The sequence below is a fragment of the Leucopleurus acutus genome (assembly GCF_964270905.1).
Source record: "Leucopleurus acutus genome assembly, chromosome: 5".
NCBI lineage: Eukaryota > Metazoa > Chordata > Mammalia > Artiodactyla > Delphinidae > Leucopleurus > Leucopleurus acutus.
The window spans coordinates 98,609,293-98,735,325 of record NC_139147.1 but is presented as its reverse complement, the minus strand read 5'-3'; the positions used below and the strand labels follow the sequence as shown (position 1 = coordinate 98,735,325).

Sequence of the window (126,033 nt, the reverse complement as noted above, 5' to 3'; positions counted from 1 at the left end):
AGAAATATAGATCAATGGAACAGGATAGAAAGCCCAGAGATAAACCCACACACATATGGTCACCTTATGTTTGATAAAGGAGGCAAGAATATACAATGGAGAAAAGACACCTTCTTCAATAAGTGGTTCTGGGAAATCTGGACAGCTACATGTAAAAGAATGAAATTAGAACACTCCCTAACACCATACACAAAAATAAACTCAAAACGGATTAAAGACCTAGCTGTAAGACCAGACACTATAAAACTCTTAGAGGAAAACATAGGCAGAATATGCTATGACATAAATCACAGCAAGATCCTTTTTGACCCACCTCCTAGAGAAATGGAAAAACAAAAATAAACAAATGGGACCTAATGAAACTTAAAAGCTTTTGCACAGCAAAGGAAACCATAAACAAGATGAAAAGACAACCCTCAGAATGGAAGAAAATATTTGCAAATGAAGCAACTGACAAAGGATTAATCTCCAAAATTTACAGCCAATACAGCTCAATATCAAAAAAAGAAACAACCCAATCCAAAAATGGGCAGAAGACCTAAATAAACATTTCTCCAAAGAAGATATACAGATTGCCGACAAACACATGAAAGGATGCTCAACATCACGAATCATTAGAGAAATGCAAATCGAAACTATAATGAGGTATCACTTCACACCAGTCAGAATGGTCATCATCAAAAAATCTACAAATGAGAAATGCTGGAGAGGATGTGGAGAAAAGGGAACACTTTTGCACTGTTGGTGGGAATGTAAATTGATACAGCCACTATGGAGAACAGTTTGGAGGTTCCTTAAAAAACTAAAAATAGAACTACCATATGACCCAGCAATCCCACTACTGGGCATATACCCTGAGAAAACCATAATTCAAAAAGTTTCATGTACCACAATGTTCATTGCAGCTCTATTTACAATAGCCAGGATATGGAAGCAACTTAAGTGTCCATCGACAGATGAATGGATAAAGAAGATGTGGCACATATATACAATGGAATATTACCCAGCCATAAAAAGAAATGAAATTGAGTTATTTTTAGTGAGGTGGATGGACCTAGAGACTGTCATACAGAGTGAAATAAGTCAGAAGGAGAAAAACAAATACCATATGCTAACACATATATATGGAATCAAAAAAAAAAAAGTTCTGAAGAGCCTAGGGGCAGAACAGGAATAAAGATGCAGATGTAGAGAATGGACTTGAGGACACGGGGAGGGGGAAGGGTAAGCTGGGACGAAGTGAGAGATGCCATAAACATATATACACTACCAAACGTAAAATAGATAGCGTGTGGGAAGCAGCTGCAGAGCACAGGGAGATCAGCTCTGTGCTTTGTGACCACCTAGAGGGGTGGGATAGGGAGGGTGGGAGGGAGACGCAAGAGGGAGGAGATATGGGGATATATGTATATGCATAGCTGATACACTTTGTTATAAAGCAGAAACTAACACACCATTGTAAAGCAATTATACTCCAATAAAGATGTTAAAAAAACCCGAAATATGTTAGTGAGTATAATGGTATTCAGAGAATAACTTTATAAGTATACTTGCAAAGCCAGACTCTGTATAGATGAAATGAGATATTAAATATGCTGTTATGAATAGCTGATTTGATTTAGAAGGATGAGTGCTATTTCTTGGCAGTGGTATCAAATGACTGGGTTTATTTTCTCAAAGTCCTTAGTAACACATGCTTGAAAAAGCTTAGCCCTTTTGCTTGGAATGTAAATGTAAAACTGTCAAAATCATAAAAATCTCTCAAACAATTTCTGGAAAAAGCTTAATAGAAAAGAGAAATGCATAAACATTATAAAAGAGGTCAAATATAAATGCCAACCAAGAAAATAGGTGAAATAGATCAGTATTCAGCTATAATTGACGCCCCCCCCAACTCTTAATTTCATTTGGAATTCAATCTATGTAATTTCTTCTTTTTCAAATTCCATTTAGAATAATATTCTGTTGATAATTTGTAGCTTTTCATGCAGCGTGCCCAGGTGATGAGATCTTTTCTGAAGCACTCTTTGCTCTCTTATTTAGCATCTTTACAAAACAATATATATCTTTATTATTTCATACTGAGTGAAACATTTCAGCACATTTATAAGGCAATGTTACTTAGAATCATCTTCCAGGCCATTTTCCTTCTTCCTCTAATATCTTGTAGCTGAAAGCTACAAGTATGCAAATTCATTTTTACATTCTTGTGTGTTTTTTTCATGGGGTCCCTCCCTCCTTTCTTTAGTATTAATTTTAGCAAGTGAGACCATCTATCTTAGGTCTTCCTTAACATAGCTGCAGTTCAATAGTTTTACTTAGCATTCTCTTCCCTGATTTTATTTTCTGTTGCTAATCTCAGACTTCCAGTCTCCAAATCTATGAGAAAATGAAATTTTGTTGTTTAAGCCATGCAGCTCATGGTATTTCATGACAGCCAGATTAGACTAATACAAGTGGGCTTATCCTCATTAATAACACTAGGCTTTACTCAAAATGCCTGCTTTTACATTTACCACAGTTGATTTGCATAGTTCACTGGATGGCTGGAAACAGTCTTTGGACTTTCTAGACATATTATTTCTTAATTTGAAGCCCAGGAGTATCCTATTTTAGCCAACATGAGTATGCCAATTTAGAACCTTCTCAGAATAGAAAATTGTCTCCCAGGTTAACCTGACAGTTAACAGCAAGAGCACCAAGACCGGGGAAAAGAGAAATGAGCTTACTTCCTACCAGTGCTCCCTGTGGAAGAAGGGGACTGGAAGGATTGAGGGAGCCCACAGCTTTCCCCTGAATCTGTCCTCCCAAAACACAGGGTCTTCATTTACCTCTAAAGCTCAGTCTTTTCAGTACGTGGGCCTCTCACCGCTGTGGCCTCTCCAGTTGCGGAGCACAGGCTCCGGACGCGCAGGCTCAGCGGCCACGGCTCACGGGCCCAGCCGCTCCGCGGCATGTGGGATCTTCCCGGACCGGGGCACGAACCCGCATCCCCTGCATCGGCAGGCGGACTCTCAACCACTGCGCCACCAGGGAAGCCCTAAAGCTCAGTCTTTTAATTCATAGGTTTCAGGAATTTTGAATTTCACAAACCAGCAAAATTATTTGAAATATTGGAAAAGGAAGTTCCAGGTTTGGAGAACAATGGTGGCTGTCTGATTCTTAATATCCCACACATTCTCCTATTTGAAACGAGAAATTCAGTAAGACTAAATGAAACCTTAGCTGACTTATGCCTTCAGTATTACTAGGAGACAGCAAACACTGCGACCTTCAAATCACCTGTGATTCGAGAAGAAAAATCCAAGAGTTCTTACTTCTCTCCTGCTGCTGGCAAGCCTGTGAGCAGGGAGAGCAAGTAAGGGGAAGTTTAAGAGAGCCTCTGAAAAGGAGCAGAAAGGAAAAGAGGACTTAGAAAAAGCAAAGGTAAAATCATCTCTAGAAAGAGAAAGTGCAACATTAAAGGCCAGTATTCTGAAAAGAGGTGGGTACTTGATAGAAAGTTTGCAGCACGAGTTGCAGGGAAGAGGCAGGAGTGGATGTGACTTTTTTTTTTTTTTTTTTTGCGGTACGCCGGCCTCTCACTGCTGTGGCCTCTCCTGTTGCTGAGCACAGGCTCCGGACGCGCAGGCTCAGCGGCCATGGCTCACGGGCCCAGCCGCTCCGCAGCACGTGGGATCTTCCCGGACCGGGGCACGAACCCACGTCCCCTGCACTGGCAGGCGGACTCTCAACCACTGCGCCACCAGGGAAGCCCTGGATGTGACAGCTTTGATGAAGCACCGCATCCAGAGAAGAATGAGGCAGAGAAGGAAAGAAGAAAATAAGAAGGGGAAATTAAGTATCTGGTGGTAATAGAAAAGAAACAAGGCACACTGGGCTTCCTCTTTCCCCAACAGCAACACAATTCATTTTCGCTGCTGAAAATCCCCCTACCTTGAAAAAATAATGAAAAAAAAAGAAGCTGCTAAAAGAAAACTGAGTCAGTATACCCCAACTAAATAAAATATCCTCAAATAAACATGTGATATATGAAAAAGTAGACAATCAGAAATACAAGTACTAAGGACTCAAATGCATGCAAATAGGGAGATATGAGAGTTGGTTGAATGTGGGAAAGAAATACAAAAAAATTACACCAGAAATAAAGGTTAACATAATTCAAAAAGAGTCATCTATCACAAGGTTCATTGCAGCTCTATTTACAATAGCCAGGACATGGAAGCAACCTAGGTGTCCATCGACAGATGAATGGATAAAGAAGATGTGGCACATATATACAATGGAATATTACTCAGCCATAAAAAGGAATGAAATTGAGTTATTTTTAGTGAGGTGAATGGACCTAGAGTCTGTCATACAGAGTGAAGTAAGTCAAAAAGAGGAAAACAAATACCGTAGACTAACACATATATATGGGATCTAAGAAAAAATGGTTCTGAAGAACCTAGGGGCAGGACAGGAATAAAGATGCAGACGTAGAGAATGGACTTGAGGACTCAGGGAGGGTGAAGGGTAAGCTGGGACGAAGTGAGAGAGTGGCATGGACTTATAAATACTACCAAATGTAAAATAGATACCTAGTGGGAATCAGCCGCACAGCACAGGGAGATCAGCTCAGTGCTTTGTGACCACCTAGAGGGGTGGGATGGGGAGTGGGGGAGGGACACGCAAGAGGGAGGAGATATGGGAACATGTATATGTATAACTGATTCACTTTGTTATAAAGCAGAAACTAACACACCATTGTAAAGCAATTGTACTCCAATTTAAAAAAAAAAGAAATGAAGGTTAAATTACAAAGTGCCTGAGAGAGTAGATTTGGATAAAAATTTAACAGGATCTTGAAGAAAAGCAGGAAAATAATTAAATAAAGAAGTAAAAAAAGGTCACAAAGGAAGTGGAAGACAAAGCACTGAGCTGACCTCCCTGTGCCATGTGGCTGCTTCCCACTAGCTATCTATTTTACATTTGGTAGTGTATATATGTCCATGCCATTGTCTCACTTTGTCCCAGCTTACCCTTCCCCCTTCCCGTGTCCTCAAGTCCATTCTCCACGTTTGTGTCTTTATTCCTGTCCTGCCCCTAGGTTCATCAGAACCATTTTTTCTTTTTCTTTCTTTTTTTTTTAGATTCCGTATATATGTGTTAGCATACGGTATTTGTTTTTCTCTTTCTAACTTACTTCATTCTGTATGACAGACTCTAGGTCCATCCACCTCACTAAAAATAATTTCATTTCTTTTTATGGCTGAGTAATATTCCATTGTATATATGTGCCACATCTTCTTTATCCATTCATCTGTCGATGGACACTTAAGTTGCTTCCATATCCTGGCTATTGTAAATAGAGCTGCAATGAACATTGTGGTACATGAATTTTTTGAATTATTATTTTCTCAGGGTATATGACCAGTAGTGGGATTTCTGGGTGAAGGGTGGGATAGGGAGGGTGGGAGGGAGATGAAAGAGGGAAGGGATATTGGGATATATGTATACATATAGCTGATTCACTTTGTTATACAATAGAAACTAACACAACACTGTAAAGCAATTATACTCCAGTAAAGATGTTGGAGTATAAAAAAAAAAAAAAAAGACAGTGAATGACAGGTAAGGAGAGTTCAACATGTTAAGTGATGTCCCAGAAAGACAAAACAATGGAATAGAATTCATATTTAAAACTGTAATCCAGGAACACTTTACAGAAATAAAGGAAGACCTCAATCTACACACAGAAAGGGCATGTTAGTTATCAAGAAAATTGACCTGGAATGACCAACTCTGATACATATCTTAATAAAACTACTAGATTCTGAAAATAAGGAAAAAATCCTAGGGTTTCCAGGCAAAAAAGACAAAATAATGTAAAGGCAAGAGAATGAGATCAACACCAGACATCTCAGAAACAACATACAAAGCAAGGTAATAGCGAAGCTACAATTTTCAAGAAATTTGAAGAAAGAATATGTGAACTAAGGATATTATATGCAACCAAGATATTCTTTAAGTATCAAGACTATAGGAAAATAATGTTGAACTTGCAAGAACTCAGAGGATACTATATAAATATATAGCATAAAAGCTACTAGAGGATGAGCTTCATCCAACCAGCAGACAACTGAGAAAACTTAGGCAAAGGGACAACTTGTGAGCATTCATATATTTAATTGTAGAGTTCATTTAGACTGAAACGATGGTGGAAACAAAGGTAGAAGAAAACCATGTAGGTATTCTGTGTTCTGATAAAGTAGAAAAATGTAATTAGAAATAAGAGAAGGGAGAGAACAAGGGAAATGCAGAAAAAGAACACTGACTCTCATTTAGGTAATAGGTGAGCGTTATAGGATATGATTTAAAACTGACATACCAGATAATGAAAATTTAAGTAAGAAAACAAGGGGTTAAAAATTCTGTAATATATTAATACAAAGCCACCACTAGGATAAAAATATAAACCTTCCTAAATACAAAAGGAATTTTTTTAAAAAGCAAAGATGGTACAACCAAGTAGAAAAGAATACACAGTAATTATAATTATAATTATAATTATAATACATGCAGAAATTATAACAGAATTTGCCCAAACATAATAGTCATATCAATAAATTGAATGGGTTTAACTCAAGGTCAAAAGACAAATTTCAAAAAGCACTAAGCAAGAGGGAGAAAAAGGACACTTTATAATGTTAAAATCCACATTCACATTTAGGATGTAACAGGTATGAATATCTACACAACAAATAACACAGCAACCACCTATGTAAAACAAATACTACAAGAGATGCAGGGAGAAGCAGAGAAACACACTGCTAATAGATACTTTAACACACACTACGAGACAGGTCAAGTAAGTCAAATAAAAAATATGTAAGAACTAAACAACAGGAAGTAATTTGGCGGGGATATATATTGAATACTACATACTAATAATAGAGAAAATACAATCTTCTCAAGTATACATGAAACATTCGCAGGGATATACAAAGTAAATACAAAGCAGATATACTACTCTGCTTATAGTATCAGCAGATACTATAAAGTTATTGCAAACAGTACTTGCTGATCACAATGCAATAATACTAGAAGTTAAAAATGCAACCAAAAATGATCCTCTACTTGGAAATTAAAGATATTCTAATAAACTTAACTCGGGCAAAACGGGATGTATAAACAAAAATTACAGAATTTCTAAAAAATAATGATAATAACTACAACTATGGGATACATTCTAAGCAGTGATCAAAGAAAATTTCATGGCACTAAATAACGTATATCTATAAAAAAACAAAGATTAATTACATTCCCAACTGAAAGAACTAGAAGAAGAACAACAAAGTAAAACAAAAGCCCAAGGAAGAAAATAATAAATATAAGAGCAGAAATTAAAATTAAAGAAGTAGAGAAGGAAAAACTGTACACAAAATTAATGAATAAAATCCTGGAAAAACAGGAACAACACAGACAAAGGATTATCCAGTTTAATAAAAAAAGGGAGGGGGAGAGAGTACAAATATACAGAATAAGAAATAATAACAAAGAAATAGCCATTGAGACAGAAAAAAATGTTTAAAAAACAAAAGAGGGCTTCCCTGGTGGCGCAGTGGTTGAGAGTCCGCCTGCCGATGCAGGGGACGCGGGTTCGTCCCCTGCATCCGGGAGGATCCCACATGCCGCGGAGCGGCTGGGCAAAGTGATTCAAAATCACTTTGAATTTTGCAAGTGTGCAAAATTTTTTAAGCTTTCTACAGGAGTCAGTTTGTTAAATTACGTTTTTCTAAGAAAGTATCCATTTCCTCTAGGTTTTTAGATGTGCATTTCTATTGAAGTGAGTAAAATAATCTTTTATGGGTTTTTTTTTTTTTTTAACGCGGCCTCTCACTGTTGTGGCCTCTCCCATTGCGGACGCGCAGGCTCAGCGGCCATGTCTCACGGGCCCAGCCGCTCCGATAGGGAGGGTGAGAGGGAGATGCAAGAGGGAGGGGATATGGGGATATATGTATATGTATAGCTGATTCACTTTGTTATAAAGCAGAAACTAACACACCACTGTAAAGCAATTATACTCCAATAAAGATGTTAAAAAAATAAAATAAAATGGATAACCAACAAGGACCTACTGTATAGCACAGGGAACTCTGTTCAATGTTATGTAACAACCTAATTGGGAAAAGAACTTGAAAAAGAATAGATACATGTATATGTGTAACTGAATCACTTTGCTGTACACCTGAAACTAACACAACACTATTAATCACCTATACTCCAATTTAAAATAGAAAGTTTTTTTTTAAAAAAAAGGCATGTATATAGAGGGACCAACCCTCCCAGTTTGTCCGACTCTCCCAGTTTTAGCACTAAAAATTCTGTGTCCCAAGAAACTTCACAGTCCTAGGCAAACTGAGAGGGTTGGTTTCCCTACATGAATGCTACCTTTTGTGTAAGAATGAAGGGGGGGGAATGAGAAAACACATTTGTCATTACTTTTCTTCACCAAAAGAAACGCAGAAGATAAACACCAAAAAACAGTGGAGTTGGATACTTAATTGGCAGGGTGGGGAATGGGGCAGAAGCGGTAAGAGTGTCACTTCTCTAGTGTACTTTTTGGTATAGTTCTGATGTTTAGAAGCATGTTAATGTTCTATGTATTTTTAAATGAATAAAATTAAATTTACAAGGATGGGAAGTGTGTGGGGATGGGCAGGGGGAAGGAACCTTAAACCTGGAAGAAAACTGAAACAAATGAACCCAATTTATTTCAAATAAATAACAATCACAGTGAAGGACAAAAAAGAATTAATCCAAGTAATTAATGAACACAAAATGTAATTACACATTCTTAGTCTTGGGCAGGGTACAGACAGGGAAAGAACTGCAAACAGTCCTGTAGTCTTTTAAGTGTGCTTTTAATAGAGATAGGGCAAAAGAAATTCTAAGACTGTTTCAGATGTATTGTAGGACTGAACAAGTGAATGAATTGATTTTTCAGGAAGCCAGGATTCTGAGGAAGAAGGGACAGAAACACGGAATGGGGAAAGCAAGAAAGAACCCTATGAGGATGGACTGCAATTGGAGGTACTAGTGTGAACTCATGATTCTGAAATCAAACATCACGTGCCTATGACATGTAAAATGTATGTGTACATGCATATCCGTGTGTATATGTCTGTATATACACATTTTCTAGTTCTGTCTGAATAGGCCTAGAAGCAAGACGACACCCAGTAGCAATGACACGTAGTAGCAATGAGCCTACACAGCAGCCAGCAAATCTATATATCTGTTATCATTCCCCAGAGTTCCTTGGAGAAACTGCTGATTCCAGATCCTGGGACATATTTAAGATAATGTCCTTTAAAAAAAAAAGGTAGTGGAAGCCACAAGGACATAGAAACAAGATTGAAATGGAAGGTACTCCTAACTGGTCAAATCTCAGACCATTTTAAGTACCAAAGTAAGTAATGAATTATAAGCCATTGAAAAAAATAGAAAAACAGGAGTCCAAAACAACAGTAACTATAAAAATTCATGTGGACAGATATGGACTAATGAATGGAAGGATGGGAGAGAAAGGAGGGTTCAGGCTTACAGAGAACGCTGTGTCAACTGGTACGTAAGAAGAAATGCTGGAGTTGGAAAATCACCATTTTGTAACTGTCAAAGTAAAGACAGAATAAGCAAGAATCATCAATGGATGCTAAATATTGGGGGGAAAACGTTGATGTTAAGCATGGACTTAAAAAGAGCCTTCCACAGATTGCTTATCAGGTGTAAGGTAAAAAACAGTCCCTAGGGCTTCCCTGGTGGCGCAGTGGTTGAGAGTCCGCCTGCCGATGCAAGGGACACGGGTTCGTGCCCTGGTCCGGGAAGATCCCACATGCCACGGAGCGGCTGGGCCCGTGAGCCATGGCTGCTGAGCCTGCGCGTCTGGAGCCTGTGCTCCGCAACGGGAGAGGCCACACCAGTGAGAGGCCCGCGTATGGCAAAAAAAAAAAAAAAAAAAAAAAAAGTCACTATACATTGGAGAAACTGAACGACACCTTGACCAGCTGACCAAAATTAACAGTGAGGAGAAGATGGGACACCGTGTAGTTATTCTGACCAAGAATGCATAGCCTGAATCTAATCGTGAGGAAATCCAAAATGAGGAACATTCTATTATTAAACGGAGGATAGGGGAGGAGACAGAAGACTGTATTTTTCAAAAACAGCTCAACACCATAAAAGACAAAGGCAGCCATGGAAATGACCCTGGGTAAAGGAGATTAAGGGAAGGTAAGCAAATCAACAAATGATAAAATAAAAATGGTAAAATCTTAACAATAGGTCAATCTGAATAAAAGATGTGTTGATGTTCTTTGCACTATTCTTACTCTTGCCAATATAATATCTGGTAAATTTGAAATCCCTTGAAATTATTTCCATATAAAAAGTTAGAAAAACAATTAGGAAGGCCTGACATTGGGTTACTAACCTCATGTTTTGCCAAACAAGGTTATTACAATGCAATCATGAAAAAACCCCATACTACCACCATCTACAATTATATCACTTTGTTTTAAAAAAGTGTGAGGAGAGGGCATATTAAACATCCCAAGCATAGCAATGATGTTAAATAAAAGAATGGTCCTTTAAAATGAATAAATTTAGATTAATGAAAAAGACATCACATTATCCTAATTTTTCTCATTTCCCCGTGGACCAGGGACAGCTATGTCAGCTTGGTGTTAGGGAATTAGTATTCTAAGTGGTGCATTTTCGACAATGGATGAAGTACAGTTCAGTGGAAAGAGCATGGAGTCTGGAGACAAATGTTGAATTCAAATCCTGGCTCCAGCAATTACCAGCTTTGTAACCTAAGCTCTCTTAGCCAGTTTCCTCAACTGTAAGGCAGATGGCTAAATCACAGAGTGTTAAGAGTTTTAAATTAATGTATCTAGAATAATGCTTGACACAGAGGTGCTCAACAAATGTCTCCTCTCTTCCTTTGCTTGGTAGCCACCTTTCTATTCTCTGGAGTTGTATATGACTGGGGCCACACTGGTCCTTTCGTCCTTGGCCCCAAAACACAAACCCACTAGGATCATGTAAGAAACTGAATTATCCTGAGAATAAACCTCCTTTTTGGAGGTAAATTTCATGAAAATAGAAGCCAGATATATTGCATAGTAGAATAAAAAGACACAAGACTTATAAAAACAGATGAGTTGGGGCATGGCTGGTAACTGATGAGGTCTCTTAAGGAGGTAAAGACAAGAGGAAGAAAGACAGTACTTGTTTATCTTAGAAAGGTCTGCTGCTCAAAAAAAAGAAAAACAGTATATTTTTTTCTTCATATATTCACAGGTCTATTTTGCAAATACCCATCCTTCTACTTCCAAGAGTGAAAAATAGCTTATGCCAAAACCAAACAGTATTAAAATCGCTAATTCTTTGTGTTTTACTAGCTATGCATCTCTGAAGAAAAAAATCAGTTCAGTAAAATGTCCATAAATTATGAGATTTCATCCAATTGTCTATTGTTTTTTTTTGCTTCCCTCCACATATTTCCTGTTTACATCTAACAGGACGATTTCGTTTTATGTTGCTAATGAGAGTAATTCTTTAAAAGTCTGTTTTTTAAAATGGGAGAAAGAATTTTAAAAAATAACTAAATTGCATCATAGCAAAAAAATTTATATTGCCAACAGAAATTTAGTTTAACATTTAAAATCTTTATAAAAGATAAACTCTGATTTTTTCCTTTATTTTATAATTGAAAAATGAAATCACTTAACCTGAATACTTGATACATGATTTCCTTAAAACTTCTCTATGGTAAAACAAAACTGTCCATATTTCAAGAGTGTATATAATATTATTAACACTCTTGACAATTTCAAACCAACTAGCATTGGTATAGTGTCAACTTAGTTGTGGCTATTTATGGAAAAAAGGCGCAAAGCTTATTAGGGCCCAGCAAACCAGAAATACTCAATCTTACACTGTAGAGTTCAAAAGTGGCAGTACAGTGTGAAGACACTATAAACTGCTATCTCCTTCTCATAAGTCTCTTAAAACAAAGGCTGGAAAAATACTCAGTACCTCAAATATAATAACTAACAAAAATATCTCCATTAACTACTTTTTGCCCAGAGTGATTAAGGACAAAAAAAATAGGAATTCTTGTTGCTTTATTATCTGATAAACTGCTAATAAGCTCCCGTTAGAAGTTCTTTACACATTACACCAAGTCGTCTTGGTCTTCTGATCATATATATATTCACATATATATATGCATTTTTTCAAGTAAAGAAATGTTTAACAGATGTAAACTATTTATTGAATATTTGCCACCAAATATTGTTAAATACATTATCTTGCAGCATATCGCTTTCAAGTTAAAATGTCAGAAACAAACACCAATATTTACAATTCTTTTAAGGAATGTTATATAATGACACATTAAGGCGTAAATTCTTTTGGCTTATAATTCTTAAAAGAATGATAATAGCAAAAGTGATGCAAAATCTTCAGTGTGAGATTATGATTAAGCTACATTTTACAAAAATATGGTGTAAGATGGCAATAATCCCATTCAACATCCTGGATTATTAGATCCCTTCAGGAGGGACTGATAATTTATACAGTCAAACTTTTAAATTTACAGATAAAGGCAGTCCAATACTGCCACTGAGAAGTACATCTCTTAACATATACAACTTTCAGGCCACAGTTTTGAAGGTCTGAAGTATCAAGTTGGTTTGATGAATTAGTCGGTTGGCACTTATGAACACATTTATTGCCCTGTTTCAAAAAAAAAAAAAACAATTAATTTTATCCCCCCCAAAATCATCCTTTAAAAATATTTTATACTTAAAATGCTCTACTAGCAGTAGCAATAAAATCAATTTAGGAAAAAAAAAAAAGGCAAGATAGTACTGAGTATCACAAATTTTATCCCAGCTTGGAACTGAAGGGTCCTGCATCATTTGAAACTATCTAGGAATTACTGCCCCCTAGTGGTTCTGGCTGGCAATAAGGTGTTGGTGGGCTGCTAATAATGGGTGGCACCTCAACAACCAGAGTTCACTTATAGGTCAAAAAAATAACTGGCCAAAGAAGAGGATTCAAACATAGTCTCCAGCTGCAGTTTCACAGAAGTTACCAAAAAAACATCTGCTAAAACATTATACTCAGTCTCAAAATCTGTATATCAATGGGCATGATAAATACTTAAGAAAAAGCTCATTATTTTGAATCTGATTCATCCCAATCTCTTACCTTCTTTCAAAAAAAGAAAAAAAACGAGGATTTTACTTTTAGAATATACTTTTAAAAGAAAATAATCATATGGTTTCAATATTTATGAGTCCACAATATATAAAAATATGTTCTTAAAAAATTACTTAATGCTGCACCATATTTCCTATCAGTCCATTTTCATATGACCTGGAGCACAGAGGTGACGCCCTAGTCCCCTTGCGTGGCCTTATCAGTTTCTCAGTAGCAAAGCTAAGCTTGTACAGTTGTCCCTTGGTATCCAAGAGGGACTGGTTCCAGGACCCCCCTCAGGTACCAACAACTGTGGATGCTCAATACCCTTACATAAAATGGTGTAGTATTTGCACATAACCTATGCACACCCTCCAGTACACTTTAAATCATCTCTAGATTCTAACCTGTAATACCTAATACAATGTAAATGTAATGTAAATAGCTGTAAATACAATATAAATGCTATGGAACTTTCTGGAATTTTTTTCCCCAAATATTTTCAATCCATAATTGGTTGAATCCAGGGATGTGGAACCTGCAGATACTAAGGGCTGACTGTATCTTCATCCTAAACATTCCTCAAAAAAGGGGGACTAGGAAGAATTAGATGAATCAATGCAAATTCATCCTCCTACTGAAAAATGGCTCAAAGATCAGGCTCTATTAATAATTTTCAATTTTGAGGAAACAGGGACAAAAGTTGTGGCACATTATTCATACGCAAATAATGGTAATTTAAACAAGCTGCTGGAGAAAAAGTAGTAGAGAGCTTGAATAATCCATATGCCTGTTTAAACTGTTAAAAATAACTATGGCACCAAGGCACCAGGAGTTTTAAAAACTGAACCCAAGTGATTCTAACATACAAACAGGAATGAGAGTGAGTAATTTCAGATTAATGAAAATTATGTTCCAAATGAATTTATACCTTTCAGTGAGCTTATTCCACGATAGTTCTCAATTAATCAGTATCATAAATAATTTTCTTAATGCAAATTATTCTTTTAATGTGTTTTTTGGTTATTTGGGCTTAGCAGGGGAGACCAAGGAAAAATAGTTCTAAGTTTATTTTCAGAACACACCTGCTAGCTTATTAAACTAAGTCAACAAGGTACATTTCCCCTAGACAACCTGAATAGTAGTATGAAACAACACAAAACCATTAATAATATTTAGCTCAATATCTTTAAGTTAGAATAAAATGTAAATATTTCAACCTGTTTGAACTATTTAAAATAATTATGAAAATCAATATACCATTCTAATGTAGTTTTATTATTTTTTAATATTACTACAGTAATATTGTAATAGTTTGACATGGATATTGGGATCTTAAAATGTCAATGGTGGGATAGGATGTTAGAGGTCCCTGCCAATTAGAGCTGAAATAATCACCACTTATTCTTCTGCTTCAAGCACTGTAGGAAATTGGTCTTGTCCACAAAACTCTACTTGAGGTACAAAGAATTCTCTGTAAGGTATGAAGCTGCAGAAGACATAGCCTCTGCATCAGTTTATACATTATAGGTACATGTGTATTATACATAAATCACATAAGATTACTTGGCTTTCTAGAATGTTCTACAGCCAAATGTATGTAAATTTTAAAATAATGTCATATTTACCTTTTTAGTATATATTTCCTGTCTTATAGAAAGCCCTCCCTATTCCAGGATAGTGGATCACAACCGTTTACAGCATTTTAAAAACACGTGAAGCACTTTTACAAAAACACACCTGAACCCTGACCCCATTCCAAGCCAATGGAGTCAGAATCTCTGAAGGTAGGGCCAAGGCACTGGGATTTTAAAACACTGAACCCAAGTGACTGTAATGTGCAAACAGGATTGAGAACCACTGTTTTAACAATAGTGCAGCAGTTCTTAACAGACCTGCAGGATCCATGACATCTGGAAATTTCTCAGAAATGTAAATTCTTGGGCCCACCCTAGACCTACAGAATCAGAAACTCTGGGTGGAACCCAAAAACAATCTGTCTTTAACAAGCCCTCCTCCAGGTGATTCTGAGGCTATTAAAGTTTGAGAATCACTGCTTCAGGGGTTGGTAAAGTAGGCCAGTAAGTCAAATCTCACTCACTGTTTGGTCTGCGAGCTAGGAATACTTTACATTTGAAAGAGTAAAAATTTTTTTAAAAATCAAAATATTATGATGTGACAGCTGAATTATATAATTCAGTGTCTATAAGTAAGGTTTTGTTAGAACACAGCCACAAAAATACCACTTGTTTCCACACTGTCTACAGCTGCTTCTGCACTACAAAAGCAGAGGTGAAGTGCTGCAGCTGCAACAAGCCCACCAAGTCAAAATATCTGCCATCTGGCCCTTTTCAGAAAAAGTCTGCAACTCCTGCTCCAGACTAGAGTCATGGCTGGATTATCAACCATTCCCTTTCTATTTTTAACAGTCTATCTTAGTAAGTTGGTGTAAGTATTAATAATATAGTAAAAGGGTTTAATTTATATGATTTTAGTATCATATAAAACCACATAATTTTCTAATTCTTAAAAGAAAAGGATGATAAATGACAATACTTACTTGCCATCTTTAAAATAGGTTTTCAGAGTATCACTGAAACTTTTGGAGTACTTTACAAATTCTTTCTTTTGGTGTTCAAGTGCCTGCAGACATCAAAAATAATTTTAAAAAATACTAAATAAAAAAAGAGAAGTTAACACAAAAGCCAAAGTCAAAGACAGGAGATTACACAGAATACGAACGTACCTTATATTACAGATAAGCATTTTTAGGAGTATTTACTTAAATATATGTAACAGTATATTTAAATGCAAGGACAAACCCAGTCATTAATGATACAAAACCATTTCCAATAATTCAACAGTCTTATTATTTAATTCAGTAAAATGACTAAGTGTAAACCAATATCTAGGGCGGCAGCTTGCAAGGCTTCTACTAAACTTACCCTGCGGTTCTGGTATTGATATTTCTTGAAGACACTGTTCACTGTATCAAGAAGTTCTTTTATTGCGCTAGCTATATCCCTGTTGGGTGAGGAAAAAAGAATCTTCTTAAAATCAGTTTCATTTGAAAGAAGTCTACATTTTTTTAAAGAATCACTGCACTGTTAACTACCATATGAACACTGCATCAAGCACAAATACTTGACTGGCTAGTTGAATGAGGGTTTTGGCCTGTACCCTCCTGTGATCCCAGCTACTCTTGCACTGCTGACAAAACACTGCACAACTAACATCAGCTTTCCCAAATCAGTAACATTTCATTCAGCATTACGCACTCAAATTTATAAGAAAAATACCTCTGCCTCTCACCTTTTCCGGTTACAATTCTTCCTTTTTCTGGCTCATGTAGGTGAATTCAAGCAACCATATCATCCACTTTTGCTATTTCATGAACAATTATATGAAATTTTGCTATTACATGTAACTCATTTCTGTACTTAAAACACCAAATTACAGACCTGATGTAGTTTTGAAACATAGTTTCAAACATAGTTCTGATGTTTAAAATATTTCCTCCTCAGATGTAGCTCTTCTCTCTTAAGACACATCTATTCTCTTCCAAACTTTTGCTGACACTATTTCCTTCAGAAAATATATTTAAATTTCTGGGAGACAATATCAGAATACTCTTCTACCTTAACCTTTTCAGCAATCATCCTTTGAGTATATATGTATCAGCACTTTTCTCCCCTTTCTAAAGAAAGAGAGAAGAAATCAATAATTCTCATCTGACTTGACTATTCTTCCTATCCATGTACCATTTTCTAAAAAGTCTTCTTATCTTTTGTATCTATGCCCTTTTCAATTTCCATGTTCTAACTTCATAGTAATATTTTGGCAAACTGAACTTACTATAATTCTGCATTCTCAAATAGCCTCTCAGTCTCTAAGGTAAACCTTCTCTTTTTCACATCCATTCTTAGCTGTTAATTGCTACAAAAACTTTTACTGTTCAAATGCAATGCAAGTGTGAAGATATGAATTAGTAAAACATCAACCTAGACCACCCCAAACATAACCTTTTATTACCTACTTTTTAGTCACAAATCTAAGATTTCAGTTATTTCACACCTAAAACATTTCAGCTATACTAAAGAAAACAAAAGGCTCCGTGTCCAGATTTTTGTGTGTACGTGTGTGTTTCACAGCTTATTTCTAGTAAATAAGCATATGGAAATTCTAAAAATTACAAATATACAGAATTTTGGTATAAAAAAGTATTTTAGCCTATTCTGAAGTAGTAATGATATTTTTATTAAATATTTCAATAACTATTTCCTTATTACCTCTTGTATTTCAAATATTGGCATCAGGCTGAAACATTAAAACATTAGATATTCAAACAGGATAATGAATTTACATAATTACATCTGTCCACTCTTTTTTGTTTTTTGGCCTCTAGTAATAACAATTTTAAGTTACATTAACTATTCCTTTCATTTATGTTTTTGAGAAAGTTGAATCCTTCTGTATTGCTGTGATGGGCGTAAGCCCACTACTGCTTAATAAAATGGTGTCATATGACCATCCCATTATGTGAGAAAAATTAGTTTCAACAAATAAAAAATGTCAAATCTCTGAATATGGAAGATTCTTCAAACCCACAATAAGCTTATTCAAAAGGGATACAACAAAGAAAATTATAGTGATCAGACAGCTGTTTATACACAACCATACCTTCTTGTGTACTTTAATGAATATTGGGAGTCTGTATGTACTTGAAAAGAAAAGGGAAAAAAATCTCCCCAGGTGATTCTGCTGATGAACCAGGTTTGGAAACCACTGCTTGGAAACCCAGAACCTAGAGCTAATCCTTGATCCACTATTTGCCATGGAGCTTTATAAAGACCAAGGCTGTTTATCCCTAGGCCTGGCCTTTTCTAAAACAATCTGCAGCAATTTATGTCAAATATTATGTCATCTGTATGTACATGGAACAGCATTTTCATTTATGGCACTAAGGTTTGCACGAGGGAAGCTAAATTATTTTAGTAACTACCAGAGGGTTTGTCTCCTATAAGAGAAAATACCGGCACACGCACACAAAATACTTCAGACAATTAAACAAAATAAAGAACTGGGGAAAACCTGAGGGTAAAATAATTATAATGCAATTATATGCAGTTTGGAGTTAACGGATTCTGTGATACAGTACATATAGTATGTGTAAATAGAAAGGAATTTTAGCAACTTGCAGGTTGCTAAAGGGGTTAAGGGGGCAACTCTGGGGAACATATACGCTGAAAGAGAGGACCACAGGCATCAGAAGAAACATAATACATCTTATTAAAAAATTGCATGGAATAGTAAAGCTTCTAACTGTATCCACCAAATTTGTATAATTATGTTTATACAAACACTCTAAAGGAAGGAAATTCCTACACTGTATGTTTAGTTTGGTCTAGACTGGACACCTCTGGAAAAGCTATTTTGAGGCCAGCATCAAAACCAAACACTGGTAAATTTTCACCTCTGAATATGCAAATGTAGATTATAAAGAGTAAACAGGGGCTTCCCTGGTGACGCAGTGGTTGAGAGTCCGCCTGCCGATGCAGTGGACACGGGTTTGTGACCCGGTCGGGAAGATCCCACATGCCATGGAACGGCTAGACCCGTGAGCCATGGCTGCTGAGCCTGCGCGTCCGGAGCCTGTGCACCACAACGGGAGAGGCCACAACAGTGAGAGGCCCGCATACCGCAAAAAAAAAAAAAAAAAAAAAAAAAAAGAGTAAACAGATAAATGCATAGCTTTCTGGACTATTAAATCACCAGTTTCCCCTAGTCATCCATTAATTGGAATGTATCCTAAGAATGAATTTTATAAAATATTTGCATAAGCTCAAATGTAGTCAAACACATTCATTAATCAAAAGTACTTTTAAAATAATTTGTTTGCTGGATCATTTTTCCTAATCAACTTCATAGAGAGAGGGAAAAAAAATCTTATTTCACAATGCTTTAGGTGCTGTGAGTGTATGCTAGGTTCTGTGCTAGGTACCATGTATATCATTTCAATTCTCACAACTATTACCCTCATCTTCACAGGCAGAAACTAGAATCACAGAAGCTAAGCAAATTATCCAAGGTCACACAGCAAAACGCTGGAATGGGGAGTCAAACCTAAGTCTGCTGATATATACAAAAATATATGGATATTTGTTAGCTGACAGGAATCTTTCCTCCTATAACATATTGTACAGTACTTGGTATAGTAGGTATTTGATCCATGCTTATTGAAAAATATTGTTAAAATATTTTGAAAGAAGAGGATATCCACCTTTAATATGAGAAAGTAAAATATTTTAAAGAAAAATAATAACTGTACAATATGTTGTGCTTGAAGGATAAACCATTTTATATTTTTGTGCAATTTTATCCACTAATTTGTCAAACAATTAACACTGGTAACAATATATATCAAAAGTTATCAATATATATCAGTGATACAAATAATTATACCTTAGCCATCCATGCTAATACACACATGGTTGAATTTCAGTCTCAGAAACAATACACATTATCAACAAACTTTCCATGGCAAATTATCCCTCCTAAAATGGATATGAAATAAATTTTAATTGCCAATAATCTTAATTCAGTTGGCTGAGTACACTTCAGAAAACAGAAATGAAATATTACTACTGCCCCATAAATGAGAGACAAGACCCCAATTCAGCCCTTGTCAATGACTAAGGACAAGACTCTTAGGCTCTTGACCTCAACTCCCTTTTGATCAAAATGTGGCTATTAATAAATTGGTTTTCAAACGGTATCTCTTTAGAGCCACACTGGGTTTAGCAGAGATGTCTCCAGGACTTCCTAAGATGGAAAGGGTAGGCTCCGGACCTACCATCTCTATCCGAGCTTCAACTACAACAACACCATTCTGCCTCTTTCCTACTGACACCCTAGATAGGATGTCCTTTACCACACCTCTTCCAAACAGCAGAAACATTCTTTTCTTCAATCACCAGATTAGATCAACGTTATGAATCTATAATTGGGAAGCAGCAGAGAAGTCCCTGGAGTCAGTCTGCTTAGGTTCAAACCAAGTTACAGAAATGTAGCATATGATCACCAAAATAAATTAAACCTTAAATTATTTGAAAATTTTAGAACTAAGTGTTTAAACAGCTGTGTTTGAGATCACTGATAATTTATCCTTTTATGGGCCAAACGTGTTCACTTTATACCAAACTGAAAATAAAAAGCTGTATTAAAAACTGTTAAAGAAAGTTGGGGCTTTCCAATAAAGGTAAAATATTTACCTTAGGGTTTATCCCCTGTGACATGGATTTTGGCTAGTCAATGAAGTCTTTTGTACTTTCTGATCTTCAATTAGAGGACCAAAAAGAAGAGGGTCACTCCTTGATAGCTGGGTTGGCACCTATCACCGTTATTTTCTAAAATGGGTCATACTCCTCCCTCTAACCCACTCAAAATAGGTGGCCAAATAGCTAAAATAGAATTTTGCAATGTGAATTACACGGAATACTCTTCCCCTGAGAAGTATGCTAATATTTATTCCAAGGCAGCCTCTTTCAGCTTTTTAAAGATACAATGTATGATGCAGCTTCTTCCAGAAAAAGATCTGTGCTAAGTTCTTCCTTTCTAGCAATTTCTACCTGTGGTTTCACCAAAAGGTTGCATTGATAGTGCCACTACAGTTATTCCCGGCTTTCTCTGTCTTCTACCCATTGAGGCTGAAGAAAATTATCTGACTCTTTAGTTTGAAAATACTTACCTAGAAATTATGCTTGGAGCTTCCCCCTCATTCCTCCGCCCTCTCACCCCCGAGGAGAGTGCCCCTGGGTTGAGGCACTCGTGCCCCTGCTTGAGAATGACCCTTTTTGCTGCTGCCCATCAACCAGCCTCCTGGCCTCACACAGTTCTCAGCCTTTTTTAACCTACATCCCAAAGGCAAGGATTTTTGGAGGTTCACCATTTGGTCAACATTAGAAAGTGCTATTTATCACTAAGGGTACATACATTATTATGCTAATGACTTGTACCATTTCTGAAATAAAAACCAATATTGGGGGCTTCCCTGGTGGCGAAGTGGATGAGAGTCTGCCTGCCGATGCAGGGGACACGGGTTCGTGCCCCGGTCCGGGAAGATCCCACATGCCGCGGAGCGGCTGGGCTCGTGAGCCATGGCCGCTGAGCCTGCGCGTCCGGAGCCTGTGCTCCGCAACGGGAGAGGCCACAACAGTGAGAGGCCCGCGTACCACAAAAAAAAAAAAGAAAGAAAAAAAAAAACCAATATTGGTATCCTCTGTTATCAATCTCTATAATTTATCCAACTCCTCTCTTCACTTTAATCTGACATTTACATTTTTCCATTTCTCACGAAGTTCAAACTGCATTCCAGTTTTATGCACATTTCACTGTTTTTAAACATTCTAAAAAAATGTTACTGTACTCAGAAGCCAAAGGCACAGTTTAGAAGTTAATAATAAAAATGCAGCAATTAAAATTTTCAATTTTTTAATTTCAATTTAATATCATACCGAAGTAAAACATAAAGAATGAGTGGTTCCTTTGAAGTACTTAAAAAAAATAAGAACCAAACAAAAAATTGCTTACTTGATTGTCTGCAGAAACCTCACTCTGTCATTGATCTCATCTGGGATCTTACTGAGAATTTGTTTAAGTGCTCGTGCCTTTTCGTTTAGGTCCTGGAATTCTGGCTCCGGTCGTTCAATCATATACTCTGATAAAATACATAATAAAAAAAAATCATGCAACTTGCTGCCAAATTCAAGTCTAAGAATTTCCAATGTGTTGGTCAAGGAGGTGGGGGGGGAGGGGGGAGATAAAGGCCAGATAATTAGGGAAGACAAGGTTGCAAACCAGAAGTCATTACCGTTCAACTTAGTTCTGTAATTATATTAGGGCTCCCTCCAAATAAAATATCAGAAAATGAAAGACTGAACATTTTCAATTTGGGGTAAATGGAAACCCATGAAACCTTAAAAATTAAAAAGATTAATAAATAAATAAATAAATAAAAATTAAAAGGGAGGCCTAATCAAGTTTTTCAGGCCTTTCAAGCTAAATTTCACAAGGAAACCTTAAAGTAAGTAATATTTGTAACAAATACAATGGCAATGGGGAATATGAGTTTAATAAAAACCTCTATACTGAATGTACTACCAGATTCATTATAGACTTGGAAACATTACAACTCTACCAACTCTTCAATATAACTCAGCCTAACAGGTTACAGATGCTCAAATCTAGAATAATGATGAGGACTTTCTCATAATTTATGGAATCAGTTAAAAACATCTACATCTACTTTTGTTCTCCCTTAATAAACATGGGAAATTATACCTCTATGTTTTTCTAAATTAGTGGGAACTGAATTTAATTCAGTTAAACTAAATTTAACTGAAACCCATTTCTAATTTTTTAAAAAAGCAAAAATGTGAAAAGAGGCCAAAAGGATGATTATTACATTGTTCTCTCGAATCTGTGTTTGAAAAAAAAATACGCAATACTAAAGTTTAAAAAGAAGAAACTCATTATTTTCAAACTGGTATTTGCATAAAGTCAACACAAAATAACCATTCCAAACAGCTTGTCTCTTGGTGAAACTAGAACTCATCAAACATATTAATCAGTAGGGGAAAAAATTAAAGCATGCAGCATAAACAAATGCTTTATTTCAAGTAATTAAATCTGACAAATATAAAATAAAAATAAGAACTACATTTCTATTTTATATGGGTTTATTTTTTCCCACTTTCAAAACAATAGCAATAACAATAAGAGGGAAGGGAGAAGGGGAGGAAGTCCCTTTTATCAAATAAGAAAGATCTGGAGGAAAAGCTTTTCAACAACTGTAAGGAACTAAACAAGACTCTTTCTGATTACCTTCTACATCATCAGCTGCCATTCGAAGAAGAGACTCTGTGAAGTTGACTTCTACACTTTTTTTCTCTAAAATTTTCATAATGATGTCTTGTGTGAGTCCTGGATTTTCTTTTTCAGCCTATAAGAAAGAGGAAGCTAGTTTTGAAATATAGAAACGAAATCAGCATTTCAAAGCCAAAACCTAATTGTTTAGAACCTGTTGGGACCTCCTTAAACTGATCAACTTATAAATAAGAGCAGAAATCTTTGCAAAGCAGGTGTCGTGATGGCACTCACTTATGTTTGGGTACAGCTTGTGCACCCGTAACTTCTTATTACAGACACAGTCCCATTTTCCATTTCAACATAAAGTATTTAACATTTCCTACTTCTCATTTACACTCTCTTGCAATTAAACTAATAACAAACGTAGAAATAAAGATTATATATATACTGGTAGTTCTTCAATTACTTTTTTCAATAGATTAAAGACACTGAAGATTTTTAGCTTTTTTAGCTATTTCGACTTGAGGATCAAGCAGTAACTCATCTCACAATATTTTTTTGCAGATTCTTTACATTTAAATTAACAGAATGTCAGGAAAAACAAACCAAAACAAAAAAATAACCCGTCTTTTGGAGGTTTTGTTTTGTTTGCAGTACGCGGGTCTCTCACTGTTGTGACCTCTCCCGTTGCGAAGTACAGGCTCCGGACATGCAGGCTCAGCGGCCATGGCTCACGGGCCCAGCCGCTCTGCGGCATGTGGGATCTTCCCGGACCGGGGCACGAACCCGCGTTCCCTGCATCGGCAGGCGGACTCTCAACCACTGTGCCACCAGGGAAGCCCCTTTTGGAGGTTTTATTGAAGCTATGTGATCCCTTAACTACATTCCCACACAATAATTTTCATTTCCTATTTTTGCAGCAGGAGTATTTCCTTCACTAGCTTTCAGAACATCATTAATCCTTTTACTACCTCCTGAGCTTGTTTCACTAATGAGTTTGCATTGATTCGATGTTACTTACACTCTCTACGGTACTAATATCTTCTAGTCATTTCAAGATTGAGCGTAAAGAGTTCTGAGTTTACCAAAGTTAATTTTCGAGATTTTGGTTTTCCCTTGTAATTCTGTCCCATTTTATTTTAAAAAATTTTATAATCACATTCTGTTTCTTTTAGGATGCCTGCCAATTTTAATCATTATGCTGCTGATTTCCTATCTTTTTTGCCCTGATATTAAATAGCAAACAGAAACACAACTTATGATCTATCAGATAGCAATCTATTTGCTTCCTGATGTGCCAATTATGTTTAACCTCTGCCTCCTCAATCTGGTATCACTGCAGATTCAGCTTTATTTGGTTCCTATTGCTCTTCACATTATAACAACTTTTGCTTCTCATTAATTTCAAGTACCAAAAACCGAAAGGTTATGGAATGAAAGGAGAAAAAATATACACATTTATCTCAATCCCGGGACCATTTTAACTGCTGTCAAATGCTATACAGGAAAATCATTTTGATAGTTGATTAATAATAATAAAATATGTCCTACTGAATTCCGTTTCTTTTATAACCTGTTTTGATTTTTCCTCTCATGAATATATTTAAGGAAGAATCTACTTTAATAAATAAGATTTGCCATTAAAAGCAAAGCTGTACAAATGTGGCTTAAGACGGTATCAACATCATTAATCTGGTAAACTGCCACAAAATAACATATAGTATACTAATTAAATAAGCCACTATTTGATAACAGTGGTTTATCTTCTCTAAGTAGCATTAAATCTACCTACATAATGAATTATCTTGGAAAGCAGGGGAGCATTCTCTATGTGCTTCCAGAGAATGCCAAAAGAAAAATAATGCCTCTCTGATTAAGTTATAATAAGCTACTGAAAGAATTAAATGCTGAAAGCCTGAGAACAAAGTTTTCAATACCAAGTTCTTTTGCAGTCCCCAAATGCCAAAGCTGAAGCATTACAGAGTTCTTACAGAGGTCCCTAACTTTCTTGTTCACAGTGCTCTTAGTACCAAAAGAAATACCTAACAGTGCTGCGTATTAAGTAAAGTACAAACAACTTAATGAATACTTACATCCTAACAACTTAGTAACCTTTAAAATTACATGAATTGAAAGAAAAATATTTTATTTTATTCTTAAATAACCACAATCCCTAACGAGACGTGTGCACCTGTTGGGCACTGCACAATTTCTCAGATGTTGGAATTAGACCCTTCCACCCTCATTTCCTGTTGTACATTGATTTTCTTGTGATACTTGCATTCTATCAATAGCAGTGGCCAAAAGTCCAGTTTCACAAAGATATGACATCATTGAAAGGAACGTAGCCCAATCAAATATGCTGAAGCTGCAAACTATTTCAAGAGACTCATTCACACAGTGTCAACCTAATGTTGAGTATCACTGTATTCCTTCAAATTTTTAAAATATCCCACGATGCCACTCTGAGTTTGCTGCATGGTCCTGGAGTGCCTCGGCACATACTTTGGGAACAGTAGTCTAGCATCTTAGCTATTTTTTTTTAATCTTAAAAGCCTTAAATTTAATCAGTGACTCTAGTTGACAAAACAAATATATCTACCCTTAAATCAGAGACTCTAACTATACCTTCAAGATATCCCTCAGAATACAACCTTAAACTCTGCTGTCCAACTTTTCTGAAAAATCCAAGAGTGAGAGAAAACTATCCCAAAGGCAGTTAACATCCACTCTTGTGGAGCAATGATTCTCAACACTATCAGAACTTCCCAGAGGGAAGAGGAATCAACAGCAGGATAGATATCATAAAAGACAATATTAACTAGTATTGTTTTATCTTTGGAAAAATTATTTTAACCCTTTTTCTCCAGATAACAAAACTAGATATTAAAGCTTGATAAATATTACTGTTGTTGTGGACCAAGAACTGGAAACAGGAATATATATATATGGATATAAATATGGATATATGGCTGGGCAAGAAACATGAAACAAGGTTTTTTTAATCTTTTTCAAGTAAGTTATAGTGTAAAAATTACAAAAATCTTAAACTTTTTAATGCATGTCCTCCTTTAAAGTCATTTGAAATTCTAACAAATTAAATATAGTAATTAAGAATAAATCAATGCAAAACTAATATTATTTTCCTCCAAATAACTTCCACTATCCCCAATTAAGAATCAGTGCCGTGGATAAAATTACCCATGTATTAAGCCAGATCTATAATAATCACATACTTTAAACACAGTTTGCTTTTTAACTGTACTTTAGAGTTAAAACATCAGCTTATATATAAAGATATTTTAAGAAAGAGCTTAATGAAATTCATTATTTTATCTCTTCTATGGATGTCATTGAGTATATACCATATACTACTTCAGAGAGGGTCTTCTTTATGAGGACACACAGGAGAAATTTCTCTCTGTTCCTGATATCAGAAAAGCTAAAAAACTGACTTTTGCCTTATCGATACTACAGTGTGCAACAGATCACTTTTCCTTCTTTTCTTTGGCCACAAAGATGCTTAAAGTAGTCCCCATCCTGCCTCCCTAATGACCAAATATACCCTTCCAAACCACACTGATACTTAATGGAAAGAAGAAAAAAACCCACTAAGGATGGTGCTGCTTCACTGATTCTCTTCATTAACCCAATGATTTGGCAGGATATATTCTAATGAAATTAGTATGTATGTGTACACAGGCACTCATTTTAGAGTATTAAACAAATCAAAATAGCTCTAATCCAACACACACAATGTAATTTCTTCTAGTGAAATACGCAGATGTCTAATGACATTATTTGTGCTATCAGTTAAGAGTGGTATCAATAAACTAATCTTTGCCATAAAAAGAAATCAAGCTGGATGGATTTATAGTTTCAACTCCAATGACACTCAACTGTAAACTTCTTCTAGATTTAAACATTAAAATACCTTCCTTGAAATATAACTTGTTTTAGCTATTGATGGGAGCAAGCACACAAAAAGTAAATAAAAATTAAGACTTTGGGTGTCTTGATATGTATTTAGGATGGGATGGATTAATTTTTATATGAAAGACTGTACCCAATATGTAGAGTAGGGTCGTCCAATAAATATAATGCAAGAAACGAGGAGCCTATGTAATTTTAAATTTTCTAGTAGCCACATTAAAAAGTAAAAAGAAAAAACATGTGAAGTTATTTTAAGAGTACATCCAAAATATTACCATTTCAACATGTAATCAACATAATACACTTATTACTGAGTTGTATACATTCTTTTTTTTGGTATTCACCTTCAAAATCTGGTGTGTATTTTATACCTGGAGTACAACTCAATTTGAACTCGCTGTATTTTAAGTGCTCAACAGCAACACATAGCTAGTGATTATCAATTGAACATCTCAGGTCTAGAGACAATGAAAAAATTCATTCGAGTGACTCAGCTGTATATTCTCAAAATATCCTTAATCTGACATACACAGAGGTCTTATTTCCCCACTCAAAAATGCTGTTTTATACTTACGTTCTATAGGTAAACAATATGAAGAAAATCTTTGAGTTATAACTTTATAAAAGTTTTAATAAGTCAAATAGAACAGAATTTAAAAATATACTCTAAAGCTAAACAGAGAACACTCTGAAGAAGTCAGTTTCAAAAGCACGAAGTGACAAAAGCTGAATGCTAAGGAAACAGCGCCTGTTCCAGCTCACTCTTTACAAGTGTTTTAAGCTTTAAAGAGTACACTAAAACAAGCACAAGATGACTGAAAAGATTTTCACTAAAAAACCAAACAAAACAGGTTTTCACTAAAAAAATAAAGAAATAAACTGGCAATTATCACATGGTATTTAGATTTATATATAACATACTTTTTAATCATAATAAATTATCTGCATCTCACCTTAATGAAAGCCGCTCTCAGTGTCTGAGCTGCAGACAGATTTACTCGTTCTAGCTGCAATGAAAATTTTAAATCATTATTAACATCGATTTTCTTGGAAAAAGCATATTTCTGATATTTCATTCTGTAGTAATCACATTGATATGTTCATCGATTAACAAAAATACTTGCTAATGATTCTAAATCACCATAATTCTTCAAACAGACAGGCAATCTAAAATTTTCATTAAAATCATGAAAAATTAAGGCATGTATATCAGTCTCTTATTCCTTTAAAAAAAATACTGTACCTTAAAGATAGATTTATTTTAAGATAAGCACAGAATACAAAATAACATTAAGTCCCTACAGAAAGAATAAACATATTCACTTAAATTTCTGAAAACAGGGAGGGTTCAAGATTAACTCTCAGTGCTCTGTTGCAAATACATGGCAAATTATGTGTGTACTGACTATAAAATGACCAAAACAAAGAAAATATCTATTACTTAAGATTCTTTGTATTTACTACCGTACTCTTTTAAAATTGCTTTTCAATCCCCTCAGTCAGGCATTAAACTGAGATTAATCTTTTTTATTAATTAGCAAATAGCACTGATAAAAGGTTTGACAGTTAAATTGAAGACTGTGGATCATCTGGATTTCAGAGATGCTTTTATCTGTCCTCTATTTTTTTTTTAACCAGGATTAAAAAATGGTTACCTAAAATCATGAGTCAAAAGTTCAAATGCTTTTAATTCTTATGTCAAATGTGTAAGGTTTACAATTCTGAAAGATAAATGTCCTTATTAGACACTATATAAGTTGCTTTTCAGTGAGCTGAAGGCATGCAATTTCATTAAAAAACTCCATTTTTTGAAGAGTTAACTGCCAGGCTTAAAATAACTAGCTTCAGTTAAAATCAGATTTCCTTAGTCCCTAAGAATTAGGCCAGTTAACTCAATCAAACTCAACATAAATATTTTTTATTTGGGACAATACTAAATGTTCAAAAACAATGTAACCTTCGTAGATTTTTATGCAAGTAGAATATTTCTACAAAAATCTTATGATTATATATCACATCATACAATAAATATTCCTTTCAATTCCTTAAGGCAATGAAAATGTTTCCCTTTATAAATGACATACACACACACACCCCTAATGAATCTCCAACAGTTTAAATCAATTTATTTTCTAAACAAGACAGAAATGCCAAGAACCTTATCTCCTTACGAGTTATCACCTTAAGCAAAAGGCAAAAACAACAAAATCTGCCAAATAATTTATCTCCAAAAATAAACAATGGGCCATTTAATTTAGTATTTAACTTGGCTTCTACAAACCTTGTAAAATCTAACATTGCCCTTGTGGGTCAAAGGAAAGACACAAGAGGACCCAGGTAGGCAAAAACAGCAAATAAGCAACTACATAAGGTAGGTATATTAATTAATGAAGGTATATTTCCCAAAATTAAAATTTTCTTCTTCGAACCAAATTCATTTAATCACAATAAATCCCAATGAATAGTAAAATAACAATACAGCTCTTCTGATCTCAAGTTCATGTTGTGCAAGGGAGGCAGGGGCCGACAGCAGGATGAGTGTTTCCTCCCAGATAGGAACCCATTTCCTTGTTCGGGTTACACCACCCTCTGACCTCTTCTGACAAGTCAAAGGTCTGAGTAAGATGTGTGCCTTCAAGTACTGGCATTATTAACTCATTCTGTACTGCCCTGACTGGTATGTGAAATGGTCAAGGGAAGTAAAAGAAGCCCCAAAAGTCGGTGAAGAACTATAAAATTGGTCAAGACAGACATCTACATCTCTAGATTGCTAGATTAAGTTTACATACATATATATATATATACACACACCTTAGGAAAGACAGAAAGGTCAGACTTAACGTACGGAATCAGATCTGTGAGCTGTGAAGCACCTGACCAGAACTCTGCTAGGAGTCATTTGGGGATACATTATTTACCCACAACATCTTGCAATAAACCCACCGGGCTTTTTTACTCATATGATATCAACACTGCCCAGGAAGTACCAGGCACAGAGGCACATACATACATTAAAAAAAATTCTGAATGAAACTTAATCTTTCATCCATAAATTTATCTAAATTGTTCTTGAATCTATTTATAATTTCAGCCTGTAATACTCAGGTAGCAAGATATGTTTATACATGCCCTATTAAAAAGTGCTTCTATTTTAGGCCTCTTACATGTGATAGATGATTCCATAATAAAATCATGTTCATCTTACCTGTACCTTTCATGACAGTATCAGTTCTGGTAATAGACTAATAAAAGCTACCATTTACTAAGCACATATTATGGACTATTATATAGAGTATTTTTATAGAGAGTATCTCTAATCCTCATAATAAATCTGTAACTAGCTATCAGCATCTCCATTTTACACAGGAGGAAACTCAGTTTGCATAAATTTACCCAACATAAAACAGCTAATAAGTACAGAGACAGGATTCACACCAGATCTGTCTGGTTCCAAAACCCATACACAAGCCACTCATGCTATCCTGCCTCCCCGTACTCACCCTTTCTGGACTGGAGTCTAACCTATTACTGAATCTCTTCAGCTACTTAAGAACGAACAAAGTCCTGAGTTTCTACCATGTGAGATAAGTCAGTGTGAGAGATACAAAGAAATAGACTATAGTCCTGGAACCCCAGAAGATTAATTTAAGTAGGTAGCTACATGGAAACTGATGGGATCACTGTCAGCTAAAGTACAAAGGAAAGTACGAAGATGAGATCTGAACTGGTCCTTGAAGAATGTGGTCCCTTAAAATCATCTTCCTTAGTGTTTCTTCAGGGTAACACAAGGGGGCATAATGATATTATGTCAGTTTGGAACAGACAAATAATATCCACTTTGTTTCCAATACTTTTACTAATGGGTCCAGTATTTTTCCAACTTTTGGGATAATGGTCTTTGACTAGGGTATGTTTAAAGAGCCAATGCAATCATTTTTCAGTGGTACCTGATAGTGCATACACCATGTTTTAAGTCCAAAGAAGGAGGAGGCATATGATAATGGATACTGGGACATGGAGAGGCACTCCTGGGTCTCTGCCATGTAGAACTTCTACGTCACAAGTAAAAAGAGTTAAAAAAAAAAAAAAAGAGAGAGAATCAGGGTGAGAGAAAAGGGCGCATAACATTTCCCCTCACCTAAAGAGAGGGAAGTGCAACTGGAGGGAAATGACAGGCTGGGTGAGCCCAACATTAAGGTCTCACCCCAACCTCACGTTCTGCCTACTCTCAGTTGTGTGAACTCCTCCTGCAACTGACTCTTCATAGATTTTGAGAGCACTTAAGTATTATTGCAAACTTGTCAAATTTAACTTTCTGGGTCATTTATAAAAATATTTTAAAAGCTTGTAACTAATTCTGATTCCACAAAGAGCTCATTTATTATATTGCTCCCTCCAGAAATATCAGTTCATTCCTATACTTTATTTTCTAGTGTCAAGCTGGTTTCTTAAACCGTAATTATAAAAAATATATCCACTTAACCCTTTGGTTGCTCAAGTTTTAAACAGTCTTGCATAAAATCTTTCAGAAGTTTTTTTGTTTTGTTTTGTTTTTTAGGTCAAAATAATTAATTAGTTGGTTCCAAATTGTCTATAAATCTTGCTTCCTCAAAATTAGGTATATTTTCCACATGCTGATCTCCCTTACCCTTCTTCCCACCCTCCCCCCCACCCCCACGAAGATTATTGATCATATTCTTTAAAAAGAGTTAAACTGAGCCAAGAATAAAAAGAATAAAAACTCCACATAACACCTCTTGTGATTCAAAGGATAATGAGGTGAGTTAGGTCAAAAAAAGGAAAAAAAAGAAAAGCCAGAAGAAAAACAGAAGTAGATGGAATCAAGAGGCCACCCGTTAAATTTTACGAGTCCACAGAGAAGGCAAAATGCAATCATCTGTTTTGTACAGATTGATATTAAGTCCAGTAACTGGTGCTAAAAGTTCCTGGCGTTGCCAAGTTGTCTGGCAAAAAGGTAACCAGAGCCATCTAACTAGTATAAAAATATTCCACTAAAACACTGCCTACAAATATGCAAAACTCTAGGGTATGATCGCAATTTTTTCAGAAAATTATGTGGAAGACTCAATAGCTAATACTCACTACTAATAGTACATGCCTGGTATTATTCTAGGCATTACAAAACATCAACTCATTTTATTTCCCAGAGTTGTGAGTATTAAGTAAAATTGTTTATCCTCATTTTGCAGATTAGGAAACTAAGACAAGATTATATAGCATAGTAAGTGGCAGAGGAGTAAATCAAATGCAATGCAAAATATTAACTATGATGGCTTCTCGATGGTGGGATTGCAGGTGAAACCCATGCCTTCATTGTGGAGAAGTGTATATTTACTATGCTCAAAATTTGAGGTTTGATTTTTTCAATAGGAAAAATTATATTTATAATTATATTTCACCTTAGAACGTTCCTTTAAAGTCATAGGAAAAGAAGATACATGATATGTCTTTTCTTGGAATGAAGAACTGAACCATATATCTTTCCTCCTCCATATACAAAGAATCAACAAAAGATAATACAGTACATAAAAACCTGATCTAAGACTTGGCATGAGGTTTCTATAAACTCATTATTCCATCATGCAACCAGGACACCTATTTCACAGTACATTTACAACACATGCAATATACTTGGACTCTGAACTCTGCAGCAGCTGATTAAACGAGAAGCTTACTCCTCAGCTGTGCTGGCATAGCTTCATTAAGTTTAGCAAGCATCTAGGTCCCAGAATGCCATAAAGAACTTTCCCCTATGAGCTGCAGTAACAGTACTAAAATTTCCCCAGGTGTAAGGATGTCCTACTACCTAAAAATCTGTTCTGCAAAATGACTTCTGGGCTACCATTGTTACTATTATGAATGTAATGTTAAGGTGAGAATGCAAGCTTTTTAACTCTCACAGTACACTGTGGATAAAACTGAGTGAATCAATTTAGCTTCAGAGTAAAACTTTACCCCTACTGTGGTGCTATTATCTGTAAAATTAATTTGACATCCATTTTATCTTTAAATCTGCAAAGCAGAGAAAAACAGAGCCAAACTAAACTCTAACTTCTCCATGACTATTTATAGAAAAATCCATGTTTGAACTATAGTTAAATATTGTTTAACTGATTAGGTATCTTATTTAAGATGGTACATTAATACACTAGAATGTCAGAGAACAATGCTAGTATTTAAAAAAGAAAAAAGCTTGATACCATGACGTTAGATCAGTAAATTCAATGTGAGAATTAGATCCTGACAATTTAACATAGTATCTCTCAGTCGGCCTCATCCAGACATTTCATTTTCAAATTTCACTTCTAACAATGAGTTCTTGAAGCAACTATAAATCATTTGGCAACATGTTCTAATTCTGGGCCCATTAACCCGTGTATGTTTTCAGATCTCAGATTTGGGGAAGAGATTTACTAGTCCCTTCATAGCCATTTCTTTTTCTTTCAAATTAATTTTTTGTACACATGAATCAACTATAAGAGGTATACTAGTATTAATCCCAACAGTTCATTTTACCAGAATCCTACATCTTTTATAACAGTTTTCCAAAGTCAAGATTCAAATAAAATCATTTTACCATATGTAGGAAAAGGTCACTCAAATTGTTAGGAAAAAAGCTTTTCTCATTCCTCCCTCATTAACCAGAGGATCAAATTGAAGTTCTGCAATGTAAATTGCCCTCCCTTCAAATAAAGACTCAAAATACCAGATAAATATAGAAAATGCCCCCAAACAACTTGATCCAATAGCCTACAGAGTTAGCTATATAGACATGAAAAGAGGGAGCACCTCTGGGTGGAACTGTCATGATGGTTCTTGAAGAACATGAGAAGTTCAAACACTAAATGTCAAGATAGGTTACTCACCTACCGTTCAGTGACCCTCTCCTTACCTCATACCTGGTACAAGAATAATTAAATAGTTAATAATGTATTTGCTTAAACATCTGTGTTCCCTACAACTCTTGGGAAGAAGTATGCCGACTTTTTCTTCTCCATATCTCCAGACCCTTGCTGAGTACTTGACAAATTAACAGTTGGCATTACATTCACTGAACAGCACTGAAGCACTTGCTTCCAACAATAACTGTAGTCTTGCAATGACTGGGTAAAGTGTTAGAACAAAATGGCAGAATTACTGGAGCGTTGGCTACAGCTGCCAGAGATGGATATAACCAGCCCTAAAAGAGTGCCTCCAATGCTACCACGGTAGCAGGATAATAGGGACAGGTTTTCAAAAGATGCCTCCTCCTTGCTTCCTCTTTAGTAAACTTCTCAATTTCCTAACCACCCAGCTAGGTGTGGTCACAAATCTAAACTCTTGCCAATGAGATGCAAATGGAAGTCTTATGTAGGACTTTCAAAAAGGTTACTTTAAGGAAGTTGAATCAGCTGGAAATAACTCCCCACCCCCTGCTCCACTTTTTACCCCTTCTAGACAACAACTTAAGACAAAATAGCAGCGGCCATCCTACATACTGAAGTGACCTTGATAATGGAAGGCAAGCACTAGGATGATGAAACAGAAGATAGGAACCTGAGTTTCTGATGATACTGACTCATAATACGACTACTCCTGGACCACTCACTTCCAGAATTTTTTATGTAAAGAAATAAACTTTAAAGCAAAATAATTTCACATATCAGGATATCAGTTCACCATTAAAAGGAGGGGAGTAATTATCTCTAAGGAACTTCCAGTTCTAAAATTCTCTACATACCTTAGCATATAAACTTAAAAGAAAAACCTAAAATGTATTGGTATTATTAAGTCCTGGAAAATTCCTCAAATAAAAAAGCAACTATATATTCTCTAGATACGAAGAATGGTATCTTCCATTTATCAGTAAAATTATGTTTGTTGCTACTGACTATAACTCATTAGGATATTTTTGTGCCTGCTCTTCTGGCTGCCTAAAATGTGCTAATCCCCAACTCTTCAACACTCTAACCCTTATTTATCTCTTTCAGATGTTAGCATGTATGCCTCTTTTACCAGTGAGGCCTGGCCCCTAAAGTAGGTCCTACCTGCTATTTTATTTAACACACTTAAAAAAAAAAAACTTCCTAGCACTTACCACAATTTTTCATTTATATAATTACTTGTATTCTTTTGTTCAATGTCTCTCTCTCTCCCACTATAGTGAAACCTCCAGAGGAGGAACAAAAAGTCAGGGTTTTTCCCTCGATATTTTATGTCCATGCCTGGCACAATGCCTAACACACAGATGGAGTCCATTTATGTAAGTACTTATTATATGAAGGAACAAACGAATGAATAAATGAAGCAAGCATTAAGGAACTGCAGAGATCATATGAAGCAATGTTTACTCACTTACCTCATTAAACACAGGATACATGACTGCATAGAGGGGCATAGAAACCATGGAAGTGGTCTCAGCTTCATTCTTCATCTCTTCCATTGTCATCCTCATTCAAAAGCCAACTACAGTAGAAAAAGTAGTGCTAAAATGCAGAGGAATCTTCATTCACTGCAGCCTTTCTTCTCTTTTTTGTGATAAAAGAACAGGGCACAATACATATGCTGACCTGGTTAAAGGGGACGAAAGAACAGAGATTTACTACGCTAGAATTAACAATAAAAAATTAAGGTGTTTAACATTTTCATTAAAATTCTTTTGCTAATTGTTCATTGATTTTTGTCACCTAAAAAATAACCAAAACATATAGCAAGCATCAAAGATTTAAGGCAAAATTTTAAATTCTACCAAATGTGATCTATTTGGGAAAAAAATTGACCTAATTTATTAATTAAATAATTCACTTAATATTATTTAATTTTGCCAGTGGCATTTTTTGAATCTTTGTCCAAATCTGACACAGAGACTAAGAAGAAAAACCCAGACACTGGTAGTTTGGAAATAAAATATTGAGAATTCAACAATATAAGAGAGAAATTTTGTTTTGAGGAGTTGAAGAAATGTGTTGCTTTTTAAGAGAAAGCAACTGTATTTAATTCCTTTGCTAGGCTGAAATATGAGCCTAATTATAAGGTGAAAGAGTAACAGTAGTAACATACCTGTATATTAAATGATATACATGTTAAACAAAAAGCCATTAATTTTGAATAATTTCTACCATTTATAAAGCATTTTCAGATTATAAAACATATTTCACATGCATTTAGTCCTAATAACTTACCTTAGAGTAACTGTCATTCTAATTTTACAGATGAAAATGTAGACTCTGAGATGATAAATAACTTGCCAAAGATCACACATGCAGAGGCCTGTGACTTGATCCCTGTGCTCTGAATACAGATCTGACACTCCCAAATCAGATAATAAAGTATGAAGTGAAAACCCAGAACCTCATCTACCCAGGAAAATGCCCAGAAGTTATTCATTCACTGAATAAATAGATGTTTAGCACTTACTACATGCAAGATACAATGGGGGATGAAAAAGGTGTGCTCTTAATCATTAAAACATTATCTGAGCCAGACTGTGGAAGACCTAAGCAGTTTGAAAGCTACAAAGGCCAGTACTCATAGCTTTAAAAACTTCCAATAACCTGTCCCGTTTGAGAACTGCTTACTATTCTTCCATTTATCCCTACCAGTGAAGGGGAACTCAACACTTACAAAAACAGTTTAGCCTTATTTCTGGTAGTTCTAAACATGGAAAGTCTTTCCTGTTTCTGAGCTTAAATCTGCTCCCTGACTTCACAGAACCAAATAAATAATAAATAAAAGGAAGAAAAGGCCAATTCCTAAATTTTATTCTATAGGACAAGAGAAAATCATTACCTAATGAGACAATTGGTACTTAAGTAGACTGCTTTGGTCACAGCATTAAGGAAAGAATGGAAGAACAGAAGTTGAAGGCAAGGAAAACTTAAGAAATCTAGTGCATCTAGATCAACAGGACCTGAATAATAAGCAAGAGCAAGCAGATAAATATCAATTCTGGCCCTGCTGTTCCTATTTGATTTCTTAATAAGCCATTTGGTAATCTGCTTTTCCACTTAAAAATTAACTGTGAATACCTTTTCATAATAAACTTGGAATAAAGAAGAGGGGCTGAAGTGCTGTCAAAATGAAAATGATGGATACTGGATGTACAGTATAAGTAGTAAATAAAAAGCATCAGTATCTATGAAAAAAGAAAGTGAAAAATAGCAGTACAGGGCCAACAACAGAACTTGAAGAGCTATTTCATTTTTTTTTTTATACCACATCAGTACAATACCACAGTATTGTACCACATCAGAAAATTTTCACTTAAAATATTTATGATTTAAGTCAACTGTCTCTCCCTCTGTATATATACATTTATTTTTATACATATAAATATATATATATTTATTTCTTGCTTCTTAAACTAACTTTACAGGACTATCAGCTACTATTTGTCATCAAGAAGATAATATTATAGAAACATTATGGGCTACATAGGTGGCTGGCCCACTCCACACTTAACCACCTTTTTAAATATTGTTCCTATGGGAAAATGTTCCAAAGAACCAATTTACATCTGGCCTTTTCAGAACACACGTTCACAAGCTGGGGCCAAACAGTTTCATTAGTGTTTACATGAGATTAAAAATCAACAATTCCAATAAGGCTTTTTAAATATTAAATTGTTCTGCCAATTTTAATTCAACTTCAAGTTAAAATATGCTGTCATTCCTTCTACATGCTTCTTCATTTGAAATGGTTTAATGGACAACCTGCCAATTACTCCAAGCCACTCCAATGCCAAACTCAGTCTTAGGAGTTTCTGTCCTGCACTACCCAACCAACCCACAGGAGTCTGTTCATTTAAAGAACTATACTTGGGTGTATCTTAAGGCTCAGAATCAGCATTTCCTGAAACAGCCTTACTTTACTCCATCTGGGCACAACAGAGCCAAAGCTATTTACTCACAAATAAAATGAGTGAACAAAGGGAAGTTCTTGGTATTGATGTATGCAGTTCTTGGGGAGAAACAGAAGCTTCCTAAGTAAAGTAAATTCTACACTTAAAAAATATTTGTAGGCAGGTCTATCTGTCTTGTTTTTCTCTATAGTGAAATCTAGTACTTAGCCCCCTTACATGGTCCTATATTCTTACAATCCCTTTAATTTCTCTCCCTAAAGAGGGGAAGTTTTATTTATTTTTGTTGGCTCTCCAAACTGTCCATAATATTTAGCTAAAAGAAGTCTGTTTATTCTAGCAGTAAACAGAACCCATGAGTTCATGTTACAGTTTACAAGTGTAGTTCTTTTTTCCAATAGCCATTACAGTCAGCATAGCAGGTACATAGTAGACACTTTATAAACGTTTGTTGAACGATTAAATCAGTGAGTTAAGAGATGGGCAATTTATAAGTTGAATCAGTCTTGCTAATACTTTTCAAATATCAAGGCTAGCAAAACAAAAACAGACCCAGAAATCTAAATAATTTTATTAACAAAGTCTGGACCCAGTTACATTTACCAGTTTTTACTTCTTTTGGCTATCACAAGCTCTTCCTACTATAGTAAGCTAAGAGAATATAAGCATCAGATAACTGCAAATAAAACCAGAATTCCAACAGAAATTTACATGAAAACCAAATAAAACCAAAGAAAATAAAACAGATTATAAATTCTAATGTCTCAATTTTATTAAGGCTACCAGGACGCGATCCTAGGGACATAACTGGTGTATAATTTAATAGTTCACAAAATTTTCAAAGTGCAAGCATCTCCAACATTGGTTAACCTTGCTTTACACATAAGAAATATCCAAAAAATCACCCAACTTTTAGCAGAAAGCAAAACTTTTCCTATGAGAAAGAGTGGAAGAGTGGTGCAGTTTCCAAATGTTGGATGACCTAAGGCATCACAATCACTTCAGGGCCTATTAAGAACACAAATCCCCAAGACTACTCAATCAGAATCTCCAAGAAAGGGTCAAGGAAGCTGTATTTTAACAGCCAGCCTAGATGATTCTTGTGAACAGAACTGGCTGGAAATCACTGGTATGGAAAGAACAGTGGCTAGAGTCAGAAAAAAGAGTTGCTAAGGCCAGTCTTGAGACATAGGTAAAATTAAGTTTGACTCAGTACCTGAGACAGGGTTTTTTGGTCCTGACTTTGTAGAAGTTTCACTTAATCACTGACCTTGTTTCCTCATCAGAAACAGAAAGGGGTAAAAATTATATCATCTTAAAGGCCATGGTACTCTAAAATTCAGTGATAATAAAATTTTATTACAGGTATCTCCTAAAGGTTCCAAAGTAATCTCGTCGGAAATTTTTAAAAAAGAAAAAGATCTCATCAGATCTTAAAAAAATTCACGAATTCCAATAAGGAGATCCTCTTCAATAGTTGGTTGATTCAGGGTTTCAAATAACTGACAACCCCTTGCTTTCTCTTAAGCATCCGGCATCACGAATCACACCCAGAAACTGAATTTATTCCAAAGTGGGTATAGATCAATCTGGCCAATTCACATAGCTGGAAAGGTGGGCATCTGATATCACAACCTACCTTTTAGGGCCTTCTTATGCCAAAATATTGTAGCCACTTCCAAACAAGAGACAAAAGGTTTAGAGGAGGAAGCTAGGAAAAAGGCAGGCAGAGGAACAGGGTAAGTAAGAGATCCTACTTAGACCAAAATGAGCTTGAACCTTCAGGATACACCTACATCTCTCTCCTTCCTCTGCAAATTATATTTTCTATAATTCGAGGTCCTCCATTCTAACAGTTTTCTTCTTGAATAAGGTAACGTGTAACTCAATCTCCCTGAACATGCACTGCTGTCAGCTTAGTATTGATAGAATTTTGCATTTAGGGACCTCTAGGAACAATCTCTTCTTAATGGTAGGTGTAATATATTACATTTTGCCACTCTATCTGTTTACATGTATCAATTTTTTTCTAGGCTTCTCCAAAATAATAAATGCACAATTTGTGCAGAGATATGTGAAAGGAGTGTAAGAACGATCTGAAAACATGGGCTCAAATTCTGTCATTATAAACCATCTTGTCTCTGAGCAAGTCACTTGACCTATCTATGCTTTAGTTTTTTAAGATGGACCAAAACTGAGCTGTATACTTGAAAGTGATATAATTAGACTGAAAGATGAAGTAATTTCTAAATCAAACCATAAAGCCTCTATATTAAATCACTTTAATTTACTAAGTTACTAAGCACTGTATTTTTGCACTTTTAAGTAACTATTTAAAGAAAGTATACATTCTGCAAAGAATTATCACTTCACTGGAAGATCTGATCTCAGTCAGATTTGTAAAGGCACCTCCTCTGTTATACCACAATTTCCAGGAATCGGATACCACCAACTGTTTTTTTTTTTTTAAAAAAAAAAACAAGATAAAAAAGATATAATCTCTAATATCTCTGTACACATGACTGACCAAACAAGCATTTCCTGAGTTATTAAGAAATAATAGAGGTTCTAACTAAAACAACATCTGAAAATTAAGATGTTTTTGAAAATAGGTAACACTGGCAAATTAGCACACAATGACCCACGAAGGAAAAATGCCTAAATGTAAAATTTAGCAATTTAACTCCATTTACTTTATTATTCTTTGTTAAACTCCATATAGCTTTCACAGACAAGTGTTCCTTAACTATTAAGCAGATCTGGTTCTAAACATATACTTATAAATCAGTCATTTAAAACTTACTGTTTATTTTTCTACAGAGGGTTAAGTGAGGGTTAAGGTTCTAAGAAAGACTTCAAAGTTCACAATGCTACCTAAAGGAAAACAGTAATAGGGCTGTTTGAATTATACAGTGCCCACCCCCACCAATCCAGATTCACTTACTTGAGGTCAACTGCGGTCCAAAAATATTAAATGGAAATTTCCAGAAATAAACAATTCATAAGTTTTAAATTGCTCGCCATTCTGAGTAGCATGATATAATCTCACACCCTCCAGCCTGAGACCCCCAACCATAGATATCGTCTGCTCCCAACATGCAACCATTGACATCATCATGCTTGATGATCCTCCTTCTGACGTATCATCAGAAGGTCAATAGTAGCCTAACACTACATCACAATGCCTACATCATTCACTTTGTTTCATCTTATCACTCAGGCATTTTATCACCTTGCATCATCACAAGGGTAAGTACAGTACAATAAGATATTTTGAGAGAGATCATATTCATATAACTTTATTACAATGCGTTGTTATAATTGCTCTATTTTATTACTAGTTATTGTTAATCTCTTGCTGGGACTTCCCTGGTGGCCCAGTGGTTAAGACTTCACCTTCCAATGCAGGGGGTGCAGGTTCGATCCCTGGTCGAGGAGTTAAGATCCCACATGCCTCATAGTCAAAAAACCAAAACCATGAAACAGAAGCAATATTGTAACAAATTCAATAAAGACTTTAAAAATGGTCCACATCAAAAAAATCTTAAAAAAGGTCTCTTGCTAATTTATAAATTACACTTTACCACACATATGTATGTATAGGAAAAAACAGTATATAGAGGGGATGGTACTATCTGAGGTTTCTGGCATCCACTAGGGGTCTTGGAACCTATAGCCAGAAAAAGGGAGGGCCTACTATACTTAGTCAACATTAACAGCACTGTCATTAGTGAGGTAAGTGACAAGCATAGTGACTGTAGAACCAGACTCGATTGGAATCAATCCTGGATCTACTACTTACTAGTTCTGTGACCTGGGGCAAGTTATCTAACTTCTCTGTGCTACAGTTTTCTCATCTATGAAATGAGAATAACAATAGTATCTGTCTCTTAAGGTTGTAAAGATTAAACAAGTTATTACAGATAAAGTGTTTAGAACAGTACATGGAACACAGTAATTATTTAATATTAGCTATTATGATTAAGTACATTTTAATCTAGTATGACAAGATCTCTTTCTAGAGGTCAGGTCCTCTGTACAATCAACCATCTAGCCAGGGGAGTCAAGGACTCTTGAAAACCCAATAAATGGGGGAAGATAAGTGATTGTAAACCTTAGAACAGCAGAACTGTTTTGTTTTTCAAATAAATTCTTTTATTAAATCCTAAATGTGAGATAAAACACACTCAACTGTGCATTTATTCAATACATGTATTAAGTAATAACTATGGTTTACCAGCCCTTCCTCTCACAGGAGCCCTTAAACACCTCTCTCCACAATTTGAGTATCACTGCTCTAGGGACAATCACAACACAAGCATTATGAACAAAGCATCTTAAGAACAAAGGTGAGTGGTCCGAATAGTAAGGATAAGGACTGGCAAAAGATATCCGGACCCAGATTTTTTCCATAATTCAGATAGTTCCAGATCTCAATTTCTCACCAGTAAATTTATCTGTACTGTTGTCACATGCTCATGCATTTAAGAAACCTAAATGTTAAGACCCTAAAATTGGGGCTTCCTTGGTGGCGCAGTGGTTGAGAGTCCACCTGCCAATGCAGGGGACACGGGTTCGTGCCCCGATCTGGGAAGATCCCACATGCCGCGGAGCGGCTGGGCCCGTGAGCCATGGCCGCTGGGCCTGCACGTCCGGAGCCAGTGCTCTGCAATGGGAGAGGCCACAACAGTGAAAGGCCTGCGTACTGCAAAAAAAAAAAAAAGACCCTAAAATTTTAAAGTGATAACAACCATTAGTATACATTACTATATATTATCTAGTCCAATCTCCAAATTTCACAATTTAGAAATAAAAGTCCCCAGAAATTCACATTAAGAAACTAGTCACAGATATTTTAAACAAATATGCAATTGAGTTACTATAACCTATTGTACAGGACATCTTAGTCTGCCAAACTGATCTACTTCTAGGCTCACCTGCCCTGCTCTTTGTGTCCTCCACTGGTCCTGCAGCTGAGAGCCAAGACCCCCAGACTCCACGCAGAGTGTTTGGAGATGGAAGCCAGTGGGAATGTGGCTCTGATTCAAGGTCGCCCTAGGGTACTCAGCAGCACAAGTTTGTGGATCTTCCATTTGCTGCTGCTGAGACCTCTGACTCACTCACTTTAAAAGTTACCTGCATCATGTCAGTGTAAGAACTTCCAAATTTGGGGGAGTAGCTTCTTAATACAGAAATCATAAAATGGACAAGTAATTAGGTTTTTCTACAGATGGACAGTACAGAGCAGTAGGTAAGTGCTTAGATTTGAAACAAAGGTCTAAGTTTGAATTTTGCTCAGGTGGGTGATATCATTTGTTATTTAATCTCTTTCTAAACTCAATGAGAAATTACTGGAAATAACGATTGAGGTACTCACCTCACAGAATTAAGAGTACAAAATGCATGTACTCATTACACTGTCTGACACACAATAAACATTCAATTCATATTATTAGTTATTAATGTTTTATCCAAGATTCTATGAACCTGACATGGCATCAGGAATGGAACTAGGGTGAGGCAAACCAGATGCCTAGAGCACAAAATTAAGGTCTCACCTGCCTGACAGAGAGTGAGCGCCTTCTTAAATTTTGTACCCTAGACCCTCCCTGCCTACCCTAGTCCTGTCCCTGCACAGCACACACAAGGATAGCCTAATACTGATATAACAATGTCATAAAGGCCACTTACATAGCATTTTTTTTTTTTGCGGTACGCGGGCCTCTCACTGTTGTGGCCTCTCCCGTTGCGGAGCACAGGCTCCGGACGCACAGTCTCAGCGGCCATGGCTCACGGGCCCAGCTGCTCCGCGGCATGTGGGATCTTCCCGGACAGGGGCACGAACCCGTGTCCCCTGCATCGGCAGGCGGACTCTCAACCACTGCACCACCAGGGAAGCCCCACATAGCATATTTTTAAAACCTTTTCTCCCCCACTTGCCAAAATGGAGGCATATATAAATTACTTGGGCCACCCAAAAAAGTTACATATATCATCCAAATCAAATTACATAGTTTAGGAATCCTTAAAAGAATGTGATCATCAAATGCAAGCCTGTGTTAAAATTACCTTTTATTCTCTTAATGTACATAGAGCAATTTAATAAAGAAAGCCGTGGCCCAGAAGTAGGCTCAGTAGCAGAGTGAAATCAAGATGTGATCAAAGATTTTCTCAAGATAAGCCATAAAGGGGGATAATCTATATAGGAAAACCAAAAGATAATAGAATTAAAAGGCTTGCTACCTCTGAATTAGCTGATGGGAAATGGGAACAACAAAAATAGCAACAACTGGCTTCTAAGATATTTCTGCACAACAGGTTCAGGAAAAAGGATACATGTCTCTTTGGTTATGACAATCCTCAATTTTTTTTCCTATTCGAATGCCTAAATTTTTGTTAAATTCTGGTCTGAACAAAATTTAAATGAAAACATTTGTTGGAAGGCAGGAAACAAATCTGTTCCCTTGAATGTGTTCACTTATGCCCATAAAGTTCTTAATCTAGTGGTTCATGAATTAAATAATGCCTAACTGAACAGTCATTTAGCATTTAATTGAGGTACATCTTTTCATTTTCCCTTTTATTAGTATTTGTGATGTTTTAATTTCTCAAATATAATGCTAAAGCTTTCCTTTAAAACCCCTTAGAAATTCAATTAAACTCAAGCTCTCATACTGTCCCTATGTTCTCTATGCTTGGAAGTACAATGTAAGGAGACTGTACCACATGGGTCAGGCTTACCTGCTCTGTAACACTTATAATCTTATATACCTACTATCTTACTTAATGACTCCTTACTGCTTAAGGTTCTCTATAGTATGCAATGTATATTTTCTTATCTTACCTTATCAAATTTCTTTGCACCACAACACTGCCACAAAGCACTTAAACGTTGATAAAATTATTAGCCTCAGATGATAAATGGACTCTGACTCATTTGTTTACCAGTAGATGCTAATAAGGACAAGATTCTATCATGATGATGAACTTTAACCTCACCTTTAGCTCCCAACTGATCTCAAATAAAAATTCTATTAGTCACAAGAAGAAATAAGGGAGATAGAATGGTCTCTGCTTAAACCATACATACAATTCCACCTGACCTTCACTTGCAAAACTGTAATTCATTCTTCAAGGAAGCACACCAAAATTAAGGTAGGACCTCAGAAATCTCTCAAGTTTTGAAAATACTGCCAAAATGCCAATTTGATTACCGACGAAGGCATCCACAAGTATCTACTTCTGAATAAAAGACCATATTCAAAATGCTTTGTAATTAAATTAGAAAGCCTTGCAACAATGTGAACTGGTATAGGGAGCAATTGAAATCTGGAGGCCATGTCTGATTCATTTACCATTCCCAAATGCCTTTGGTTGCAGCAACCTAATGAAGTCTAAGAAGGCAGCAGATGTGTAACATCTTAGGATTTTGTCCTTCCTGAACTCCAAACTCCACTGGAGTTCCAGTTCATCCTGAAGACAGGATGGTTGAATAAAGCAGGAAGGCATGTTTCAGTGCCAGGGACCAGAAGGTAACTTAGAGAAACTATCATTTTCCCCCCTCCTATCAGCTCTGACCCAAAATTATCAAATGAATTGATGCATGTTCAAGTACTTAATATATCAGAATGGCTAAATGTCCATATGACGGTCTTTCCATCCCCTATTATCCACCAAATTATAAACACTGTAGAGAAGTTTTATTCTGTTCTCTATTTTCTAGTACCTAGCTCAGTACTCTATATAGTCAGTCTACATCAGCAACAGTGTTAGAGATGTGATGATGAAAAGCCAGATATAGTCCATGCCCTTGAGGGTGTGCAGTCTTGCAGGGAAGAGAGACAGTAAAGAAATACATGTTAAGCTGCCACTTCACATAACTCCAGGGAGCATACCTGTGTCATACTATATATACACTTTTCTATGCAAATTCAATGAACATGCTGAACAATTTTTTTTGAAGAAAACAACAAAAAAGAGAACTATTGAAATAGGTAGGTGATCATAATTCCATTCCACGCATATAAGCCCCAGAATGAAAGAGATAAAGACATGGATCTGCTGCCCCCCCAATCAGACTGAGAGCCATAGTTGTCCCTCATGATGAGCAGCTCACCACACTGTGATTCCACATAATCACACTGTGATTATGTATTATAACGTACATATTTCTTTTCCAACATGATCTCTGAATAACAAGTTAAATACCTGATCCAGCACTCAAAGGAAAAGTAATCCTATTCCAATGCTAGAGGAAAAATGTGTTGACGCTCTGTTAGTTTCCAATGTGGTAACTTCCTAAGTGTTTTTTTTTAGAGTAAGCTTGAAGATAAGTAATTTTTGCCTGCCACACCGACCTTAGCATCTAAGATACAACTTTTCTGTAACTGCAACTCTAACTGCCCTCCAATGGCGCTCAATCACTAACATCATTTTACTGCCATGATTAAAAATATGGTGTCTTAACTCGGCCAGCATGGATTCAAATCCTAATTCCAAGCAATAAGTGGTTGTGTGACCTCAGGGAGGTTACTTAGCCTCCCTGTACTTTAGTTTTCTCATTTACCTTGGGGATAATAGTGCCTCTACATCACAGGGTTGGTACAAAGAAGATTTAAGGCAATTTTATACATAATATATATTCAATAAATATTTGATAAATGAATGAACCAAAGTATCATTATTATGCAATCTAACTTACTTCTGGTAAACTTATTTCCAAAGGACTGGCCTAAGTAAACAGTAGCGACTACCACTTAATAAGCTCTACTGCTGTTACCCAATAATTCATAAGCTTGCTGATAAAAAATCCTCTTTTCTTTCTTTCTTTTTTTTTAATAGCAACACCTGATTCTAGGCAACTGCATAGTGAGACTGAATATTTCACTTTTTGGGTGGTTAAAAAAAAAAAAAGATTATACATACCAAAAATGTAAGGGTGACCTTGAAAAATAAAACTAATATTACATCCAAGATGCAATTAATTGTATAGCTAAAATGAGAAAACTGACTTCTTCATCTTCATACAGACGAAAATGGACCACCAAACTATACTGTTTACCTTTCTGCCAATAAATTATTTCTAACTGCTACAATAAAGATGCTTTCACTTTTTACATTGTGTGTGTGTGTGTGTGTGTGTGTATGTGCACGCGCAGATTGCTAAAACATAAATCTCTAAGACTGCAACTTTCTATAACATTTCAAATGCAATAATACACACCATCGATGACACTACTTAACATCTAAATCACTTCTGCAGTTTATATTATGGAAAAAAATTGTTTATCATGGAATTAGCTTAAAATTCTTGGCATACATTACCAATCATATCAACCTTAATAACCCAACAAGATATAAGAAGCAGTACTTCAGTTTTATCTTTCACATATTAGTATGCTAGGTCAATATCAATTTTTTATCCAAGATTCAAACAACATAGCGACTTACTTTTTAAAAATTAAATTTAGGACTTATCAAAGACTTACATTTAAAAATAAAAACTGGGAGCATTACCAAGTTTTAAAGCCAAATATCAGCAATCACTTTTCGACAATATCTTGTGTAAGAGTAAATGGGTAAATTCATGAAGGCAGGCAAAGCTATAGCAACACAGAGCTGTTGAATTTATTCTATGCCATTATTACAGTATTGTGAAAGATCAGAGAATTTGTTTTCAGGACCAAAACCTGACACAATTTTTTCCTGAATTTAGTCTGCATGTTTTGAAAATAATATTTTTACTCTCATAAATATCTAGGTTAAAGCAAATAAGATATTACCATAAGACTCACTCAAATATGAAAACTTTCAAGAAGCACAAACTATAAGCTCCTCTGAAATAAGTACTACTCAATTTTACAGTCACCTTGCCTAAGGCAGGTGATACTAAAGGTAAAAACTCAAAGGAAGATACTGTGGTTAAAAAATGAAACAAAACAACAAAGAAAAAAGGAAAATGCATGAATTTTGTTGAGGACAGAATGAGATACCATTAGGGAAGAACAGAATCCACTGAAAGTTAGTTTCTTCCACATCTGTATTCTGTTATAATGAATGTTGCTTGCAAAAGCAGGATAGTGACAAGGTGTCCAAAATGCTGTTATACAGAAATTTTGCTGTAATAGAAAATGATTCCTTTGCCATGTCCATATAGAAAACTACCCTGATTTTACAGACCTCTAAGGAAGAACAAACATCTTTCTACAATTTATATTAAACTTCTGAAAATAACTCCTTTTTATTCAAAGGTAGGGAACATGTCTCCTTTATTAATTTCTGTATTTCTGCCCCTAGTAGAGTGCTGGAGGCACTGTGCATGAATGCACTTACATTTGTTCATAAATTCAGCAAATAATTACTGAGTAGTTAACTTTGTGTCAGACACTACTGTATAAGTAGTGAGGTAAGGCACATGACAAATGAGGGCCCTGCTCAGGTAGCTTACAATCTAGTGAGCGAGACAGACATTTACCAAATAAACACAGAAATAATTAAGTTCCTCTTGTGATGATGCTACAAAGAATTACAGAGTATGGTGAAGATATAGTGGGAACTTACTGTAGTTTGGGGAAGGAGGGGTCAATGGTCAGAGAAGGTTCCCCTGAGAAATAACATTTAAACTGAGACTTGAAAATTAACTAGGAGTGGGCCAGACTTGGGAAGGGGAGGGGAAGCAGCCAGGCAGGAGGACGTAACACGTACAAAGGTCAGGAAAGAGCTTTTGTAGGTAGTAATTGAAAAGCACGGTAAATGAGAAAGGCTGGGGTTAAGGATGGAGAGCTAGATAGGAGACAAGAGAAACTGTGAGCATTAAACTGAGTAAGAGGGTAACAGTATTTGAATATTTAAATCATTTTAAGTCTTTTTCTCATGTAAAATAAATAATCTAAGGGAACTGAGTCTTTATTCCACAATATTAAATATCTATAGTCAGAAGACCTGGATTATGCCTTGGTCCCACCAGTTACTAGCTCCGTGATCTTGCACTTAACCAATCTGAACTTCTTTATTCTCTTTGTAAACAGGTACTCAATTATTTTACCTACTGGGAAACAGAATGATAACACAACAGTCCTGTTCTTACAGATCTTACATCCTTAAAGAAAAAAAAATCATGTATATGGGACACAACCTAAGCCCTATAAGAGATGAGGTCCAAAAGTTCACACAAGGCTCCTGCAAAACCCAAAATGACAATAAATGTGGACACTGGCGAACTGCAAACTACTATAAAAATACAAGTGTACACATCATTCTGTGAGCCCTAAGTTATTCAGTGTGCAGAGCTCCAAAATGACCACAGTACTCCAGCATGTGACTGAAAGATGATAAATACAACAGAAACATTATCCCGCCATTCCGTTACTCACCATTCGCCATTGGTGAAATATCAATACTATAATGAAGCTCAGAGATGAAGAGCAGTTGGTGTAGAATCGAACCAAGGACAAAAACTAACACTCACTAGACAAGTGCATTATATTAATTTTACTAATTTCCAAATTTTCCTGGCTTTTGGTTCAAAAGTCATTCCACAACCTCCTAACTGCATGTCAAAAATAAGAACTCATTTCTCACTTCCTCCAACAAAAAGCAAATGCCTACATGGCCATATAGAAAATACTTTCACATTCTTGCTTTACCATAACTGACTCATATTCAGTTTATGGTCTATTTAAACTACCGCACCCTTCTAACACAGCACTGAGCCAGTTACCTCCACATAATTTTCCATTTGTTCAGTCTTCCTTCCTTGTCTACTGCATTACTTACTTATGGTACTAATTATTTTTTATTTTACTTCATTCTATAGCATCATACCTCTCTTTCATTTTAAAAGTCATATTAATTTCCAGATCATCTGAGTTTCAATAAAAGAGGAATGTAAGAGTATTTCTGATCCTATAAAGTGTTTTTGCATTCAAAAGTTAAACACATTGTGGATAATTTTAATAATTTCAGAGTACATTCAAAATACTGCATATTTAAATGGTCAACTTATACAACAGTAAATCATGACTGATTACCTGCTATCAGTAGATACCCGATTTTTAGCTATAAACTTACCAGGAAGAGATCTTAATGTCAATGAACATACTCCTAAAATTCTATTAAAGAACTGTCTAATAATAATATATGTGAACTGTAATTATAATTGGTCACAACAATGGGTAAGACTGGAACAAGCACACTGCTTTCTGCTCAATATAAAACACAAATGTCCATTTTTCCATTCTTTAATATAAAATAAGGATGAGTTAAAACTCATAGATGATGCTAAGAAAAATAGAATATACAAGAGCCTGTTGTTATTAATTACACACACACACAACACACACACGAGCCAAGAAAATGAGGGGAAGTAAATAAAAATCAACAAAAATGTGATGCTACCTCCAAGAAATGCAACGTATCTTCTTTTCTAGTAATGAGCACAACTAGAAATAAACTCTTTCTTGCTGCTGCATTATTTGAAAAAGTGTAAAATAAGTTTCGTGAAAGAATCCTAATCCCATTGTTCTCAGCTGAAAGTAAAAGAACAGAGTAAAGACTAAGGTAGAAAGGGAAAGGAATATCTTTCACCAGTAAGGATGAGCTGTATTGTTACCTGACTTTCTCCTGTCCCATCAACTACCCTTTAAAATGGTAGCACAGTCCATCATTTAATATACCTCTAATAAAAGGAAAAAATAGGTAAGTTGAAACTGATTCTTCTTATTTTTCCAACAGGTTAGAGTGCGTGCTTTTCTTTTGCTGAGGAATTTCTCTCCAGCTCAAAAAAACTCTTCACCTCACAGATGGCTTCTTAGAAATACCTAAAATTCATTACTTTGCAACTTCCTCCACCCTCTTCAAAAAAAAAACAAACTCCCTACTCCTTTCTGGTGCGGCAGCTCCGATGCAGAAGCTGGATTACAACTAGATTAGATTCAGACGATCTGTCCCTACGTGTGTGACCTTGGGCACGTCATTTATCCCCTCAGTTTCCTCATTAGCATCCAACTGTGAATGCTCTTTGAAAACAGTAAACAGTAAATACATCTTAGGAATTACATCTTTATAGCGTTAAGCTTTTCTACTTAGGGTAAAATTACCTCCTTAGAGGGACCACGTCATGAAACTGGTACTGAATCCGTAGGTCTCTGTCAACATTTGACTCTTCTACAGTTCTCCTCTTCCCTCAAAGGGCATAACCCGAGTCATCTCAAAAGCAGACTCCAAGCGCCCCTTCCTTCCTCCACTCCTTCCCTCTCCTATTTCTAAAGCAGGGGGAAAACAGCAGCCTCATCTCCCCGCCCCAAGCCACACCTTCAGAGGACCCCACCCCAGGCACATCCGCCCTCTCCCTCCTCCGGGGGCACCAGAGGCCAACCTCGCCCTTCCCCTCCCGCCCCCACCTAGAGGAGACTTCCTGGAGGCGTTCAGGCCCGAGCAGGGCAGGCGGCATTTACAAACCCGCTTTACGCCACTCGCGTAGGGTAACCTCGCTTACGCCCATAGGGCCCCGTTCCCAGCCCCGTCCGCTCCGCCTGCCAGAACCAAGCCCGAGTGCCTCAGCCACGACCCCCGTGTGACCCCAGAGCTCTTCTGCTCCGCGCGGGACTACGGTGACTGGGACAGAACAGCCACACCTTACCGGCAACAGAGGCAGTGACTTCACTTGCCACCTTTGGAGCCCTCTTCAACTCCCAGATCAATTCACTCCGGCGACGCCGGAAGGACCCGAGAGGAACCAGGCGTTGTCCGGAATCCTGCCCTGCCGGAGTCGCGCAGGGGCCTATGGGGACTCGTAGTCCCACTCGCCGGTGCTGTCGGCAATTCCTGCACATGCAAGACTACAATTCCCGTCAAGCCATGCGGTGGAGCCTTAGGCGATGGGTGGGGACACTTTTAGCCAATAGTAGGAGAGTTCCCTGTCTGTGCGGGAGGAGGTGAGAAAAAGAGAGAGAGTGCACGGAAAGAAGAGGAAGGGAGGGGTCAGCTCTCACCTGCGCCAATCAGGATGCAGGGTCGGCCCGGCAGGCGACTCACCCATTGTGGGGGCGGGCTAGCGGAGCCGAGGAAGGAAGCGGGGCGGGGGGAGAACTCCAAGTGGGGAACGTGGGGCGGTCGAGCTGCTCGGGCGGAGAGGAAGCCGCGGGAATAATAGGCAGGATGGAGGGAGGGCGCGGTGTGAGGATTCACCCTGGCTGGAGGAGCAGTTTCCCCGAAAGCGGCCAAGCACCAGGCACACCGAGCGGCGAGACCTGCGGCTCAGGCAGGGATAGGTTGAGCCTGGGCTCCTCGCGGAGGTGCCCGGACGGGGCGGGAGGCTGCTGTAGGTGTCAGGCCACTGAGTGAAGGGAGAGGGGTCCCCGGGGAAGGGAAGCGGCAGAGCAGCTGCAGAAGTGCGGGGAGCGCGAAGGTACCAGGGAAGCAGATTCCCGCCGCCTTCAGCCAGGGCAACAGCCGGAACAGCAGGGGGAGGAGCAACAGCTGCCGAATTCGCCAACTAGAGGAGGGGGAGGCGGAGCTTAGGTCCCTGTAGCAGCAGAAGGCGCAGCCTGGACTGTAGTTTCCCGGGAGAGAGGAGAGCAGGAACAGGAGAGGAGCGCAGTCCTCGGATCCTCTGCTCCAGCATCCCGCCAGGGGCTGCAGGTGTGTGGGAGGTAAGCGTGGGTGCCTCTATGGGCGTCTCCTCTGCCCGGGAGAAAGCGTCTTCCAATAGGAATTTTATCAAGGCACAGCCAAAAAGAGTCTCTGACTCGGGTTAGGGAACTGGTGCAAACCCTTTTAGGTGAAAGATGTACGTTTTTGGAGTTTGCGGGGGGATAAAAAGCAAAAGGTGGCTTGACTCAGGGTATAAAGGGCGTGGTTAGTGTTTTTGGTTTGAGTTGTACCATTAAAACTATTCTGGGAAATTTTAATATTGAGGAAACTGCTAATTGAGGACAAGGTGGATGATATTTGGATAGGTGCGTAGCTGGTAAAAAACAAAAATTTTGTCACTGATAGAGAATTACTTCAGAACTGTTTCACTAGGAAAATAACTTAGCATTCTTCTTTACTATCTATCCTTCACGTTGTTTTATCAGATTGCCCTGCTACCGACCTGTTTTCCAGGGTGGTTATACTGCAGGTTCCTAGAATTGAAAGAGATGTCTATTAAAGAAGGAAATACAGTCAGGAATAATCACGATGACTGAACCTATCAGAAGTATAACTTTTGCCAGCAATAATGTAAAAATGTTTTTTAATGGAGACACTTCGCTTTCCTTCCAGTGGCTTTAAACTATCGGAACAAAGACTAGGACTCAGCCTACAGTGGGAACGTATGGTGTACTTCACAGCTGCTCCTTATTCTCTCATTTGTGTCTAGTAATATTTGTACATTTTAAAAAACAAAAGTACAAGAAAAGCTGTGCAAGGATCTTTTCTGTTTAGACAGTGTATGCTAAATGATTTCCCTTAGTATGTGTTATGAAGGGCTCAGGCTTAACACATGTAATAGTGTCATAAAATAATAGTTTATTCTTAGTATTAAACCACGTGTGATTTCTTTGAGTGTAATTAAACACCAATAGGTGAAAATTACGCTTTAATACTAAGATGAAAGTCACATCTACCTTTGTGTAACTATGACAAAATTACAGCCTTTTTTTAGAAAAAAAACTGTAAAAAGCTATTTGCCTAGTTCATTTTCTTTTTCTTTTTGTCACAGAGGTTCTCCAGATTACATGGCTTTTAATCATAGTAGCATATTGCAGCACATTTTGCTCTGAAATGCTTTCCTTGTGACAGTTGTATATTTCAGAGTCTGCCTGAATACTTTAATCTGGGTTTTTTTTTTTTTTTGAACTAGGGTCAATAAAATGGAGTAATTACCTTCTATTCTTGTTTGTTTTGTTTTGTTTTCATGGTTTGCTGATTTACTCATGATTTGGGGATTTTATTTCTGTGATACAAAATTCCTTTTTGAAAAGAAATGGCTGGAAAGAATTCTCTTCATAGCTTCAAGTTCAATCCTACTGAGTGCTACTACTGATAAGCCTAAGTGACTTATCAATGTATATACTCCAACACTCCCTCCCATACTCTCACCCACTAGAGGAATATATAGGGGGACAGATCTTAGAAAAACAGCTGCTTTTCGATTGTCCTCAAGTAGATCAGGTAAGTATTAGAAACAGCAAAGAGCTTAGAAGAAAGAAAAAGCAACAGTAGCCACTAAATTTAGCAGCCATGGTAAGGATGGGATTTTATCTTTGCTACATCACAGGAGAGTCTGTTAATCCACATAGCTGATATGACCCTGTGAAAATGATTTTAGGGGGAAAAATGGGTACTTGGGTATAGTTAGTTAGGCTTGGAAAAGACTGTGTTTGCCCTTGTTATTTCTGATTAAATAGATCATCCTGAATCAGAGTCTCAGATTCTCTCTCAGGCTCTGCTACTGATTCATTTTGTGAAATTGAATACTTGCTGTCACTGGGTCGTTTCCCCCATGTAATAATTAATAATAATACTGGCAATGAAGTTTTTTCAGGGCCTTTATCAGAAGATCTTTTTGAAAGGGTTTGATTGGGAATCAGTTAATAATCAAGTAAGTGAGATAGAAAATAAATACCAAAACAGTCGAAATTCAGATGTACTTTGAATCCCAACTATTTATAGGTCTTCTGCTTTGAAGTATCAAAAAGGATAGAATCTCATTAGGAATGAATGAGTCTGTGGTATTAAAGTACTGGATTTTTCACCTGTTTCCAAGATATGGATCTTTTTTATTGTGTCAGTGAAAGAGATTGGCTTCCTATAACATTTGAGAGTAAGAAAACCATGTTTTTATAAGGAAGAAAATCATTGGCAGTGTGTGGCACTTAAGTATTTGTTACCTTGAACTCTTGACACATTTTAAATTGGTGTTCACATTAAATCGCAGATAATCTGAAGACTTCTTGTACATTACTGGTGTTGAAAATGTTCATCATATGACAGTTTACAATTTTATGTGAAGTACTACCTAGGTTAAAAGCATATTATTCTGTGCTTGATTTTTACTCTCTGTGTATGGCTATCAGAGTATGCATGTGATGAGAAAGAAGAAAACCAACGGAGTGCAGAATGTCTCTCAAGTGGAAGATGCTCATGAAATTAGTGTTCTTTAGCTGAAAGACTTGGTTAATTTCAAATTACAATATACTTTGGATTTTTTTTAAATTTATAATTCTAACTCTAAGCCTATTGAGTAAAAATAATTGAGTGGTATGGGTTTCTCTTTCTAACAGGAGGATTCACTGATGCATGCAGTACAAAAAAGCAAGACGTAAAGGTTCAAGATCAAATGGTTTTTGGGGGGTGGCAGTGGGGGAGAGGTGGAGTACAAGGGGGCATAGATATGAAGAAACCTGTTTGAGACACATACCCTTAGCAAGAGATTTGACCTTTTTTTTTTTGTTGAATGCCTGTAAGTGATTTCATGACCTGTTTTCCCAGTTATTAATTTCTAGAGGCTTATACCCATAGTGGGAGACAGTACTTACCTACATTGTCATTTTAACTGGAGTCAGACTGACATTAATTCATTAGGTTTTGAATAATTATGGGTTACTGAAGCAAAGTGAAAAGGATCCTGCATGTATACATTCACTTCTAAGTGAAACTTAATATTATTTGGATATAATATTAAAAGTAAAAACTGAGGTTTTCCCCCTTAATAGCAAAGGTACTTGAACCAGACACTAAAGATGAGCAGGACCCTCCCCTCACAGCCCCTGCTGCCTTTTAAAGTCATCTCCTAAGGTTAAACAGGCTTTGGGGAGCAAGATTGTTATACAAAGGTAAAGATTTGTTTCTGTCTTATTTTCAGTCTTATGTCTAATGTTTTCAGAATTTAGTCCTTAAAGTCTGGATCAGTGTGTTTTAAGTTAACAATTATTAGTTCCTAGACACTATGCTTCTTTCCTATCTCCTATTTGTTCTCAGCACCTTATATAATGCTCAGTAGAAAGAACTTGCCCTATAACCTTACTGAATTAGAAGTGGGGACCAATACTTCTTTAATGTACGCATTGATACATCTTGCACTTTGACAAACGAGAGTCAGTTGCCCTCACAGAATAAGTACTATACATTAGGCCTTCTGAGAATGACCTTGTGCTGGTTAACCTTTGCAAAAGTGTTACTTGAGCCCAATTTGATTCAGACTATGTGGACTGCAAAGACTTACCTACAACTTCATGTGCCAACATTTCTAAATTCTTCCAGAGATAGGCAGTTATAGGTAAGGAAAAGGGTTCTCCCACCAGTGATACTCAAGGTCTGCATTCTACAGCCAAGGAAGCCTGTGGCTCACCACTGTTTACTTCCAGTAAGATACCTTTGTAGAAGCTTATCTAGGAAAAGCATACTTTATTCTATAAAAATTGAATTCGCTCTTCCATTTTTCTAATTGTTCTTTTAAAAAAAAAAAGAGCCAGACTCATTGTATTTAAGCACATGTGGAATTTGGCATTTATTCCAGAAACAAATTAATCTGATTAATGTTAGAATTAAGAATTCAAATGTGATTTTTCTTTTATTATTATAAGACCTGGAGAATTCTAGTTAATTGTAAATAGTTCTTTAGTAGTAAATTTAATAATAGCAGATATTTAACTATCATTTGTTTGCTTTTTAATATGCCTTTACTAGCATGCGATAGATACACTTTGGCTTAGAACTGATGTTTGATTAATCTTCCTTCTTCGTGGTTCGCTGGCGTTACTCTAAATGCTTAGCATAGTGCCTTGTATAGAGTTAGGTGAGTTCCTGTCTTCTTCACCAGATGCTTAGTATCTTCAGAATTAAGACTGAGTTTCATTTATCTTGGTATTTACTTTGAGAGCCTTACACATAATAGTTTAACAGTAACAGTTACAGTTGACAACCTGTAAAGAAGCATCATTTTACATTTTTCACAAGTACACCTAGAAAACTGAATTTTTTTAAACATGTCTTTTAGCACTAAATTCAGCCCTCTGCCCACAACAGTTGCTTATATTGAGCTAAATATAAATATCACTGTATTTTGTTGGATTTCTGAATGGAGTAAACATTGCTATTAACTACAACCTTGCATGTGTGTATACTTTAAATGTAAATTTATTAATTCAATGCCATTTGAAATTTGTGTGGTCTCTCCTTGTCTCTAGAACTTTGCTGACTTAAAGATGTACTTTTAAGTAACATTCTGTGCTATGTGTATATACACACACTTTATGACTTTTTTTCTTGACACATAGAGACTTAGAGAAAAGTATATAAACGTAACATGAGGCTTTATCTTAACTAAAACTTAACTGCTCTTGAATGTTCTGTTTTCAGTGAAATGGTTACAATGGGAGACCTTATTCAGGCTTATTAAATCTAAATTATTCAGGTATTTGTCATCTTTGAGCCAGCATGGGGAAGAGATGAGTTCTGAGATTTGGCATTGACAGTACTCAGTGCTGACCTTCCATACAGCATAGCTGATGAAGTGTGCATGGGACCTCCAGCTCTAGCTAGTGCTTCAAGGCCCCCTTCTGGTTCAGCCTAGGAAAGGAGCCTTCTGAGCACACAGCTCATAATTTTAGTGTGAGAAGAAAGGCAGATGGAATTTACTTTGATTTAATAACCTCATTTGCCTAAGTGTATTGTTTTTCCCAGATATACCAGAGTTCCCAGTAACAGTAACTCAAGTGTCAGAAAGTGATTTCTATTGCACAATCTAGCAATTCAGTGAGTACCTGTCAACCTGTAGTCTATTTTCCCCTTAGTGTCTTAGCTTCTTTTGAATGGACCCGAAAGAGCTCACCAAGATACTTTTGATATTTTGCCAATATTGGATTGCTTCTGCCATTTTCTTGATAACCTAAATTTTGTTCTGAGCCTAAGTTTTATTTGAGGTCTTTTAATCCTATGTAACTTGAAGAGTTAATTTTATTGTTTTTTCATCTTTTAGTAGTATGCTATAAATACTGTATTATGATGTATAATTTTTGCCACTCACTTGAATTAAATCAATTATCAGAGCATTTAATTGTTGTGTACTTCACAAAGCAATTTAAAATCATTGAAGCAATTAATGTTTTTTAGATACATTCAGCCTTCCAGTTAAGAAACCTTCACATAGTATCCTAAATCTCTTGTTCTATGTCTAAGGCAGGTTAAATTGGATTTATACCATACGTCATTTGACGTATAATACTGGATGAAATTTATACAATTCCAGTATTCTGACAGCTATGTAACAATGGTATAACTTTTGTCCTTGCTAAGTCGGGGAACTTTTAAAAATTATATTGTGAGGTATTGAGCACAAGGTATGTTAAGCCAGAAAAGTAACTTTTTCTGTATTTCAGAGTTTTTGATTTGTTCTTTTAAAAATAAAATGTCAATAACAAAATTATGAAGACCTAATAATAACTATTCATTTTTTAATATAACAGATTTTGTTAATAATTATTAATATGAAATTAAACATTTTGAAAGAGAAAGAAATCCTATTGTCCAAGGTTATCTTAAAAGCCAATTTTTACTCACATTATGTGGCCCCAAAGTAACTGACAATTTAAAAAGTGGTTTTCAAGTATGTATCAATTAGAAATGCTTTCAGCTGCAAGTTTTATGTACAATGACATAAAATAATAGGGATTTACTTTTTCCATGACAAGAAGTCTAGAGGAAAGCGGTTGTGTCCTTTTTGTTTAGAGGCTTAATGTTGTCAGGGTGTTGTCCTCACAACACCTGGTGCCTGATGCAAGATAGATGCTTCTGCAGATCGAGACATCATATTCTAGTTCAGGACAGGAAGAATGAGGAAAGGCTTGTGCCTACTGAGTCTTTCTCTTTTAAATCAGGAAGTAAAAGCTTTCCCAGTGACCTCTAGCAAATGTCGACTGTGGACTTACTGTCTCATGGCATGTAGCTGTCCCTACTTTCAAGGGATGTTGAGATATCAGGGACTTTGGGCCTTGGTGGTGGATGAAGCAGGGGAACAGTGGTTCGAGTGTGATTTTGGGGTAACCAGTCCATAGTTTCAGCCATAGTCTGATAATTAAAACCATGCTAACTTTAAATTGTATTCCTTCTCGTTCCGACTGATGTTTATGTTTCCTGTTTGTTCATTTGTTTGTTTGTTTTCTCCGGGTTAGAAAACTCTAACCTTCTTACACCAAGTTTTCACTTCTGTGACTACCAAATTTCAAGTCTCTGGGCAAAGGCATTTCTCAGAGACTGACGGCATCTCTAGTTAAAAGACCCTGTAGCCCATACCACATATAATACTTGTCCTGTACTTTTCATTACAGATGTATTCAGTAACACATGAAAGGACAATTCTGTTTTAAATCTGCTTTGAGCCTCAAGGTATCAAAGTATCTTCTTATAGACTGAATTAAAAATATGGGTATAATGTAAATGAAAGAACAATTGAATATTTAAAAAATCTTAAAACAAATGCTATCTGCCCAAAAAAGCCACAAAGCCATTGTTTCATAGAAAGGAACTCATTCTAAAAAATTTTAATCCTGGAAAATGGTGTTATTACCCATTTCTAAAATGTGAAAAATATTATCAACATCTATACCTTGATTATTACCTAAATTATTACTCATTCTTAGAATAATACATCACGGACTTATAGTTTTGATAAATTAGGATCCCTTGAGATAGGAAAGTCTGAGAAGAAAATTGAAACTGAGAAAATGGAAACAAATATTTTTTCTACTTTAAAAAAACTCATAATCAAAGATGTTGACCATAGAACCTTGGCTATACAGCAGTTGTCTGCATTTCCATATCAACATCTTTATTGTCCAGTTTTTACATTTCTATTATGTGAACTTAGATGAATGGCTTTATAGAGGCAAAACTCTCCAGATATACTCAAGTAAATTTCTCAACTACTATAATCTGTAGCATGGGGTTGGGTGTTATAGAGAGATACAACAAAATATTGCGATATGTACAATCACTTAACTCCTTGGCATAAGCTTTTGTCAATATAGTTAACAAAAGAAGGCATCACAAGACATATATATATATATAAACAAGGATATATGATTTAGGATGATGGTATTACAACAGTTACTATGGTAGATGTCCAGAAGCAGAAGAAGCAGAAGAAATTGATCTATGTGGTAATCAGGGAAGGCTTTGAGAAGTAGGCCAGTGTGGTGTGCTGGTAAGAGCAGGGGACCACAACCGATGGCCTATAGCACACTAGCTTTTTTTGTAAATCAGATTTCTTGGAACACAGCTATGCGCATTCATTTACATATTGTTAAGACTGCTTTCTTGCTACAACAGCAGAGTTGAGTCACTGCGGCAAAGCCCATGTGGCCCACAAACTTAAAATATTTCCTATCTGGCCCTTTAAAAAAAAAGTTTGTCAACCACTGGTTAAGAACGTGGTTTCTGTTGTCATGCAAAACTGGGTTCAAATTTGGCTTTGTAATCTGTAACTTCAGTCCAGGGATGTTTATACTGATACACGGAGATTTCACATACAGTGCATTGTAATACCTGGTGTGTATTATATGCTTATTAAATGTTATTTTATTAAATGTTAGATTTTATTTTATTATGATTTATTATTTTAAGTGAACTATAACTTTTAATTCAAATGGGGATTAGAATCTCTAAATTTAAGTACTCCCTACCCCTACAATAAAAGTTCAAGAAACTGGGAAGGGTATCATCTTATTGTAAGAAATTTTCAAGAGTTGCACAAAATATTGTATAGGGACAATGATATTGATGTAAGAGCCAAACAACATAAATGTACTGAATAGTAAAGCCCAGACTTTAAAATACAATTAATAAAGACTGAATAGCATATTAAACATCGTAGGAAGCCATGATAGTCAATTAAAAGCGAAATTAAGATACTTTATTAAAACTTAGAGCAAAATGATATTTAAAAGTGAATATAATAAAGAGGAGACATTGCTACTAGCCTTACAAAAATAAAAGATAGTATTAGGGAATAGTATGAAAAATTATATGGCAATAAATTAGTTGACCTAGGTGAAATGGACAAATTAGTACAAAAACACAAACTATCAAAACAAGAAGAAATAGAAACTCTGAATATAGACTCAAAAATCCTTATATCAAATCTGGCAACAAATAAAAATTATATACCATGATCAAGTGGGATCTATTCCAGGAATGCAAGGTTGGTTAAACATGAAAATCAGTCAGAAAATCTATTGATATACCATATCAATAGAACAAAAGACACATGATCATCTCAATAGATACAGAAAATCATTTGATAAAATCCAACAGATTTTCAGGTGAAAACATGAAACTCAACAAACTAGAAATAGAAGGGAACTTCCTCAACTTATAAAGGACATCTGCAAAAAACCTACAGCTAACATCTTTCCTAATGGTGAAAGACTGAATATTTCTCCTTAAGATCAGGACATAAGCCTAATAGAATTGGAGAAAAATAGGTCTACGCAAGAACATGTACACAAATGTTCATAGCGGTGTTATTCATAATAGCCCCAAAATGGAAACCGCCCAGTGTCCATCAATAAATGAATGTATAAACAAAATGTTGTATAGCCATGCAATAGAATATTATTTAACCATAGAAAGGAATGAAGTACTGATAGGTGCTACAACGTGGATGACTCTTGAAAATATTATGCTAAACAAGAAAGTCAGACACAACAGGCCACATTTCATTTTATATAAAATATCCAGAGTAGCCAAATCCATAAAGACAAAGAGTAGATTAGTGTTAAGGGACAGCGGGAATGGGGAGTGACTGCTAATGGTTATGGGGTTTCTTTCTGGGGTGAAATGTTCTAGAACTAGATAGCGGTGGTGAGTGCACAGCTTTCAAAAACCACTAAATCGTACACTTTAAAAGCGAACCTGTAAAAAGTGTAAGTGAATATAATATAAAATGATTTTAAAAAACATAAAGAAGAGTTATAGAAGATTGAATTATAAGGAACCCAGATAAACCCAGAACTAGCAGATAAAAGGAAATACTCTCATTTTATATCTTTTGTCCTCAGAACACCAGGAAAAATTAATGGAGACCGCAATCTAGCCACACTTTGGTAAAGTTGTTTTGTTTTGTTTTTTAATTTTAAAATGAAGGGGAAAAAGAACCTAAAGAACTCCAAACAGATAAAAAATAAAGGGAGTGAAAATATCAGCTTGTGATGAGACTTCTCTTTTGTGTCATTTAATGACATAAGGAGTAATGGAATAATGTCTATGAAATTGCAGTGGAATAAGTTTATGATTCAAACTTGCTTTTCCAGCTGAGCTAGCATTCAATATGCATAAGAACAAAAGAATGATCTTCTCAGCCATACAAGGGCAGACATACACATGCCACCACCGCTGCCAACGACAACAACAAAAAATGCATACTTTGCTGCCCAAATAATCAAAATCAAGAATTCAAGTTTAAATTCAAGGAACTATAAAATGATGAAACAAATGACATTTAAATAAGTTGTTCCTATTTTGTTTTTAAACAATTCAGATGTTAAAAATAATTCTTACAAGGTGCCTTATGGTAGAAAAAAATAATAATATTCTGGGTCCAGTATCCCAGGTCACTTCAAAAACACAGAGAGAAATGTATAAGAAAGAATATCACATGCCTTATTTTAGAGATTGTGGAGTCAGTAAATGTTGTTTTATTCTTCACATTCATAGAAAAACTATATTTAAGAAAAAAGGAAAAAATGCGATCAATGCAAAAAGAAAAGAATAAGAAGCATGACAAAATGCGAAACAAACGTATTGCAATTATCAGTAGTTTTGGTCTCTTACTGAAAGGTAGAATCTGCCATGCTGGGTGGAAAACAAAAACTATTAAGTTTTTTAGAGACAAAGCTAAGCAAAATAATATCAGTTAAAGTAGAAGGATGGCAGTGCAATAATAGACAAAAATAAATTTTAAAGTGTAGGTGGCATATTTGTAAGATGACAGAATTCAAAGTAAAAAGCTTTAGTCTGGTCAAAAAGGATAATTTATATTGGTAAAGATGTAATCCACACTGAAGCTTTAATAGCCATGAATCTGTTTGTACTGGTCATATAGAATTAAAATACATAAAACAATCTGAAAAAGAAAACATGGCCTTTGGTGTCAGATTTGGATTCAAGGGAAACATGCAAATAAACATGTGATGTTAAGAATAAGGAAAGGACAAAAGTGGACTTGGGAAGAAGCAGAAGTGATGACAGTGGCCCAGGGGTGATAGCAACAATGATGTAGATTCAAGATTTGGGATCGGAATCCACAGTTCTTGTCCCTTTATTAGCTCTACCCCAAGGATTACAAAACAAGTCAGAAGTCAGCCCACAGGTATGTGCGCGCGTGCATGCATGTGTGTGTGTTTAAATGCCAGTTCTCCACAGTCACCGCCGTTCTCTATTGTCTTATATTGAGCTCGTTGGGGCCATTTGCCTTTCCCCTGCCCGCCCCCCACCCCAGCCTCTGTAGGCATTTCAGTGTGTGAACCCTGGGATGAGGTAAGGGAGATGGCTAAGGAAAAATGGCTAAGAAAATTGTGAGTCTGAGTAATAAGAGGAGAATGAATAATCGTAGTAGTTCAAAAAGTAACAATTGGGCTTCCCTGGTGGCGCAGTGGTTGAGAGTCCGCCTGCCGATGCAGGGGACACAGGTTCGTGCCCCGGGCCGGGAAGATCCCACATGCCGCGGAGCGGCTGGGCCCGTGAGCCATGGCCGCTGAGCCTGCGCGTCCGGAGCCTGTGCTCCGCAGCCGGAGAGGCCACAACAGTGAGAGGCCCGCGTACCGCAAAAAAAAAAAAAAAAAAAAAAAAAAAGTAACAGTTGTATACACTTAAAAATGTTAAGATGGATTTTTTTTTACCACAATAAAAAATAAGTTTAGAAACCTAAAAAATGTAGTAACAATTATAAATCAGCTGAAGCATTTAAATCTGTTTGTCTTAAGAGGATTGTGTTCACTCACCTGCATTCAGTTTGCTTCATTTTGTAATAAAAAGTAATGGCTTATTGAGACATTGATACATCACTATGTAAAAATTGTCCCCTTGCTCTTAGATTAAGGAAGTCAACTTTAATTAAAATACTGTCTCATTTCCTCTCTTTTCAGTCTTAAAATTTTTGTAGTTGCTCTAGTTTACTTTCATATCACCTTCCTTTTTCTGTCACCCTAATTGGAAAATTTTAGCTTTTGGTTTGACATCTGCTTCTTAACTGCCACAAAACATATTAATTATGCTTGTTACTGTTATAGAAACATAATGTTCAGCTAGCTAACTAGCATGAATAATCCATCACTAAGAATCATTAACTATAGTAATTGCTGTCTTTAAACAAGTAAAGACAGTCTTCTGATTATGTGGCTGACAACTTAAAACCATAAACCCAGTTTCACCTAAAATATAATAGTGTGCCAGCTGATATTTCAAGAAATGTTTTCTTCTTTCTCCCTTTTAGAATAAGTTGTAAGTGAAAACCTTTAACAGAAAGATCTCATTTTTCAAATGGATCCAGAATCCCAACCAAAACATACCTTAGAACCCAGCTTTCTAATCCAGCCAAATTTCTTACTGTAAAACTCACTTTATGCATTCATTAGCCCCTTCAGCCCTTATTCATAGCCTGTTTACTTTTAATAAACTGTTTAATTTGTATGTTTAGCAATGGTTCAATAATATAAACGCTCTCAATATTAATGGGAGAGGGAAAAAGAACAATGGAACTAAAAAAGCTTAATTATCTGAAAAGTACATGTCTTGAAACCTCAGTGAAGTCCTGTGACACATGAGCCCTAGGACAATGGGAGATGCTCAGTGGGTATTAGTTGGATGAGTGAAGAACAGAGTAAGTTCAGAGTGACAAAGAGGATAAATTGTTATGTTTCCAGTTTTCTGAGAAAAAAGTAGATTACATGTTTTCTTTAAGTTTCATGAAAATGGTAATAGAAATTTTGGTGCCTAAGTAGTAAATTCCCATCATTGGCAAAACACCCAGCCAGGACAACTTATTTTCAGAGAAATTAAGAAAACCAAAGTTTTGCTTTTTATATGTGTAGTTACATATATGTATTTATCTGAATATCTAAAATAATGGTTGTTAATGTTGGGATATTTACTTTAGACATGTGCATATGACGGCTATTTACTTTAGACATGTGCATATGACGGCTTTCTCTTTCCCTGGTTGGGTTTAGAAAGCTCTCCGAGAAGTATTATTTCATCAGCACAGTTAGGTGTGGGAAAATAAGAACAGGATGACTGCACACAGAAATTAATGAAATAGAAAAGGCCACATTGAGCAATGGGTTTGCAATCATATGTTCCTGATACTTGTTTGCATTTCGTGTAGAGACAGTTATTAGTGTGTGAAGATAAGGTGAGCTTTGAGGAGGCGGTGGGTGTTGTGCAGAGGGAGATCCAGAGTACTTTACTGTTTTTTGAGACTAGACTTTTACCTCGACCTGTGCACTGTGCTAGTATGTTTCTATACATACACTATCCCCCTTAATTTCTATAATAATCCTATGAGACAAGTACTGTTTTAGTCCCCATTTCACAGATGAGGAAAATGAGGCACAAAAAGTTGTGTAGGTTATCTCAGGTATCACCACATAGGACCAAGTCTGCATTTTTTTTAAGCCTAAGCGTGGCTTATATTCATTACTTCAGAAGTGACCAACATCTTCTGTGTATTTCTATAGACTTCTCCATAGTTACTGCATACCGTTTGTGTCATGCACCTTGCATTCTGCAACTATAAAGTCTCCAGCATTCCTAAAAAAAAAATGAGAACATTTACAATTATAGGTCTTACCATTTTAAAAATAACAAAAGCAATATTTTAAAATTCTAACTTCAGACAAAACTGGAGGATGTCCAGTGATCCTACCAAAAAATCCACTGCGAGGTTACTTTAAATCAGATATCTCAAACTTCCAGCTGGACAGACTGAAATCCTCCCACCTCACCTCATCCCTACTGAATTGTTTTTGCAGAGTTTATGTTTTAGAAAAAACTTCTTTTTCTTTATTTGCCACAGATGCCACTCCTCTCTATTACACTGGCCCAATTCACATATCTGACATCTAAGTTTGTAATCCTGGCTTTAAATCATGAGTCCTTGGTAAATTGAAAATATATTGAATTATTAACAATTTTTTGGAATATGTCTGGTAAAATGAGAGAGACCTGTGATTATACAGAGTAACTCAAGCTATAGGAGAATAGTTTTTCAAAGCATAGTCCCTACAAACTAAGGTTAGATTATAGAGCTGTCAACCATGTCTATTAATTTCCTATTAATGTTTTTTTCCCTGTAGAAAGAAGCAGGAAGTCAGATTTTTCTTAAACCAGACAGAAAATTTGAGATGTGTCAAATTGCAAGTGCTTACCCTGATGGACGTGTAGGTTTCCCAGGGAGTAGTAGTATTGGGGTTGTCAGTAGTCAGAATACAATGATAAATTGTCAATGGCATTTTCAGGCTGTCAGCTTGATTGACAGGGTAAAATTATTTGGTTAAGTGCTATGCAACATTACCATGTATGATTTGTTTTAATAACTTTTATAATATCTAAGGTAATAAAGAAGCTTCTAATGTTAGCAAAAGATTACTCTTCATGTGTGAAAGGGCAACATTTTAGAACTGTATACTGTCCTGTGATACAAATGGATTTTCTTCCAAATTATGTTTGTATAAGATTGAGCTTTATAAAAATGCCAAAATTTGACTATTTTTGACCTACAAAAAAGAAAAAGACAGTTCACATGGTTTAACATAGTACATCAGCTATTCCAGCCTAGATATAATTGTTTCAAACTGGGAAAGTGTTTTTTCAACAGAAACTAAAAGATGGTTTTGTTTCTAGGCTAATAATAAACACGTATTTTGTCCTTGCTTCCTGCTAGGCCCTGTGCTCACATGGATGTTCATTTTCTTGCTCCATCCTCCTAAGTCTTACAAATATTGGAATTTTCCGGAGCTTGGCCATAGGCAGGCTATTCACCACACTCTCCAGGAAATCTCATCCTTCCTGATAGTCTTAAATGTGCTGACAACTCCCAAATGTCTCTCTATCCCAGACCTCTACTCTGAACTCTAACCTCATTTTCTCTAACTGTACTTCCTTGCCTCTTCAAGTGAATATCTCTTAGGCATCTCAGATTTACCTATCCAAAACAAAATTTCTGATCTCCCTCTCTCACTCCTTTCTGTTCTTAGTTCAACCTCTGCATCTTGGTGAAGGGCACTTCCACCCACCTTTTTGGTCCAGGAGAAACCAAGGAGTTGTCCTTCCTTTCCATTACCTATGTCCTATTCAGTCTATCTCTTATGTAAGAATAGAGACTCTGTCTACTTCTTTTCTATCTCCATTGTAGCCACCTTCATCCAGCCACTAACTCCCTTCACCTAGATTGTTGCAATAACCACCCAATTTGTCCTTAGGCTTCTACTTCTGGACTCCCTTGAAATCCATTCTGTAAATATCAGCTTCTTAAACTGTTCTGCATTTAGGAGAGAATGCAACATCCTTGCTGCCTACAAGACCCTGTATGTCCTGGCCCCTACCTACGTAAGCCAGCCTCTTCTCTCCCTTTTGTTCAATGATTTCTGTCAGTTCCTCACGGTCACAAAGCTCTTTCCTGACTTCAGGGCTTTGTGCTGTTCCCTCCACCTAGAATACTGCTTTCCTCTTTGACTCTTACTGATCCTGCAATGCTCAGCTTAAATGACACTTGCTCAGAAAGGCCTTTCCCGGTCCTCTCTCTAAAGTAGGCCGCCATGATTCTATCATATAGCGCATTGTAATTTTTCTTCATTGCACTTAGCGCAGTTTGCAATTAGACATTTATATGTATGTTTATTTGGTTCATATAAACGCCGTAAGGCAGGCACCTTGTGTACTATGTCCAGGGCCCAGTACATAGTAGCTGCTATCTGCTTAAAGTGAAAAACAATCTATCTTCGATGTTGGTGCTTGAAGAAAGCCAGGTTGTTTAGAAGAGGAGGCAGTGATGAGGGGCCTCTGGAAGTGTGTTGTATAATATGTGAAACATGGACTGGTCTCAAATCTCATCTTCATTTGGGGTGAGCTAACTCAACTTTTCTGAGCTCCTAGATTGTAAGCTTTTGAAAACGTATACTTTGTCTATTTTGTTCACTGCTGTATCCCAACAGTGATAAGAAAAGTCCCTGGTGTATAACAGATGCTTAATAAATATTTGTTGAGTAGATAAACTTCTGTTTCTCCTTTTGCAGAGTTCCTTTCTAGTGACACTCTGAGAGGGTTAATAAAAAAAATCATAGGAAGTACCTAGTACACAGCAGGTGCTCAATAAATGCTGGAAACCCTAATGCCTTTTTCAAATAGTAATTTTGATTTTTTTTTGCACACGTGATTCTCAAAAGCCCTGGGCCCCCATGAATATTGAGAATGGGGAGACAGTGAGGTAGGTGCATTAGAATAATTTCTGTAGTGTTTTTCAAATTCCTTGCACTTGCATCTCACCTCCACTGCTTGCTACAGAGTGGCTATTTTAAAGTATATTATATTCCTCAGGTGTGTTGAGGCAAAGGTTGAGAAACACATGTCTAAGTCTTGCCTAGAACCAATGTCACTGGAATAATAACTGATAAATGAAGCCTTCATTATCAGAGGACTGTCAATTTTAGGCAAAAATAGTTTTTAAAAAATAAAAGAAACCATGCAATGATTGTTTAGTGTTGCCACAAAAGGCACACTGAGCGGTAATTTTTAAATAATCAAGTTAGTGAATTACAATATCAAATGACTTCAGTGCTGGAAAGAATCTTAAAGATCAAAGACCAACTCTCCCATTTTACTGATGAAGCCCAAAGCTTTCTCTAAGACCACCTGAAACATTCCAGCTTTTTGAAAGGACCTCAGTTCCACTGAACTGCAAGGTCACTGAAGACAGTGTTTAATTGTTGCTTATATCCGTGGTGTTTGCACAGTGCTAGGAACATATTAAACATTCAGAGTATGAGTCTGCGGGATGAATTAATAAGTGATTTTATGAACAAACATGATCACCTGTCTGTTGCACAGGGATTTGTGTTACACAAATCATATTCAAGGTTGATCTTATCTGTTTTCAAAAAGTTCCCTCTCATTACAGTAGCCTAAACTGCTGATATCTTAATCTCTCCCCGCACCCTGCCCTTTCGCAGTTGCGCGCACACGGACACACACACCCATGAGTTAAAGTTATTGAACTTGTAATTATGGCTTCTGGCTGGCCTCTGTATATCCAGATGATCCAGAGATAGAAATATTTCTTAACACCCTTCTTACCAATTGCCAGGTGTTAAATCTCCAGCCAGAGTATAGATGTCAGGGGTATCCGGTACCCTGAGCTTCTGTATCCTTATAGGTCTTTTGTCTTTCATTCTTGGAGCTGCCAGGATCTAGATTCAGTACCCTTTGTCCTTTGTACCCCAGACATTTTTTCCTTCTCTAGCTATACATTTTAATTTTTTCTCCTATGCCACATCTCAAAAACAGGCATTTCTTGGGGTGGATTGATTTTTAGCAAGGCATTGATCTATGTGAGTTGAACCATCTAAAAAGGCCATAGTAAATCTGGGACAATTTGAAAATAAAATAAATCATGATAGCAATGGACTGTAATGCATATAAAATAAATACCCATGAGTCCATACTCATACAAATAAGTAACTTGAATACATTACTAAAAACGAGAGAAGGGATAGCTCTTCCTTACAATAGAAGTCCAACTGATGAATGTAGAAAGAATGACAGAAGTAAAAAAATCACCATTTGGCAAACACCATGTTCATTGTTGCAGATAAGAATAACACATGGATGTTAAAATGAGTGGCCAAAAGTATAATGAGAAATAGGATATTTGCATTGTCTTAATGTATCCACCCATGAGATACTTTTCTAAACATTGGAGGATACTAAGGGGACAAGACAACAAAATGCAAGGTGAGAACCTGGATCGAATCCAGGACCAGGAAAAGGACATAAATGGGATAACTGGAAACATTTGAGTAAGGTCTATAGATCAGTTTGTAGTATTATATCAATGTTAATTTCCTGATTTTGATTATTATGTATCAGTTATAAGTAAGATATTAAGATTTGGGAAAACTAAGAGTATATGGGAATACTTTGTACTTTTGTCAACTTCTTTCTAAGTCCAAAATTATTTCAAGAGTAAAATTTAAAAATTTAAACTTAAAATAAATAAATTAAAAAGTTCTAACATTTGAATGGCCCTTTATTTAAAAAAAAATGCTAAGAAATAGGGAAGTTTTTTTGATCCTCCCTTGACACAGGAAATAAATGCCCATCATTTCTGTGATTTGCCCAAAGCTACCCGTTATAAAGTCATGTGTCCTGTTAGGTCCTCACCACAGCAGCTTCATTCTCATAGCTACTTTACAAAGAAGAAGGAGAAGGCATTATGATTCCCATTTTATAGACTTGGAAACAGAGTTCCAGCAAGAGTAAAAGATTTACTGCTAGGGAGTGGTGGAATGAGAGCTAAAGTTCAAGTCTTCTCATACTTAATCCAATTTTCTTTTCATTCATATTCCATACATATAGTTATCTCTCTCTTTTATTCAACAAATATCTATTTAGAATTTTCTAGTCAAGGCACTGCACTGAGCACTGTGCGTACAAAAATGAAAATTACTTTTTGGAGGCCGCCTTCAATGAGGTGAGTTTTGAAAGAGAAATAGAAGTTAGCCAGGTAAAAAAAGCCAAGGACATCATTCTGAGCAGGGAGGGTGGTAACTTGGCCTCTAAAGATGGCAGCAAGAGTACCACAGAACTGGCCTTGAGGCCCAGCATCCTCACAGTTCCTTTTATTCACTCCTCTGTAAGCATTTAGTGCCCATCTACCAGTGAAAGGCCACTTACAGACTGCGGTTTAAAAGTAAACTTTATTTTCTTCACATTAGCTTTGCTTTGGGAATTGTTGTAGGGTTTACTTGCATTCTGCTTCACTGAAAAGCTTAAGTTAGTCTTGTCGCCCGTATATCTCTGTGGTCCAGCTGGCTGGCCTCAACAGTTCCTCTGTGCGGTGCTACCAGTCGGACCTTACCAAAGTTATAATGGTGCTGGAGAAGGGTGGCTGGATGACTGATGTCAAGAGAAGATGCGCCTGCCTAGCACCAGGGCAGCAGAAAGCAACTGACCAGAGAACAAGTGTGGCCTCCAATCCTCTCACACTCTGTTCCTGGGTTGAACATACTGTCTCAGCTTAAATTCTCCAGCTGGCAACAGGAGATTCTTCAGCTCTGGTAGCTTGGCTCCAAATTGTGTGTGTGTGTGTGTATGTGTGTGTGCGTGCTCTTGACTACTTTACAACCCTTAACTTGCTAAACCCCCTTTCTTTTTTAATTACAGTAATTTTCAAATTTTTATTTATTTACTTTTTGTTGTCGTTGTTTTGGCTGCACAGCATGCGAGATCTTAGTTCCCCAACCAGGGATCAAATCCATGCCTCCTGCCGTGGAAGCATGGAGTCTTAACCACTGGACCGCCAGGGAAGTCCCAACCTGCTGAACCCTTTAAGTGAAATATCTCTCCTCGGTTTATCTAATCTGGCCACACATCACGCAGTTCAAATTATCTGAGTTTGCCTTTCCTTCACTGGTTTCACACATGTGCTCAGATTAGTCCAGATTAGTCCATGAGGGGGATGAATTCCACATTGTGGGAACTTAAGGCATTGAACTCTTAGATTCATTCTTCACAATTCTGCAAATAACTGTAGCCAAGTTCAGGGAGAGTAAAACCCGACGATTATTCCCTGCATGGTGGATAATCTTGGATATTTAGCTTTGGAGTGCCGTTGTTTTGGTGGCATATGTAACATATGCATCTGTATTTGAGCAAGATGCAATACTAGTACAGTAGCTACCATTGATGCACAATTAGGGCAGATGAACTCTTTGCTTGTACAAGAACCCTCTTCAACCTGACCTGGAGGGGGAGAAGACAATGCCTTTTATATGGTTTATTCAGTTGTGATCTTTTGTTCTGAGCCTGTCTTCAAACATCGGAATGATAAACTTTTGGGATCACAGGTGTTGTTAGGTTTATCCATTGCAAGCCTAGCCACTGAGTTGCAAGAGCTTTGAGACTTTAAGAATCGAGATAACAAGCTGAAAATTCAGTAATGCCGATTTCAGTTTGTTAAACCATTCATTGGCCCCAGGTTGAAAATTTTATGGGCCTCTACTTTCTGGCTGAGGAATTTGCCCAGATTCTCTGTTAATAAAACTAAATTCCCCATTGTATCAGTTTCCAATTGTATCATCAATTGTATTGGCATAAAAACTTCAAGCCATGTCAGCCTTACAGATTTGATTGATATGGTAGGGTGGAGGAAAGATGAGTAATACCTTTATTATCTGACTTATGTATGTCTTTAAATGGTATGCTATCTTTCAACCAAAATTACTTGTTTTTCATTAACTCTACAACACTTGTATATTCTACTGATGTCCTAATTTCATGACATTAGAGTGATTTCTGTTGCATAAATGATAGCTTGCCTTGCTTATAAAATGTGCTTCGACACACTCAATGTCTTCTTCAAACTTATACTGCATTGATTACATCTGGCAGCCCTATATGGTGAAACTTAGTTATGACCCTTCCAATTAAATTATGGTTGGAAACCCACCTCTGCGGTACAGCTCAGTGATCTACTAAATTTCTCAGTGACATTCAGAACATGAAATAATTTTGAGAGAATATATTTGCAATACAAACGGGAGCAGACGAGAAGGTTTTCAGTGTGTATTAATTTATATTTCAAGTCATTACTTGTACAGTTTACTTCCCAACCTAATTCTAACCAAAGATGAGTAACACTGCATTGGCAAAAGTATGTGCATAAGATATTTTCATATGCTTAAGCAGAAATATCAAGTACGGTGCTTATGTATGAGTAGATTTGCAGTGAAAGATGTTCTTAAGGCGGGTTTTCTACACCTGCTCCCAGCCTTGTTCTCAGCTAATGAACCTGCATCTTATTTCGTGGAGAAAAGGGAACCCATCAAAAGACTTGCGCAACCTCCCACTACCACAGTGGCTCTGTACCTACCACCTAATAGCTACCACCTAATAGCTCTGTACCCACATACTTTAACTTTTCTCCTGTTTCTGTAGGTGAATTGTCTGTGCTTCTAAGGCCACCCCCTCCCTGTGCACAGGTCCTCAGCCTTCTCACCTCACAATCCCGCTCCTGCAACGCCCCTCTCTCCTGAATCATCAATTCCCCCTTCTCTCCTGGAGCATTACTACCAGAAAACAAGCATCCTGTTTCTTCTCCTACCTTAAACAAACAAGCAAACAAAGAAAACTCCCTCTTTTTTTTTGGCTCTGTTGGGTCTTCGTTGCTGCACAGGCTTTCTCTAGTTGCGGAGAGCAGGGGCTACTCTACTGTGTGGTGCATGGGCTTCTCATTGCGGTGGCTTCTCTTGTTGTGGAGCAGGGACTCTAGGGCGCACGGGCTTCAGTAGTTGTGGCACGTAGGCTCAGTAGTTGTGGCTCGTGGGCTCCAGAACGCAGGCTCAGTAGTTGTGACGCACGGTCTTATTTGCTCCGCGGCATATGGGATCTTCCCCGACCAGGGGCTCGAACCCGTGTCCCCTGCATTGGTAGGCGGATTCTTAACTGCTGTGCCACCAGGGGAGCCCAAAGAAAACTCCCTCTTGACTCACCCCTTCTCCACCCAGCTGCTGCCCGATTTCTCTGTTCTTCCAAAGAGTTGTCTTTGCTCAGTTTCTGAGTCCCCTCTTCCCATTCTTCTATAACTCACTATGATCACGTTTCACACCCTCTCCTCTTCACCCTCTCCATTCTATCTGTGTTGGCTTCTTGCTGATCTTTGGACTAAACAGGCACACTCATTCCTCAGGCATTTGCTTTTGCTGATCCCTGGCCTCCAACCCCAGGTATCAGTGGTTTGCTTCTTCCTTGAAGACTTTGTTCAAAAAAAATCACTTGTTCAGTAAAGACTTTCTAATCATTTTATTTAAAATTGTGATAGTCCTTCACACCCCCTCACTCTCTTATCCCCTTATGCTGAGTTTTTTTTTTTCTTTCCAGGATATTAACACATTCTAAAACACTATAAAACTTTTTATTTTCTAAATAAACTCCATTATAGGGGTTTTTGAGGATTTGAGTGTTTAACTGGCAAAGCTAATATAGGTCCCCTCTACGACCACATTGAATGTCCCGTGACAAGGAAGGGGCCAGTGAGTGGCTATCACTGAGTGATCTGAGTTGTCCCTCAGATCTCTATCATCTGAGTGGTGTTGGGCTGTCTACCCTCTTCAAGTCGCAGTTTGCTCACCTGTAAGTGGGCACAATATACTTAAATCATTCACTCAGCAAATGTTGAGGACAGTCTTAGACCAAGCAATGGGCTAAGTCCAGCCAGTCCTGAGTGAGACAGATGTAATTCATGGAGCTTGCAGTCTAGGGAGGAGATAGATATTAAACAATAGTCCTAGAAACAAATGTGAACAGTGTGCCTCTCAGGCCACCAGTGCCTAGTTTTAACCTCAGTTTTACTGACAGGTATATCCTAGTTGATATCCTACTAACTTGGTTTTCACACTTGATTGTGTCCTGAAATATCTCTTAAAAATACAGGCAACGGAGGTCCGTGTCTAGAATTTCTGATTCAAGAGGTTGGTGATGTGGTCTCCAACCTGCATTTTCACCTCATCCTAGGAAATTCTGATGCAGACCACACACTGAGAAGTGCTGATTTAAAGAAATAGCGTTATCATCTTTCTTTTTAATCATAGGTAACAATAAAAACATTTTAAAGTCATGTCATTTTGAATAAATTATGCTCTCCCAGAAGCCATTTATTCCAGGACTTTTGCCTCACGTTAATGATATTAATTATCCTTAGAGGCTACACGCACACTATCTAATCATACTAGAGTCTCAATCTTAAAATAACTCACCCACCTGAGGGCACCTTTTTTTGCCTAGTAGGTTTATTGCAAAAAACAGAAAGAGTTTTAAAATGTCATCCATTTACATGGCTAAAAAGTACAGCATAGCAAAGAGAGCCACAACCAAAAAGAATATTGGCCTCAGAGAGCCTTCCTGCCACAGACACTAAGGAAAGCTACCAACAGATGGTGCTGACTGCTGCCATGATTAAGCCTTGCAGATTCAAACGTGAACATAATTTCACTCCGTTGACATAATTATGCTAAGGCAAGTAATTTTGATATATGACATGTGGCCATGTTCTACAATAAGGGCATAAACCCACGAAAGTATTCCTTTGTAAATAATCATAAGGTAAGTTAGATATTACTCAATTCAGATTGATTGAAGCCTGGAAAATCTGACTTGTGGGTTAAAAACAAAAGCACACCAATGATGATTTATTATTTGTCTTTTTTTTTTTTTGGCTTCTTCTCGTGACTTGTAGGATCTCAGTTCCCCCACCAGGGATTGAACCTGGGCCACAGCAGTGAATGCCCAGAATCCTAACCACTAGGCCACCAACGAACTCCCTATTATTTGTCTTTAAACCTACAGTAATATCATAGTTAGCTGTGTCCAAGGAAGAATTTTTTTTCCTGTGTGTCTAGAAAAGGACAATTGAAATGTACCCTAGTAAATATCCCAGTATTTTGTTTCAGATGCCTTATGGTAGTTTACCTAACGGTATGTTACTTGTATCCCTCCAGAATCTACCAAACAGAATAAGTTAATATTTTTGAGATGGTTCAAGGTCATCATCATGAATCTCTAACACTGGGTACTACATTAATACCCTGATCTTCATAAGAAATGTGCCTGTAGTAAGTGGTCCTAAGACTTTAAGGCCTTATTGTTATATCTGCATAGTTTAGGCCTTAATATTACTTTTATCAATCTGATAAGTAAGTTTGACCATATTTTTATGTGTTTAAGAGCTGTTTAACATTCTTTTGGTAACCTGTCTATTCATATCCTTTGCCTATTTTTCTATAGGATTTTTGTTGGGTTTATTGATTTATAGAGGTCTTGTACAGAACAGAGAACTTATCCCTTAGTCCAGCGGTGCCCAACCTTTTTGGCACCAGGGACCGATTTCGTGGAAGACAATTTTTCCACGGACATTGTGCGGGATGGTTCAGGTAGTAATGTGAGCGATGGGGAGCGATGGGGAGGGCAGATGAAGCTTCAATCACTAGCCGCCACTCACCTCCTGCTGTGTGGCCTGTTTCCTAACAGGCGGTGGACGGGGGGGGGGGGGGGGGGGGGGACCCCTGCCTTAGTCTGTAATTTAAGAGTTTTCAGTTTGTCACTTGACTTTTCTCATATGGCTTTTGCTGTGCAGATTTTTATCTTTATTTAGTAAAATTTATTAATCTTTTCTTTAATGGCTCCTGGGTCTTTGTCACACTTAGGCCTTCTCCATTTCAACACTGTGTGTCTAATACATGTGTGTATAATATATATATTTATATATATGTATACAAATAATAGTACAATATAAATATATGCAACCTATACATACATAATGTATACATATGTGTATATATATACGTATATGTTTGTATGCATGAACCATATATATGCATATATATATATATTTACTTATGAATGTATGTTTTAAAATTCCCATGATTTCTCACTGGAATTTTCAAGTTTCAGTTTTCACTTTTAAAGTTTGGTCCATCTGGAACTTATCTTGATTCAAAATAATAAATTAGAATATTCATTTCTTTATTTTTTAATACCTGGATATTCTGTTCTCCTAACACGAGTTATCACTTACTGAATAATCTCTCTTACCCCACTGATTTGACATGTTAAGTTCTATCGTATACCAAATTATATTTCTCACCATCCCTATTCTAATTATTATAGCTTTTTAATACATTTTAGTATCATCACTGTTCTTTTTTCCTCAGAGTTTTTCTTGCCGTTCCTGCTTTCTAATTTTTTCTACATAAACTTTATTTTTAATTTATTTTTTAAGAATTTATTTTATTTATTTTATTTTTGGCTGCGTTGGGTCTTCGTTGCTGCGTGCGGGCTTTCTCTAAATCTTTTTTTTTTTTTTTTTTGCGGTACGCGGGCCTCTCACTGTTGTGGCCTCTCCCGTTGCGGAGCACAGGCTCCGGACGCGCAGGCTCAGCGGCCATGGCTCACGGGCCCAGCCGCTCCGCGGCATGTGGGATCATGCCCCGGACCGGGGCATGAACCCGTGTTCCCTGCATCGGCAGGTGGACTCTCAACCACTGCACCACCAGGGAAGCCACAGTTGTCTAAATCTTTTTAAAGCCATCTGCCTCTCTGCCTCCCACTGCCCTTTATTTCTACATTTTATTTGTTGAAACTGAATCAGTTGTCCTATGGAGTTTCCCGTCATCAGGATCTTGTCAATTACACCCCCACGGTGTTGTTTAACATGTTCATCTGTCCTTATTTTAGGAAGAATACCCCGTAGGAGATTAAGTATTCTATTCTTTTTTAGTCTATTTCTCAGCGACGTTTCAGTTTTTCTTTAGTGTATACCTTCCTTGTTTCTTTATGAGCATATTTCTAGGATTTTTCATGATATAACCTCTAAGAAGAGCAGTTTGGCAACATTGATCAAAATTACGAGTACATGTGTCTTGTGACCTCGCAACTTAACTTCTAGGAATTTATCCTGCAGAGATAATTGCACACCTGTGAAATGATGTATTTCTGAAATTACTCATTGCCTCATTATTTGTAATAGTAAAAGATTGCAATAATCTAAATTCCCATTGGTAGGAGACTAATTAAGTAAATTATAACATGCCCATGCAGTGAAATGCTTTGAAGCTGGTAAAAGAAAAAATTAGGAAGTTCTTTATGTAATGATGGGAAATATTTTCCAAGATATGTTGCTAAATGAAAAAATGAAGTTGCAAACCAGCGTGTGTATATTATGTTCCGTAAGAAAATGGGAAATACATATACTGAATATACATAAGATATTTCTGGAAGATAACGCTGGTTGGTTCCACCAGGAGTGACTGGCTGACTAAGGGACAAGAGAGTGTGGGAAAGAGAATCTTCACTCTATGCCTCTGCATACCTTTTGAGTTTGTACTCTGTGAATGTTTTACCTATTTAATTTTTTTAGCTTAAAAAATTTAAGTATTGTAATGTATTATATAACAGCTTAAGATCCCAATTAACATAAGTTATGTTTAAAGCCTGTTGTAGCATTATTTGGCACACAGAATTCAAGCAGAGTCAGTCTTGTAGAGGGAATTCCTGCCCAACACAGACAGCATGGCACAGTAAAATTAGCAAGGAATTTGAAGCCTTCAGGCAAAAGTTCAGATCCCTTTTCTATTCCTTAGTAAACTTACGAACATGGTAAAAATATCTTAAACTTACTAGGTTTCAGTTTCTTAATCTACAAAACGGGGTTACCTTCACTTACCTTCCAGCTTGTTATGAGGATTAGCAATAATTTGTATTTCGTCCAGATGGCTGATCCATTATGTTATTATTTCAGCTCTAGAATTCCATGAATTAATTGGTCCCTGGGGAGAAAGTTGAGGTCAAGGATATATTTTATGGGAATAATTTTCCTTTTCATTTTGAAACTTAAATATTCCTATCATATTCTTGAAGTTTATTAGCTTGAACCTAGTCTTCAAGCTCCCAACCAGTCATATGTAGACTCTCAAGCAATCCTAGAAGTGAGAAATCGGGCAACATATCCCATTCTATTTGGGTGGCCTCCCATGCACTTGTCTCCAGTTGAGCTTTGCCTCTCATTGTTTTTCTCACTGGGACTGTAAAACTGTATATTTAAAATGATAGTTCTAAATCTCTGTTGCAGTGTAAAACCTACGAGGCTCAGGATGCCCATCATTCAGTCATTCTTTGCAAGGCCAATGATGTGAATTTTTTAAAAAAGCTAAGTTGAGAGAGCGATTTCATTTTATTCCAATTTACTTATAGACAAGTCTCATCTGCAAGATAGACTCTGACACATATCTTGGAGTCATAAAAATATACTCTGAAATTTCTCTGACACAACTAGCTTAACTTTCGACAATGCTTAAGACATGTAAGAGGCAGCCCACAAGTTAACAAAGCGAAAAGCCAGTATCCTTGCCTGCGTTTCACCAGACTCTTCTGGATCCTTCAGTAGTTAACTCAGAGGAAGAGAGCTGCACCCTAACAGGTCAGGGCAGTGAGCGCTGGTGCTCACGATATAAGACCCATGAGAAATCCTTCGCATCTTACCTGTCCAGTAATGGGAAAAGCCTTAAGGTGCTATGCAAGGAGCTTGATGGGGACCATTTCCTATCAGTGAGGACTGTTAAACTTGGAAGACATTCAGAAGAAATGAATTAAGCCTATATCTCTACAGAGCTCTGAAAAGAAGAGAGGTTGATTACCATTTGGAGTAGTTTAACTCTGCCTTGTGGAGAAGAAGTACACTAGCTCCATTTATTTTTATTTTATTTTTTGTCTGTACAACATTTACATTGGCTGATTTCCTTGATTCATCTTTCTACACACTTCCTAAAGCTGTTACTATATTGTAAATATTTTTCTGAAAATCACAGGGAAGTGTACCAGAATGCTTTCATAGAGCCCTTTATATCTACATACTTACGTTCTACTTGTTTGCCCACACTCAGCAATAAAAATTACAAGTTGCTTTTTCAGTCATTCACAGTGATGAACAGGAAGAGGAAACCAAAAGTACTGTTAGAAATCCCCTATTACAGTGTGGCAGGTTTATAAATAGAGTTAACAGGTGGATATTTTCAAGCAGCATTAATAACAATGTTAGTCAATATCAGGAAAATTTTGTACTTTAAGTTTATAAGAGTTTAAAAAACAAAGTAGTGAAATTATTTTTTGACATGTTCTTTCTTGCTTTCACTTTTCCCACAGTCTGTAGTCCAGCAAGAGACCATTTAAAAAGGAATGTATGTAACTTAATTTCCACAGGGTACAGAAAGTATGAGCCATGAGGATTTTGTATTTTTTCTTTTAAAGAAAGAGACAATTTAGGTTGGTGTTTTGTATCAGTTGGAGAGTTCCTTCTGTCAGTTTCTAGCGTTTCCAGCACAAGGTGAAGAGAAAAGAATTCTAAGACAAAAATCATAATATTTTTTTCCAGATTTCTTAAATAGGATGCATTTTAAAAATATGAGATATTGTGACCTCTCAAAACAGTGAAGCAACTGTACGAAATATTAAGTAACAAAGCAGCCTATGAATGTTCTAATCTTCAGCCTGGCACACGACAGATGCTCAGTAAGGAGTAGGTCGAAGCATATGAAGTTGCTGATATCTGACCACTTTGACTTCCAAAAATGGCAATTTCACAGGATTCGATATAATACTAATATCCTTCATTATTCACCTTGGTGTCAGAATCCCATAAGCCTAAACCGTCTTACTAAAAGAGCAAGCAGGTCTTGGTAATGTTATAGTTATTAGCCAAGATAAGGAAGTATATTTGTGTGGCCTTAACAGACACTGAGGCAAAGTGAACCTATGCATTTCGCCTCAGGAGAGTTTAGATGTCCCCAGACCCTCACACACAATCTTATAAAACAAGGCAAGAGGGTAAAGCTAAAGGAGCAAAATAACAACAGCCGTGAGGGCTGCATTATAGTGGGGAGAGACAGAGAATCTGAAAAGGAAAGAAAGAAGGAAAAAGAAAGAGAGAGAGGGCGGGAGGGAGGCAGGGAGGAAGGAAGGGAGGGAGGGAGGGAGGGAAGAAGGAGAAACAGAAACACTGTAATTATAACCCAAATATAATTTAATAAAAATACAAATATAAATACCTAGTATCTGGGATACTTTGGTGTGTCTGGCCAGGAGCCCTAACCACTACTGTCCTCTATTCGGATATCATCACATTACAATAGTGTATTTACACTTCTGACTGTAATTATCAAGACAAGTTTAAAACTGGCTTTGAGTGCTCTGAAAGTCTTTCTGTGAGAATTTTTTCTTTAGGTTGGTGCACCAAATAACTTCTCGGTATTTTTCACCTCATTTCTCAGCCTTTCAGGGTGTACTCAAGTGTTAGTGAATGACTGAAAGATGAGTCAGGCTACTACTCCCCCCACTGGCAAAATAATTGAGAAGCAACCTTACATCTGGGTATTTTTAGATTTTTAGGGACACATCCAACTTTTAAAAACTTTATTACACAAGCAACATTTTAATATTGAAAAATTAGAAAATCGAATATTTTTGAAGCTCTGAATAAAAAGGTGAATATCTCTTTGAACAATGTAGACCTAACACATGAAGGAAAATACCCCAAAGGCATCTCTTGTGTCACCCTATTCTCCTCTACATCCCTAGTAACTAGTTGTCAAGGATAAATATTTATCGTACGAGTGAATGAAATTCTGTATTCACATTTGAAGTTTTGGGCTTTTTTTAAAACATCCATAGTAGCTCATTAAATATCCTTTGTGTACAAGATGTTCCATATAAATGACTTCCCTTCCTCATGTATAAAATGAGGGGCTGGACAAGGTGTTTCCAGCAGAAACATACAATCTTGTAAACAGCTAAACCTTCAGGCCAGGGAAGAGAGCAAGCAGAGGGATTTCTTAAAACATTAATGGGTAAGCTAAGACCATTAATGTATGGCTTAGTTCCAAAATGGCCTTGGGCCATGCATGACCTTGATAGATGATGACTTTTTAACCTGTCTCTCTGAAACTGTTCACTGAATTTTGCCTAAGGGCTTGTGTGTCACTTGTTTAGCTTTCCCAACAGCACATTCCAAAGGAAGTCTTTCACTGGCCAGTACGAAGTCTCCCCCAGTTGTGCCAAGCAGAATCATTCATTACCATTTAATGGAGAGCCCAAATCATAGTTCCAGGAGGGCTAAGGACCTGCCAGCTCACTGGTTCTTGCTGGCATTGACTTTGTTTTCCTCAGTAGTCACCAGCAGTAACCAAATGCCTTTGGAATTCCAAAAGGAGCCTCCTTATCAGTTGAGATCTCTCAAAGAAAGAGAGTATGTTTTTAAAAAGAGACGCGTTTTGTGAGGCTCACACTACTAATTTTCTGTTTTTGATTCAAACACTTGTACTATGGTCAGGAGTCAATGTTACTGAAGACTAAATCTGTTTAGCCTACTTCTAGCTCTGTACTTTCAAATATGGTAACCACTAGCCAGATGTGGCTGTTTAAATTAATTAAAATTCAATAAAAGTAAAATTCTTGTTCCTCAGTTGCATTAGTCACATTACAAAACCCAATAGTTACTAGTGTCAAATGACTACCTTATGGACAAGAACACATACGTAATATTTTTATCATCGCAGAGAGTTCTGTTGGACCACATTTTTCTAACTTTCTGAAGGATACAGAGTAATCAAATATTTTGGATTTTAATTTTAGAATTTCTTATGGACTAAGGTAGGAAAACTTTTGGCCAGAGATTTATTTATCCAGCATTTATTTATTGAGTCAAAACAATTTCCCAAATTTCCCAAAACAATTTACCGAAACAATTTCCCAACAATTTCCAGCATTTATTTATTGAGTCGAAACAATTTCCCAAAACAATTTCCCAAAACTTTTGGCCAGAGATTTATCTATCCAGCATTTATTTATTGAGTCAAAACAATTTCCCAAAAAAAAAAATAGCCAAGAGGCTATTTTTGTTGTGAAATATTCTTGAAGGTTTATAGCCCCTATCTCCTACGAGATAGATGATGTGGCCCAGGGAGGTTACTGGGAAAACTCAAAAACTCCTTGGAAGCCTTCGGTACTTCCAAAGAAAGGCAAGCTTCTCAGTTACTGTTCATCTTCATTCCAATTAGCCTGAGGACTATATATTAATTATATTAATATATACCAAAGCACTTTATAAATTCTGGGAAGTTTTGGCACCGTAGCTTCCTTTGATTATTTCTCCACATTTCTAGGACTAGTTAGTCCCTAAATGAGCAGCCCGCCATAGACTCTTCCAGCCCTAATCTACCTCTTGGATGCATGCAAAATACTCAAGAACTTTAAACCTATAGCAGAGCCAGCTCAGCACTGGCTGCTATATGATCAGTAATTCCAAGCCACAGAATTCTACCAAATCACTTTGGGATACCACTGGTACAATACTAATTCAACCAATAATTAAGGAATATTCAGTGATTCGGAAAAGGCTAATATTGCAGTTCTTTCCTATTCTGATTATTGAGGTATCCCATGAAAATAAACATTTTTTTTTTTTTTTTTGCGGTACGCGGGCCTCTCACCCTTGTGGCCTCTCCCATTGCGGAGCATAGGCTCCGGACGCACAGGCTCAGCGGCCATGGCTCACAGGCCCAGCTGCTCCATGGCATGTGGGATCTTCCCGGACCGGGGCACGAACCCGTGTCCCCTGCATCGGCAGGCGGACTCTCAACCACTGCGCCACCAGGGAAGTCCTAAACATTTTTTAAAAGAAAATTTTCTAACTTTGATTTAAAAAATTAAAGGAAAATTATTTTTTAAAAGGTTATAGTCTTGATTTTAATACAAATATAAAATGAACAGATGTCAGAGATTTTATTTAGCTCATTAATTAGTGAGAGATCCAGTAAGATGTTACAAACGATTCACGAGAGACTCCAGAAAGCAGATGAATACGTAAGTCCGTCAGGAATACTGAAATATGTTTGTTTAATAGGTGCAAAACTGGTCAATATCTACAGGACAATAATCAGTTGCATCCCACCATCCATGTACACTGTGCATTTTTATAGACATTTGCATCACTATCAATTCTCTGCAATTTAGAGAATTTTAAAATTGTTCAAAGACTATGAAGGGCCCAAACCCGTAGTCAGATAACTTGGAAGGGTATTTCTAGGTAAGGTATAGTTTTTCATTGAAGATGCCCAGTAATCACCTTGGTCCATTTCCGAGCCTTTTATAATTGTTTTAGGGTAGAAATCTTTATAGGTTACTTTCTCCCTAGTTCTGCTTCTTTGATTTGCCTGGCCATTTTCTCCTTGTTTGAGAGATACTCGATGAGCTTTCTTTTTTGCTTGATTCAATAGAACAGGAAAAAGAACCTAAAGATGTATCTTATTGAAAACTCTAAGTTAAGAGACTATTGAAAAGGGTCACAGTGGGCTGAATAGCTGAAGGGAGAAGCAAAAGAAAGAAAAAGACGAGAAGATTAATTCATTTACATCAGAATTTCATAGATGTTGCAATTACAGAATTAAACCTCTTTGTTTCTCTTATTTCCTTGTTTCTGACCTCTTGGCTTTAAGACACATCTCAATTTCATAACATCTTTTTTAGGACAAAGAACATTTTAAAAGGAAAAAAATGTACACTTCTCTTTAAAAATAGCACTATGGAATATATTTATTCATACCATAGCATATTATTCCCTTAATAATCAGAGTTTAAATCTAAGTCTTCTTATCGTTCTTCTGAATTACATTGGGCCATCATTTATCATGCATATGACATTATACTTTTCATAATGTGTTTTTGTTTTTGTTTTTGTTTTTTTGCGGTACGCGGGCCTCTCACTGCTGTGGCCTCTCCCATTGCGGAGCACAGGCTCCGGACGCGCAGGCTCAGTGGCCATGGCTCACAGGCCCAGCCGCTCCGCGGCATGTGGGATCCTCCCGGACCGGGGCACGATCCCGCGTCCCCTGCATCGGCAGGCGGACTCTCAACCACTGCGCCACCAGGAAGGATCAAAACTTTTTAGGGCTGTTGTGATTGAAAATGTAATCTTAAGGCATTTCAAAGAATAGTGATGTGTTCTCTACACTTCCATTTGATTATTTGATTTATCCATCCCCATGTACGTATACAGCTAATTTTGAAAGTTAACAGCAAGCTTTTGCCAGCTTAGCACCTGAACAATAGTCCTTCACAAAGCATACATAGGTAATTCACCTTTTCTTGCTTTGAAAACACTACGATTTATCCTGAGAAATCTGGCAAATTCTTCTGCCTTTAATTGTACTGCTTGGGATCCAACAGACAGTTCTTTGTATATATCCCAAGGACAAAAGATTTATCTACTAGTGCAAATTAACTCTTACACGTGTCTTCTGTTCTTGGGTGCTTTAGAAAAAAATCTGGTTTTTGTTTTACAAGAAAATCAGTTGGTTCATTTCTCTAGTGATGCATGCTTGCATCACTTACAGTAGGTTACATTCTCCTTTCTGTTCTCGTCCCTGTATGTGGTCCTCTTTCTTTTAAGTACTGCCATCATAGTATGGTCCTGATAATTCTAGATCCAAGTTGAAGCAAAAAACTTAATTATGGGAGCCAGCATCAGTGGAAATAAGTCAGCTGAGAGAATAAGGATAGACAAATAGCCTAAAGTTCACACTTTTCCAGGCTATGACACTTATACAGGCAATGGGAACAGTCACACAATTTGCCTCTCTGTCTGAGGGCCAGCTGGACATTGATTATAAGACTTACTCCAATTTCAGAAAAGGTAAAATTGGGGGTGGGGATGAACACCGTGCAGGTTACAGTTGAGGAAATTTGCTAAATTATAGGTTGCTTAAATACATATTGTTTCACAAGGTAATGATTTCTTTTTTTTGTATGTGACAAGTTCTTTGAAAAATTTTCCAGCTTCATTGCTGCTGATCTAGGTTAACACTTTCTCTTAATAGATCAGGAAACACAGACCTGGAAACTTCAACTTGTTCCAAATTTCATCAAGTGAGCTACTGCTAACCAAAATTAGAGTAGTGATTTCCAAACACTCAGTGCCTACCCATGAGGGAAAAAACAAACAAATAAACAAACAAAACCTTCATGAATTCAAATATATCCACTTTAAATGACTGTCTTATTTTCATGTTGAAAAGTACACTCTTTTATGTGATTGCTGTGTTCATTCTTTCATGTGATTGATGTGTTCATTCTTTCATGTGATTGTAAGAGTCATTATTCTTGTTAATTTTTTTTGCCCCCATCCCAATATATTTACTTGGTAAAATAAAAATTTAGCAACCCTATATCGGTTCCCTCAGTTAAAACATTACTAGTCCTTTACATGCAAAAATCTGAGAATTAATAGGCCAGAGGGCTTTAAGACAGTGTTCTTTGCATTAGGCATTTCTCCTTAGTTACTTCCCATGCCTGTTGCTTGCTGAAGAAAGGACCTTCTTCAGCTTTTCGTCTCACCTTCTAAAGAGCGCCTCCCTTGTTTTCTCAACTCAAAATTATGAAACCGTTTTTTTAAAATTTCAAATAATTGGGTTGTCTAAAAAGAAATGTTTCATATATGAATAATCAGCCTCTCTATAAATGAGACTAATTACCAAGGAAGTTAAAAAAAAACTATCTTTTTTTATTGTTCTAGCTTTAGCTCTGTGATTCCTCATACCTCGATTACCAGAAGATTTAGTTCTCCGACCTGTTTCAATCAAGTGTTTTCTGAAGCAGGATACTCACATACACGTGCCCATAACCTACCTTACTACTGGCAATGGGAGGAGAATTCCAAGAATGAATGTGGTTTATTCACAGCTCAGCTGCCTTTGCCTTTTCTAGCACAACAGCACAGTCTCCTACTAGTCTGGTACTGCAGCCACTTGCTTTTATGTAAAGGCATTTTATTCAGTAACTTGAAAGTAATGAATCTACAAAGTAACGCTCCGTGTGAGAGTAACGTATTTTAGAACGCGTTGATTATTATGATTAATGGTGGGGCCCTGGCATTTTGTAGACGAATGTTAATACAGTAACATTTGGGTATCACCTTTTGCAGTTTTTCAAGGTGGTATACTTGTTTGTTAATGCATCCCATGTCCAGCCATTGCATTATGCCGACATTGGTGACAGTGCCACTTTGTCAGGCTGGAAAGACAGTCTCATACTCAATAAGGAAACACTTTATCAAGGGAATAAAAAATGGAAATGAGCTACTACCTGTGGGCTCAAATTAAATTAGCCTGGAGGATTTAGAAGCAGCAGCCCCTCTTGCTGTTCCTTCTAATGCAGCTGTGTGGGCCTTTATATCTCATGCTGTATTCATTCAACAAATATTTATTGGGCACCTACTACGTGTAATGCATTACGTAACCGAAGATATAAAAGATGAATGCAGGGGCTTCCCTGGTGGCACAGTGGTTAAGAATCCGCCTGCCAATGCAGGGGACACGGGTTTGAGCCCTGGTCCGGGAAGATCCCACATGCAGTGGAGCAACTAAGCCTGTGCACCACAACTACTGAGCCTGTGCTCTAGAGCCCATGAGCCACAACTACTGAGCCCACGTGCCACAACTACTGAGCCCGCACTCCTAGAGCCCGTGCTCCGAAACAACAGAAGCCACCGCAATGAGAAGCCTGTGCACCACAACGAAGAGTAGCCCCCGCTCACCACAACTAGAGAAAGCCCGTGCACAGCAACAAAGACCCAATGCAGCCAAAAATAAATAAATTAAATAAATTAATTTTTTAAAAAAAGATGGATGCACTTCCATTTGTGCCTTCAAAAAGCTTAGGAGACGAGATGACACATGTACAGAATTATCTGTAATAGAAGGCAACAGTAGTACATGCTATTGGAGAGGTAGAGATAAAATATGCCAAGATTTCAAAAAAGGGGGAAATAGTTGTTTTAACTGAAGACCTAGGAGGGTATTCATAAAAGAAAAGGAAGTGGAGCAGAACCTTGAGGAGTGGTTAGGATTTGAACATATGGAACCAGGTTGAAGCAGTTAGAGCAAGAAAACTCCACAAGCCAGCAACAGGAGAGAGAAATTCTGGGATATGTATTGCAAAGGGGATTCTGGCTAGAACTGCAGCATCCAGGAAGGAGAGTAGTGGGTAGAAAGAAATGCTGGAACACAGTGCAGTGGGTTATGTTCAAGATTTGGGGCTTTAGTCTCCAGGCATAAGGGCAACCCTAAGGTTTTGTAAATATAAGAATATCTGTTCATAAGAGCACCTCAAGACAGTTCATCTGGAGGATATGCAAATGTTGGATTTCAGAGAACGGCTGAGAGTCATTGATAGAGTCCTTGGGAATGCATTAAGAGGAAGAACTGCCACCATGACCAGGGCAATGGCCATGGACGATGGCTAGGAGAAGTGTCAGGGATGCGGTATGGAATAAGGGTTGACGTTCATTGAACATAAGGGGAAAAGAGATGGGCAAGAGTCAAAGACTTTGATGTTTTAAGGAAATAAAAAAGAGTGGGTGTGATTGATAAGACAAAGATTCTTATTTGAGCCACCTTGAATTTAAAGTGCTGGCAAGAGTAAAAGACTAAATATCGCAAGAACAGTTTGCAATGCACGTTGGAAATGAAGATAAAAATAAAGCCGGAGCTAGAATTTTACTTATTTGGGAATAGTATGAATAGGGATAATAGTTGAAGCACCTTTTTGTTTTGAGAGAAGTTCACAGGAGCAGCAGTAAGAAGAGCATTACAGAGGAGAGGGCCAGGCATAGGTCTGTGGAGGATGCCTGTGCTTAGAAGGGGAAAAGGAAATCTTCCCTCTCCTCTGAAAAAAACAAAACGAAAAAACACTCATGGACTTCCCTGGTGGCGCAATGGTTAAGAATCCGCCTGCCAGTGCAGGGGACACGGGTTCGAGCCCTGGTCCGGGAAGATCCCACCTGCCACGGAGCAGCTAAGCCCGTGCACCACAACTACTGAGCCTGTGCTCTAGAGCCCGTGAACCACAAATACTGAGCCTGCATGCCACAACTACTGAAGCCCGCACGCCTAGAGCCCGTGCTCCACAATGAGAAAAGCCACTGCAATGAGAAGCCCGCGCACCGCAACGAAGAGCCCCGCGCACCGCAACTAGAGAAAGCCTGCGTGCAGCAACGAAGACCCAACGCAGCCAAAATTAAATAAATAAATAAATATTTTAAAAAAACACAACACACTCATAAGGAGGAGTCTGGGGTGGCAGAGGTGAAGGGGGCCAGGGCCAGGGGTGGAGTAGGTGGGATCAAAAAGGCTGCATCAGACTGGCAGATGTCATTTTGCTTGCACATGGTAAATCTTGCCTTTGAAAGAAGGAAAGATCACTTAACCATAGATCAAATGTGTGTTTCCAGAGCAGAGTTCTTTAAATCTTTATTAAGGAGTTTCCCAATATGACTCAGTGTCCTGCTGCTTGCTACCCTGGGAAGAGCCCTGTCTCACAAACATACAGGTGTTCCTTCCAGGAATCCTCTAGAAGCTTGAAGAGACATGAGTGGTTTTAACATCTCTTTCCCCCAGTAAGGCAATGTTGCAGAACTGTGGGTCCATCAAACACTTCTTCTTTCTGCATTGGACCATCTGCTGTAGACCAGGGGTTCCTAACCCGAGGCCAGCAAAATCCTGGCCAGTGAATGTAATGTTCTGTTCCACACGTGTGCATTTCTTGAGGAGATGATTTACCCTTCACCTGATTCTTAAAAGCATCTCTTTTCTTAAAAAGATAAGAACCACTGTAATGGATCATGCCCTGCTGCACAATGATGTAAGTGCCCTAAAGACAAGAGCCTGTCCTTATAAATTTTGGTATCTTCATGATACCTCTATCAGTTTTGGCTGAGTGAATGGGTAATGGTGCTACATTCCATGGGCCAACAGGAATTATAAAATACTCATTTTGACTCTATAGCCTCTTGCTTGAATTAGCAAGTATACAAACCTAGAAAACATATTTTTTAATGATAATGTCCTTTATTAGTATAACCTGTAGCTTAAAATGAGTGCTTCAGACACACACACTATCTCCTTTATTTCTTTAATAATTGTGCAGAGTAGGGATTGGTATCTTCATTTCATGAGTGGCACCAAGACTGAAAGAATGCACATGACTTGTCACAGGTCATACATCATATGCCAGCTATTATTATTATCTCATGGTACATACATAAATAAAAATGCCTACAAACACAATAGACTTGGCCTTACTTTCTGACATGCTTATTGGTTGGCAATAAGTTTTTGTTTTATATGAATGAAATCTTTTTATTAGCTTAAAATGTAATCCTCATGTGAAATGCAGTGGTTTTGCAATAGTTGTGTTATTTAATGACAGATACTACTCTCATGCAGTGAGTTTAATTTCTTGGTCTTGTACTAGATAACATTAAATGAAAGCAATGGGTCTTTGCTTGGTAGAGTGAAGATGGCACGTCAGATAGCAGTATAGCGTCATGATGAAGAGCAGGGGCTTTTGAACCAGACTTGGATTTCAGAGTTCCTCTAAACACTATTACATCTTAAGTATTCAATACCGGATATGTTTTAAGTTCTCCTTCAACTTAGAAGAGCACGTGCTATATTTCTTCCATCTGAAACTAGAGAGAGAGAGAAAACTCATCTCTTCCACTTCACTTTCCCTGGAGAGGACAGAGGAAGAGAGAATGTCACAGCAGCCTCCCATCAATGGCCTAAGCCAGCGGACCAGCAGGACAGCTGTGCTCTGGCATCTGGCTTCTGTCCCGATGCTGCCTGCACTGCAGACTCTGTTCTGCAGCAACATACTTCATCTCCCGCCAGTAGCTATTCTCAGCCTCCTCACTGCGTGGGTTGTGAGAGTTCATATTTACATATAGGCTGAGCTTTACCTTCCTAAACAAGCAAGAATTATTTAAACCTTAATACAAAAGTGGGGGGCAGGATACAGGGGGACTTGGAACTTCTCAGACAAAAAACTGATACCTGAAACTGAACCCAAAAATGTGAAGGACTTGCAAAGTGGTCAGGCAAAGTTCTCTGAAATTGGAATCAGAAATATTACAGGGCTGATTGGGACATTCTGACTCAAAAACCTGTAGGAAACACACTGCTCTTAGGTTAAACATGTGTGCACTCTTAACTGAGTAGTGGAGACTGTTAATGCTTCATACTAACAAAATACAATTTTTCAAATGTGTTTGCTCAATATCACTTTACCTGGGTTGTTTTTGAATTTTTGAATTTTATTTTATTTTTATACAGCAGGTTCTTATTAGTTATCCATTTTATACATATTAGTGTATACATGTCAATTCCAATCTCCCAATTCATCCCACCACCACCACCCCTACCCCAGCCACTTTCCCCCCTTGATGTCCATACGTTTGTTCTCTACATCTGTGTCTCTATTTCTGCCTTGCAAACCGGTTCATCGGTACCATTTTCTAGGCTCCACATATATGTGTTAATATACGATATTTGTTTTTCTCTTTCTGACTTGCTTCACTCTGTATAACAGTCTTTAGATCCATCCACGTCTCAACAAATGACTCAATTTCGTTCCTTTTTATGGCTGAGTAATATTCCATTGTATATATGTACCACATCTTCTTTATCCATTCATCTGTTGATGGACACTTAGGTTGCTTCCATGACCTGGCTATTGTAAATAGTGCTGCAATGAACATTGTGGTGCATGTATCTTCTTGAATTATGGTTTTCTCTGGGTATATGCCCAGTAGTGGGATAGCTGGGTCATATGGTAATTCTATTTTTAGTTTTTTAAGGAACCTCTGTACTGTTCTCCATAGTGGCTGTATCAATTTACATTCCCACCAACAGTGCAAGAGGATTCTCTTTTCTCCACACCCTCTCCAGCATTTGTTGTTTGTAGATTTTCTGATGATGCCCATTTACCTGTTGTTTTAATGATGTTTTTTTTTTTAAAGATCAAGAACAAGGAAGCTGCTTAACTGTTTGAATCGGCAGTTTACCTTTCAGATGCCTAGAGTGACAAAGTGTGAGAATGTGAGGAAAGAGGGAATCCTGTCCCCAATGTGTGCCAGTCAGACTGTTTGTGGGGAGATAGAGCGTGTGGAATGCTGGTGTGCCAAAAGGCAGGAATATTATTCTGAGATATCTGGGCACTGACACTGCTTTCTCTTCCCGAGAGAACACGGTTCAAGTACCAGATGAGCTTGATATTTAGAACAGTCATTTAAATAAAATCACTGGAGTATTGGTGTAAGCTGAAATGGTCATGTAAGTCTAAGAATGAAAGGACATTGTTGTAAGAGGGAGGCGTCTCCCTGCACAGAGATGGTCACTGAGGGCAGCAGCCTGCTAGGGAATAAATAAATAAGGAAAACCACACAAGGATGTGCCGAATCTGCTTTTTCTCTGAGTTACCACTTCCTGTGGGTTCTGCAGTCTGGGCTGAATAAACTGGGGCTCCTGGCAAATGTGTGTTTGATCTCTCCCCACTAGTTGGTAACCCAGTTGCATGGTACATTAATTTCATAAATTGTAGTAAATGGGTAAAGGGGCATTTTCAAATGCCTAACTTCACTAATTCTTCTTAAACCCTGTGAATACCTTTTGGTTTTCATCTTAATTGTCCTGTACCTGTGTAGTTTAGTGTACACTAGAGTGAATTGTTTCAAAGTCATGACTGAAATATGCATGATGAAGCTATGCAAATTGATAAATTAGCCTCACCAAACATTGTTGAATATATATCTATATATACTCAGCCCCATGAGGGTGAGACCAGGGCTATCTTGTTCTTGGGAGTATCCTCAGGACGTAGCAGTGTTATTCGCTCATTTGACTATTAATTGACTTAATAGGATCTTCCAACAAATCCTTTAATGGGCTTTTTTGTTATAGAGACACTAACATTCCATCTGTTTAAAAACTTTTGCTTTACTTACAACTTTGCCATGAAATTACTTTTTTTACCTTTCACTCCCTTTCTCTGAGGTAATTAATAATTAATATGTAAAATATTGTTCTCCAGGCTTGAAACTATTCCAGCATGGCTTTCCTTGGACTCTTCTCTTTGCTGGTTCTGCAAAGTTTGGCATTAGGGACCACTTTCACTGATGAAACCATTGCTGAGTTGTCAGTGAATATGTATAACCATCTTCGAGCCACTGGAGAAGATGAAAATATTCTCTTTTCTCCACTGAGTGTCACCCTTGCAATGGGAATGATGGAACTTGGGGCCCAAGGGTCTACCCTGAAAGAAATCCGTCATTCAATGGGATATGATAGCCTGAAAAATGGTAAGTGTGCTTAGATTTAATTTCTCAAGATGGTTTGACATTAACATTCAACTCAGTTATGTTGCCTTATGCCTGAGGCAGCAGTATTTACAAAGAGAAAGAAAGAGGTCTCACTGAGGTGATATGGATAAGAGAACCATTAGGAAACCCAAGAAAGTTCTTAGTTCCTAGCTGTATCCCTGGCTGAGTTAATCCAAGGAACTTGTATCTTTTATTATTATTGTTTAAACAAACCTCACTACGATAAACAAAAGCAAACATGGTTCTTGCTCTGTTGGAGTTTCCAGTTTAGAGGGAGAGGCATATATTAATCAATTATCACATAAATAAATGAGAAATTATAACTGTGATGAGTGCTATAAAAAAAACATTATGCTCTAAGAATATCAGAAATTTTTACTTAAAATCAACAGTACCTTCATTATTTAAATGTCATCCAAGAATTTTTTTTTATAAATTTATTTATTTTATTTATTTACTTTTGGCTGCGTTGGGTCTTTGTTGCTGCACTCAGGCTTTCTCTAGTTGCAGTGAGCGGCGGCTACTCTTTGTTGTGGTGCGCGGGCTTCTCATTGTGGTGGCTTCTTTTGTTGCGGAGCACGGGGTCTAGGCGTGTGGGCTTCAGTAGCTGTGGCACATGGGCTGAGTAGTTGTGGCTCGCGGGCTCTAGAGCGCAGGCTCAGTAGTTGTGGTGCACGGGCTTAGTTGCTCCACAGCATGTGGGATCTTCCCGGACCAGGGCTTGAACCTGTGTCCCCTGCATTGGCAGGAGGATTCTTAACCACTGCATCACCCGGGAAGTCCCAAGAATTTTTTTTGAATGTTGTATTATCATGAAAAATTTTTGTACTGGAGAAAATTTCTAACCAAAATGTATTTTGTAATTACTTTTCAATGATGTATAATTTCTATTTTAATGTTTCTAATATACATGTAAATTAACTCATTAAAAAGTTGAGAACTAAAACAATTTCAATTGGATTTTCTAGTTGTAAGGTTAAAAAAAAGTCTACTTAAAGTAAAATTTAAAGGAATATTTTGATTTTTAAACTAGAAAATTAAACTTGATAACAGAAACAGATTATTTCTGATCATCTAAAATAAGACTCATTTAATTAAAGTAACCTAAGTCTTTTGAAAGAAAACAATCCAAGTATCTCTACTTTATAGATTTTACCAAGAAAGTCAATTAAAATGAAAATAATATCAGTTGATAATACTAAACTGCAAAAAGTTAATTTGAACATCTAGAAACAGCACAAATATTGGAACCTCCGGAGTTACAATGTCAGTGTGGAGAATAAGCCAGTGCTTTTCCTTTGGGCCTCTGTTCTATTAATCCCCCTTGCTGTGTTTTCATGCTCCTCCACTCTCCAGGATCTTTCACTGTGTTTGTTCCACTAATAAACTTATCTTTTGTCATTTTGCAGGTGAAGAATTTTCTTTCTTGAAGCATCTTTCTCACATGGTGACTGCTGAAGAGAGTCAGTATGTGATGAAAATTGCCAATGCCCTCTTTGTGCAAAATGGATTTCATATCAATGATGAGTTTTTGCAAATGATAAAAAAGTACTTTAATGCAGAAGTCAATCATGTGGACTTTGGTCAAAATGTAGCTGTGGCCAACCATATCAATAAGTGGGTGGAGAATAATACAAATAGTAAGTCATTTGGTTCCTTTCTTTCTCTAATAGCTTAGTTTTAACTCCCTTTTACTTCTGAAATTATTTGTCCCCTTGTTCCTTTTACATTTTGAATGTTAGATTGCATTTAGTTGAGTATCTACTAATTATTTTGTATAGATTACAGCCTATTTTATTTTATTTATTATTATTATTTTTTTTTGCGGTACGCGGGCCTCTCACTGCTGCGGCCTCCCCCGTCGCAGAGCACAGGCTCCGGACCCTCAGGCCCAGTGGCCATGGCCCACGGGCCCAGCCGCTCCGCGGCATGCGGGATCCTCCCGGACCGGGACACGAACCCACGTCCCCTGCACCCGCAGGCGGACTCCCAACCACTGCGCCACCAGGGAAGCCCTCATTACAGCCTATTTTAGAAGCATTGTTTATGAATAAACATTTGAGAAAGAAGTTAATTCTTTTGGCATGCATAGAATATTGGCACTAATAAATTAATATGAAATCTGTGCTCTCCAGTTGGTGAGTTTCATCTGAATAGTAATCTTAACTACTGTATGGAATTTTGCTTGGGCTGACCATTTAATAAGTTAGATACTAGTTAGAATCACAGTTGCTGGCTCTCTTAACAATATGATTAAAATAGAGTAAGAGAGTTTAAAGATATTTGTTGGCTTTTAAATCACAGAACTTGATTGCTAATCAAAAAATTTGTACAGGATTCCTTTAAAAAAAAGAGCAGCCCATTTTAAGCCCAAACAAATGGAGAGGAATTAGAAAAGGATGCATTTGTTTCAAATTTTAATTCTAAATCATATTTTTAAAATGTATTTAGGGGGGCTTCCCTGGTGGCGCAGTAGTTGAGAGTCCGCCTGCCGATGCAGGGGACACGGGTTCGTGCCCCGGTCCGGGAAGATCCCACGTGCCTCGGAGCGGCTGGGCCCGTGAGCCATGGCCGCTGAGCCTGCGCGTCCGAAGCCTGTGCTCCGCAACGGGAGAGGCCACAACAGTGAGAGGCCCGCGTACCGACAAAAAAAAAAAAAAAACTATTTAAGCTCTCCAAATGTTTCATATTTTACCATTTTATTTTCCGATTTTACCAACAAAATAATTGAAATTAGAATAAAAAAATGAGACCAAATTGAAAGTAGATTACTATGGCTGTTCCTTTAATTAATTCATGTTGTCAAATCTCTGAAAATAATGTTAATCTAATACATTTTATGCTGGAACAACAACAACAAAAGACCATCATCCCATACCCTTTGTTCTATATTCCCCCAAATGCTGAGGCACCTTCTTAAGTACCTAAAGACGTGCTATGACTAATAAAATGAGAGAATATGGAGTGAATGTGGTCCTATCTTTTCTAACTATGAAATTAAAATGTAAGATAAAAGAAACATGGTTATTTTTAACATTCAAAGAATAAGAATAATAATTCAGCTGCATTAGATTGGATTATTGAAAGCTGTTTATTTCCAAACTCTTCTTAAACAATTTCAGCCATTAATAAAGTCCCAATGTCTTTCAAAATGGATTTAGAAAGGAACATTATAAGTGATAAAAATTAAGGTATCATTAGTTAAGTTGGCTTTTACTCATCTGTTTTCACCTTATCAAAAGCAGTTGTTATATCTGATAGATATCCAATGTACATGGGGGAAAAGTTTGAATTGGATGACATTTTAATCATGTACATTGTTCAAGAATAAACTTAGAAATATCTGTTGAATGCTTAATCTGTCTTAAGATTGCAACTAGAAAGTAGTAAAGCCTGAGATTCTGTTGTATGTGGTTCTGTAGTTTGTGCAAATGTCAAGATACTACTAGTTAGTGTTATTTTAGGTGGTGTATAACGGTATTTTAGATGCCCTTAGTCTGTAAGTATATTTGTGTGTGTGTGTGTGTGTGTGTGTGTGTAACATTTTTTCCTTTGAAAGTTAGATAATTTTTATTGTAAATTTTATAATGATATAAAGTTCATCTCAAGCACTCTCTTAGATGGTAGTTTGATAATCTTTTGGTTTCCTTTCACCTTCAAATTTAATATGAATTTTCATCCATTCATTTTTTCCTGAATAGGTCTGTTGAAAGATTTGGTATCCCCAAGGGATTTTGACGCCGTCACTCATCTGGCCCTCATCAATGCTGTTTATTTCAAAGGGAATTGGAAGTCACAATTTAGACCTGAAAATACCAGAACTTTTTCCTTCACTAAAGATGATGAAAGTGAAGTCCAAATTCCAATGATGTATCAACAAGGAGAATTTTATTATGGTAAGACAGTTTGGCTTTTATTTCTCTCTTCTTGCAGTGTATCAACAAATTTCTAAGAAAAAAACATGAAATATTCGTTACTCAGATTTCTCAACAATCTGGTTTGGGCTACAATTCAATTTTCTTGGCCCCATTTTCACAGGCCTCTAATTAGATCCTGAGTGAATATGATGTTTTGATAGTTTTCCAATATGTTTCTTAATTTATGAAGTTGATTACACCTACAGAGTGGCTTTATTCATGTGAAAATATCTGACCTGTGTCAGAATGTTCTGAGTCACTCCAGAAAGTTATTCGCTTTGGCGTGGTTTTCAGTGAGCCATATGTTCCACCCAGCTCTTGATTTGGACACCTCATCACTTTTTTTTTTTTTTTTTTTTTTGCGGTACGCGGGCCTCTCACTGCTGTGGCCTCTCCCGTTGCGGAGCACAGGCTCCGGACGCGCAGGCTCAGCGGCCATGGCTCACGGGCCCAGCCGCTCCGCGGCATGTGGGAGCCTCCCGGACCGGGGCACGACCCCGTGTCCCCTGCACCGGCAGGCGGACTCTCAACCACTGCGCCACCAGGGAAGCCCCACTTTTTGAATTATAAGCATTCCTTTAAAATTTTGCTTTCAGACTTGTTTATGTTTGGTCAGGCGTAATTATTCATTCATAGTTTCACTTACTGAGAGTCTATAATTTGTGATACAGGTCAGCATCCTTGGCATTGTTTTCAGGGATATTTCATTGGCCTTTTCAGAAGTTTAGGGTGCTAATCCTTTCTCCATACCATACTGAACTGTAATTATTTATTGTCATAAGCAGAAATGTAATTGCAAGCTAAGTATATGTTAGAACTAATATTTTATTCTATTCAAAGGTACACAGTAAAATTAAAATATTATAATCACAGTTAATCAAATGAACAGTCAAAATAAGAAAGGGAAATACCTATTTATTTGAGAACCAAAATGTTTAATGTGACATCTAAAGGACCTAGATCAGTTAAATGAAAATATTCAGGACAAAAGCATTATGTTTGTTTTGAAAATGGGGGAAATTTTAAAGTAGTGGCAGGACCATTTGTTTTAAAGACTTCTTTTTTTTTTTTTTTTTTTTTTTTTAGTGAAAGCCTGGTCAACTTAGCTAAGTTCATAGAACACAAAGCCAATTACCTAATTTACCTAATTATCTAATTTGGAGATTTTAATCACCACAAATGCTCTGGATAACTACTGCCAAATGAAGTAGATTTCACTTTGGCTGTGCTACCTTGGCCTCAAAACTTTTAGCTGCGGTAATAATAGAGTACCAGGCATTATGTAGTCAGTTTTTCCCTTCTTAGAAATCAGGTGGGTATTGGTAAATGTGATTTACATCCAACTTGGATCCAGGGCTTTATTTTTCTAATCATGACTTTTCACTTTTTTAATGATATCCTTAAAATATATTCATTTGAGATATCTCGTTTAAAAATAAAAAGTAAATCTAGAGAACATGATATGACAAATGTGAAACAATTCTGGGGATCCTAAAATAAAATAAATTCTGTAGGGCTGAGGATTCACTTGAATTTCAGGGCTTACTTTAAAATAAACCCTCTTCTTCTCAGATGCCTGAATTTTTTATATTCTACACACTGTTTTGGAAGAAAGTTATAACAAATGTAAACATTTTAGTTAAGCCTCGATAGGGGCCTTTTATCACCTTTCTGTTCTTTTTAGGGGAATTTAGTGACGGCTCCAATGAAGCTGGTGGTATCTACCAAGTCTTGGAAATACCCTATGAGGGGGATGAGATAAGTATGATGCTGGTCTTGTCCAGACAGGAAGTTCCACTGGCCACTCTGGAGCCATTGGTCAAAGCACAGCTGATTGAAGAATGGGCAAACTCTGTGAAGAAGCAAAAAGTGGAAGTGTACCTCCCCAGGTGAGAGGTTCCTGTGTGACTCTCTCTGACAGCATGGAGGGAGGGTGTCAATGAAGGTTCTGACGCAGAGAAACTCTTGCCACTGCCGTTGAATTCTGTCTTGTGTTGTTCTCTTCTTCCTCCTCTTCTTTCTCTTCCTCCACCTCCTCCATCTTTTAAAAAATATTCTTTCATACTCATTCAGTCCTGCCCAGAGACACAGGCTGACTCATTGATCATTCTATACTACTTATCAAGACCTAGTTTCAGATATGAATCAATATTCTTGGCTTCATTTTAGAAGATTTTTCAACAGATTGTCTCTGAATATCATTTGCATCTACAGTCTTCTGTATTTCATTCATATTTAAATTGATAATAGCTGGAGAAAAAATAATCTTCTACTTTGTTGGAAGAAGTGCAAGCAAGTCATGGGCTAGGTGCCAAGATGCAACCATAAATAAGTAGGAAGAAGCTTAAAATTCTCCGTGCAGGGCCTTGATGTTCTGACTACCATCCACTTCCTCGACCCTATCTCGGGCCACTCACCACGTTCAATTTTTTGTAGTAGGTACTATCCCTGTGCTTGTAGTTATGCCACAGACACCATAGGCTCTTTTATGCCGCAGGGTCTTTATGTATGCATTTTTGTTTTGTTTTTGGGTTTTTTTTGCGGTACTCGGGCCTCTCACTGTTGTGGCCTCTCCCGTTGCGGAGCACAGGCTCCGGACGCGCAGGCTCAGCGGCCATGGCTCACGGGCCCAGCCGCTCCGCGGCATGTGGGATCTTCCCGGACCGGGGCACGAACCCGTGTCCCCTGCATCGGCAGGTGGACTCTCAACCACTGCGCCACCAGGGAAGCCCTTTACGTATGTTTTCGCATTGGCCTAAAATGCCCTCCTCACATACCTTTGCCAGATATTATTTACTTAGCCTTCAGGGTACAGGTCTGGCACCAGTTCTTCTAGGAAGCCTTCCATGAACCGCGTGATGGAGCAGGTGACCCTCACTTTGCCTCACTTATGCACCTCCCTGTTATGACAGTACATTTACATTACCACCCCACAACAAAATTACCTTTTTTGTAGGTCTTGCTTTCCTTCTGTAAATTCTTCTAGGGTAAAGTCAGTTCTCTCTCCTATCCTAGAGATACAGTGTGTTTGCAAAATCAAACCCAACCAAAGATATTATTCTGCCCTTGAATACTTTAAAACGTAATAGGGGAGCTAGACCAGCAAACCAAATTTATAAACATAATGTATAAATTCTAGGCTAGAAAACAAAACACGCAAACAGCCAATAAACTTGTGCGTGTGTGTGTATGTGGAAGTAGAGTTCCAATATTCATTGTATGTAAGAAAATTACACAAATATGATTAATTAGTATGAATATTGAAGGATGATAAATAAGATATCAGTATTAAAATTGAATTACTGGGCTTCCCTGGTGGCGCAGTGGTTGAGAGTCAGCCTGCCGATGCAGGGGACATGGGTTCGTGGCCCGGTCTGGGAAGATCCCACATGCCGCGGAGCGGCTGAGCCCGTGAGCCATGGCCACTGAGCCTGCGCGTCCAGCAAGAGGCCCGCGTACCGCAAAAAAAAAAAAAAAAAAAAAAAAATTGAATTACTAAAACCTCATTGACTCATTCATATTTATTCTAATTTCAGGAATTATCATTTAAAATTACATCTTATATGAATGCTTATTTTTCCAAAACTTAGCTGATGTCTGCTACATTATGTTAATGAAGGAGAGCTATTTGGAACTGTAGACATTTTTGGCTAGAAATATGCATATATTGATGCATTATGTTAATGTAGTTCATAATATACACCCATATATAGTATATAGCCATATACTTCTCAGTCTACATATAAAAATTAAGGTAATCATAATCCAAATGTTTTTCCTTTCTAGCTAAGATATTTAGCTTGCATAACTTACCATGACAATACATTTATGTAGAAAGATTTCACTGTAAGTCTATTCTCAAGGAGAGGTAGCCAATGAATATCTAACATACAAAACCAGGGTTTTTTTTTAATATATGATAATTGATATCTACATATTTAATATATGAACAATATATCTTAACTCTAAAAGAACAATTTACTTTTAAATATTAATAATTAGATGTAAATAACTAAATCAGATTTAAACCTTCATCCAGTGACCTTTTATCATTAATTTTGTATTTTTCCCTTGCATTTTTATACGGAATTCTTTTTGATAATATGAGAAATTCAGTAGAGAGTTAATGCTTCTTTTATTAAATTCTATGAATTGACTGCAGCATCTCCAAATGCCTTAATTCTGTAGGGATGCAAAATTATTTAAGAGTATTTTAAAAGAATTCTAAAGGAATGTTTAGTAAGTATCACATATTGTAATTCAACCACATTCACTAGAAAATGTGGCCTTCGGGTCCTGTCCACTGAGAAACTGAATGCGGCAGCAGAAGAAAATTAAATTTTCATTCTCTAAGAGATACTCTTCAATTATGAAAGAGTTTAGCTTGCTTGCTCATATTAATGCCTGTTACTAAACTAGGCATGGTTAATTACCATGTATCCATTTCTCCAGGAGTTCCATGAATTCTCCTTCTGCATGGCTAATGCATAGAGTGGGAGGCTAAGTAGCTAGATAAGATAAATTTGGTGTCCCTTTTTAAGAGATTGAGTGTTTCCAAATACCAATGTGTTGGTAATAATCAATGGGAACTATCCACCCCTCCATTTTACAGCATTAGGACCCACCAAATGTTCAGTGAAGGAAGTGATTTATGTGACTCAATTTTAGCAAAGGTAAAAGTTTTCTAATAGTTGTGCTCCAGCTTTACTCAAGTGTCTGTCTTAAAGGGTTTGTGTAGTTTTTTCACATGGAGACATTACTCTAAAAATGCAACTGTGCATTTCTGAATTTGACCACATTCTTGTCCTACTTCACAGGTACTTTTACTTTCTATTATACCAGATTTTATACAAGTTGCTTTAAAATACTTTCCCTTAAGAGGCATAGGGTACTTGGGGGGAGGGGGAGGGGGGGAAAGGCAATTACTTTTGTATTAATATTTTTTCCCCTGAACAGTAAATCCTACAGGAATCAGATGCTGAATTGAAATTGTATTTTTATCCAAAATACAAGAATCTATTCAGAAGAGGGTAAGATTGCTCTTTCTATGTGATATCACCAAATCCAGTGAAATACCACAAGATTTATGCACAGTCATACATCTCTAAGATTTAAATGAGATTGCCAAATATTCTTCCAATTTATCCATGGTAGAAAATTTATCCATGGTAGAAAAAATAGTTTGGCTAATATGTAAAAGTATATATTATATATATATATATATATATATATATATAAAATATATGTAAAATATCTAAAAAGCACTTTAGAATGATGCCTGCCATAAAGTAAGCATCATATAATTATTATCTAATATTACTATTTTTGTTTATTTTTAAGTCCTAGTGTTTATCTTTTGTTAATCAATCTTTTTATATACTTTTCCCTAAGTAGGATTTTTTTAAACTTGGTTCTAATGAAATTACCCTCTTCATTGTATATTCTTACTTTTCAGTCTCACTGATACAGCTTAGGTATAAAAAGATCCTTCTATTGATAAAATAAAAATGAAATCTCTAATACTTGGAATGCAGATGTACCTGGCTGTAGTATCTTTCCACTCTTACCTTTGTAGTCTTAGGTTTTTCATTTGTGATCAGAGTACTAGAAATCAAAGGATAAGTGTTCTCTATTTTGTAACCAGAAACCATCCTGCTATTTTGAAGTGACTGTCTACTAATAAAGCACTTCAGTTTCATGTCTGTTAAAGAAAACCAGTGCATAAGCCATCTGATTTTCTTTTTTATCATGAGTGCTTTTATTAGGTTTTTCTTCAAAGAATTTGATTCTTACACATTTTTATAAATCTCCTTATATATTTGTTCTTTTCTAACACTTGCTCCACACTGTCCCTGCTTAGTCTCCGATGCTTCTGCCCTCCGCATACCTCTTTAATTTATTCAGATAGAAAATTGCAAATACAAGATTACATCAAATGCCTTTATAAAAACAGCCATGACTTTTGGTTTTAAAAAAGTAGCATTGTGGCTTTTTATTTTTAAAATCAGTGGGTGAAATGTAAAATCTTCCTGTAGTTTGTTTGTTTTTAAATAAGCCATTGTTGGAATTATAGTGATTAAGGGTGGGAGGACTTCGCAGTCAGAAAGATCTCAGTTCACATCTTTATTCTGCCACCTACTAGCTGTGTGATTAGGGAAGTTGTTTAGCTTTACTGAACTTCAGTTTGTTCTTCTGTGGAATAGAGGTAACAATACCTGTCTCATAGGATTGTGTGAGATTATCACAGGGATGACTAAATGAGATACTAGACATAAAAGGATTTGCATAGTGCCTGGGACATAGTAAACACTCAGTATATGGGAGATGATAATGATTATTTATATTAATATTAGTCTATATAAAGAGGAAAGAGAGAGTATATGGATAATAGCTATTTTTTAATAGTTTGATAAGGAACAAAGACAAGGAATGGATAAGTGGAAATTGTTTACATCTTGTCTTCAACTTTAAACAAACACTCTCGTGGACACCTAGATTTTATTTCACTTCACCCTACGTATGTGGTCTTATGCCAGATACTACAAATATTAAAATGAAAAAAACACTAGATCTGACAAATTTACAGTTGAAGTAGCAGAGATTAGTACACCTATTTAATCAAATTACTCCACCACTACTAAAATGCAAATATTCAACACCTTAACATCGATAATAATGTGAATGTTACACATAACTGCAATATGGTAAGTACTCTTAACATATCTGCCCTTTACTGCATGCCTCCTACAAGCCAGCATCATCCTAAGATGTTTAGAAAACTTATTTAATCCCCTCAACAATACTGTGAAGTTGGCATTATTATTGCCATTTTCCATATGCCAAAACCAAGGTTCAGAAATTAGAGAACTTGCCCAAATTCAATCTAGCTAAAATATCATTGTCACCTAAACAGCCTAAAAAGTGTGAAACAAACCAAGCTGCTTTTAAGAAGTATAAAGAACCCTTACTGAAATCTTCCTTCACTTTCTTATTTTAGGTAGATCAGGATATATATACTACTACCTGCATCCACATCCCAACTCCGCCACTTACTAGCTGTATGAACTTGGTCAAGTTATTCCATCGCTCTGCTGCTCAGTTTCTTCAAATATTAACTGAGGATAATAATACCTACCTCAGAGAGCTGTAGTGATATTTAAATTAATCTGTCTTTGTTAAATTAATCTGTTTTATATTGTTGGAACAGTTCCTATTATATAGTAAGCTACATATGTGACCAATAAACAAACAAATAAATAACAAAGCACACAGAGAAAACACTTTAAGAATTCATTCAAGTCACTGAATATATTCTCCAATGTATTTCCCTACTCATCCCCCTTTTCTACTTTCACAGTCAATATCCGCTTTTTGTGGAAAACAAAATAAACAATGTTAGGTGCAAGTTAAAGTGTAAGATAAAAATAGTACTTATTTTTAAATAGTACTTAAATAGTATCTATTTTAAAATAGATAAAATTTAGTACTTAGTCTAATATGTTTGTTATACTTTTACTCATCTGTTGGTTTTCCCCTGATTATTCCTCTTGGTGTCTGAGTCTTGTTTATAGCAATCATTCTCTTTTCATTCTTCTTAAAACCAGACATCAGAAATGATGCTAAAGTAATGTTTAGTGACTATTACAGACTTAGCTTTTTTAAGGACACAGCCCATTGCCTAAAAACTTATATTTATGATCTGTATTGATTAGGAGGCAACATCTTTTAAAAAAGGAAATATTTAGTTCTAACCAGTTTTTCACTTTTTATAAAAAAGTAATAAAAGCCTTTGCTTTTAAAAACTGCACTTGTTAATACAGCCATGCTCGGTCCATATCTTTCACTGGAAAGATGGGTGATACAATTCATTGGTTTGATATAATCTCATTGGGAGAGATTCCATATTAAGACCAATCTGGCTTCCTACTTAATAATTTAATACTATTCTGTTATGTTATTCTTTTCGATTCTCCCTTTTTTTACAATAACAATCAAATACTACTTATAGTCAAAATCCAGTTTTAGTATAATTTACCCTCTATAAAACAGACTTTTAAAAATCAACATATCTAACATTTTATTCCTGTCCCAGGTAGCAGGATGCTGTAACTAAATACTTTTTAAAGGCTGTAACTAAATACTTTTAAAATGCTGTAACTAAATACTTTTTCCCCTCTGTGTTCTCCAGGTTCACAGTGGAACAGGAAATTGATTTAAAACATGTTCTGAAGGCTCTTGGAATAACTGAAGTTTTCATCAAAAATGCAAATTTGACAGCCTTGTCTGGTAGGAAATAAACACCAATTAAAAAAAAATGTTATTCCATAAAGTTTTTTTAAAATGATGGTGGTGAAACCTCTATTTATTAAGGAGTTCTGAGGTAAAATATAGTTATCAGTTGCCAGATAAATATAAGAAATATATTTAACTTCTACAAGCGAAACTATAAACACAGTCACAACATTGTTTGTATTATTCTGCTCCATGTCTATCTTTGATAGCAGATTATATTCTCCAGAAGACCTGTCTTAGGCATCTTTGAATTCCCCATCACATCTGACAGAATGCCTTGTAGAGCAGATAATCAATAAATGTATTGATTGAATATCTCAATATGTCCGGTTATAATAAATCATATGGGAAAGAAAGAAGGAAGAGAGGATACATGAGGGCCTGCTGTGAGAACTAGATGCTTTTAAAAAGAACACCTGTGAGATGATGTAAATATTATCTTAAGTCTTCAATAAAGAACAGTGGTTTTGAAGAAGTAGCTTCAAAATATACTTGACATATCGGGTGTTGAGTAATTTATTTAAAATATCCCAAGGGAAAACAACCAGTTAAATTATTTGATCCAGATGCCCTAATTTGGTCAGGATAAAAATCTTAACATATTAGGAACATTAAAGTACTTAGAAATGTACAATCCTTTTGGAAATATTTTTAAAGCAGCTAATCCCAAGACATGTATTGAATTAAGGTACCTGTGAGTGTAAGATTTAGTTAGCTTAGATAATGATAATTTTCATCATTTCTATAGAACATGGGAAATAAAACAGTATGTTTTCTGATGAGATAAAGACAGATTGATATCAAGATAAAACAAGAGTTCAGAGCCCTAGGAGTTTGGATGTGAGCCATGAAGGTAGAATAAATGGAGATTCAAAGGGTAATGGGTACATTGTACTTGAGGCAGAAATATATATATATTTGTGGTTCAAGCACAGGATAATTTAAAATTCTTATGCTCCTTTCCTTAGGAATTCAACGAATGCTATATTGGCCAAATTCCAACTAAATAATTATATTTTGCTTTCTTACCATGGCTCTGTTTTCAGTTTGATTAGAGATTCCTCAGTGTGTCACCCAAACATTTAGGCAGTTATCTCACACTCATAGAATATTTACTGCTTTTCAGTCCCGAAGGAGTATCACTGCAGTGGCAAATCAATTATTGTGGTCAGTGTAGGTCAACTTTTTTGACATATCTGGAAGGTTTATAAGGTAATATTTAATTGCCTTTACTATGTACAGAGACAATAGGGCATACATGTACATATGAGTGCAGATTTGAAATCACACTAGGCTCTTTCAGAGTTCATAGAGTCTATAGCGGAAAGTCTTTGCTCTTTGATCAAACCTCCATCAGAACTGAATCCTTCTCAGCATCTTGCTCACAGCTGCATTCCCAGTACCTGGTCATCCTCAAACACTACCCAGTTCAGGTCTTCAGGATAACTGATCTAAAACCAGCTTCTCGAGTTTTCAGTGGGAATTCTTTGATTCTTAAATTTCTAGTTTTGCCACAGTCTTAGAAGTCCCGGCATGCCAGCTACCTCAACCGATACGGTCTTCATTCTCTTTCTCTCTCTCTTTCACTCACACACACACATATACACAAATATATACATTACTTTATGAATCATTCATTCAAGAACTTTCTAGTGACACAGCTGTAAAACTTTCCTCTCTGCTTCCTCTAAATTCAATAGCCTTTATTCCCTGCATTATTTGGGGGCACTGTATGCTCTGCCTTACATGATTGGTGTCCTGTTCACATGTATACTTCTTTGCCTCCCCAAATTACATGAAAACCTTGATGATTAAAGTGTTTATGACACTCAGTAACCCCACAAGTACCCAGGAAAATTATTAGCATGTATTTGGTTATTACTTTCTACTTTAGTGAGAATTTTCATGGTGTTTAGGATATACAGATTAATTCTATTCAATGCCATGTCTATTCCTTTCATTTAACAACTCTTTGTGAGGCAGATAGTATGAGCAAAGTACTAGGTCATAAAAATGAAGAAATAATTAAGATATCCTACCTGTTCTGAAGAAGCACATAGACTCGTGGGGAGAAAGACATAAAACAGCTGGATTTAATAAAAGGAAGAGTGATAGAAATGTATTATTGCAGTAGTGGTTCTTAACCAGGACAATGTTGCCCTTCAGGGAACATTTGACAATAGCTGGAGACCTTTTTGGTTGTCACAATTAGGGAGAGCTACTGCCATCTACTGGGTGGAGGCCAGGGATGCTTCTACATCCCTGTGATCTACACTGCACAAGACAGCTTCCATGACAAAGAATTATCCAGCCCAAAATTTCTATAGCAATGAGTTGAGAAACTCTGTACTAGAGAAAGCATTACGGAAGCAGAAAGGAAAAAAATCAAAGGGGAGAATGGGAGGGAGCATACTGGGTCAAAAGATGGAGGAAGAGACTATATGTATTTTTCTTCTTTCTATTTTCATATTGAGGTAAAATTGGTAGCTAACATTACATAAGTTTCAGGTGTACAACACAATTTGCTATTTGTATGCACTACAAAGTGATCACCACTGTTAAGTCTAGTTACCGTCTGTCACCGTACAATTGACCTACTTCACCAATTTTGCCCACCCCCTTCCTCTGGCAACCTTCTCCTCTGGTAACCACCAATCTATTCTCTGTATCTCCATTTTAATGGGTCTTTTTCTGGGGTTTTGTCTTGTTCTTTCATTTGGAATACACTCCTCTGCTCCCTCATTCTGCTTGACTCTCTGTGTTTGTTTCTATGAATTAAGCGAAACAGGTGCCTCTCCCAGTCTTGATGAAATGACCACGTGTAGGAGATGAACCTTATTGTTCAACCTTTCCCCAGCTCTTGGTTGACTCCTGAACCCTTGTGATTGTCTAAGTAGCCTGGTTAATACTTGATAAATCCCAGTTGTGGACAGTGTGAGACAACCCGGCAGTGTTCCAATAAGACGGATCTCAGTCAGCACCTGGTTTTAGGCTGATTAGAAGCCAGCTCTTCAGGCAGCAGCTTTTAAAGTATGCAAATCCATGCAGCCCTGTGGGTCCACAATTATAAACCCTGCTGACTTCCAGACCAGACCTGAACATGTTCCTGCATGACAGTTTGCAAAAATCAGGGTTTCAGATGAATGAATAAACTCTGGGGAGGTACCAGTAAGTTGTGGCGAGGCCAAGGGAGGGCTGAAGGATGGGATCTCCCTGCCTATGTTCCCTGCGAGCTCCTCTGTAGCCCATAGAGGTGTAACAAACCTGTAGCCTGTCCCTCGGGTTGCAGCTCCAAGACAAGGAAATGGACCTTTTTCACAGACAGACTGGGGATGGTTTTAGTCTGCTGTCTGTGCAGTGCCCCGGGGGGTGATAGCCTGCACAGAACTGTTTCTCTGATTGTCACAGCCCTTTGGGGCCCAGAAATGCAAGCCCCTCTGGCCACCAGGGCCAGACAATCAAGGGGCGCCCCCTGTGTGGACTGTGCTCGCCCCCAGCTTTAGCGATGCAGGTGAAGAGCACTGGGGGTAGGGCACACCCTTGCCTCTAGCGAGGGAGAGCAAGGGCGCTGGGAATGGGGCACACCCAAGGCTATAGCAAGGCTATGCTTGTGTGTGCCCACCTGCACTAGCAAGGTATTGGGAGAGTGCAAAAACGGCGCTCACCCATGCCTCTGTCCCCAAAGAAAGTCCCAACTTGTCCCTGCCCCTCCAGCAGATGCTTTAAGATTAGCAAATGAACCTCCTTCACATATGGTCCAGGCACTTCTCTAACTGCTGCCTTTGTACTGGGCCCTGGGATGAGTGAGACAGTGTGCAAGTGCTTTCAAAGGAGTATCTCAGGTCTCTACACCGCCCTGGGTGGCCTGGACATAAACCTCTTAGGTTTCCAAAGCCAGATGTTTGGGGGACCTCGTGTCCCCAGTGCAGGTCCCTAGGGTTGGGGTGCCCAACGTGGGGCACAAATACCTTGCTCCTCAGGGTGTAGCTCTGGACCTATGAGATCCCTCCCTGTTGGAGGTCTCTGCACAGGGGCATGGAGTTTTTGGTGGGACTGACCCTCTGCATCTCCTACCATGAGGCCCTTTTATCCTTTGTTGTGCCTCCAGTTGGTCAGCTAATTATTAGTTCTTTTTCAACACTCGTTCCATATGTAGCTTTAGATTTGGTGTGTCTGTGGGAGGAGTGAGCTCAGGATCTTTGTACACCACCATCTTAGATCACCCCCCTCATAAGTATGTATTTAAGCTTCTAAATGCGCAGAACATTTTTGAACAACATCTTAGAAAATGATAGAAGTGGTTGCCTCGAGAATACTGGACAGAGGCTCTTAGATGAGAGAAGGGGTTTCGTTTCATAGACCACTGTGTACTGTTTGGAAATTTACCTTGTGTGTGTATCACTTCTTTAATTAAAAGCCTTATGTAGGGCTTCCCTGGTGGCGCAGTGGTTGAGAGTCCACCTGCCGATGCAGGGGACACGGGTTCGTGCCCTGGTCTGGGAAGATCCCACATGCCGCGGAGCGGCTAGGCCCATAAGCCATGGCCGCTGAGCCAGCACGTCCGGAGCCTGTGCTCCGCAACGAGAGAGGCCACGACAGTGAGAGGCCCACATAACGCAAAAAAAAAAAAAAAGCCTTATGTAAAAACTGGGGAAATCTTTTAAAAATAACATTATTAGTAGAATTTGAAAACTCGAAAGTACCCAGAAACCAATTCAGAACTATTGGGACACTACTACATTCTAAAATCATGTAATGAGATTTTTATCTTTCTTTAAAAATAGTTAATGTGATTCAGCAGTGGACCAAAAATACCCTACATGACATTCTCTTGCTTCTGAAAAACTGAATGACTTGAGAGTCTTTTGCTAAGACCTCTTGAATCCATGCTTTCATTTTCTGTTCCATGGCATCTACTTTCATTTCAGACTCTCATTACTGCTGCCCTAGACTATTTCAATAGCCTCCTAAACGGTTTCCAATCTCTCTACCATCTAATCTGTCTTATCTACCACTGCCAAGATTAATCACCTTAAAACTCACTCTCTGATCATTCCAGCTCCTGTTCAGAGCCTCCCTTCGGTCTGCTGTGCACCGTCCACCGCTCGGCAGGGCGTTCAGACCTCAGCTCCGTCCAGCCTCATCTCTGGCTGATTCCTTACACACAGCGTGTGCTCCAGCCAAACTGAACATTCGCTCTGCACCTCACATCCCCCCAGCCCTCATCTTTATGAAATTTCTCCCACCTGAAATACCTTTTGAACTGAGCCTCAGGTCAAATATCTCCAACTTTATTAAGCCACCATGATTACACCAACGAGAAGTAATCACTCCTTTTTAAATACTACAATATTCTATTATTTTTCTTATGCCACATACCACATTTAATTTCATATTATCATTATTTATGCATTGGATATCTCCCACCAGAATTTAAACTTCCACATAATTGATCCTTATGTGTGTTTAAGAAGCACCCAGCACCGTGCTTTCTGCTTCGTACTCCCTGAATGAAGGAACAAATAAGATGAGATGCTCTGTATTTATTGTGTTTATTTTTTCACCTCACTTTGATGTCCATTGCTTTTGACGCTAAATTCCATGAACATAAAACATAGTAAAGACTCATGCGATAAACATGGAATCTAGAGAGTGCTGAGAATCATTTTCTTCTCAGGCTCTATTTAAAATGCTCATCTAGTTGCAGCGAAGATCCTGTTATAGAGTAGGGCTATTTTTGTAAGGGAAATGAAGGACCATCAGCATTTGGATTAATAGATAATCCTCTTGGAAGGTGTAAGGGGAAAGAGAGAGTACTAAATCCTTCAGCACGAAGCATGAGCTTTAATAAAGGAGCCAATGAAATAAAGGACTTAAGAAGACACAGCAAAAGCCATATTCAGGTCAGACTCAAGCGCTTAGATTTATGCTGGACTGACTCTTACATCCTGCCCTTGTTTGTTCTCTTTCTCCTTCTACCTGTAAGTCAGAGAGCTGTCTTTCTCTTCCAGCACCGTAATTCCAGTTCTACCCCACTTTCTTGCTTGGACTGTTGCAACAGCTGACACAGTTGATCTTCTTGCCCCCAGCTGATTGCTCATCCAATTCACGCTTTTCAGCTGCTGCCACCCATATCTTCTAAAATCAAAGCCGTCATGTCCTGTTACTTGTGGCCAAAGCCCGGGCTCTCTAGCATCATGGTCCAAGCTCTTAAAAGCAAGCACATCCCCCACCACTCCCCTCCTCCTTCTAGCCCCAGCTTCAGTTGGACCTTCAGGTCCTCACCGCTGCTTCTCTCACTTTGCAGATATAATTCTCTGTTTGGAATGCCCTTGTCCCCTTCTCTGACTTTCACTCTTCCACTTATTCTTCAAGAACCAGTCCAAATGTCAGCATCCCTGAGAAGCTTCCCCTGACGTCCTGCCCTTCCTAGATGGTTTACTTTCCCTTATCTGGATTCTGATGGTGCAAAGTGCTCTCACAAGTTCTACTTTTTCCTTGGATTGTTTGTTCTTATACCTGTCACTGAGCTCGGAGCCCCTCAGAAGCCTGGACTGTGTCATAGACATCTTTCTGTCCTCAGAGCCCAGCATGGTGTGGGGAGCAGGATAGATGCTGGGTGGGTACGTGCCCTGAGAAGATGGTGCTGGGCTCTGCCTTGCTCCAAGTTGGGGGCTTCTCTCAAGCCTCTGGCCCTCCTCAATCCCCATGCTCCAGCCACACAGGCTTTTTCTGGGTCCTTGAACACACCTGGCTTGTATCGGCCTCTGCACCAGCCTTTCCCGCCAGTCTGCCTGGGGCTGGCTCCTCTGTATTCTTTAGGTCTCAGCTCAGATTAACCTTCTCAGACAAGCCTTTCCTAACATCCAATGTCAAGTAGCTCCTCTTCCCTTCCCTAGTCACCAGCCAACCCATCACTTTATATTATTTCTTATACTTACCATACCCTGAAACTGTGGTCATTTATTGATTTGCTTTTTTTTTTTTTTTTTGCGGTACGCGGGCCTCTCACTGTTGCGGCCTCTCTCGTTGCGGAGCACAGGCTCCGGACGCGCAGGCTCAGCTGCCACGGCTCACGGGCCCAGCCGCTTCGCGGCATGTGGGATCTTCCCAGACCGGGGCACGAACCCGCGTTCCCTGCATCGGCAGGCGGACTCTCAACCACAGCGCCACCAGGGAAGCCCTGATTTGCTTTCTTATTGTCCTTGTTATTTAATGTCTTCTCTCCCCCATTCGGAAGGAACTATTTGGCTCACCATAGTATACCCAGCGCATCAACAATGTCAGGCACATAGGAGGTGCTCAGTACATGAATAAATGAATGAGTGAATAAATGAACGAATATTTGCTGGTCTATAACAAAATCTATGCAGAGAAACAAATAAGCAAACACTATTCCTACCTTGAAGGAGCTCAAATTCTAAAAACCTTTCTAAAGTTCATGGGTGGGGCCAAAGCTAAAAGTATTTTAGCAACTAAAGTACAGAGACAGAGACATTTTTGGTATCCTAGGGTTCTGTTATGGAACTCCGTTCATTCTGTTATTTTAAGCATGTCCTTGGTGATACAGAAATCCATTAAAATTGGCTGATTAGGAACAGTGCCACAAAGGAAGTAGTGGCATACTCTTGCACGAATGGCCATCTGGCCAGCGTTATGTCAATCACAGGTACTTAGAGCCTTTGGTGCCCTGCACGATACCTCATACGAGCAGGGTACTTGATAAATATTTGCTCAGTGACTGAATGAATGCCTAAGTATTTGGCCTTACTTTTTTTCAGAAGAGCTTGAATTACTGCCCAGCTCTTCTCTGGGGAACCTAGGGTTTGCTGGCACTGTTTCCATCTTATCCATCGTGAAAAGCCTTGCTCCACGCTGCCTGGAGAAAAGTTGGACCAGTTATTTGGCGGCAATGTCTGCTGTGGCCAGAAGAAGAAGACTGCTTGGGACCAGTGTGTGGGTTTTTTTTTTTTTGGTAGTTCTGTTTGCCATTGATTTATTTATTTCCATTTTTAGAGAATAGTTAACTTTTCTCTAACAAATAAGACAAACTCATCAGTGTAAATCTCTTTAACTCCCCTCATATTATGATTCCTTGAATACCTGAGTGCGTACTTGGTGGCTGGAAGTGTGCAAGGAACTGGGGATAGGGAGAGGAGATAAATAGGACAGGAGGGTCCAGGCCCTCAGGGAATAAGTGCAAGGCAGGAAAGATGGCCTTGATTGACATATAATTACACAAGAATGAGCAATACTGGAGGCCAAACATAGAAGCTATGAACTTGCCTGTATTCCTGTATGATCTGATCTCCTTCTAAGATGTGGCAGCAGACACATTCTTGCTTAAACTACTTTCAGCTTATATTTTATTTTAATGTGACAGCTTGAAGTTTGTGCCTAGAGAAGAACGTTTCATTTTCTTTTGTTCCCTCAGTGTTCATGATGTGATTTCTTACTTGTTACATTTTCTCCTACTTGTACATCCAAAGGGGTGGTGTTTTGCTGAAGGTTAAGCGTTGTGAAGTCTTGTTTACAACTGGAGACATTTGCTGTTCTTGGTGTAGCAGTTAGTCACCCGCAGGAGTTGGAACATTGGATTCAATCTTTATTTTGTTGTCTTTGAAATATATATGATGACAGTGGTCTGTTAGATCCCATTCCCTTTGCTCTTCTACTCAATTAGATTTTTAAGTTTTCTAGTGTGTGTGTGGTCTTTGTATTCTTTCTCTCTCTGGGGCTGTTTTCCATCAATTTTCCTAGACCATCTACTTTGGATTAGTGTCACATATTTTATTTATTACAAGAATAAACTTGATAGCCATAATTGTGAACAGAATTGTGGTCGTGGTGCCCACAGAGTGACAACACCCAAAGTCTTACGATATGAAATAACTAACACCTTTCATTCAACAGTTACTAAATGTTGGGTTAACTACTGGAAAATTACACATTACCAGCAAACTCCCTCTACTTAGGTTAGTTCATTCATTAAGCTCCCTAAATGCCAGAAGCCAGGGGCACTAAGGGGAAGGACACAATCCTTGCCTGAAGGAAGTGGACAGTCCAGGAAGAGAGATAGCAATGTGAATATGATATATTATGAAGGCTTAAATGGAATTAGATCGTGGGTTCAGTGGGAAAGAGTGGTCAGTTCTACTTTAGTCGCAGGGTGGGAATCGGGAGAGAGCAGAAAAGTCCTGGAAAAGTCCTTAAAAGTAGATTAGGTGTCTCACTGTACAAGGGTTCAGTGAGTTTCTGGGGAAGCAAAGACACAGAAGTGATAAAGTGTGGTGTGATCAGGCCATTGCCATTCAAATAATCTGGAGCACAGTGTGTAGAGTGAAGAATGCTATTTGGAAGAGGCAGAGGCAACCTCACGGAGGCCCTCATATTACATACTGAGCAGGTGTGTTATATACTGAGGGGGAGATGGGAGGTAGAGCTAGCAGGAGAGGTGATAAAGGGTTTTAAGTAGGGGAGTAGCATGAATTGGTCTGTATTTGATGATCATCCCAGAGGAAGCTTTAATGTGAACGGGAGGCAGTTAGAGTAGTTTTAACTGCTGTGTCATGATACACTGACATCCCCAGAAACTCATTTAAAAAAGTTGTTTGTATGTGTTGCTGGGTTTAATTTTCTGATTTCGAAGAACTTTTACCTCCATATTAATAGGTGAGTTTGGTCTATGATTTTCTTTTCTTAGACAGTCCTTTTTAAATTTTAATAGCAAGTAAGATGACCCAGAGGTGACTTAGATTGCTTTTACTCTCTTTCTAGAGTCTGGAATAGTTTTATCTCAGAAAATTCTGTTGCTAGAAGGTTTGGTTAAAGTTCCCTAGAAAACCGTCTAGGCGTGGAGTCTTTAATTTTGAGGATAGGGGAAGATTCTGTCTACTGATTCAACTACTTTAATGGTTACTGGACTATTCATTCTATTTTTTTCCTTGATTCAACTTTATAATTTAAATATTTTTATAAAGTTGTAGTTGATGGCAAATCTTCTATTTCAAAGTTATCTGCATAAAGAAGCGTAAGAAACTTGTGGGGAGAGTTGGAAATATTCTTTATCTTATTTGTAGAGGTGGGGTCATAGATATATATATCCATCAAAATTTACCAAATTGTGTATTATAAATAGATACAATGCATAGTAAATAAAGTATACCCTTTAAAGTTAACATTATCTGCAGAAAATTATATAGTATTTTTTGTGATTTTTAAAAATTCTCTTCTGTTATCTTTAGGTATGTTCTGCTTTTTTGTCTTAATATTGTTTACTTGGGTAATTTCTCTTTCTTCTTTGTGAATCTCATTATAGGTTTGTCCATTTCATTATCTTTTAAATAACTAGCTCTCTGGGAAGAACCCTCGGCATTCTTGCTTTCTTGATCTTTCTGCCATGATGTCTTGCAGCATCCCTCCCCTCAAAACCGTTCTGTGGAGGTAAATGAGAGCACATGAGAGGTTTGGGGTCTAGAGGAGGGTATACTTGGGGCAGACGCCAGGGTTGAAGGGAGGAGATTCCTTCTTTGAAGGTGCTTAGTACAGTCAGCAAATCAGGCTCAGGGGATATTGGAGGCAGTTTCCTTTGTGCAAATTAATGTGTCTGAAATATCATTCGGTGTTATTGAAAACTCCCCTCAAATTTCTTTTTCTTTTTTTTTTAATAAATTTATTTATTTTTGGCTGCATTGGGTCTTTGTTGCTGCACGCGGGCTTCTCACTGCGGTGGCTTCTCTTGTTGCGGAGCATGGGCTCTAGCCGTGCGGGCTTCAGTAGTTGTGGCACGCGGGCTCAGGAGTTGTGGTTCACGGGCTTAGTTGCTCTGCGGCATGTAGGATCTTCCTGGACCAGGGATTGAATCCGTGTCTCCTGCGTTGGCAGGCGGATTCTTAACCACTGCACCACCAGGGAAGTTCCTCCCCTCAAATTTCTGAACAGGGCTTACCTGGCAATGTGGACACTCCTTATCCTTTAGGAACTGGGTGCTGTCACTTTCGCATTTAGGGCCATTGATGCATGACTCTACCTTAACTGGCAGACTGATGAAAATGGGCAGCAGAATCTGAAAATAATATAGCATCTGTTAACTACTAAATAGTTACGTTTTACTGTCTTGGAATTTAGTGTTTGTTTTGCCTACTAAATTAGTTTGACTAGTTACTTAATGCAATTGATATTTTTTCTTTTCATTTGCTAAAAAAACCTAGTCATCTGGATTTGAGGAAGCTAATTATACTTAATTGTTTGATGTAAAACTTTATTGCTTTTAATTTTTCTTCTGGTTATCAAATGCATTCTAGAAGAAAATATCATAATCTGTGAGATGGACAATTTCATAATGCAGTGCTTCTATCTTAATGCTGAATATGAGCTGAGGAAGGAGTATCCCTATTAAAACATATTCAGAGATGCCACCAGTTTGTCTTGGGGCTTATTCAAAATAAGCAGGTGCTTTGCAACAGGTGTACCAAAAATGTTGTTGAACATCGTTTTCTATCGGTATCAGATAATCATGTGTCTTTGAAAGTATTACTAAGTAGTTTAGTGGGAAGTCAATTGTGCTTTTACTAAATAGGGCTGGGCATGAGCAACAAAGTTATCTATCCTAAATTTGAAGTAGACCTCCTGGGATTAGAAAAAAAAAAACGGTACAAACTTGAGTAATCCTTTATCTTGCTTCTTGTGCTATTTTCCTTTTTATATATATTGAAGTATCTTCTGTTTGTTTTGTTTTAATCTTGGGGAAAAGTGGGAAACCCAAGACTGAAGGCTATTGTACTGTATGCTTTGCTAGGGCTGCCGTAACAAGGCACCACAGACTGAGTGGCTTAAATAACAGACATTTATTTTGTCACAGTTCTGGAGGCTGGAAGTCCAAGATTAAGCTGTCTTCAGGGTGGATTTCTTATGAGACCTCTCTTCTTGGCTTATAGATTGCCATTTTCTCCCTATGTCTTCCCATGTTGTATTAGTCAGGGTTTTACAGATAAACAGAACCAACAGGATGAATGGATGTACATATATATATATATATATGGAGAGAGATGGATATATGCATTTGCGTGTCTATATATATGTAGAGAGAGAGAGAGAGAGAGATTAAGAGATTTATTTTAAGGAATTGGCTTGCACAATTGTGTAGACTTCGGAAATATAAAATCTGCAGGGTAGGTCTGCAGGTCAGAGACACAGGAAGGAGTCTGAAGGCTGGCGCAAAATTCCTTCTCGCTCAAAGGAAGCTAGTCTTTGTTCTAGTAAAATCTTCATCTGATTGGATGAGGCCCACCCACATGATGAGAGTAATCTGCTTTACTCAAAGTCCACCAACTTTAATGTTAATCTCATCCAGAAAACATCTTTGCAGAAACATCCAGAATAATGTTTGACCAGTTATCTGGGCACTGTGGCCAAGCCAAGCTGACACATAAAATTAACCATCATGCCTGGTCTTCCCTCTGTACCTGTCTGTGTCTAAGTTTCCTCTTCTTGTAAAGAAACCAGTCATACTGGATTAGGGCCCACCCGAATGACTCATTTAAATTTAAGACTATCTCCAAATGCAGTCACATTCTGAAATCTTGGGGGTGAGCGCTTCCACATATGAATTTTAGAGAACAAATTCAGCCTGTAACAGCCATTAATTTAAAAGTAAGCATAACTAGAAAGACAATTCAAAGGGAAAGACAGTCCTCGTAATATTAAAAATGTGTTATTTCCTCTGACTTTAGGATAAAGCATGTTTTTGAATCCTCAGATAAACCAATTAATTGGAATGGGAAATAGCTTTTTAATATATTCCTGTTTCTACAACCTAGAAGTCAATTTTGTTTTCCTTTCCCAAGGATATTTCTATTATCACAGTAATTAGAGATTAGATTTTTAAAAACTTTTTATTCTGGTTATATGTGGATTTCTGTTTTCATTCTATGTTTTGAAATTTCAAGTTAGGGAGAAACATGTAAGAAGTTTTATCCTGAGTTATGAACTAATTTGAGGTTGCTATTAAAAACAGAGCCACGTTTCTGCTTTTCCTGGCAGTATAAGAAATAAACGATGGGAAAATTACCAATAAAAATGAAGGAGAAAATCAACGAGAGAATATAAAATAAGGACAAAACAGAAAATACATCTTCAATGGTTCTTTCAAATCATGAATGTAATCTTACAACATTATCTCTTATGTTTTATATCAGTATCTTATATCACTTATATTTCTCAAATCTGTTTAACTAAAGAAAAAGTGCTTCCCTTTCTCTGATACCAAAAAAATGCTTCTGTTATCTCTTTTTTTGCAGATAACAAAGAGATTTTCCTTTCTAAAGCAATTCACAAGTCCTTCATAGAGGTTAATGAAGAAGGCTCAGAAGCTGCTGCTGCTTCAGGTGCCAAATTATTGTTTTCCAAAATCTTCTCACTTTTTTGAGATTTGTATTTTTAAAGCAATCTTGGGTGGGGAATGGGGATCATTTAGAACTAAGCCAAAAAACTGACCCTGCTCTAACTTAGAAGTCAAGCTAATGATGAACCTGCTAGAATTTTCCAAATAGGATATGAAGCATGCACTCACTTCAGTGCCCCATACAGAGTAACTCCCATCTCTAATGAGAGGCAGGAGAAGATTGTCAGCTCTGCAGAATAGATTTTCCTGCTGTGCTGCCTGTTTAAATATTTTAAATATTTCCCTGCTGCCCAGTTAATCATTTTTCTTTCTACTTAATTATTTTTGGAAGTTAGTTCTTAATTTTGTCAGTGAAGAGCTTTGAGTTTTTAAAAAGCACATGTACAAACAAAAGTGCATGATAGCATGCAATACATAATTTTAAGTTAATAATAAAATAATAATTTTAAATAAAATTCTTTTTAAATTTACCTAAATTACATGTCCAAAGCAAAATGGTAAATGTCTTTGATTATTTTGAATGTTCTGACTTCCTTAGTTAAGCAAGAAGGATTTTTCTTTTTTTTTTCATTTGTTTCTTTGGATTTGTTTCAATATCATGTTCAACAGCCGTCATGAAATTTTGGCAGGATTTTTCCCTTCTCCGGTAAAATGCAACATATCATATTTGCGCAAATTCTTTTTAACTTCTGCATACATTTGTCCATTAAAAGGATCTCATCAGTTAAAATGGTGTTTTCGGGAGGAAATAGAAACAGTAGTCTCAGGCACCGAGAAAGCTTAAAATCTTACATAATTTAATCTTGGCCTTTTCCTGACAACAAATCACCCTGCAGAAAGTATAAAATGATTATCCCACAATAAGGATCTCGAGGGAATTCAATTTCCCAGCTGTAGGAAACACCACTGCATCTCTCCCTGCTGTATTTTCTCTTTAATCACTGCTGTTCTGGCCACTTGCTAGAAGCCTGGTGACTTGCTATGTAAAAATCCCCATTTCATGTAAAAGAAATAATGATTTGAGAATATAAAGAAACTGATTTTTGCTTGTTTGCGGTGTTTTTTTTCCCCCTTTCCTTGACTCAAAGGTCATTTTAGTAAAGCTGTAAGTATTTATCTGAGAATAAAAATTTGTAACATGCAAAATAAATGGTTCTATAGGGAGGGAACTGTGTGTGTGTGTGTATTTGATTTTTTTTAAGATCAAGTAGAAATGTTAACACATTTACAATTTTTCTCTAAGTCTTTAAAATCTTGTTTCATGTAAATCATTACCTTTGCATTAAACGTAGATAGTTTGGAGAAATTACTCATTAGTCCCCGCACATCCACAGACATGTAATTACTTTCTCTCTGCGTTACAGGAATGATTGCAATTAGCAGGATGGCTGTGCTGTATCCTCAAGTTATTGTCGACCATCCATTTTTCTTTCTTATTAGGAACAGGAGAACAGGTAAGTCTGTTATGAGAACAGAACTTTAATAAGCCAAAAAGAAATCATTTTTTTAATTGAAAACATTTTCCGCATTATTTATCAGATGTGTTCAAATGATTTTTTAAATGAAAATAATTTACTTACATTTTTATCTTTAGAATTTATGAGTATCCAAGGACACAATAGTTATCACTGAATCTTTTACTGCTTGTATGTTCAGAAAACTTATAGTTTATTCATAAATCTGAAGTTATTGGAGACCAGTGTTCTTGCTTTCATTTATAATGTACAATTAGAACATTGCTAATTGTAAGCAAGAGGGAAAATAAATATCTTTTGTTCAACTCCTCTTTTGTTCATTCCCAACCCAATGCAGGTACAATCCTATTCATGGGACGAGTCATGCATCCTGAAACCATGAACACCAGTGGGCATGATTTTGAGGAACTTTAAATCATTTTATTTAAATAATAAGGAAAATAGTAACTAAGCACATTATGTTTGCAACTGGTATATATTTGAGACTTGTGTTTTACAATATATCTTAAGATAATACTTAAAATAGCTCCCGATAAAAGCAATGTATGTAAATTATAAGCCAACTTGTCAAGGAATGTTATCCGTATTATTGAGGTAATGATCCTCTCATGTCCTTGTGTTTGTTGTGCTAGAATTTAAAATAAAAGTACATAGTGAACGTGTGAACAGCTCTGTTTTTCATTTTAGAAGTTGTAGTATAAAGATACCTCTAGGTGAAATTTGGAAACAATGATGTTTCTGGACATCTTAAGTCTTTTATAATCATGCAGAAACAAAGCACCAAAGTAAATTAGCATCATACACTTATACATAACAAGCAACAAGTGAGGTGAAGACAGGTACTCTGCAAAAATTCTAACTGCTGTTTCTCTGAAGACAGTGTATAGTGTAATATAAAAACCTGCACACTGAACATCTTCTGTGTGGCTCCATCACAAAACTTGTTAGAAAAGAATAGGGCTATGCCAACCCACAGATTATAGCTATAGCTTACTGACTTTGTCTTTAAAGATCATTGGTTTTATAAGGGTGATGTAGACTATGAGCCTGATATATCACCATGTTTTGCTGTGGCAAGTAAAATCTGAACTGTAACATAGTTCCCAAAAGTCCCCCAATAAGCCAAATGAGCAAATTAATGATAAAAATATGCCCTCTGGTATGTCACCGGAGAGCTAACTAGAAAAACTCTGTTAGTACAGATACTAGAAACTAGCAGATCATAGGCTGGGAGCTGCCCACAGGGATGTTTTTGTTTGTTCTGTGCAAGAGGTTTTCATGTTTTGAACTTGAATGTCTGTAACTGGAATAACACATTCCTTGTTTCCCCATTGGTTACCTGATGGCTCCAGGATGCATTTGTGTTTGAGACCTCTTGAGAGTTGTAATAAGTCCTTTGCATAATATTTTGGTCTTATTTTCTAGTATAAGAGTAGTCGATTCCAATGGGGACAGTGTCAATTTCTTAAGTTCTCCAGTAAATTATTTTGTTATCCTGTGGCTGAAATAATGGCATTCCTTTGGGGGGAAGAAAAAAAAAAGAATGGTCTTGTCGTGTTCCATGAATGGAACCAGGTCCATTTATTGCCAAATTTTTGATTCTATGATTAATAATTTCTTAAAAAGTTTGAAACGTTTCAAAATTTAACAGAAACAGTTTGTATGTGACTCTCTTGTGTGTTAGGTACTTTGCTATGGTTTGGAGCTGTTAAGAAGAATTGATATTATTATTAACTTTAATTCTGTTCAGGAGAGTTGTGGTTTGAAGCAACCAGGCCTGACCCTTGACATACTGAATTCTAAACTTGGAGAAAAAACTTGAAAATTTGCATTTTAAACAAGTTCCTTTGGTGATTTTGTTATACACTAAATCTTGAATATTGCTAAAATAAAGGATACAGGTGGAACACTTATACACTAGTTGTTTAAATATGATTAATTTATAGAAAATTAGGTCAATCAATGAAGTATCCTAAATTAGTGCTTCTCAAATTTATGTGTAATGGAATCACTTGGGGATCTTATTAAAAATGCAAATTCTCATTTAGTAGATCTGCAGTGGGACCAGAGATTTTATATTTCTAACAAGTTCCCAGGTGATGCCATGGCTGCTGACCCACGGATTCAGGTTGGTAGCAAAGCTCCACTTAACATAGGTTTACATGTTTGATATTTTTACTTATGGAAACAGAAAAACTGTATAATTTTCATGCAACTTGGAGAGATTCAGGAGTTGGGGTTGTAGTTTACATTAAGAGTGCTATGAATTTATACAAAAAGAAAAAAATGGTTTCACCCTAAAGTTTTTTTTTTCTGTTACACATGGAAAAATGCAGACTTCCTCTGCATATTAGAACACTTGAAATACAGTTTTTAAAAATATAAAGACATTTATAGGCAATGCCCATGAAAGAATTTATGAGTATCCAAGGACACAAAATACTTATCACTGAATCTTTTACTGCTTGTATATTCAGAAGACATATTCATAAAGCTGAGGTTATTGGAGACCAGTGTTCTTGTTTTCATTTATAATGTACACAGGTTGGGCTAACTAATGTTGATTCAGTATTGATAATCTGAGTTTGTGATGTTCTTTATTACCATATCACTATTTCTTTTTTTTTTTTTTTTTTTTTTTTTGCGGTATGCGGGCCTCTCTCTCACTGTTGTGGCCTCTCCTGTTGTGGAGCACAGGCTCCGGACGCGCAGGCTCAGCGGCCATGGCTCACGGGCCCAGCCGCTCCGTGGCATGTGGGATCTTCCCGAACCGGGGCACGAACCTGTGTCCCCTGCATCGGCAGGCGGACTCTCAACCACTGCGCCACCAGGGAAGCCCATCACTACTTCTTAAGCATTACATATATTGCTATACCTGTGTAGCCATCAGTCAACTAAATGAGTTACCTATAAGGAAGAGTAAACATTATTAGACAAGTGTGTGGCTTTTATAAAGCCCCAAATGCAATTTGTGTTAGCTGACATAAGATTAAACTCTACCATTCAGAATGTTTACCATAAAATATTTCAATACAATTTAGATGTCCCTTAAATTAAAATGGATTCTGCCCTGTTATTAGCATGTTTGTGGAGTGCTTAAAAATAGAATACTTGATAGTACCAAGTTTTTCCTCTTGTTTGATTTTGCTTATAATTTCTTCAATAATTTCCTTTCTATTGAAAAAGTAAATCTTTTTTTTTTTAGTTTCTTTTTCTTAAATTGAGGTATAGTTGATTTACAATATTATATTAGTTTCAGGTATACAACATAGGAATTCAAAATTTTTATAGATTATACTCCATTTAAAGTTATTATAAAATATTGGCTATATTCCCACTGCTGTACAATATACCCTTGTGGTTTATTTATTTTATACATAGTAGTTTGTACCTCTTAGCTCTCTTACGCTATCTTGCCCCTGCCCTCTTTCCTCTCCCCATCGGTAACCACTAGTTTGTTCTCTATATCTGTAAGTTTGTTACATTTTCGTTATATTCATTTGTTTGTTTTATTTTTTAGATTCAGCATACAAGTGATAACATACAGTATTTGTTTCTCTTATTTCACTTAGCAGAATACCCTCTAGGTCCATCCACATTGTTGCAAATGGCAAAATTTCATTCTTTTTTATGGCTGAGTAATATTCCATACATATACATATACTACATCTTTATCCATTCATCTATCGATAGGCATTTAGATTGCTTTCATATCTTGGCTATTATAAATAATGCTGCTATGAATACCGCAGTGCATATATCTTTTCAAATTAGTGTTTTCATTTTCTTCAGATATATACCTAGGAGTAGAATTACTGGATCATATGGTAGTTATATTTTTAATTTTTTGAGGAGAAAAATGAAAAAGTATAGTTCAGTTCCAATTCCTTTAAAATGTATGTTAGCACAGATACACACATGCACACACATGCACACACACACAATGTGCACAGCCAGCTTATGAAAACTCTCCTATTTTTCTTATATTTTGGGGGGGGGAATCAACAACAGTTACATATCTGCTTTTATTTTAAATAATTTTTCAGCTTCACTGAGGTATAACTGACAAAATTATATATATTTAAAATTTACAATGAAATGATTTGATATATGTATACATTGTGAAATGATTACCACAATCAAGTTGATTAACACATCTATCACCTCACAGTTACCTTTGTGTGTGTGTGTGTGTGTGTGTGTGTGTGTGTGTGTGTGGTGAGAATGCTTAAGATGTACTGTCTTAGCAAATTTCAAGCATGCGATACAGTATTCTTAACTATAGTCACCATTCTGTACGTTAGATCTCCAGAACTTATTCATCTTATAACTGAAAGTTTGTACCCTTTGATCAATATCTCCCTATTTCTCCCACCGACCAGCATCTAGAAACCACCATTCTTCTCTCTGTTTCTATGAGTCTATTTTATTTTTTTTGGTTTCGCATACAACTGATACCATACAGTATTTGTTATCCTTTGTCTGGCTTATTTCACATAGCACAAGGCCTTCTGAGTTTATCTCTGTTATTATAAATAACCCCCTCAGCCCTGGCAACCACCATTCTATTCTGTTTCTATGTATTCTACTATTTTATTTTATTTTATTTTTAGATTCTGCATTATGGGTGAGTTCATACAGCATTTGTCTTTGTCTGGCTTATTTCACTTAGCATGGTATCCTTCAGAGTCATCCCTGTTGTTGCAAATGGCAGGATTTCCATCTTTTTATGGCTGAATAATATTCCTTTGTGTGTGTGTATACATTTGTGTGTATTTGTATATATACATATGTTACACAGGAATGCATATATTACATTTCTTTATCCATTCATACATCAGTGGACACTTAGGTTGTTTTATGCCTATTATGACTAATGCTGCAGTAAACACGGGAGTTACAGATATCTTTTCAAGATACTGATTTCTTTTCCTTTGGATATATATTTTAGATATCAACTCCTTGTCATATATATGGTTTGCAAATATATGGTTTGCAAATATTTTCTCTCATTTTGTAGGTTTCCTTTTCATTTTGTTGATAGTTACCTTTGCTTTACAGAAGCTTTTTAGTTTGATGTAATCCCACTTGTTGCTTTTGCTTTTGTGTCATATCCAAAAAATTATTGCCAAGACCAGTATCAGGATATTTTCCCCTATGTTTTCTTCTAAGAGAGCAAACCTAGAGAATATGAAACTTAACTCAGCTGCTTTGTTTCATGTCTGCCAACTAAGTTATTCTTGAGGGAGTCTGAAGCCTCTACATGCACATAAAAATAGCTAATGAAAAAAACTGTGCGTTATGAAAACTAGAAGAGATATTTCCACAAAATAATCAGTTTACTTATAGAAGATAGTTTAACATTAATAAGCTAAAAGCTAAAGATGCATTATATATATATTGGCTTCTGATTTTGATGAGACAAAGATGCACGGATTTGTGAAAAAGGTGTTTAATAAAATAAAACAAAACCAATGCAAATAAAACACGTACTGTCCTTTGTCCAAATTCACCCTTTATTATGTATTGAGTATAGACACACTTTTCCTCTCTTTGAAAATTGCAGAGTTTTTTTGGTCTATTTGGGGGAAAATTACATGGTTATTTGTGACATATGTCATGTTCCAGAAAACGTTTTTTCAGCAGTCATCCCAGCTACTAGCTGATACAGCAGTTTTTTCTCTTTTTCAAATAGGAGACAGTGTTTCATCTCTCCCCTTTTCTGAAAATTTTGTGATAATTCACAAATATATAAATCTGACACTTGTTCACGCAATTGCTCTTTATCTGTTATTCAAGGAAAATTGCCGATGGAGAGATCATATTTTTCTATATGATTGAGTCACCTCCCTTCAAGTATTTTCTGCTTAAATATTTATAACCAGGTACCTATGGAAAAACATGGGCTGTGTGCATGAGAGAGAACCAAGTTTAAACAGATCTGCCACTTACTAGATGTCTGTCCTTGGAACAAGCTTGTTTAATTTTCATCTGTATATTCAAATAGTAACACCTACTTCATAGGA

General features: G+C 37.1%; 2 protein-coding genes across 2 annotated transcripts; one reads left to right on the top strand and one right to left on the bottom strand.

The window, feature by feature from the left end:
- Positions 1 to 11,733: 11,733 nt before the first annotated feature.
- Positions 11,734 to 51,649, bottom strand: PDCD10 (programmed cell death 10). Its single transcript, XM_082839897.1, has 8 exons — positions 51,552 to 51,649; positions 35,414 to 35,624; positions 28,008 to 28,061; positions 23,137 to 23,254; positions 21,844 to 21,970; positions 16,200 to 16,278; positions 15,815 to 15,897; positions 11,734 to 12,786 (listed from the first exon to the last, which is right to left on the bottom strand). Exons 2-8 carry the CDS (start codon positions 35,507 to 35,509, stop codon positions 12,705 to 12,707), a joined length of 639 nt encoding a protein of 212 aa, XP_082696023.1. The 5' UTR covers positions 35,510 to 35,624; positions 51,552 to 51,649; the 3' UTR covers positions 11,734 to 12,704.
- An 803-nt stretch (positions 51,650 to 52,452) lies between these two features.
- Positions 52,453 to 120,665, top strand: SERPINI1 (serpin family I member 1). Its single transcript, XM_082839727.1, has 9 exons — positions 52,453 to 52,563; positions 92,633 to 92,900; positions 94,331 to 94,561; positions 96,623 to 96,817; positions 98,523 to 98,727; positions 105,027 to 105,124; positions 118,429 to 118,515; positions 119,897 to 119,986; positions 120,345 to 120,665. The coding sequence occupies exons 2-9, from the start codon at positions 92,651 to 92,653 to the stop codon at positions 120,419 to 120,421; spliced, it is 1,233 nt and encodes a 410-aa protein (XP_082695853.1). The 5' UTR covers positions 52,453 to 52,563; positions 92,633 to 92,650; the 3' UTR covers positions 120,422 to 120,665.
- The last annotated feature ends 5,368 nt before the right edge of the window (positions 120,666 to 126,033 follow it).

Excerpts from the sequence above, each read along its gene's own strand:
- PDCD10 (XM_082839897.1), bottom strand. The coding sequence starts at position 35,509 with ATGAGGATGACAATGGAAGAGATGAAGAATGAAGCTGAGACCACTTCC. Across the intron at positions 23,255-28,007 it reads TGAGAGCGGCTTTCATTAAG|GCTGAAAAAGAAAATCCAGG; the intron begins GTGAGATGCAGA and ends TCTTTCTTATAG. Across the intron at positions 16,279-21,843 it reads AGGTTTCTGCAGACAATCAA|GGATATAGCTAGCGCAATAA; the intron begins GTAAGCAATTTT and ends CTCACCCAACAG.
- SERPINI1 (XM_082839727.1), top strand. The coding sequence starts at position 92,651 with ATGGCTTTCCTTGGACTCTTCTCTTTGCTGGTTCTGCAAAGTTTGGCA. Across the intron at positions 92,901-94,330 it reads ATATGATAGCCTGAAAAATG|GTGAAGAATTTTCTTTCTTG; the intron begins GTAAGTGTGCTT and ends GTCATTTTGCAG. Across the intron at positions 94,562-96,622 it reads GGTGGAGAATAATACAAATA|GTCTGTTGAAAGATTTGGTA; the intron begins GTAAGTCATTTG and ends TTTCCTGAATAG.